Source organism: Balaenoptera physalus (assembly GCF_965194825.1).
Source record: "Balaenoptera physalus genome assembly, chromosome: 10".
Lineage (NCBI taxonomy): Eukaryota > Metazoa > Chordata > Mammalia > Artiodactyla > Balaenopteridae > Balaenoptera > Balaenoptera physalus.
In genome coordinates, this window is record NC_138889.1 from 87,389,408 (window position 1) to 87,533,586 (window position 144,179).

The 144,179-nt window shown below is 43.2% G+C and overlaps 2 protein-coding genes across 50 annotated transcripts; one reads left to right on the plus strand and one right to left on the minus strand.

Annotated features, from left to right (window-relative positions):
- Positions 1 to 13,892: 13,892 nt before the first annotated feature.
- Positions 13,893 to 62,336, minus strand: WT1 (WT1 transcription factor). 3 transcript variants are annotated; one of them, XM_082410535.1, is made up of 10 exons: positions 61,749 to 62,336; positions 55,951 to 56,073; positions 55,406 to 55,508; positions 45,575 to 45,652; positions 44,471 to 44,521; positions 24,859 to 24,955; positions 22,283 to 22,433; positions 18,637 to 18,726; positions 17,936 to 18,019; positions 13,893 to 15,302 (listed from the first exon to the last, which is right to left on the minus strand). In XM_082410535.1, exons 1-10 carry the CDS (start codon positions 62,191 to 62,193, stop codon positions 15,181 to 15,183), a joined length of 1,344 nt encoding a protein of 447 aa, XP_082266661.1. In that variant the 5' UTR covers positions 62,194 to 62,336; the 3' UTR covers positions 13,893 to 15,180. The 3 variants fall into 3 exon arrangements, with proteins under 3 accessions (XP_082266661.1, XP_082266660.1, XP_082266662.1); XM_082410534.1 differs by having other exon boundaries at positions 17,927 to 18,019; XM_082410536.1 differs by lacking the exon at positions 44,471 to 44,521 and having other exon boundaries at positions 17,927 to 18,019.
- On the plus strand, positions 62,262 to 113,310 carry LOC309636883 (uncharacterized protein). 47 transcript variants are annotated; one of them, XM_082410640.1, is made up of 12 exons: positions 62,276 to 62,402; positions 62,808 to 62,891; positions 64,596 to 64,668; positions 65,203 to 65,335; positions 65,453 to 65,675; positions 68,972 to 69,014; positions 76,236 to 76,342; positions 79,105 to 79,241; positions 79,325 to 79,400; positions 82,785 to 82,879; positions 91,955 to 92,073; positions 103,213 to 103,346. In XM_082410640.1, the coding sequence occupies exons 1-4, from the start codon at positions 62,382 to 62,384 to the stop codon at positions 65,271 to 65,273; spliced, it is 249 nt and encodes an 82-aa protein (XP_082266766.1). In that variant the 5' UTR covers positions 62,276 to 62,381; the 3' UTR covers positions 65,274 to 65,335; positions 65,453 to 65,675; positions 68,972 to 69,014; positions 76,236 to 76,342; positions 79,105 to 79,241; positions 79,325 to 79,400; positions 82,785 to 82,879; positions 91,955 to 92,073; positions 103,213 to 103,346. The 47 variants fall into 47 exon arrangements, 25 of the variants coding, with proteins under 25 accessions (XP_082266766.1, XP_082266762.1, XP_082266753.1 ...); XM_082410636.1 differs by lacking the exon at positions 64,596 to 64,668; XM_082410627.1 differs by lacking the exons at positions 64,596 to 64,668; positions 65,453 to 65,675.
- Positions 113,311 to 144,179: the final 30,869 nt, after the last annotated feature.

A 144,179-nucleotide genomic window follows, 5' to 3' on the forward strand; every position in this document is an offset into this window, starting at 1 on the left:
TGGAGCCACTTTGGAGCCACTGAGGAGGAGAAGGAGGAGGGTTGGGGAGGAAGGTGATGGGTTCCATTGTGAACATGTTGATTTGCTGATACCTGTGGGAGATCCAAGTGGAGATGCCTCGGAAGCAGCTGTGTCATTGGATTGTGGGGATTAAACGATCTATGGAAAGCACTTAGCCCAGTGGCTGGCACATAGTTAAGTGCTTAATAAATATGAAGTGCTGTTATTATTTTTTAGTTTTATATTCCGGTCTGGGCTATGCTTCAATAAACCATGCTCTGAGAGCCATCGGAGGGCAGGGTGGGGGTGGGGACAAAAAGAAGGCAAATAAATGAGAGGAGAGCAAGGAAAAGGGTTATTCCACAGCTGTATCCATGTCCATGCTCTTATTCTGAATCCCTTGGATTAACAGATAAAGGATGGCAGTTTGCCTGCTGAAGTGGGGTTATCAATTAGCATTAACCAAATACAGAGAAAGCAAAACTACCCTGAGTGCACTTTCAGGAATTTGCCAATATGCCCTGGAGGAGGCAGGAGGGAAACTTGGGTCCATTGCTAGGATTAACTCCAGGCTGGTTTGTTTTTGATGGGGAGCTGGGTGGGCGTCAGAGGTGGGGCGGCCCTTTCTCGGCAATATCATCAGCAGCGACAAAAGCAATGAGTTGATTCTTTTCTTCACTCTGATTTCAATCTCATGTTGTCATCAAAGAGAGTTCTCCGTCTACACATCTGGGCACACAAGTACTTGTAAGAAGACTGGGGCAAATTCTCCTAGGGTTTTAATATTAATACTTTCCCCTCAGAGAGAGGAATTAATTAGTACTTGCCCCTCAGAGAGAGGAATTAATTTTCCTGGGCAAAAGTACCATTTGGTACAAGGGAAAGTTTTGATTTCTGAGGCACCAGAGGCAATTTATTTCCTTTAAATAGTATCATTATGAACGTAGCAACTTCATAAGAGAAAAATGGAATTCAAGGGACATTTACCTCTAAATAGTTACAGCATTTCAAATTCCTGTCCTGTCTTCATTGTCCATAGGATAACTTTGAAAGTTGTGAGCACAAGGTCAGACAATGCAACGAGAAATATCCAGGATCCAGCTGGGTGTTGTTTCAGTATCTTTTATTTGTTGTTGGACCCCAACACTGGAAAAATATTAAAAGAATGCAGGATTCTACCAAGTTTAGAGGTCTTTAAAACTAGACCAGAGACATTTAAATATCTTAAGAATCAAAGAAATGCAAAATCCAGTCAAGTGAAGTAACAGATTGGGAGGTATACAGACTTCTGAAAGTAGAGACAAGGGTTAGGCATTTGTGTGACCTGAATCCAGGGGAGCCTGAGATACAGGACCAAAAATAAAGCTCACTGGGTCCCATCAGTCCCATGGAAAGTTTCGTAGTCAGCATCCAGGCTCAAACATACCAAAGGTAACCCCAAAAGTGTTTGGGATAATGAAATTGTTTCCTTGGAGGGTAAAAGCTTCCTTAATTCAAACACTGGGGGGACTTTGAATACTTAAGTATAGACATGGCAAGAGAATCAGACAAAAAACACCAGTATTTTTGTGTTAAGACATCTGTATGTATTTGGTGTTTAAAGTGTAATGCTTAAGAGAATTTGTTCTATCAAAGTTGTATTTCACATACAAGGCACAAATAAAATCCATTCTAGTGAATTTTCTTATATTTTCAGCTGCTGGACTCATTTTCTCTCACTAATCTTTCTTGGGTGCTTTCCTGAGATCAACGAGCTATATAATTATGTAATCTACAAATAAGTGATATTTTGAATATATTTTCCTGTGCATCTTCCTCGATGAAGCATCTGTTCAAAACTTTTCTATTTTTGTATTGTGTATTATGCCATTATCTCTTGTCTCTATATATCCTTGAACAGTCATTGCCACTGTTGCCAATTCCTGTTAAATAGCAGTGGTAACAAGGGACATCCTTGTCCGCTTCTATTATGAAAGAGGATTTCTTGGGTTCTTCTACTTTGGCTTTTGCATTTGATTTTTTAAAAATATTATGGAAATTTTCAGCATGTACAACGGTAGAGAGAGAAGTACACTAAACCGCCATGTACTCAACAACCAGCCTCAACAATCTTTACCGCATCTCCATTCTCATTTTATCTACTGACCCTACTCCAAACATTCTTTTCCCTTCCTCCTCCTCAAAGATGATGAGGCAAACTGGAGTATTTTTTTAACTGAGATAAAATCAATGAAATGTATTGATTTTAAGTGTACAATTTGATGACTTTTGATAAATGTATACACCCACGTAATCAAAACCTCAATAAAGATAGAGAACATTTCTATCACCATAGAAATTCCCTTATGCCCTCTTCCCCACTCTCCATAGGCAACCACAGTTCTGGTTTCTATCTATGAGTAATTTTGCCTTTTCTTGAACTTCATATAAAAGGAATCATGCAGTACATTGTCTTTTATTTCTGGCTTCTTTCATTCAAAATTTTTTGAGATTCATCCATTTTGCTGCATTGATCATTCATTCATTCTTTTTTTTAATTACCAAATAGCATTCCATTGTATGAATGTACCACAATTTATTTATTTATCCCTTCTCCTATTGGTGAATCAACAGGAATCAAGAGAACAGATTCCATTTACTGAAAGTTACCAGGCATTGTGATAAAGACCCTCCATGGTCTCTTTCAATTAATCTCTCAAACAACTCTTTGAAGTCTTGTTCCAGTTAATCAGTTTATTGCCTCTCAGCTCCAAATTCACCCTTCAGTACCTGCTTTGCAATGATAGACGGGATTCTTGATGTATTTCTTCTTCACACTAAGCACAGTGTTAAGCTTTGTCAGTAGAGGGCAACGGAGAGACATTACAGGAGGAAGAAGTTTTCCTGGTTTTGATGTGCTGTTTTGCCTTTGCTTGTTGCTACTGCTCTGTGCGTCTGCCCATGCACGTGTGGAGACGTCTAGTGGTGTTCTATCCCACCCAGGGTGCCTAGTTCCGCAGCAACCTTGAGCCCTGTCCGGAGCCCAGTGACCACCTCGCTCTGGCCTTCCTGATGCAAACACTCCAAGTGTTCCCCAGGCTCCCTAATCCCCTGTACATCTGCCCACCAGCCTCTGCTTGCCTGTGCCCTGGACAGCTGTTTACCATGGCCTCCCAACATCAACACCATGAATGCCAGGCCAAGTGTCACCTGCCAGGAAGTAGACTCCCAACACCCTACTTCTCTTTGCCCACCCACCTTGGCTCACCTGCACGTGTGCTGTTTCCTACTGCCTGGCCACTGGAACAGCTCTGGGCCAAACAACTCAGCAGACCAGGTGGGCTCCACCCATACCTTCTCCAACGGAGTCTGAACCTCAGCCACAGGAAGGCCATGTTTGTCCTTCCTTGGGTAGTTGCCCTCAGCCCTGGCGTCCCCTTTAGGATTCTCTTTCTATCTTTGTAATTAAGCACCTATCTGAGTTTAATACTTCTTTAGATTAAACCACCCCTGTTCAAATCACTATGTGGTTTCTGTCTCCTGATTGGACCCAGACTGATACAGGCCAGTTCTATTATTATTTCCTTTTGGAAGATAAGAGAATGAGATTGAGAGAAGCTGCATGATTGCTCAGGATCATATGAGGAGTATGGCGGCAGAGCTGGATACAAACTCGGGACTGTGGGCTCTAAAGCCTTGGATTTTCACCACTCTGCTCCACTAACTAGGAGTCAGTGTAAAGATACCACATGAGACAGAGCGATGGGCTCACCTCCCCTCACCCCCTCCTTTCCCATGCTTATATGTCCTGGGTGTTTCCGATTAAAACAAGGGCAAAAAATGCAAAAATGAGACCAGCTCCTAGAGGAAGATTTTCAAGAGTCAAGAATGTCAGTAGTCATCTCGAGCTAATGGCCAAAATAAACACACAAGAATAGAAAAGGGAAAAAAATCTACTTAAAAATCACTTTTACACACTTTACATATGGTCAATATTCTTCTCCAGATACATTTGTTTTGAGGCTATTTGATTTTTGCCAATTTCCCCAGCTTTGTCTTATCTGCTAAAATGCCTCATTTTGCTAAAGAGAGCTGAAACCTCAGTTTCGGGTCTCGTCTGTATGTGTATTTGGCTCAAGGCAGCCAGATTTCTGGATGATGTATGTCCCATAAGCTCTCAGGGACTCTGGTCCCCACTGGGGTTGTGCTCAGAGGCAACGTGTAACAGCTTCCATATTCCTGGAAATGAAGCCCCAGCCTTCTCTTACAGTTTCTCCCTTGGGGAACACAGCAATGTGAGTCCTAATTAGCCTCAAAATAACAAACCCCAGTACTAATGATCTTCCTTGAGGGTTGTTCTGGTCTTCCAGCTTCGATAGGAAAAAAAACAACAACAACAAAGTCCTGTGCAAGGATTAACCATTTCCTGCTGGTTAGATGCAGGGAACTCTGGACTCTGAGTTGGGATACCTGGATTTGAGTCCTGCCTCTGCCACTCATTATGTGGCCCTTTGTTTGTCTGCAAACAAGAAGACTGGATTCTAAGCTCCCTTCCAGTTCTATGGTCCTTTGACTCAGAATCCTTTCAAGCCTATTTCATCACAGCAATTTAGATCATAGCGGCTTCCATCATTGAGGGCTCTCAATGTGCCAGGCAAATTGCTAAGTACCTTAAATGCACTATCTCTTATGATACTCACTGCAAACCTATTATTATCCACATGTTACAGATTCAGAGAGATTAGAGCATAGTGATAATAAAGCCACAGCTGTAAGTTCTCTCCCCGGATGGGTCACTGACTGTTCCCCTAACCTAACGAATGGGGTCCAGCAGAAGAAATGTAGGTAGATCGGTCATTGATTTTTTTTTTAAAAAAGTTAGCATCAGCCTCAATTCACTAAATGAAGATAAGGCAGTGGGTGGGAGTAGTCAGGGCAATAGGGGAGGGAAAAAGACATTAACTAGCAAAGCCAGGTACTTTGTACACATAGTCTAGTTTAATCTTTACAGCAACCCTATGAAGTGAGCTTGTTATTCTATTTCCACGACACAGATGAAGAAAATGAGGTTCAGAGAAGTCAAATAACTCATATACATTTGCCAACACTGGTCAGCAGCAAAGCCACGGTCTGAACGTGTTTTGTTTGACTCCTTCTATCACACTGCACTGGGACAACTGTTTGTGGCCACAGGTTTCAGGGCCTGAGCAACTATACACACAGTTATCAAGGCCAAGGCTATGGCAACTGACAATGAAATAACTGGTCAATTCAGTGAAAGGAAGAAAAACATATTTCTTTAAAAAGTCAGTCCTTTCTTGACTTTGGCTGCGCTGGGATCTCCAGGGTCTGAGGCCCAGCCCCTGCCCTGCGGGATCTCTTTCTGGACAAGTGCTGTCCCACCCACGAGAGAGGAAATCAAGGGCGTGGAACTGATCACAGGGGGGACTGACCCTAGGTTCTAAAGTGACGGAGGCTTTAGAATAGGCACGTGGGAGGAAGTACAAGAACGTAGGCAGGGACACAGACCTCGCAAACCAAGCCATCTTCGAAACAGATAGAATCAGATTGTTGTTCTATTTCTCTTTGACCTCATCCTTTAGGAGCAGCTGTTGAAGAAGAACCACACAGCCGGGCCTTTGGGAGAAGGGAATAACTGACTCTGAGTACAGAGAGACACGTTGCCCAGACTCTACTGGGATGTAACTACACATCTACCACCCAGAGCAGCCTACAGCAGTGTGTGTAAACTGGCTCTCTAAAAAACAAACTAACAAGAGCAGTCCTGCTTTGCAGCACTTGCCAATTTCCACGGTATAAACACTCCCAATTCAAGCCACTAATGTTTTGACAACCGGCTTGCAGAAGTCCTACATATGTAACAGCTGGCTCTCACAAGGCAGTGGAAGCCAGCTCCATGCACCACTGGGTAGCCAGCTCTGAGGACATACCATCTTGAGAAAGCAGGAGTCTTTTTAGACATGGCCCACTGCCTTCCTTCCCCACTATGGTTCCAGGTGTACCAAGATATTCCCGGTCCTTTTAATTCTTACAGTTCCTTCTGCCTGGGGTGTTCTTCCCCTTCTTTCCCTTCTAAGAAAGGAAGGAATGCATCCTTCATGTCCAGGCTGAAAACTATTGTCTGGTAAGCCTTCCCTAGCCTCTTTAGGCAAAGCTCATTTTCGATCCTTTGCCCACCCCTGTATTATCTGGTTAAATTTCTGCTTCTCCTACTAGATTGTGAGGTCCCTTGGGGAGAGGGCCATGCTTGCTTCATCTCTGAACTAGGAGCCAGACACATAGGAGGCTCACAATATATGACTGCTAAATGAATGAAGTTATAAACTTATCTCTGATTTTAAGTTAGGCAGTGAATGACATCACTCCTTAACCTAGTTTTAATGTCCCTGTCTCTGGAAGGTCCATAAAAGCAGTTCTACTGGTAGTGGTTAGCAGGGTATGTCTTTTCTCTAGCTGTGGGCAGGAAGTGCCCACTGCAGGGTAAGAGCTCCTTCTGGCCAACCTCAGCTCCGAAGGGATGTTCTGGGAAGACTCAAGCCACTACAGTTGGCCTTAAACTTTTTGGCAATCACAAAAAGGCGGCGGATGAGGTAGATGTGAAGGCAAGAACTTGATTCTTCTCTTAAGCTGCCCCCAAACCGATAAGCCTTCCACAAGGATGGACGGTGTCCTCTAAGATGTCCCCTCAGGACTGACACAAGAACCCCAGAGTCAGAAGGAAGAGCTAGACCGACCCTCTCAAACTGGGAATTTCCAACCTGCAAGAGAGAAGTAGAGGGAGGGAATGAAAAGGGAGAGAGTGAGAGGGGAAGGATAAAGAATAAGAATGACTGCAGAGAGTAGTAACATTCCCTATATACACAGGTGATAAAAGCTGATAACAGCAATGACAAAATTAAGAAAATAAAACCACTGCTCTGAAGATTTTAGACCAGCTAACCCAGAACTAAATAGGCAATAACTCGGGCTGATAAAAAGCAACAGGGCATCAACCACATAAACACTCGGCCACTTCAATGCTTCTGTCTGTATTATGATGACACTGGTTTGTTGACACCACACCGTCCCCATGACCCCAGGCACCAGGAGTGGTGCCCTGACTCACGGAGGGGGGAAGTTGTGTGGGGTTGATGCGGACGAGGAGCTTTTTGGGAAAGACAAGTTATCCTTGACTGGATGCAGATGGCCCAGTGAAAAATGAAATCTGCCAGCAGAGGCTGCCTTTATCAGCTGGAGAGGTTCAGCAGGGACAAGACTTCCCCATCCCCGGCCTGCCTGAACGAGCCTCCGGTTTCAGCAGCATATCACAGACTGTCCTAATGAATTCTTCTGACGGGCTGGAGCCTGCACGTATCTGCTTCTAGGAGTGCATCCTGGCAGGCTGGGGCATGGTACGGAACTCGCCTGGTGTTTGCATTCCGCCTCATGGAGTTGGCAAGGAATGCTTGCCACGGGGAAAGAGCTGTCAGGTTCACCAGGACTGAATGCCCTGCCTAAACTGGCCATCCTGCCACTATCCTGGGCTCCCCTCACTGACTTCCAGTGGGCAGGGGGGTGCCCAGGAAAGGCCAAGCCAGACACCCAGTGGGTGCCCACAGTATCAAAGACAAAATTATAAGAACAAGCTGCTGTTTATTAACTAACTTCCCATTATGTGCCGAGCCCCACACCAGGCACTTTGCCACGTTTATCCTGTACAACTGTCCCATGAGGTCAGTGTTACATTCCCACCTTAGAGGTGAGCAAACTGAGGTTTTCGTCCAGCTGTCCAGAGTCATGGGGCTGGTTAAGTGGCGGATCTGGGGAATGAAACTGAGTTTCACCTATCCACACAGCCTGTAATCCTAAAAGGACTAGTGTGGAGGAAAATAGGCACAATGAAATAAATATCTGGAGACTCTGCAGTAGCTAGTCAGATAAACCTTTCCTTTTTCATCCAGGTTTAGTAGCACCGTGAGGACCGTAGTAAAATATTGATAAAATATGAATCTATCATTGGGGTTTTAAAAAACCCACACACTATAAATTCGTCTCAGAACCCAGAACCAGGAGTTTTTAATTGCCGCTGCTTTTGGTTATTTGAGCCATTGTTCTTCTCCTTCAGTATACCAACCAAGGAATGCGGAGCCAGCAAGGTGTTTCCGAAGACCCGAACTGGCCCCCAGACTGAGACCCACAGCTCTCCCGGTTCCTTGATACTGTTCCTCTTGCTGACACACTCCATGTTTCGTACCTGAGCCAAGGCCTCTGAATACTTTCTTCCTCTCCTCTTCCTTGAGAAGTTGAAACCAGCAGCAGGCATTTTGATGGGTTCAGAGAGGACCTTTATACGAAAGATGCCTCACGACACCTGGGCATGGGCCTGACATCTGATGAGGGTGGGTCCCAGCTATCCTTGCCTGATTAGCCACCAGCTGGCCAGGGTGACTGACAGGTGGCCAGGTGACCTTGTGTCCCAGTCCCTTCAGTCTCCTGGAGGATCACAGAGACAACTGTGGGACAAGTGGAGTTTGGCAGTTGCTGACTACCTGCCCCTCCTGGCTTTGCCCAGCGCGGCCCATGTCTCCTCTCTGCAGTGCAGCGGGCCACGGCTTGCTGGTGGGGTGGCCCAGGGCCAATGCGGGCGAGAACCCAGGGACAGGCTCTGACTCAGTCCTCGATGCACAGCTGGAGACCTGGCTACCCTGCCTGAGCGTGTGGACTAAGCCCCTGTGGCATCCCCTTCCGTGGAGGGGAGCAGTGTTGTTAATCTGAGCAGAAGCTGAGGTTCAAGTGTTTCAGGTCTCATGGTCTGAGCCTGTATCCCATTGCTGGGATGCTCTCGCCTCCTGGAGGGCACGCCCACCCCAAGGCCTCTTTCAACAATCCTCATGCTTTGCTTTGGGCCTTTCTAGACCGCTCCTGTTAGAGGTGAATGGAGGGACTCGCCAGGGGCGGGACCAGCAAGCTACACCATTGTATCGTGCCACTAGCAGTTGGAATTTACTAGACACTTACAGGTGGGGGGAGGGTCTTCCAAGATTCACAGCCCCTCAACTGCTTCTCCCAGGGCCTAGGAGTCTCTGTCTAAAAACAGTGGCAGCTTGTCTCCACGTGACAGCATCAGGAATCTTCCAGAACGTGTTTTGTGTTGCCCACCCAGCGAGCTCAAAGGCATCTTCATCAGGAGGGGTCGACAAGGAGGGATGAACTCTGCCTCACTCGGCGGGGTGCTAGGATGAGGGCAGGCGCGGCCTCCCTGGACTTCTTCCCCCATGAGACCTTTGTAAGCCCTGACCAAGGATCACTGTGCCCCTTCTCCCCTGCCAGGGGAGAAGGTCTGCTGCAGTGGGGACCGGAAGGAAGGCTGTGCCCACAGTGAGTGATAAAGGCCACTGAGATGGATCATTATATTTGTAGACCTCAGAAAAATTAGGACAAGAGACATCTGTGACAGGCTCCCTGGCCTTCCTCCTTTGGATGGTAAGGACCCAGAGACATCTTAGAAAAATGGAGGCTGCCCGTGGAGACAAGGGGATAATCCTATCCATGGGACCCGTCAGGAGCTTCCCTCACCTCCACCGTCACCAGACACCAGCACCTTCCTCCTGCACCCGCTCCCTCTGACGTAGAGCTCCTGGGGAAAGCAGGATGCTGCTTTTATAAAGTATTCATTGACCTTGAACTTTTAAATGTGTTTCTCAATTTTCCCCTTTTATCACTGTCCGGCTAACATTATGCTAGGTCATTTAAGTTCCGGTATTTAATATAAAATATTGAATGAAAACATACTTTACGAACAGGCTCTGCAACTGGAAAGGGGAGGAGGGAACATTTTGCCAATCATGCCTATTCTTCCTCTGGACACCTGGCAAACATTCCTAGTATCTGAACAAGCCGGTGGGCAAGAAGGTGCCACTGTTGCCTTCTCTCGGCATTCCTGCTCCTCCTCCAGGCCAACATGCCCTGAGACAAGGGGAATAAATACCGTAAAATGAAGGGGTTGAGAGCGTGGGCTCTGAGTCAGAGTTGGGTTTGAATCTCTGACATACGCGAGCTGTGAGATCCTGTGTGAGCTACTTCGTAGGGTCTCAGTTTCTTTATCTGTAAACTGGGAACATCCTCAATAAGAGAATGCATGTACAGTGGCACTGGTCTGTACATAAAGGTCCGATAAATGGCCCCATTATTATCATTTGCATGTTAGCCCTTGAGCATCTCCCATTTGGGAAGGCCCTGGGTGCGTGTTAACAGAGCTGGGGTGGGTTCACATGGGGTGTCGGGCCCTGTCAGACAGAAGCCCCCTCTTCCTGTCAGACCTCCCTGATATCCGCACTCCACCCCTCATCTGTCTCATCTTTCTTCCCAGAGTTGTCCCCCTCTTTCTACCCCTGCTTTCTTTCTCCTGGAGTCCAACTGCCTCCTCAGTGGCCCTCAGAATCCCTGCCGTGTCAGGCAATCCTTCTCGTCCAGTGTCAACGTCAACTCTCCCAGGATGCTGAGAAGGGGAGAAGCCACTTGTTTCAGCCAACCCACCCTCTACGCTAATCTTAGCCCCTCCTCCTGGACCACCTCTCAATCCTCCCTGTTCCATAAAAATATCTTGTTATCTCCTAAACTCACATTTGCTAATTTGGTCTGCCTTAGCTGCTTATATCTGAGATCTGTCTGAGACTTCCACTCATAGCTAGCTGATTTTCACAGTGTGCTTAAAGGCACTGACTTTCCTGCATCTGCATCCTCAGGATTTTGTCCTCATCCCCTCACGAGTCTCTGAAACAAAACTTTATTCAGGAGGTCCTGACTGCGTACGGCTGTCTGCTGGCTGGTCTGGTGGGTTTCCATCCCTCTGAGAGATGACCCTTCCTATGCTGCCTGACTCTCTCTTTCCTTCTCAAGGCTGCTTGAAAAATGGAGAAAAGCCCAGAGCCCTCCACTGAAGCAGCTACTTTCTCAGTGTAAGAAATCAGACCATGTGGTCATCAACACTGTATCATTTACATTTATTTATTAAGTTTTGTGCAGATCTCAATCATTTGAAATACAATAAAATAGTCACTAGAAGCAAAGACCTGAATAAAAAGGGCCAAGACCTTCATATTTTCTTGGGGATTTGTTTCCCTTACTGTAGTTCTTATACATTCACCTGTGAGAAGTTCCTATGAGCCACTCTGCCTGCTGCAAGCCTTTGAAGAAAAATGCCCCTAGTTGGGTACCACTGTTCTATTTATGTGCACACACACACACACACACACCTACACCTGTTCCTGACACACCTGTTAGTCCAAAATCAGTGGTGCAAACACCCTGCAGGGAGGACAGGGCTCTGGAAGACATTGCCTTTTTCCTTTTCCCTTTGGTACCCAAAGAGCTAAGCAAGTGGCTCCTCGTAGGGACAAGACGTGGGGAATTCCTGCCTGGCTCACAGGGAATAAATCCGCTCCAAAGCCACGAGGTGTCAGTTTGCGGGTGCTGGAAAACACGCCTCAGGGAGGGAGAGGCCTGCTGTGGAGATGTGACCTGAGTGAGGTGTGAGGACTGGATATGCAGGTGGGACCGTGTACCGCCTTCTCCTTACCTGGCGGAGGGGGTCTCCCTTGCTTGGGGAAAGTCACTGACAGAGGACGGTCAGGCTGTTTTGGAAACAAAGCTCCTCACGGATGGACTCTCCTGCATACAGCTCTTCTGACTGCATTCAGCACCAATGTCCTGTCCCACAGCCCCGGGGCTCATCGCAGTGGGCCCCGGGCCATCTTCACGGACGCTCTCTACGGGCTAAAAAGGTTCAGGGCAGTCTCAGGAGCGTCAGGTGCAAAGCTCATCAGTCACCTTATGGCAAGTATTTCTCGAGCCCAGCATTTAGGTCTTTGTAAAGTGTCGTCCACAGACCAGCAGGGCGGGCATCGCCTGGGAGCTTGTTAGGAATGCAGTCTCAGGCCCCACCCCAGAACATGCCTCAGGGAATTCCTCAGGGAATGTCTATCAATATTAAAGGTTGAGAAGTCCTCAAGGAAGTAACACAGGAAGGGAGACGATCCACTCCTCTAGAAACTCACACATGGTTAGGAAGATATGACTTGTAGATATGAAACCGTGGAGCAGAGTGCATGTCTATATCATCGAGCACGTTTTGGAAGAAAACTTGGATACAGAACACCTAAACCAAGTCCTGCCTCAGCCACTACTTTCACCGAGCCTCAGCTTCCTCATCTGTACAGTGGGAATAACACTTGTCCTGTCTACTTTATAGATAGATGGTCCTAGGTGGGAAAGCATGATACCCATAAAAAATACTATTGAATGTTATGTACTCTAAGGGCTACAGAGGTGCCGGGATGAGAGAGTCTGGGAAGACCCACTGGGGGGCTGAAGGTGGCCTTTTAAAGATATTGGACCATACACTTTACTAAAGCAAGATGGAAAAATGTACATTTTGACCTTTGCACCTCATATAGACTCTAGCCTGAGCTACAGAGAGCTCCCTCTGACCAGCTTTCATCCTGACAATCTGCTCGTGGTCAACTCCACGGGTCTCAAAACACACACTCAATGCCACTGGGTGTGTTACAAAAGGCACAAAGCAAATAGATGTGGTCTCTGTGGGGAGGCTGACAAGAGCCCTCTTGCTGCAAACCCTAACTCTGGTTTGTAGTATATGGAAATGGATTTGTTTGTCATTTTGCATGAAGATGTCTGGACACCGCAAGAGGATGCAGGGGGTGAGGGGGGAGGTAAAGGAAATTAGCATGAGTTCTCAGGTAATCATTTTCCTAGATGATGCCTATTAAGCCTTTGCTATGTACTAGATGCTTTCATGCTTTTTCCCCCATTTAATCCTTACTACGACCCTATCAGACAGATAGGGACAAAAAGTCCCCACTTCACAGATAAGGAAACTGAGGACTTAGGATCTGAACCCAGGTTGATCTGCTTTCCAAAGCCCATGACCTTAACTGCAAGCTAACCTGCTAAAGTAGTGTGAGAATCTCTGGGCTTCCTAGTGCAGATGAAACAATGTGACTGCTCTTGTGAAACCTGGCTCGCTCTGACTCGCTGACGTTTGCCATGCTTGTCCTGAGCTTCTCCAGAGAAATGCCGTCTTCTGGCAGGAAAAGATAAAAACTGCTGATACAAATGAGTCACTACACTGGCTATAATTAACAGTGATGCAAGAGCCAGATGCAAACCAACAGGGGCCTCAGGACCTGACTTTTCGGCAGCCCAAACTTTGAGCTGCACTTCAACGCAGAAGAGTCTCTGTTGTGAGCTGCTGTCTGCTCAAGATACATTTTAAATGAAGAAATGAAGCCTGGAATGCACACGAGCTCCCAGATACCGGAGTTGAGAGGGGTGGCACCAAATTAATCTCCTTATTTACAACTGAAAAACCATCCACCAGAACCAGAAAGAGAGTTTATAGTTTATAGATAACGTAGATCTTTGCCTTTCACACTCAGCTGCCCTGGAAAGTCTAAGCAGTTTCCAAACTGCTGAGCTAATTTATAGCAACTACAATTGTAAATTTGGTTGTACTAGGTGTTCAGTTTACTCTCCCGATTGCAGTGTATACCAGTGAACTTTTCAAAAAAGACCAGTTATCATTTGCATCTCTCTACTCTGTTTTGCTGACCTGGAGTAAGCAGTGATACAATGAGAGCCCAATGAAAATGACTCTGAAAATACAATTCCCCCCACGCCATCCACATGGCATGATGAGAGGTGAAGGCGGTGCTCTCTGGCTGCTTCTATGACCAGTAATTGCCTCTTGAGGTTCAATTGAGAGAAATAACGAGTGGTCAGGACCTGGACAGACTTAAGTGGTCATTGATGTCAGCGTCAGCATCTTACCTGTTTAAAAGAGGCTCAACTGTCCTCAAGATTTGTACACAATACAGCTGATAGAATCTTACCACTTTCCTTTTGAATAGACTTTAATTGAGAGCGAAGTGAAAAATGCAGGTTACATTTTTAGTGTTACTTAGTGGTATACGCTGGAAGATCAACACCAAAACAGTGATGCATCTAACATTTATACATTTCCTAACTTTAGTTGTCAAAGAGCAAATCATTATCAGATATATATATTTACACAATAATTTCAAGCAACAGTAAATAATAAACTCCCTCCCTTAAAAAACAAAAACAAAACACACACATACACCCAACCACCTTTAAACAATGGATTTCCTCACACTAGTAAGTCTCATTTTTTTTCACATATACTTGTAGACCCAAAGTTACTTAAGTTACTAAAGAACAGTCTTATCAGTGGAGATCCCGGACCAGCCCTTATTTTCTTTTAGAGTCACTTTAATTTTTACAACTTGAATCCACATAACCAGTGTGGTCTGTACACTCTTAAGGACACCCCAAATGATAAAAATGAATTCCACTTCCTTTGTGTGAGGAGATACGTACATCTCTGAAGATGCATATGATTACAACTCAAAAAAGTCAAAAAGAAACACAAAAACAAAATCTCAGATCCTCAAGCACGGTTTCTTAAGAGCATTGTGCTAATGTTAACATTGAATTAACTGAATGATAAGATTCTTTTAGCTATCTCTGCAGAGGTACTGGTTAGTTCTGATTCTTTTTTCAGCTGCTTGAAATGCTTGAGTTTTATAAGTTGCCTGGTGGCGCTACATCCTGCTTTCCAGGTTAGCAGCCTGCCTAAGCTCCGGAATGTCGGACGAGACTCACCCCCAGTGCCTTGCTCTCTGATTTATTTCTTGCTGTTGCTGTTAGTAAATGGAAACCATGACAAAGTTTACATTAGCAGACACATCCACATGCCCTGGCCTATAAATATTCTATGATGGAAAAAGGTACAATGACTCCATTCCTCATGAAAATGAGCGTAAAGGGAGAAGGGGCAGGGGGGAACATTACCAACAATGGCTCTTCTTACAGTGGAAAATCCAGACCAAATGGCAACGGGCTTTTAACTAACTGGACGCTGACAGCCACTTCTCCAGAGCCTTATGAGTCAACTAAAAGTTGGCTAAGCAGAGACCAACTCCTCTGAGCAAACCTGGTAGGATCCAGTGGTACAGGCATCTTTCTCGGAAGCTGGATGAAGAAGATCAACCTCCGTTTCCTTCTTAGAGAGGCGAGTGAGGAGGAATTTTAAAGTCAGCTTTGAAGGTAGTTCACACACAGTCCTGCCTGAGACACAGAACGATGCCTGGCGTGGACCCCTCAAAGCGCCAGCTGGAGTTTGCTCATGTTTCTCTGGTGCATGTTGTGATGGCGGACTAATTCGTCTGACCGGGCAAACTTTTTCTGACAACTGGGCCACCGACAGCTGAAGGGCTTTTCACCTGTTGACACAATGGCCAGTCAGAGACACTTGCGGTGGAGAGATGGGGCGCAAGTTCAATCATCAAAGGCCCAAATTAAATCATCACAAGACACCCACTCCAGATTCTCTCTAGCTCTTTCCCTAAGCTAACAAATCGGGCTCATCTCGCAAGCAGCCTTGAAGTGGCAGCACCTCTGGGGCCTTAAGGATTAAAATACTGTGACAATTATAAAGTGTTATTGAGTCAGAAGACTTGGGAAATGGGAGAGAAAGAATGAGTCTAGTTAATGGAAATGTCTGGGCAATTCATATTTAATCAAGGGGGAAAAACATCTGGTAAAACCCCTGCCATTAGACTGTTTTGTGAACTGTGTAAATGTTTCCCCTTTGCTGTTTAAGGAGGGAACTGAGCTTAACTGGGAGGCAAGGGCCTCAGGATCATCACCCTGGATATTGTTGATTGACAGCCATCCAGTAGCGGAGCTGTGACTGTAGCTTTAATATCTCTGTCTGTATAGATATTCTGGATGGGCTGGGTGTTTTTAAATAAATCACTGACATCAGTGCACATGGTATTTGCTTCTTTCACCTTAAAGGATTACTCAGCATAATACCCATTATACAGAAGATTCTAAATGAGGCACGGTTTTGAGATTTTTTAACAAGCTTGCCAAAAAATCGAGGCTTTTCCATCTAAGGAGGCCTCAGAAGATCCTTCCAAGCCTCATTTTGGATAGGGAAGATAATTAGCATTTATGAATGCCTAATACATGCCAAGCCTTGTGCTGGGTGTGTGTGTGTGTGTTATATATATATATATATATATGTATATATGTATATATATGTGTATGTATATATATATATATATATATATAAAACACACACAGATATACATACATATATATTCAAATATATATATATACATACATGTACACACACACACACACACACACACACACACACACACATATATATAATCTCGTGTACTCCTTACAGCAGCCTGTAAGGCCAGCATTATTATCCCCACTCTACAGATGAAGCTGGACCTCTGGTGAGGGCAGACCCAGGCAAGACTTAAATCCAGGTCTGTCTGATTCCAAAGCCCACACACATTGCTGCATCGTACCTCTTGGACCTTGACATAATGGAAAGACAGCCATAGCTTTATCCTAAGTAAAAACGTTGCAGGAGCCTATTCCTGTACCACGTGGGGATGTTCTCAGGATATGGCCAGTCCCACGTTGTTTTCTCTGAGAACTACTGGATGGGACAAGCACTGAGAAATGTCCCAGGAGAGGCGCTGTTCCAGGGTCAGAACTGGAGGCCAGTCAAATAGAGCATTAAACAGTCTGCTGGTGACATACGTCACTTTGTACATATACAGATATGCACGGGGTAGGGGGCAGGGTTCAAGCGATGATAACTCTTTCCCACCAAGTTATGAGCTCAGGACTAAGGCAAAGAAGTGACACCAAAGGCACCTGAGTTGGGGAACGAGATGCCCATCCCACCAACTCTGGGGCACAGGTGCCTTGACTGTCTGTAAGTACAGCCTGTTGGGGCTGAGAATCCAGGACTTCACAGGGGCTCATGACCTCCCGTTTCCCTCACCTCCTACTCACTGTTCCTCTGCTCCCCACTCCCACCGCCAGCCATGCTGTCAAAGATCACCTCCTAAAGGACAAATCCCAACCTCTTCTCCTGTCAGTCATCATTCTCCTCAGTCTCTCAATGGAATTCAACTCTGCTGACCTTGGGTCTCTTCTTTATTCTCTATCCTCCCTGGGCTGCAAGGTGAACCCAGGCTCTTTCCCCAACAAAGAAGGAAGTGGGTAGGTGGGCTGGGAGAAGACAGAACTGGGTTTGCTACTTACTAGCTTTGGGATTTTAGACAAAGTCATTTTATCACGTGCCTCAGCCTCCTCATCTGTAAAATGGGGATACAACGTGCCTACCCTACTCTTCTTCCAAGGATGTTGTGAAGACAAAATGAGATAACCTAAGCATTGGCCCTCCCTCCAAAGCTAGAAAATACACAACAAAGATGGTGCTGTTTTCATTATGAATCACACCAGCCTTGTGGAGAAGCAAAAACTTTCAGCAGCCAGTGAATTAATGTCCTTTTCCCCTCTCTATTCTAGTATGAAGGAAATAATACCCACACCCTGATATGGGTCTGGCAGAAACCATGACTGCTCCTGCAGCATTAACTTTTAGCAGAGCAAAGATTCAGGCCTCTGAAAATAGTGTTGTGAAACACAAACTTTCAGGAAAATAAGTGTTTGGCTTGCTAAAATTTTTGCTGTTTTTCTGTAAGGTTGATTATCCTATCAAACTGAGTTGATAAAAATGTGATGCAACAAATTGGGAACAGCAGGGACCTAGCTTATCTCTTCATTTCATTCTGGACACTCATGAAGAGTTCTTTTCACATCTCTTATGCTCTGTGTCCCCCACCCTCATTCCTTCTTAAACAATGTTGTTATTTAAAGATAGCCATGCAGTGTTCTTTCTCTCCACTGAATCTAAACCTGTTTAGAACCTTTACACTTGTTTTTTCCAATCTCTCTCATCACAAGCAACTCCATTCAACAGTAGTTTAAAAAAATAATGAAAAATAAATGTGAAGAAAAGTTTACGCACTTGTTTTACCTGTATGAGTCCTGGTGTGGGTCTTCAGATGGTCAGACCGGGAGAACTTTCGCTGACAAGTTTTACACTGGAATGGTTTCACACCTAAACGGACAGAGAAGGTCTAGCCGTGGCCCTAACCATGTGGGGCAAAGCAAGGCCCACAAGGCCTGCTTCCCGGCGGCCCGAGGAGCCAGGCATCTCCAGCCACGCCTGCAATATCTGCCTCGCCCTCAGATTTCCCCAGTACCCCAGGCCCAGCAGGAACCACCTGATTCTACACAGTAATCCTTGAAGACCTGTGGTCTTGGGAACAACTACTGCGTAACCACAAATGTCCAGCTTCTCACCAAGTTCTCAGTTGTGTCTGAGACTGAAAAAGTGAATCACACACTACAAATGGGATTTTGCTCTCCACCACCCATGTTCTTTACTGACACTCAGTGTATCATCAGCAAACTGCTAGTGGGAATATCATGGCTCTGTGGTTTTCAGGGGAAATATGGGATGTTTCTTCTTCTTTCCTTTCTTCTTCTTCTTCTTCTTTTTTTTTTTTTTCCTTAAGGGAAGGTAAATCCCCAGAGATTAGGGGGGAAAAATTATTGGAGAAACTAAACAAATGGCTGACCCTCTCACATCCATATTGAACAATAAAGAGAATCACAAAATCAACCATGACCCGAGGGAACACACTGCCAGCAACGAGAAGTGAGCCTACAAACCTGTGTGTCTCCTCTGGTGTCTTTTGAGCTGGTCTGAACGAGAAAACCTTCGCTCACAGTCCTTGAAGTCACACTGGTATGGCTTCTCACCTTGGGGAAGACACATATTCCGTTGGAAAATAATACTGGAAATGAGGATCTCATTAGAGGCAACTTCTCTTACTGGGACTGAAGGCATCCCAAAATGCTGAAGGCACTTGGGTGGAAGGTTTCAGGGATGTGCTGCCAACTGCAGTGTGAGGTTAAAGGCCCACCTATACATACACTCATGGGCAGGAGGCGTAGAAGGGGGTTGCGTGAATAAGGATGTGTTAGAAGTGAACGGAGGGGGACTTCCCTGGTGGCACAGTGGTTAAGAATCTGCCTGCCAATGCAGGGGACACGGGTTCGAGCCCTGGTCCGGGAAGATCCCACATGCCATGGAGCAACTAATCCCGGGAGCCACAACTACTGAGTCTGCGCTCTAGAGCCTGTGAGTCACAACTGCTGAGCCCACGTGCCACAACTACTGAAGCCCGTGCGCCTAGAGTCCGTGCTCCACAAGAGAAGCTACGGCAGTGAGAAGCCCGCGTACCGCAACAAAGAGTGGCCCCCGCTCGCTGCAGCTAGAGAAAGCCCGCGCACAGCAACACAAGACCCAACACAGCCAAAAATAAATAAATTAAATAAATTAATTAAAAAAAAAAAAAGAAGTGAAGGGAATTCAGGTTCTGGAGTCTGACGCTGGGGTCACATCCAGCTCTTCCACTTAAAGTGCTGGTTGAGGTGTCATTTCCTCGCTGTGAAATGGAGCCAATAATCCGACAACTTCCAAGGATTTATAAGCAGATTACAACAGACCATCCACATAAGGGTCTTAGCCCAGTGCCTAGCACAGAGACAGTGCTCAAAAAAGTACTGGCAGAGAATATTTAAACAAATAATAAACCAAAGCAGTCTTAAGCCCTAGGCTGAGTCTGAGGCAGAATTTTGGGATGGATGTGCCTTGGAGCCAGCCCCGTGAAATAAGTGTTTTATGTTTTATGGACTGAAGATCTGGTGTTCTCTGCTACTGACTTCCCATTCCTGAGTCAGGGATAAACAGCTGCATGATTGTGAGGTGCTCAAGTTAAACCAGGAGCCAGAGCCTTTAGAGTTTTTGGTATCCCTTTACCCGAGAGAAGTCAGGAGTGGGATTACACAACCTCCTGCCTCAGAATGGAGAAGCCCCACCCCTGTCCTCGCTGGAGAAAGTTCAGCCAAATCCTGGGAACTGCGCCCCCTGAACGCATTGAGCGACTCTGGGCCATCCCACCTTCTTATGAGAATTCTGAGTCACCAGCATTCTGGATGGAGAGCAAGGCTTCCCAGGATCAGCCGGCTCTTTCTGTTGCTGGGCAGTCCCTGGTTACCTTTCCAGCCTCATGACCCCCTCCGTTTCCCTGATTAATCTATATTCCTGCTATACAGAGCTCACCATTCCCCAAAACTGCCTTGTACTTTGCTCACACTAAACATCCTTCATCCCTATCTCTGGATTCCTAACCCATCAAAAACTCTACTGCACATCCCTCACAAATGCCGCTTCCTCTGCGATGCCTTCTTGGAAACTTCATGTTCACATAGAATGCCCTTCCTTCCCTCATTACAGAACTTATTACAGAACATCTAACATGGGGCCGTGTCCAGGTCTAGTTCTGCCGCGAGCTGGAAAATCCTGAGGGCAGGAGCCTTTCCTTAACTTTCTATTGATATCCAGCCCAGCGACTTAAGCTTCACCTCTTCAACCTGGGAAAAGCAACACTCCTGTTCAGTCTCATGTCTTCTCTCTGCCTTTCTGCTTCTGCTCAGCCGTTACTTCCTCTGCCCAACCCTGCCAACCCTTTGATGGTTAACCCAAGCCCTTCCTCCTCCAAGAAACGAACGACGCTCACTCGAGCAAGTCTTCTCAGCACCTCCAGATTCACACGCTCTCTGTCCCTTTTCATTTGTGTATGTCTTGGCTCCAAAACAGACCACAGACTCTTTGAGAAGGGGGCTTGTGACTTGGAGTTGAAAGTCATGAGTTTAAGTCCCGCTTCCCTATATCCTACCCACCAGATAATTGTGCGTGAGGATTAAATTAAATAATGCATGTAGAGAATTTGGCACATAAAAAGTATTTAATATAAAAGTACTTAACATACTAGTCTGTACTATTATTATAAATAAACACAAAAAGATGGCACTCTTTCAAGAAGGGGACTTCAGCATTGTTAAATACCCTGCCCTCCTCGTCTTCTGCAAGGAAGCGCTTCTTAAAGGTTCCAGCAGGTCTGGGGGTCGTGACTATCTTGCCCACTGCCTTCCCTTCCCACAGACATCTAACCCTGTTTTCTAAGTGCCTCTTTCCCATTAAAATTTCTACAACCACATTGCCTTCAATGTATTACATCTGTCTAGGCAGAATTTTACCTTATCATTTTCCTTATAATCTTAACAGATACTTTTCAAATGATCCCATTTGGGGAAATACGTAAAAATATAACATGCAACTGGTTCTCTCATCTGCAGCTTCAAAGCAAGTGGTTTACTGAGTGCAAACTCAGGTCTGTGCCAGAATTGCATCCTCCAGACGCAATGGCTTAGCAAAGACCAATGGTCTGAAGAGATCTGAATGCAGCTCACGTTCTTCTCCAGCTTCTCCAAAGCAAAGTCCATAGTAACAATAAAATAATAATGGTAATCATAACAATGTAGCTTCCCTTCTGTCGTGGAAAGAATGGTACCAACTCCCCAGCAGGAAAGCCTGTGCTTTGCCCGGCTTTTCTGTAGGGGAGACCTAGCCACACTCCCATCTAGTGCCCACAAGGCCAAGAGCAGACATTTGTGAAATGGCTGTTCACATTCAAGGCAGCCAACAACAGCACATGGCCAATTCTCTCTTTCCCAGAGGCAGACCCCTTGACCTGTGGGAAAATCCAGTTTTCTTTAAAACATCATCAAAAATCATCATCTCTTTTTTTTAAGATTGAAAACAAAAATTAAACCTACAACCCATTTTCCCATTCCTATCTGGTTGGTTATTACTATCCCAAGCAGTTAAGTTCTTCTTTGGACCATCTTTTCCTAAGTCTTATGATGACCTTGCATATCAAGCTCTCAGAATCATCTGATTACCAAGCTCCCAGGCTAGCTCCTCTCCCTTAAGAGATACTAATAGAATTATAAAAGTAATACTATCATCTATTCAGACCTATTAACATAGGAACTGTACGTTTCATATCTCTAACTACTTTAATTCAATTTGATTTTAGAAGTTAATCTAGTCTCAACAATTGTATAAGGTAGGTGAGGCAAGTGAAGTTTGAAGAACAGTTCCGTAACTTGCTCAAGGTCACACCACCTGGTGGTGAAGCCAGAATTCAAACACAGGTCTCTTTAATTCTGTGGAATTCTCTCTCCACCTACTCTGCTCTGCCCTTCTTTAATAAAGGATGGACAATCAGGATACAAAATGACCTGGCATCCTTTTTCCATCACCTGGGCCAGATCTTTGAAAGCAGCACCTACTTTCCATCCCAGAAATCACCTGTGTCCTGGCAGCGCAGGAACCAGGAGCAGGGGCTCCTGGGCCACCGCTGCCCAAAGGCCACCAGAGCCAAGGCTGGACAGTGGACGCACTTACCAGTGTGCTTCCGGCTGTGCATCTGTAAGTGAGACAGCTTAAAATATCTCTTATTGCAGCCCGGGTAAGCACACATGAAGGGGCGTTTCTCACTGGTCTCAGATGCCGACCGAACAAGAGTCGGGGCTACTCCGGGCACTCGCCTCACGTCCTACAAGCAGAGTGTAAGAGAAACGGAGGTTTTAAGGCACACGTGAACATTCATGTTGGTCCCAAGGAAAGTGAGCCTTGAAGTATTCCCAAAGAAGGGATGGCAGATGTGAGGCCTAAGCCACTCCCCGTCACGCCCGAGGTGCCCGTAGCAGATGTCACTAATGGGTGACAGAGCAGTACATTCTACAGTGCAGTGCTCTAACATCGTCATGGCTATCAACCAGAACGGGGACTTGAAATAAAGTCTGTCTGCTGCTGCTGATCCGAAGCATCTGGAAAAGAAACGCTGGTGACCGGAAGAGCTCCCAGTGCATCCTGTCTCTCAGCTTCTCCTCTTGAGGCAGTGAGATCTGGAAGTCCGAAGCTCCAGGTTCTATTCTATTCCCTCCCACTCGGGACACCCGGCCACATGACCTTGGGCCCAATCTGCAATGGGTGGGGAAGTCCTTAGGAGAGAAAAACAAAGCATATTAAGTGAACCCCCAACTGAGCAGATCTTCCACCTATGAGTAAATGACAAGGAAGAAGGAGCTCCTGGGATGCGGAGGTTCTGTCTGTGAAGGGAGCTGAAACTCCAGGAGGGCCATGGTGTGGCCAGGGCACTCCTTTACTAGAGACACTCAGAAATACTGTGTCCGCCTTCCGTCCACTTCACGTGTCCGTCTCAGGGCATTCTTCTGATCCCCCTTATCTTGTGCGAGTGAGTGTGTGCGTGGCCGGTCCTCCATGAAAAGGAGCTACAGGGAAACAGTGAGGCAAAAGCCCCTTAGGCTCCTGGGACCAATGAGTCATAGACAGGAACAGTGGAAGTGCCTGAGGGATCACTGTATCCCTTGTGCTCTCACAGGTGTGCAGTCAAGGCCCAAGAGCACGGCCACAGTTTGTGTTAAGACCTGGAAACACTTCTGAGCTTAACCCACTCCTGCCCTGTGCACCTCCCACACCACCCCCAAGCTCCTGTTTGCGTTCCTACTGCACACTGCCTTGCACAGTGAGATCTTTTTGAAGAAAACGTACAGTAGTCTCATACAGCTCTTGCTATTGATGGGCCACAGTGCCTCAAGGCAAAATGTGGCATAAGTTTAAATGGTGAGCCAGCGGTGTCCGATTGGTCTACTCTAGCAGAAAATGAACACCCGTCTGGTCTGGAGTCTATCAGAGGCCATGACAGCGAGTCTGACAAACTGCGCTTGGTGGAAGGGAAGGCAAAAGGAGCTTTTTACATTTCCTTTAATTCATCCTAAAGGCAGCACACACGGCAATAGGATATAAATCTGAGTTGTCAATGTCAGCCGGTCCCGGTGGAAGAGTCTGATGGTACTTGTCTGATTTTCATCTGATTGCCATCATATTTCTGTAACCCTTGCCTTTATTCCCACCACTGGAAGGCCTGAGATGAGGGAGCATGCTGTTCTATCACCATGACGCTTCTGGAAACATTAATCAGAACATCTCAGAGCACTTGCCCCACACATCACGTGAGGACTTGGCCCACACACAATTTGTTTCTAGTGTGCTGACTAGGCCGGTGAAAGTATCTCAGCCGTTCCTCATGTTGCAGACACTGAGTCACATGCCAGAGTCACAAACACAAACCCTTGGTAACTGTGCATGCTTCTGAGCATCCAAAAGAGGCTCCTTGGAGGTGGCCTTCCATCGAGTTTCCTGAATTCTCTGAAAACGTCAGCCTTTTTACTTTACTTTCTTTACTCTCCCTTAGAACTGCACAACACACAAAGTGAACCCTAATGTAAACTATGGACTTCAGTTAATAATGTATCAATATTGGCTCATCATTGTAACAAATGTACCACCAATACAGGATGTTAATAATAGGGGAGACCAAGGGAGGGGGTGGGAGGTGGATATGGGAACTCTCTGTACTTTCTGTTTTTCCTTACACCTAAAACTGCTCGAAAAAAATGAATTCTATTTTTTTAAAAAAGTCCATGTATAAAACTGAGCACAACGCCTGGTATATAGAAAGTGCCCAGCCATACATGGTGCTGTTATTATTGTTATTGTTATTATTAGCAATGATAGACTCTAACTTCGGGCACTTTACCTTGCAGACCAAGTCTCCTTACAAGTCAAGAGTCCAGGTCATTAATTCAAGCTCATTTACCCCCCCACCCCGATACAAGATGTGCGCAGCCCACCCTGGAGAAGGCGAGTTAAGCAGTGAAGGAGGAAGGGAAGGGGTTCTGCAGGAAGCATCCTGGTCTGAGTCAGGGAGGCGGCCACATCCACACCGGCCTCTGGAGAGGAGGAGGCCCCCAACCTGCCCCAGTGGAAGAGGAGGGGTCCCTGCTGTCACAGGAGCCTACAATTAGGAACAGACTTGCCAGGGCCAAATGGCCTTCAGCAAGGAAGTGAAAGACTGTTGGGAAGGAAAGAGGCAGCTGAGGCCCCTGCATACTCACCTGAATGCCCCTGAAGACGCCGTGGGTGTGTATCCTGTACTGGGCACCACAGAGGATGGGGGTGGTGTGGTTATCACTATCGTACCCCGTGCCATGGCTGCAAACACAAAGAAGGGAGAACAAGACTCAGGCTGGTTCACAGGCACCCTTTGGAAACGCACATCTGCAGCGGAAGGAATGTTCTTTAAAAGCTCTCGGGACGATTTGGTTGGTTTCTGTCTTCCTCCACTGGGGCTGCTGGAAGCAGGGCTCTGTGAAAGGCAGGGCTGCTCGATCCTCGGGTCACCCTCATGCAGCCTCACGCTCAGATTCTCGAGGGCACACCACCTATGCCTCTCTCAGACAAGACGGGCAAAGTCACAGTGCAGGATTTCATCCGCAGCAAGTTGTTTACCATCAAAACGGGGCTGACAGCTGTGAATATCTCAGGAATGAGCAGATGCCTCAAGTTTCACATTGAGTGCAAGGAATTCTTGTCGGCACCTCATGACTCAGTTTTTACCAGATAGCACCAACTAAGTGATGACACTTACAAGAAGAGATGTCACATCCTCAGAAGTGGGGATTACACATCTGTGGCTCTGCTCCGCTCAACCCACAGATCAGTTTTCCAGATCAACTTAACTCTTTGCAGCCACCCCGTACCCTAGGTGGACACTGGATAGGTGATCTGCCTCCTTCCTTCCTCTGACCAGTCCTCTAGTCAGAGCTCAGTTGACCTTCGACTACTATCAAGAGCTGAGGGATGGAGAAGGTTGAAAAGAACACCTTGGAAGGGGTGGATGTTCTGCTCTAAAAGTATTCTCCCCTTCGGGTACAAGCTGATCTCTGTTCTGCAGTTATTTTACTTCCAGATGAGGCAGAGTGAGGGTTCCAACCCACACGGGCAGCACAGTATAATCCTATCTAGACCCACCACGGGGAGCTTTTATGAAACGCCTCTGTAAAATGGTACAGCTGCTTGGACAATTGTCTGGCAGTTCCTCAAAAGGTTAGACACAAAGTTATCATATGGCCCAGAAATTCCACTTCTAGGTATATACCCAGAAGAAATGAAAATATGTTTCTCCGCAAAAACTTGTACACATTGTTTACTGGCAGCATTATTCACAACAGCCAAAAAGTGGAATCAACCCAAACATCCATTGGTTGACGGTGGATAAAGAAAATATAGTCTGTTCTTAAAATGGAATATTATTTGACAATAAAAGGAATGAAGTACTGGTACATGACAATGGGGACAAACCTTGAAAACATGATGCTAAGAGAAAGAAGTCCGTCACAAAGGACCGCCTGTTGTGTGACTCTCTTTATAAGAAACGTACAGAATAGGCAAATTTATAGAGACAGAAAGTAGATGGGGGGTTGGTTGCCCAGGACTCAGGATTTTGAGGGGAAATGGAGAGCGACTGGTAAAAATGTCCTCAAATTGTGGTCCTGGTCATACAACTCTGTGAATATACTAAAACCATTGAACTGTACGCTGCAAATGGGTGAATGGTATAGTATGCGAAATATATAAAGCTGCTTAAAAAATTACCTTGGGGGTGGGGGAGGGATAAATTGAGAGACTGGGACTGACATATACACACTACTATATATAAAATAGATAACTAATAAGGACCTACAGTATAACACAGCAAACTTTTCCCAATTCTCTGTAATGACATATATGGGAAAAGAATCTAAAAAAGAGTATATATGTATATGCATAACTGATACACTTTGCTGTACAGCAGAAAGTAACGCCACGTTGTAAATCAACTATACTCTAATAAAAATTAAAGTGATTGCGCCAAAAAACTAAAACAAAATAAAATTGCAAGCATTTACAAATAAATTACCTCTGGGGACTACTATGCATTTTTTTAAGCCTCTGGGTGCAATCAACTGTCTGTCAGAGCTGAGAACCTCTACCCTCTGCCTCTGTTACTCTAGACATTCCCAGGGGCCCGATGCAGGAGGCAGGCGGCCCACTCCATCCGGGACTGGCTCAACTCTCCCTCAGCCAGGAGACAGAACTCCTGGAAGGGACGAGCACATGCCAGGGTGACGGACATGTCCACACACCCTGTGGCCACAGCAGCTGTGGCGTTTCACATTTGGCTCTGGCTCCAAACTTTTTAGAAAGAATTGCCTTGTCTCCTTCGCACAGAGCAGTGAGAGCAGTTGGGGGAGGTGGGTGGCAGCTCTGCTCCCCCTAACCTCCTACACCTCATCTCCACATCCTTCAGGTGATTTCTGACATACCTGGGGAAAATGTCCCAAAGAGCTGACCCAGGGTCAGACACACAAAAACTGGAAAGAAACGCCAAACTCAGATAGTGGCTGCCTTTCAGAAGCTTAGAATGTGCTTGCCAAAAGAAAGAGGCCCTATCTACCCTCCTTACAATTACATTATATAGACAGTGGGGAAGGGAGAGCTGACGGGAACGGCGATGTGGCAGCAGAAAGAGACAAGAATGGTGCTGCCAGATTTTGCCTCAAAGGCTGTGAAGAGATGCTGCCTTTGCTAGGTTTAGCCTTCTGCATGGAGCCAAAATGTGACTTACAGGTTTTGTAGGGCTGAGGGATTTTTAGGGACCCAACGATAGAAGTCTGACTTATTTTAAAGTTCCACCATCAAAGAGGAAGAACTTGGGCTTCCCTGGTGGTGCAGTGGTTGGGAATCTGCCTGCCAATGCAGGGGTCGCGGGTTCGAGTCCTGGTCTGGGAAGATCCCACGTGCCGCGGAGCAGCTGGGCCCGTGAGCCACAATTACTGAGCCTGCGCGTCTGGAGCCTGTGCTCCGCAACAAGGGAGGCCGCGATAGTGAGAGCCCCGCGCACCGCGATGAAGAGTGGCCCCCGTTTGCCGCAACTGGAGAAGGCCCTCGCATAGAAACGAAGACCCAACACAGCCAAAAATAAATTAATTAATTAATTAAAAAAAAAAAAAGTGGAAGAACTTGGAATCTAATCTCTGGATGTTATCTGGATTCCTGGCCGGGGTGGGGGGGGGTGCAGGGGGGGGATGACATAGGAAATAGACTTTTCTCAGGATACTTGTCCCAGGAAATGAAGTGTTGCACCACTCAAAGGGGATGTCATGATCCTCAGAGCCAGATGCAACCAACAAACAAAAGAAGCAACAAGATTGTACCTGCCAAATATGCCACTAGATTCTTCTACCAGGTCCGTGAACAAGAAAACCAGCCAGGTCCCTGCTTACTGGCTCTTGTGTCTCCATAAGACAAACTCGCCAGTGCAATTCCACACAGAAGAAACCCTGCAACCCCACACTCTTCCCAGCGTGGTCTGCCTAGAACACTGAGTACAACCCGTGGGCATTCAGTATGGTAATAACTCTCTTTGGGTAAGTAAAGGAAAGCAAGTCAGGGGACTTGGAACCATAGATTAATAAAGGCAGAAAAATCATCTACTCTGACTCCCATTCAAAGCTCCTCCAGTTCATCCTCATCAGCTGGACAACACGACTGGTGACTAGCTTTGAAGGCAGCCCACTCCACTTGGGGAGAGCTCTAATTGTTAGGAAAGGGCTTTCTAAACTGAGCAGAAATCTGCCTCCTCATTTCTGTCTTCTGGAGAACCAGAGAGTATTACTATTTTACAGCCATCTCTGTGTATCTCCTCCACTGTATGGTAAACTTGGCCTTCAGGACAGACTGATTTGCTCCCCTCTGTATCCTCTCAACTTTGTGACTGAAGTAAGGTGCATAGTCCTGAAAAATTCCCGGAGGTGGACTGAATCTAACTCCTCTTCCACGTGACAATCCTTCAGGTATCTGAAGACAGCTCTCCAGACTACAGAGCTGCGGCTCTCATAACTACGACAATGTGAACTGGCATCTAATTTCTGTGCTTTCCAGATCATCCTCTTCTTCATCCCCTTCATTTTATGAAGTCCCTCTCAAAGTGTAGGCTTAGGATGGACCCCGGTACCCGTGAACAGTATTTAAATAAGGGACTGAGAAAGGAGGACCACGAAAGTCTTTAGAGGGACTTCGCCAGTGGCACAGTGGTTAAGAAACCGCCTGCCAATGCAGGGGACACGGGTTCCATCCCAGGTTCAGGAAGATCCCACATGTCATGGAGCAACTAAGCCCGTGCGCCACAACTACTGAGCCTGCACTCTAAAGCCCGTGGGCCACAACTACTGAAGCCCGCGCACCCTAGAGCCCGTGCTCCATCCGCAAAAGAGAAGCCACCGCAATGAGAAGCCTGCGCACCGCAACGAACAGCAGCCCCTGCTCGCCACAACTAAAGAAAGCCCACATGCAGCAACGAAGACCCAACGCAGCCAAAAGTAAAATTTTTAAAAAAGTCTTTAGAATCAGAGAAGTAACATAAATACCTAACACTGGAGAGTATATGCCTTACCCAAAGAGATTCCATTCCGAATTTTTCAAAATCAGTATGCTAGTCAATACAATGTGTTATGCCCACAGGCTGCCAGAGCTCAATCCTTGGGCAGAGGGTCTGGGGCTTCCCTTCTCAACCTGACAGAGCACTGCTAACACACCTAAGAGCACGCCCCGTCTTAGCACTTAGGTCAGAGTGGTCTTCCTTAGTCAAATAAAATCTCCAACTCCCACCCTAGCACAAACTACAATTAAGGCTGGTATTCCAACCTTGAACTTGAAGGCGTGATTTTTTTTTTTTAACTGCAATTCAGGACTACACATTTATCCTTCAAATCCCATTCTATTTCTTTTAGCAAGCTATCCTCAACTGTTGAAATCTTTTTGATTTGGCTTCCAAAGCATTTGCTTTCCATCCCATTTCAAGTTATCTCAACATTTGAAAAGCACCTTTTCTGTTTTCATAAGAGGAAAAACTCTTCCTTGCTGTTGTTGGGAACTATTATATTAACAATATGTATAGTTATTCTCTGGTAACCAAGGCAGTGATAAGATTCTAGAAGGTCTCTCCATAGGGCAACCTGAGGGAAGCCGTCATAAAGAATCTGGTCATTTAAATGGGGTCCAGTCCAACAGAGCATAAGCAGGAGTTAATCTGAGACAGAAAAGCTCAGGAAGATGGCAGCTGCCATTGGGTCCATAGCTATTGTTAAGACCCAGCTGCTAGCTTAAATGGTGGAGTGAAACCAAGCTTTACCCCCAAAGAGATCAGACTTTAAAAGTTCCAATAAGTATGCTGTGGATGAACCAAATAGGAATGAAGGTAGGATTCCTAGAGGTCTGAAACCATTAAAGGGCAAGGAGCTATCAGCCTAGAGAAGAGATTTCTGGGGCCAATGATATACCTTTCAAATAAAGGACAGCGCCCTGGAGAGTTGTGGGGCAAAAATTGGTCATGACCCAGAGACAAGGGTGTTATCATTCATGGAGCTGATATCAGAAAGCAGGTTCTAGAGCAGAGCATGAATCCCACCAGACCAAGCAGTTGAGAGACCCCGTATCTCCCTTAGGGTAGAAATGCATGCAGTGACTAGGTCTACCTTCCAAGCCAGATTAATGAGGGAAAAGTAAAGGAACCTTGGCACTACACACAGAAAGGCACATGAACCAAGCCTGAGTGAGGCTGGAATTTCTTAGGGAAAGAAACTGGCACTTTATAAAATGTTTTCATGTTTTTCTGTTCTGTTGCCTCATAAATTTCTCTTTGACAGTTAAGATACTGGACTTGGCTGAATGACAGGGGAAATGGATTTGTTGACTCTTTGGCCAAGATAATCAGGGAGAGCACAGGGAAGTACAGTTGGGTGTAATGAGGGCAGCCATGGGTGCAGCAGGTGGGGAGAAGAGCTAGTGGTAACCATATGGGAGAGGAGGCTAAGAGTAATGCAATTGCTTCTTCCTTCCTGCCCCGGAGCTCTGCACGAGAAACCACTCACCAGCTTGATAAAGATACTTAAGACAGATCCTTTGGTTTTATTGTTCAACTAGGCACAAATCATTCATTTAAGCACTTGGCCCATAATTATCTTATCCACAAGGACATCAAAATATAACTAAGCTATATGGGGAGCAAAAGTTAACTTTCAGATGTCTTTTTGCAATAAAGATCCATTACATTAGTGACCTTCCACTGAGACTAGTAATTCTAGAATAGACTTGAGCACTGCCTTGCATACGATTAACATACCTTCGTTCTTAATCTCTCTTTTCTTCCCCATGTGCTTTCCGAAATCCAGCTTAATAGCTTTACCAACAACTCACGCTAATCTCACTGCTCTATGGGTTCCAGAATCTACTGGGTTTTTTTTTTTCCCTACTTTAAGATATTTGCCTCATTTAAGACTAAAACTAAGACAAAAGTCTCAACTCTTCTGTCACCTCTCTAATTCTCCATGAATTTCCAGATTATTGGCCAAGGGTCAATAATTTTGCTAAACTGGTCAGAATACAGATTTGGGTTTTTTTCCTTAAAGCAAAGTCACAAACTCAGGTACCTACAGGGACCAAGTAAGTGAGAAAAATAAATGACGAAGGCCCCGGAGAGAAAGATGGCACCGAACTGGCAGGGACAACCACCCCACCCCCTGCCCAAAGGAGGCAGCCAGGACCCCACTCTACCAGCCAAGTACTGTCGATCACATAAACCCAGTGTTGTCAGATCTTTCCAGTCTCCAGAAAAGTCAGAAATCAGGACTTTTATATGAGATCACCTGAGTTTTAAATTCTGGCAAATTATTGAAATTTTAAAGAATCACTGTCAGGTCAAACAAAACGTACCTCTGGCCTAAGGGCCACCAATTTGAAACCTCTGCTTTGAAGGCTGAGCAGTGAAGTTTAAGCCGCAAACTGGAAAATTCCATCTGGATTCTGTTGCTTCCTCCTACACGGCAACAAAGTGGAGGTGGGGATGTGCCTGATTCTTTGAGAACTGAGTATTAGAACCTTCCAAACCCTTGAAAGCTTGAAAGGATGCTGTACTTGAACAGCAGGAATGGCCAGTGTTGTTAGAGCAAAATCCAGAAGTTACCATCTACAGGGGTCAGTGGTTTACCTCTAAATGTCACTGGTCCATTTGAAAGTAGGCTTAAGCACTGAGGTTACAGATAGAAAAATGCAGTTGCTGTGCAGTAAGTTGAAGTGTATCTATTTTCTACAGTTACTGTAACAAATTACCACAAATTTGGTGGCTTAAAAGGACACAAATCTATGCTCTTACAATTCTGGAGACCAGAAATCTAAAATCAGCCTCACTGCACTAAAGTCCAGGTGTTGGCGGGGCTATTTTCTTCTGGAGGCTGAGGCGAGAATCTCTTTCATTGCCTTTTTCAGTCTCTAGAACTCACCTGCATTCCTTGGCCCCTTCTTCACATCACTACATCACTCTGACCTCTTGCTCCCTGCATCACATCTCCTACTTGTCTTCTATAGTCAAATCTTCCTCTGCCTTCCTTTTATAAGGACAGTTATTATACTTAGGGCCCACTCAGATATTTAGGATATCTCCCCATCTCAAGATCCTTAACTTAGTCACATTTGCAAAGTCCCTTTTTGCCATATAAGGCAACATTCACAGGTTCCAAGGATTAGGACTTGGATATCCTTGGCGGTCATTATTCAGCCTACCATACCAAAGGAACTGGATTTATTTGGTTTCTTCCAGATACATTTGCCAGAGCTAAATTAACCTGGATCCTTTATCTCCAGATTAATCTGAAAAACTAGTCTGAAAGAACATGGGTTCTGCATCTGAAGGCATGTGTTCCAGGCCCAGTTCTATCATTTATTTGCTCTGTGGTCATGGGTGAGTCATCTAAACCCTCTGTGACTGAGATTCATCCTCTACAAAATGAAGCAATAACCTATTTCATACATTTGTTTGAAAACCAAAGAGCTAAGCTATATGGGGAGCAAAAGTTAAATATCACTCAGTAACTTTATCCTAACAAAATGTTCAGGTCTATGGTTATATGCATTAGGTGACTAACAACCACAGAAATTATTTCTTGTATGCTTCTTATAAGCCTGGTGATTGAGATCTATAAAACATATATTTTTATCCTTAGCACAACACTAGAAGTCATTAAGGGTATCACTCTAGGCAAATGACTTAGCCTCCCTGGCCTCAGCTTCATGTAAAATGAGAAAAACAGTACCCCCGCCATTAGACTGTTATAAGGTCAAATGAGATTAGGTAAGTAAAGCACAATGCTTGTTACATGGTATGCCCTCAATAAAGGTTACTTAATAGTATTATCCCCATTTTACAGCAAAGAATACTGAGGTTTAAGGAGAGATTGAGTTATTTGCCTAAAGTCAGATAGATGGCAAGTGGCAGAAATGGGGTTTGCGTCCAGGTCAGTGTAGCTCTTCTTCCTTCGAAACCAGCTAGACAACTCTGGTGGTGCAAGCCCATCCTGGGTTCACTTCTGTCATCATGACACTTGAATAATTCCCAGCTCTTTTCTCCAGGGCTGCGAATGAAATTAGCTACATTTGAAGGCTTGAAAAATGCAGTAGGAGTGGGTAGGATAGGAGGATGGGGGCTGTGAGGAGGGGCAAGTTCAACTATTCACTCAGCACACTTCAGCTTCTGCTCAGAGGCACAATATTTATTTGGTATAAGAAAGAGCAAGGTAAACTGCAGGAAATGGCCTGCTTATGTGCGATAGAGCAGTTGAAACTGAGGACAATTTTTACAGGAAAATTTCTTTCTACCTAACTGGGAAAATAAACTAAGCAGAAGCAGTTATCAGCAGAGCATACATCTCATCACTTCATTTCTGGCGGTGGCACGGACTGTACATTTTCCTAAACAGCTTTAAAACGCATTAAAATGTATCTTGAGAAAGTGTGCTCTTCCTAGACAGCTTTAAAATACATAAACATGTGACCTTAGAAAGTTTGTAAAAAGAGAAAAATGTCCCTCATATAACACAAATTATGAGCCCTATTCATGCTAAAAACTTGTACATTGAGGTTCAGCCCAGAGAAAAGTTAATGTTTAAAGAGTAGCTTCTTTAGAAATGATTAATTTTGATATTTCACAGGCACAAGAAGATTAATAAAAAGGAATTGAGGTTTTACACATGAGGAAAACCAGAGCTGCCCTGAAATCCCTTATCAACAGAAGAGGTTTTAAAAAAAAAAAAAAAAAAAAAAAAGAGCCTTTTGAGGGCAACTAGCATTTGATAAGAATATTCAAAAACGGGAAACCACCACCTGTGATTTCTCTCTCCCACCTCTAACCTTTGGCCAGGTGGGCATCCCCCCATCTTCACCTCTGTCTTCTCACCTCTGCAGAATTAATCAGATTTAAAGGGAAGCACATGGGAAAACTTCATACTCTTGTGTATCCAGAAAATGGAATTTACCCATCAACGCTTCTTCTCTCTCCACCTTTGCTACTCAGGCTTATATATGAGATGCTTAGGTGCCTGATTCCTTTTGGTGTTGAAAATACATTTTGCAAAAAAAAAGAAAATACACTTTGCTGCCAGCCTTGAGAACCATCATCCCTGTCTAGTGTGCCAGTTTTGAGCAATGGAAGCATGTTTAAAAAGTGTGCTTCCTTAAAGTTTAAACACAAGAGATGAGACTGAACACACCACCACTCCTCAATTATTCTTGCCAAAAAAAAAAAAAAAAAAAAGGAACCCAAATCTAATCAAGCCTCCAGATCTAACTACTTACTTATAGGAAATACAGGGCATGGACATCCAAAGTTAAAAGACTATAAGAGGAAGTGATCTGCCAAATCCTGACTGTGAGATATTCTACTGACCAATTGACCTGCCATCTTCAACAAATCACAGCATGAGAAAAAAAGAGGAAGTGGGGGCGGGGAGGGCAGTTACAGCATAAAAGAGACTTAAGAGAGGACAATCAACAAAATAAAAACCAACAAAACAATAAGCCTCTGCACAAATGCTCACCGTGCACAAGGATGAGCCAGAGACAGCTGGACTTGAACCGTTCAGTTCTAGAGGCCTTAGAGTCAAGAAGTCCCCGCGGAAGCCTCAGTGGTCACATCAGAATGCTTGGGTTTAAAGCTTTACTTTAAAGCAAATGTAATTTCCCTACAGCCAGAGTAATTTCAAAACTCACTTTCATATTCATTTATAAAATCTGACTTGGGAAAATGAATAGATATAGAACTATCTTTTTGTACATATTCAGAGCTGGTGTCGACCTAGCACAACTACCTCTATTTCAATACGAATGCTATGTTATTCTCTTGCCTGAGTGTTATGATCTACAGGCAATATTTAAATAAAATTCTGCACAAATATTATCAGCAATGCCATCGAGCCATCCTCTTTTCTTTGTGTGATTTAATCTTTTATAGTGGAAGTATAACAAATCAATGTATATAAATATATGTGCTATATAATGTATACATATATGTATGCATAATATAACACATAAATACACAAGATAATACATATAAAGTACATATCAATACAAAAAACAAAGGATTACTCTGCTACTGAGAACATAAAGGGAAAGGCTGAAAGATGCAGTTTCTTTTACTAATCCAGCATAGAAAGTAGAATCTAAAAATGAAACGACCAAGTTAAATTTGACTGAGTTTAAAAAAAACACAAATAATATCTGTAATCTGATAGCTTATGAGTATAAAATTTCCTCAGTAGTCTACAGAAAACAATGAGCCATATTTTTACTTGAAATATTTACTTTCCTCCTGCCCTCAGGTGTTCCATTTCAGTTCACACCTCAAGAAAAAGACACATTTTTTACTTTTAATTTAAATATATTGTATGTCACTTTTCATTAAAAATTATACTATGGTAATAATTCTAACTATTGTACTTTTTAATGAACACTTTTCCCATGAGCATTAGAAAGAAAGCTCCTCCCGCCCACTCCATCCTTCATTTATTTTCTATCCGGGTCTTGTACATCCCTGCAGCATCCAGCTCCACATAATATCTGGAGGGGAAGAGGACTCACCCCACTTTCACTAACTCTGACTTTTTAAATTCTCTATTGAGTATGTTTTTTTCTTTTTGCCCACCGTCCTCTGGTAACACAGCCTCTTCTCCTTTCAGGGAACCATCTCTCTCTAATCCCACCCTCAGGCTCCAGGGGTGAGTACATGCCTATGGCCTGGCCAATCAGACCACTGCATTCTCTAGCTACCCAATCCAGGCCAATCAGAGGCTTCCCTGGGTCTTTTGGTGGAGAAGAACCAATAGGGAGGCAGTCTTCTTGTGAAGCTGTAGGTGCCAAAAAACAGCTATTTTCGCCACAGTGAAGAGAGCCTGTCTGAGAGGACAGCCAGCACAGAGGAGAGCAAAGACAAGGGACAATGAAACAGTGTTCTAAAGACACTGTTTCAGCCCCTGAATCCACACATGGGGTTTTAAAACACAATACAATAAGCCGCTAAATTTAAATTCCCTCTTTGACCTATGCCAGTTACAACTAGGGTTCTGCCACTTGCAATAGAAAAAGTCCTGATAATACATAATCTAACAGTTACCAAGAAGTAATTGGATTTATTTTTCAGCAAATATATCAAAACATGATACCTATAAGTGAGTACTGCAAAAGGTCCCTTCAAAGTATTACCTTTTGGGAACTCTGCTCAATGTTAGGTGGCAGCCTGGATGGGAGGGGAGTTTGGGGGAGAATGGATACATGCATATGTATGGCTGAGTCCCTTTGCTGTGCACCTGAAACTATCACAACATTGTTAATCGGCTATACTCCAATAAAAATTAAAAGTTAAAAAAGTAAATAAATAAAAATAAAAACAGCCCTCCATCCACATTTCATGATAAGACACAAAACTCAGTGAAATGACATCAAGAAAAAGGTAAAAAATAAAAATTAATGTATTCATTTAAAAAAATATATTACCTTTTGGAAGATGCTCACTTGTTCCAACCATGCTAGCTATTATTGCTAAAACTTGTTTGTATTCCTCTTTTGTAAGTTTCTTTAGAGTCACAGCTCGTATGTTTTCACTTCCATGCAGCCTAGTCCTTAGCCACTATTTAATAGGGAATACAGGCTGAGTGGTTAACAGCCTGATAACAACGCTTGTATAAATCAGCCATTATGAACCATCCAGCTTTCCTCACCACTTGAAATGGTACACAAACCTCCTCCAACTGACTTTTTTCTCTTATTTCACACTCAGAGCAGAGCTAGAAGCTATTTTAAATCTAGTTTCCCATAACAGTTTGGGGAGAATACAGCTCCCCTCCAAAAATAAAACTCCACACTATTTACTGGCTCCTACTGCTGGGAAGAATATTTTTAGGCATGACTTTCCTTCCTACTGCAACACATACAAACATAGGAACGCACGTTCTCATAGATCACCTCATCAGACCATATGAGAAATATCTGGATCTCCCCTTACATGCGTCTGGTATTGAAGTGCTAGTTCATCAGAATCCCAGTTTCATCTAACTCACTGGGTTCTATAATATCAACGCTTTGGCTCCATGGCCAGAGACTGCTGCTAGATTCACCCCAAGAACAGCTGTCCCAAATTCACGATAGATAAATTCTACACAGGGAAAATGAGCAGGATCTTTTCAGCCTGGGTTCTCAAAGGCTCCCACCCAGCTTGCTCACACACTCTTAAATCTGAAAAATTTGACTCAACCATTCTCAATTACTTAAAAAAAAAAAAAAAAAAAAAAGTCCTGCCTGAAACCCCAGAATCAAGCACAGCGCTCTTAAGACTAAGCCCTTTTCTGCTTCTCCAGTTGAAACGGAGGTTTGTACACGTGAAGGCCACGTGCATAATCATCTCTACCAAAGGCACAACCTTTCAGCTGACATTAGTAACACAACAAAGTATTTCAAGGTAAAGAAACAAAAGAAATACCTTGTAATACATTCATAGGAATCACACTCATTCTCAAAGAGATTTATGAAGCCAGAGGCATTACTGTTAAAATTCCCGAAAAGGAGAAATTCAAAATAGGAACATCTGACATACAAGACTTGAAAAAGAGTTGAGAAATGCCATCCATGTTCTTGAAGAAAGGACTAGCAATTTTTCAAAGGTCAAAATTCTCCAAAATTAATTTTTAAACCTGATGCAATTCATTCAAAATTCCAATAAAGAGTTTTATAAAATAAACTTGTTACTTTAGAATGGGTCTTTATTTCTACAGATAATATAGACAGTTGCCGTATACTCGTCACTGTTTCCTCTATTCTTAACATCTCACATTAGTATGGTGTATTTGTCACAATTAATGAACTAATATTGATAAAGACTTTCTTTGAAATTAACAAAATGAATCTAAAGTTCACCTTGAAGAATAAACAAGAGATAATAGCCAGAAATAGTTTGAAAAAAGAAATACAATGCTAGGGAACTTTCCTATCAGGTATTTAAACAGACTATAAAATTATAGCAAAGAAAACAGTCTGATGCTTGACAAAAAGAGCCGGACTGATCAAAAGAAGAGAATAACGAGTCTAGAAATGGATCCAAGGAATTTGATAGGATTCAAGAATTGATAAAGGTAATATACGAAGTTAATGAGAAAAGGATGGATTATTCAAAGCAGTTTGGGGATACTGGCTAGTCATCTAGAAACAAATCAAGGTGGAATCCAATCGCAAAATAAATTCAGAATAAATTAAATGTTTAAGTGTTAAGAAGTCAATCAAAAAATACACCAAAATACAATAAGTAAATTTTTTAAAAATGGGGGGACTTCCCTGGTGGCGCAGTGGTTAAGAATCCGCATGCCAATGCAGGGGACATGGGTTCCATCCCTGGTCCGGGAAGATCCCACATGCCGCGGAGCAACTAAGCCCATGCGCCACAACTACTAAGCCTGCCCTCTAGAGCCTGGGAACCACAACTACTGAGCCTGTGTGCCACAACTACTGAAGCCCGCATGCCTAGAGCCTGTGCTCCGCAACAAGAGAAGCCACCGCAATAAGACCGCGCACCACAACGAAGAATAGCCCTCGCTCGCTGCAACTAGAGAAAGCACGCGCGCACTAACGAAGACCCAACGCAGCCAAAAATAAAATTAAAAAAAAAAAAAATTGGATATTTTTTGGATTGGATTGGAGAAATCTTTTCTATATAAAAGCCAAAACCTTGTAACTATGAAACATAAACTGATAATTTTTACTATGAAAATAAAAATTTCTGACAGAAAAAAAACATTAATAGTTAAAATACAAACCAGATAAAACATTTGCAGTACATATGACAAGCAAAGGGTTAATATCCTTAGAAACAAAGATCTGTTGTAAACCAATTTACTACTAGATGAACTATCCCAGCTCCCAGCTAACCAACCCCAGTTGCCCACGGAGCCTCTTCTCTCTCAAGGACCCTGTTCTAGCAATTCTATCCCCTCCCATCATTAATTATTTTCCCTCTTCTTGAACATTCTCAACAGCAAACATGCAGGTACTTCCATCTAAATATAGATAAATCAAAGCAATAAAAAACCACCTTCTCCCAACCCTCTTTCCCCATTGAGCTAGAACCCCATTTCTTTGCTCCCTTTTGCTGCAAAACTCCATGGAAGTGTGTTGACTTAATACAATGTCTCCAGCTTATCTCCTCGTATGATCTCTTAAACCCATCTCTATTAGGCTTTTTCCCTTTTCCTCTAATCTTTTCAGAGGCAACTACAGTTAATAATTCAGTAAATGTTTCCAGAACTTCTTCTCTGCAGATACAAATATACCCCAATATGTTTAAAAACTAGTTATCTCTGTGTGGTGAGATAACAGATGACTTTTCTTTTTTTCCTTTATAATGTTTTGGTACTGTCTGAATTTCTTCAATATATAATAAGCCTGTGTTACTTTTATAATCAAGGGGAAAAAAGTTGTTTTCATTTTGATAAAGTCACTATCTTAGCCTTAAGAACACTACATCTGTGGCTTTGCTTTTAAAATGAAGAGTTAGAAATAAAACCAGAATAAATGAAATTGTTCACTTTTAAGAGGAAAAAAAACCCTACTAAAATAAGCAGTAACCCCTCATTCCAGAGATGCATTTATTTGGATGACTTTTTATGAGTGCAGCTTCTATATTGACGTCTTTCTAGCTAGAGGTTATGATTTTTTTCCTCGAATAGATGACAGGGAGAAGGATAAATGGTGAGCAGAGGGTCTCAGAAGGGCCGATGATGGGATCATAGACATGAGAGGTCCAAAAGACACCTTGAGGTCATGAAAGAGATCCTCCACTCATCTGATATACCTTCTCGCCCTCCAACACACACACACACACACACACACACACGCACACAAACCCTTTATCAACAGACTGGAGCCCTCATTAACCCCTCCCTGCACCGAGTCCACCATGCTCCTCATTCCCAGCTTGACCCCCTTCATCACCACCTTCCTTTGCTATCTTTCCTGCTTGGCTTCTTTCTTCTCCTGACCTGAACAAACCTGTTATTCATCCTCCCATTTATGAGATAAAACTAATTCCTTGCTTTAAAACAGAACAGTTAGAAACATAGTGTGGAGATGATAAGTCTACAAAGCCCAAAATACTTTTTAAAGTGAAGTATTTTTAAGAGGTTGAGAATATTTTCAAAAACACTCTCATGAAGGTCGAAACACAGAACTCGGCAATGGCCTATAGAAGTGCAGTTGCTGAATTAGATCTAAGCCGAAGCCAATCATTTGTTATAAAAAAGAAAAGGACACAAATGTATACCGATGCATGGCAAAAGGTCTGAAAGTGTATGCAACATAATATTAATAGTAGTTTCATCTGGGCTACTGGGGGGAGTGTTAATTTCCTTTCCTATAAAGTTGTATTTTCTAACTGTTCTATAATTTATACATATTACTTACATAATAAAAAAATTAAATACATGAATTGAATATAAGCCCAAAGAGAAAAGAAGGGGAAAGACAAAAAGCTAGGGAGGGGAAAGTAGCGGCAGGGAAGTGAAGTGAAGGCAAAGAAACTACTGAATTAGTCCACATTGAGAGGTACAGGGGAGACAGCTCTAAATCAGAGTCCCCATCTTTATCCTGCAAACCCGGGAGAGTCCCCTGCTTTGTTCTGGTAAGTATGGCTAACAGACTCTAGCCAAGTCCAGCACAGTTGAAATGCATAAATGTAACCATATAAAAGAAGAAATTAACAGCTTTATCCTGGGAGTGGAAGTGGAGGAGTACCCTCAGGAATGCTGATATTCCCAGAGCTGCTTCTCTCCACCTTTGTGTTTGCATCACAAGCTCCAGGAGCCCCTGAAAAGCAAGCTATCCATTTTCAAGAAGTAAATCTCTTGGACGAATACCTTCTGTTCACTAGCTGGAGAGGAAAGGTGCTGGGCTGTGTATTGGAACTCCAGCTATCTCTTCTGGCACAGGTTCTCAGGGATGAGACCATGTCTAGTGGGGATTTTCTTCAGATTCGACAGCCTTGGCCCTACCAAAACACGCAGCTTTGTTTTCACCATACATCACTCAACCTGAATCTTTCATTTTTCCTTTCAAGCATCCACAGGTCAAATACTGTGTGTTCCCAATGGTCTGAACTTCTTGGACCAGCAAAGGGACATTCATTTTGCTCAGCACTCCTTTCACATTTCTATTGTGTTCGATTTCCCACTCCCCCTACCCAAGTCCCCAGAGAATAACTTCTTCCTTGTTTTAATAACTTGGACGGCACTCAAGGTTGGTGTGTTTCTCCATTTTGCAGGATATTTTCTTCAGAAGAGACAAAACAGAGGCTGACAGAGTAGCCGGGCTTGGGAGCAGCGTTAGGAAATCAGCAGGCGTTAGGAACACACAGAAAATGATTCTAAAGAAATACAAAGCAGACAGCAATGCGAGGCACCATACACAGAATTATTCATAAAGGTGGACTCGTGCTTAGAAAGATTCCCCTGCAATTTTTTCTCCCAATGACCCACTTAGAAAATATAATTTCATTTGTTTGTAAGGAAAAGGGTCAGAGTTAAGAAAGTGGCTTCATAAAGTACCTTCTCTTCGACTTAAATTGAAACACAATATTCTCCCATTTGAGGTCATAAAAGTAGCTCTGATCCCTACGGGCACGCAGAGATTAGAAAATGAGTAAAGGGAGGAGGAGAGAGGAGTAAATCAGTGGTAAGATTCCCTCCTCCCCACCCTGTTTCATGTTTTCATCTCGTCTTGCCCATGTCCTCCCTACAATCCTATCCCCACCCAGTATAATAACACTGCTCCCCAACGCCTAACGAAAGATGTCTCTGTGGACTTGCTTAAGCAAGGAAACATGCTCACTCTTTTTTTAAAAAGTAAAATTCTCAAGGAAAGGCGATGTGAACAAATATTTAGTGGGCGTTAGTGGGAGGCACATGATCTTTTAATAAAAACATTATAATGCCTCTTTTTTATGAGTGATTTAGAAATTATATCCTTTTTCTCCAAAACATGACTCAGACCTCCAGTATTCATGTTACAGATCTACCTTGTCACCATGATTTTTCTTACTACTGATTTCAGATAGTGTCCAGACACTAGTAACAGATAAATGTAAAAACACAGTTATTTCTCTTTGTCTTTCTTCATGGAATATCTTTTCTCAAATGTATTTTCCGTATTAACAGCATTTTCATACCATGGCAAAGGAAAGCAAATTTGGTACAGAGAATAAAGATACCTACCCAGATTACGTACCCCCTGGGAAAAAACCACTTTCTACTGGGGTATCAGCTTCAATTGAATCCAGTTCTCTGCTGTTCATGGGCTTGGAGGAAAGCGCTAAGGAGTTGTTATTTTTAGAGCTAAGAGAGGCAAACTGTGGGTCATGATCTATTAAGGAGTTGTAAAATCAATCTACACATCTCAACCAGCATTTTTTAAAATGATATGGAATAAAGTAGAAAACATCAGTATGCACAGCATGCAGTAAGTATTGTTTTGTGAAAACTTCTACGTGTGTGGGTACTTCTGATCTCAGTGTAAAAGGTATTTCTAACTGTGGTCGCAGTCTAAAAAGTTTAAGAAACTCTAATCTAGGGCCCAGATACTGGAGTCAGACAGAAGTGGGTTCCAACGTGGCTCTGACCCTTACTTGCTAAGTGAACTTAACCTCTCAAGCCTCCTCATGTGAAAGATGGGTGTGAACATAATACCCTAGGATTGTCATGAGATCAAAAGAGGAGAGGTATATAAAGCTCTTCACACCCTGCCCAATAATGTTAACAACCATCTTCAGGTAAATGTTCAGCTCACACTCAGAAGCAAACATTTAGTTGACTTACAACATGTGCTAAAGGGATAAAAACACAGTGTGAGAGAAGATATTAGGAAATTAGACAGTTGTAATGTTTTGCTCTCCAAAGAGTTACTCTTCTATAAGACTATCTACTGGAGGAGTCCTTGAGGCTTTTTATACAACTCTCTGAATAAAGTATTCAAGAAATACATTTTAATTTCAGGAATCCTTTTCCAAAACGTAAGCACCAGATCAAGGAAAACACTTCTAGTTTTTGTTTCTTTCACAGGATTGAACAAAACAAATTATATGCATTTTGTGCTTCATCTTTGTAATATAGCTTCTGACTCCCTAGCAAGTGACTAATATCATGTGTCTAAAGATCTTAAAAGGTACCAAAATTATCTCACCTATGGAAAGACCCAGATTCAAATACATGCCAAGATTCTTTATATGTAATTTTTGCAATTAAGCAAATAAACTAACCCTGTACTCCAGCATGAAGAAATTTTAAAAACTGAAAACATACTACTCACTTCACAATCACGTTCTATCTATTCTTGGCAGGTAGTTTGGTGAGAGTTACTGAACTCTGATTACAGTAGAGAGAAGAAAAGCAAGGGATCCAGAAAGAAAGGCTGGGACCACGAAACACAGGACAAGTTTTGAGTAGGTGGAAAGATACAGTGCTAAAACTGTCAGCAGCCCCTTGGATGGAAGTGGGGAGAGAAAAAAATCCAAGTCAATAGCAGGCTTTTTTACTTTTGGGTCTAGAGAGACGAAGTGGAGATTTGGTTAAAATAGAAAAATTGGGGGCTGGGGGCGGAAAGAAGGATCTAATAGTGAGTCTTAGAAGATGAAAAACAACTTCACTAATCACTGAAGGATGATCCAACAAACAGGACTGAACCAACAAAAGAAAGATGAGAAGAGGGAGGCTGGTTTTGGTGTTTAAGCAGAGAAAACAAAATCAAAAGAAACAGTTACAGAAATGTCCAAGGGTGCAGGCTATAATAAGGCTGGGGAAAACACAGATGTTTAGGAATTTTCAAAAGTCTTTGCAGAAAGTCTGGCCATAGACTTGGGGTAAAAATTAAGTTCTCCCTGAGAGATTTAAAGGTAAATAGAGAAAAGGCAAGTTAAGTATGGCTGAAAGATTTGACCGATCTAACAGGAATATGTGTAATGCCACAAATTTCATATTTTTTGAAACGTTCACCAGGAAATGAGCAGGGTTGCTACAGCATCATTTTTTTAATTGTTTTCCAGGAGTGTGTTGATGAGAAATGTCACCACCTCCATTTTTACCCACAGTATATCTACAATAAATAAGAGGAGGCAGAGAGAGACAGAGGGAAAAAATGAATAGATTCTTCCCATCCCTGTGCACCAACTGCTACCCTGATTACCCATCATCAGTCCTAACTCCTGCATCACCCCAGGTGCCAGTCAACAAGGCCTATGTCATTTGCTTTGCCATCATCGCATTGTCCACTCACTTGCTCTGCCCTTCTGTCCATTTCACTGAGCTGGAGCTCCCAGCAGCAACTCTAGAAGAGAAGAAGAGGTGGGGGATGGGGACTGGAGCATGCGTGGCTCTAGCAAGCCCCCCAGATCCCACAGTCCAATGAGAAGCCACTAAATACACAGAGATGTAAAGCCAGCTGTCTAGTCAAGAGCGCTGAACTGAGTCCTCGATCCCACTGGGGCTGATGGGGTGGGGGTGTGGAAGGCAGCACAGGGAGGCTGGAAAGAGCCTTTGCTTTGGAATCAGATCTGGACGTGGAATCCCAGCTCTACCACATAGTATGATGTGAATTTGGGAAGTTAACTTAATTCTCGGAGCTTGACTGACTTATTTGGAAAACAGGATAACAGTACCTAGGCGTCATAATGCCACCAGGAAGATTAGATGAGGTGACCTAGACGAGAACCTGATACACCACAGGTGCTTCATGACTGTCACATCCTACTGCCCACCAACTCAGATTCGAAACCAAAAGTGAGTTCTTTTACTGTTTAAAGCAAGTCCCACCTGCTTTATTTTTTCCACTTCCAGGTGCAAAGCATTGTCCCTACCTATGTTTGATGGCTATGTTCTCCCTATTCTGGTTGTGTATCAAGTGTGATAAAAGTCTGTTCAGGCAACCAGGTGTGAACACGTCTGACTTTGGATGGTCCAAATCATCTTCACTCAAATAGGAGTTTGGATCCTGGACTTTGTAAACTCAAAGCATTTCTTGATAAGATAATGTAATGATTAACCTCTGTGATATCACTAGCAAAACACAAACATTAAACAAGTTTGAATGGACACAAGTTTGAAGAACTCTAAAACATTCAATAAGGAAAGGCCATATTTAATTTTCCCAGTATTCTCAACCCCCTTGTTCTAGACGAGAACATCCCCTATTTATATTCCTAAAAATTTAATACTGAACAACACTGACCAACTGGGAGAGGGAGGAAAGCATCTTAATTCTACAGAGAGCCATGCCTATTCTTCTAAAACTGTACTCTCTTCATACGGTATAAGGACCTTTAAAATGGTTCAAACAAGTGTAAGTTACTGTTTAAGGGAAATGGAGTAGAGAAGACCTTACCCCTTTAATGTGGCTCCTAAGTTCATCTGATTCCAGGTCATGCATTCAAGTTGGGAGGTCATTTGGTATAAATTGTCACTGTTAGAAAAACATCCAGAGTTAGAAATGCATAATACAAAAGACATATATATATATATGCAACTGTTTCTCCAAAAAGCAATAGACTTTTAACTTTTCTTTACAATGAAAGCCTCCACATTTTCCAGAATGACAGAATACACGAGTCTGAAATGATTTTCATTTCATCCCACTGATCTCTGCACGTCATTCACTTCACACACAGCAGAAAGGATGTGAGAATAATTTGGAAGCCTTTAAAAAACCTTAGTAGAGCAAACACTGAAGTTTCTAAAGAGGTACTAAACTTCTGAAGGGAAGAGGCTAAAGGGAGTGAAACTTTGAAAGGCAACACAGGCTGGATAGCTCAACATTAAAGTTAAAAGCCTGGAGCTGAAAGTAAAAAGACAGCAGATTAATTATTCGTGAAAAGGCCATTAAGTTGTTTTAATCAAAAGGATAAGTATCATGTGGATTATGAGGGCCTGAAAAGTCAAAGAGTGATGGGTGATGGATGGTCTAATACTCAAGGATGTGACAAGCAAAAGAAAGAGGATGATAAACTCTAGATACAACTGAAGGAATCATTCTCTATAAATTTTATAGTCACGGAGTTTTTTTTTTAAAGCCCCCAACTCAGTTCTATATTATATGAGGGAAAACAATGGCTGATCATTTACATTAAGACCCCAAAGGAAAAATATCCCACCATATAAACCAACCAAAAGTTTTTCTCTCCCTTTTTTTTTGCACATACAACTCTTAGAAACATCATTATTAAATATGTTTTAAAACACATCTCTAAATGCATTATAGAAGAGCTATCACATCTATTTCCTGGAATAACACTCTTGTCAAAGTATCCTGCATGCACGACTCATGAACATCTTTATTATATGCTTTTATGTTTATTAATTTATTAATTTTATATTTATCTCCTTCCTAAAAAACTAGCACATAACTCAATTACCAGAAATCCCCTAAGTAACCAAGCTCAACTAGGAATAAATGTAGTTCTGAACTGAAATGGTTAATTATGAAATTTGAGACCCAAGAGATTAATGGTTTGTCTGGGAACGCTTGTTCTAAACACATTACAGAAGAACATTTCCACTCCACCGTCACGGCAGAAGGGAAAGAAGGTAAGAAGCTTTCAGTATATAATGTATGATACCAGATTGCAAATTCTGGACAATATCCACCTTGTCACGGCATTCCTTTGGACTGCTTCATCCATCGGGCAGAGGTAACACCAAAGTTTAATTAAGAGAAGGTTCTGTAAGGCCAGCCAAACTGAGGACTTGTGGAGGGGTGAGGGAAATTACAGTATTTATCCCTTGGAATAAATGAACACCATGCTCTCTCTCAGCATAGCTTGATAAATCATGGCGGAGTCCATCTGCCTCTCATATAATCACTGAAAATTATTTGGAACTTCTTAGTGGTGGGTACACAGGATAAGGAGGAAATCAGATTGCAGGAGGGAATTTTACGTATGAAATGTGAAGTGACTTCAAACTCAAAGTACGTGTAGTTTCATTAGTCAGTGCATATCTGGACCCCATCATTCATCCCCGTGTCTGACTGGCTATTATGCTACTACAATATCCTACATATCAATGAAAAAAAAAAAGATTAGTCTCTCCTGCAGCTTCCTTGTTCACAGCAGCGGCCGGTGCTGGTCTGTGCCACTACGTTTCGCAATTCCACGAATTCTTGCTGTAAGGCCAGTGTAATTAATTCCTGAAGGACCCCAATTTTTATTAGAAGTGCCAGCCTGCTGCATTTAACATGGGAGAGTTTCTTGAACTTTCTTTGGGCTGACAGTTCATTAATAAGCGGCCTCCTCCACAATCTCTACTGGTTTTTGTTCTCCTGCGCCTTTTCATCAGGCAATCCATTTATTAATCTTGCCATTAATCTCAGCCAACAGGCATTGTATTCCCCAGGCAGCTCTCTATTTTTGTCACTGATTTTAAAAAATTGTTCACCAACTAAAATCACTCAGCCCCAGTTGACAATTTTCCTAGGTCCTATTGGGATGTGGGATCTTTCTGAAATTATTTCCTCCTTGCATAAGACTAAGAACACTAATTTTCAAGAGGTCTGAGAAGCAAGATGAGTGACAGAAGTTTACACACATGGGTCAATGAGTCCCAAATATCTAACTTTATGATTTAGGGATTTTCTCACAGACTTAAAGAATAGTCCAGCAGATTCCTAAAGAGAAAATAATTTTAAGGACATTTTCTTGGCCCCCAGAAAGCAAACCTTCTAAAATACAGAACCTATGTCTTATATATGTATCTTCCTAGTGGGTGCTTGATAAATACTCTCTACCACACTGCCCAATATGGAAGCCACTAGTCAGACATGGCTATTGAGCACTTGAAATATGGAGAGTACCACAGGTTGAAATAAGATTTGGGCTTTTGAGGTTAAATAGAATATTTTAAAAATTAATTTCCTGTTTCTTATTTTTTTTAATGTGGTTACTAGAAAATTTCAAATTACATAGATGACTTGCATTATATTTCTATTGGACAGTGCTACTCGGTAAATTTTAAGACCTTGAGCATATCAGTTCAGCTCTCTGCACCTCAGTTTTCTCATCTGTTAAATGGGAATATTAATCTCAATCAGTCTAACTTTACTGGGATGTTGTGAAGCTCTAATACTGGCTCTTTCAAGACTATACAGATAATATATTTTAACTTTTTCTAATCCATCAAATTTTGTATAGTACATTCACACATCACCAATACTCCTCACAACAACTCTGTGAGGCAGGTGTAATTATGATTCCCATTTATCAGAGGAGGATGGGGGCTCAGGGAAGTGTCTAGTGCTGACTTGCCTGATGCCCCCACCTCGACCCTGCCAGGCGCCTTTAAAGGCTTCCTGGCATTATTTGACCTCTGAGTCTTGTCCTCTCACTACCATTTAAATGATAGTAAAAATAATATAGTAATACAAACAGGAGTCTGGAGGTGAAAGAGAACATACCCAAGGGAGCATCATGACCTACTCTGTCTCCAAGATGTGGTGTCCAACCACATCCTCTTCACCTGATTAAGAATAGTGTGCCAAGATCCCAGTAGGACCCTCACTTCGATTTCAGTGGTCCTGATAGCTCAGCTTGCAAATCCTCATAAGGGAAGAGAAGGTGGAAAGGGCCAATGGGGAAGGACTTTCAGAAAATCCCCAAGCAAAAACCAAAAAAGAAAAACAAACAAACAACAACAAGCAGCAAATAGGTTTCCTGAGGCTGGCCATAGGATCAGAGCACAATTTTAACCACATCCTGCCTTCTGTTGGCTGCGGCTCCTCAGCAGCTCAGTCAGTCGGCTTGGCTGGCACCACCTTTCAGCTGGATGACAATGACAGTATTGACCATAGCTGCTGCTGGGAGAGGATAAAATGTGAATTTGAACTAAAAATACTGGTCCCAAGCATGCTCAAGCTCTGATCTCTTTGGGTAGTTGGTCAACACCCAGCTCTCATCATGAAAACCCACGAAAAGAGGCAGCACCAGTAAAGGAAAATATGACCCCTGGAAAATAAAGCATCTAATTACTAAATAACCACTGTAGGTGTTGACCACCTCATTCCCAGAGATCAGATAAGCAGGTGGTTTGGCTCACAGTGACCACAGTGGTCATGTAGGCATTTCAGCTCCCCATCTAACTCTGTCTGTTTGGAAGTGAACTCTGAAATTGCTGGCTGCCAAAATATATTCCAAAAGTCATGGTGTCTTTTATATTTTTAAGTTGATCTTTAAACAGAAAAAGTCACTGGTTTCCTATGTAAGAAATGTTTGAAGCTGGAAGCAAGGGAGAGAGGAAAGAAACTTCTACAACTGGGATTAATGCAAGTTGGAGTAAAATAAAAGGAAGTCAGTCCTAGCAAAAAGGGGAACTTAAAAGGAAATCAGTAGTAGATCATATAGAGTTTGCTTTGGCCTGGACTGCAGTATTACTGAGTTCTTGACCTCTGCACAAAAAGAAAGGAAGAGAAAAGCTCTCGGCTATTATCTGGACCAGAACTCCCCCACTCTTCAAATGCATGTGTAATTCAAGTATATTTTCATCTTTAAGTGTGTTTAAGTATATTCGGCAGAACAAAGTAGAAAAGTCCTTATTACCACTGGAATGGAACTGTCGAACCTGATTAAGACTGGAGTTACCTCTGCCAGATGGTTGCTGGCTGGCAAACCAGTATCTTGGTAGAAGAAAAGTATTTCCCGAGATCAAGGAAAAGAAATTCCCAATAAGAAAAAGGCACATGTAACTGGCATCTGTGAACAGAATTCATGATGTTTCCAGAGTTTGCTGTAATAGCTCTGCCCCACGCCTCTACCTGATGACCAACGCTCATGCACAGAGGCTGCAGCCAAACTTCCACGCAGACTTTTTCCTGCGTTCTTCCCTCCAAGGCGCCACGGAGGCTGCCTGTTCAGAAATTTCTGCTCAGCAGGCCATGGTGAATAATCATTTTACAGTCAATCTCTTGGTATTGTAATTTCTCTCTAGCTCACCAGTTAACCAAAGAAAAACCCACTAGGGATTCAACTTCTATTAATAAACACTTGGTCAGCACAAATGTTGCAGGAATAATTGAAACTAGATTTTTCCCACTCCCTGGAGACAAGTCCAATTCAAGCCTTTCTTTGGCTTTGATAACACTGCCCACCACCCTGGAAACCATTTCAGACTTTCTGCCTTCATGCCTACCTATATGGGAAACAAATATCAGTATTGTCTTAAACGAAACTTGTACACCATGTAAAGTGTTTGTAGACGACACGTAAGAAGAGGCATTATTAATTATGATTTTATTTCTTCGGTGACAGATGTCCTCTGATTTAATTCTACATTGAAGGCTAACCTAAATGGTAGATCATGTACTTCCCACTGACCGGATTCCCCAGAAGCTCTATGGCTGCTAAGGAAGCTTCTCTCACATGACAGACAGTCTACCAGTAACAGGCTCCACTGTCAACTTCATCATTGGATTGAATTGTCAACATTCAATTAAAAATATTCAAATTAGCAATTACTGCTTCTGAATTGGAATAGTTTTACCTGCTAGGGGGCCAAAGGAAACATGCATTCTCATTTAAATTGGTAGCACAGTTGCTAAAAATGAATATGTAAACCTAATAAGAGTGCAAAAAGAAAAGGAAACTAGAATGTCTAAAAAAAAAGTGTGCGTGGGAATATTTTTCAAACACAGGGCACAGAACTCCTTTTCAAGGTAGCTGTGAGAATCAACCTGTGAAATGGGCATGGTCAGGGATTGTGGGCTCCAAGGAGCTCAGCAAGCTGAGGGAGAGAGGGGGACTTGTGGAAGAGGATTCAAGGGAAGTGAGCAGGGAAGGCCCAGCTAGCTGCCTGTTCTAGGTCAAAATCAGGGGAAAACTGTGCTTGGTGTGGTTGGACTTCACTACTTTTTCCCCTCAGGGTAGCACGGGGTCCCCCCTGCCCTGGGAACCTACCTCTGAGCAAGCACAGACCAGCTGTTGCTCCCCCTGGGTCTGGATGGAAGGGAGAAAGGTCTCTGCCATTTCTGCCTGTTTCTTTAGGAGCCTGGACTGAACTTCAGTAGTTCACGCCCAGTGAGCGGTAAAGGGAAAGCTGGAGGAGTCTGGAGCTTGAAAGACAGCTGCTTTGTGAGTTAAGACTTCAGGAGACAGCTCACGTTGGCTCCTACAATACTCACCAATGAAAATACTGCCTCTGATCCACTGAGCGATTTCAATTGAAAACTATGGGTAAAACTAATGGATAACGGGGTTTCTTTCACAAATGTGAGGAATAAAGACCTTCCTCTAGCAAGACCTAAGGCAGATGCCACGTTTGGAAAGAAATGGCACTTAACCATCAGGAGAGGCAGCAGGGTGCAGAGGGTGGGAAGATGGATTCTGGAGCCTCACACTTGCTCTGTCCCTTACTGTGTCACACTGGGCAAATTCCCCTCCAAGGGCTTCAGTTTCCTCCTCTGTAAAATGGGGGTGATAACCTATTGCCTACCTCAAAGAGTTTCAGATTAAATGTAAATAAGTCAATACTTGTGAAGTGCTCAGAATGGTTTCTGTAAGTAGTAAGTTTATATAAGCATTTGCTCTTATTATTTATTAGCAAAGGTGCTGGCACAGACTGTATAAGGGGAATATTCCAGGTGGAGGACACCAAGTGGCTTGGAATCCCTCAGCGATTCAGAGCACACATGAGCTTTGAAGGCAGAGAGACTAAATCAAATCCTGGTTCTGATTCTCACTCGCTGTGCAACTTGAGCAAGTTACCTGGAGTCTCTGAACCTAACTCCTCTGCAGTAGAGTGCGGATTACCGTACCAACCTCGTAGGTAATCAGAAGAACTAAATGAGTAAACTGCGTGCAGCATGCAGTGCAGTGCCCAGCAGCACAAAATATGCAGTAAAGCCTAGTGATTACGTAATGAGGGCTATGATCGCTGGGCTCCAGAAGGGCTGAAATCTGTTCCAGAATCCTTAGTGACCTTTAGACAAGATTCTACCCACTCTCAATACGGTGGGGAGAGAGTATGGAGAAAACTGTCTCCTAACACTTCGCATAAGTTGATTGGGGTGTCACTTTCTATTCACTACTGATCACATCTGTGTATAGCTGTAACTCCTCAGATCTGTAACCTGAAAGAGAGGAGAGAATCACTTCACAGTTCTCTCAGAATAGGGAGAGAATTTTGAGAATTTCCTCAAAGCAAATTCACATTGTGCAGTGCTTATTTAATGTCAGTGTATGTACCATTACCTTTAGGTCATGTGGGAAGGGAGACTAAATCCAAGAATGGGGAGACAGAAGCTTTGGAAGGGCAGGGCAAAGAAGCTGGGCAGGCTGCCTTAGGGGGTCAAGTGCAACAAGTCAAACAAAATACAAGCAAGCCTTTCCCAGGAGGTCCCAATTTTAGACAGAAAAGGGAACAAAGCCAGGGATCAGAAGAACCACTGAATATCTAAAATCTAAAACTTTAGCCATTAAGTGATTAAAGTTTAGTCGTACTTCCTATGCTTTTTCAAACACTGTGTTCACAAAAGCATTTAAATATCCTTCAAACATTTTTAGGAGTAGGAAAGAAGGAAATGACATAACCGTAATGGTAGTAACATTGATGCACAGATCCAATTTTAAAACATCCCTACAAATGTCCATCCATCATTACTGCAGGGGAAGTACCTGATCTTTGAAAAGTGATTAGAAATGCTGTCAATTTAGAGTGGATGGAGCTTCAAAGACTCAGTCAGCACAAACTTCAAGGAAGCAAACTTTTCCTACGGGGTCACGAATTCTTTTTCAGGAGATATTACTTAGAGATTTTTCTGTAACAAGAGAAAATGGTATTTTTATGACATTCATATAAAAATGAGCAAAGAAGTTCCAATTATGTAGAAAGAAGAAAGGGATAAGCAAATATCTCTGAAAGATGAACCTGACAAAACTGCTTTATACAGTGGCCAGTTAGAAGATGGATTAGAAAATGTGAAATTTTTTATGTATAAGATGCAATCCAAGTGACTTTTCCTGCTTCCATAGCAACCATTAATTCAGTCCTAAGTCAAAATCCACCACAGGGACTCAGTTTGGAGAACTGCTGTTAAGACAGAAGTTGTGATCACTTTATCCCCTACTCATTTCTAGGCTGTTCAGTCCCTTCGTAGGGACCCACAAGGTGGATCTAGACTTGAAGAGGGGAGAGTAAGAAATGTGTGTAACTGTGTCACTACTGAACCAGACTCCAAAGCCTCCCACTCCCCAACCTCCAAGGAGGTATCCGAACCCATCTAAATAGCACCCATTCCAGCATCAAGGTCTTCCTCTCTGCTTGGGGTGAGGCATCAACCAGGAGCCAAGGAAGAATGACTGGGTCAAAGTCATCCCACTGGGAGCCATTCCAACTGTACCCCCAGTGGCTAGAATAAGAGCAATGCTGCTCTGGCAATGGGCAGGAGCAGCTCCTTAAAAAGGATGGCAATGACCCCACCATCTCAGTTTTGCTTGGAGAGGGGGTTCACAACAGAGATTTCAGATCCTGTACCCATTCCAGTGAGTTGACCCACCAAGGGAAGGTGCAAAGATGGTTGCTCGGGACAGATCACTGGGTCTGAGGTGCCAAAGAACAGAACTGGGTTCTAACTAGAGAGGGAGAAAAGGAGGGTGAGAAGCTGTGACCATTCAATACCTCTATCTGGGCAAAATGCATGCCTTTCCCCCCCCCCCTCTAAAATTATTTTTTTTAAAAATGGCGGGGGGAGCAGGGAGGAAAAAAAGTTATCCTGAATACAAGATCAGATTAGATATGCCGGATTTCCCGATCAAAAAGAAAGGTTTCCAAAATCTGTGTACCGTAGGCGTACAGAAGTAGACGGGCTCGACCCTGTCCCTCCCCGGGATGGGAGAATCAGACCAGTCCTAGGCTCGGTTTCATAAACACGTCGGAACATTGGCACGAGCCGCCTGCGGGCTCAAGAGCGAACACTCCTTCCCCTCCTCCACCTGTGGGACTGGAGGTCCCCCAGGCGCGGCCATTCCTTCCACCAATCTCCCAGGGCAGGCGCTTTTCCTTCCTTTATTACCTCACTACCTCCTTCCCTTGACGTCAGCCCCGGGTCTTCCAACAGAGGGGAGGGAGGATGGAGATGAGTCTGGGGCAGTCGGTATCAGGATCCCCGCAGCACCGGGTGGGGGGTAGGGATGGAATATGAGGTAATGCGCGCCCAATCCCCGGCATCCAAGGCCGCGATCTGCCACTTCCCTCCCTCCGCCCCACCTTCCCGCCCAGCTCCGGCCGGTATAGTTACTAGGCAACCCTATCGGTGACGCGGGATGCCGGCCAAGTTCACCCAAAGTTGAAGAGTAAATTTGGGGGAGAGAAGGTGGAGGGTGGAGCAAGAGCCTAGAGAAGGCACGAGGAGCTGGAAAAGAGTCTGCAAGGAAAAGAAGCTGGTCTTCGGCCTCAAGGGAACAGGAAGAAGGGCGGGCGCGGGCTGGAGCGGTCTCCCAGCAGGTACCGCTGCCGCCCGACCACAGTCCCGCACACAGTCCGGGGTAGCTGGGCGCTGGGGACGACGCCCACAGAGTGGTGCCGCAGCCCGAGACTCTGAGGGACAGGAGTGGGGAGAAGGTTGTGGCCCGAGTGTACGCGCCCTCGAATTCGTCCCAGAGAAGGCTGGCGGGTGTGGCCAGTGCGCGAGGAGGGGCTTGAGGAGTGAGAAGAACCGAGTGGGAGTGGACCCCGTGTTTAATCTTTGATCCCGAGGAAGCTGAAGTTCTCCCAGCAAAGAGCCCTTTTAAAAAAAACTCCTCAAAGCGCCGCTCTTCCTTCTTCATCTCCAAACAGTAATCGCCCTCATTTATATTCAAAGTAAGAACACTGGGGGGACTTCCCTGGCGGTCCAGTGATTAAGACTCCGCGCTGCCACTGCAGGGGGCGCGGGTTCGAGCCCTAGTCGCGGAGCTAAGATCGCGCATACCGCGCGGCGCGGCCAAAACCAAAAACCAACGTACACACACAAAGTAAGAACACCGGGAGACAGGGAAAGCTACTTCTTTCAAATGGGAGCCAGGAGAGAGGCTTTCATTTGCTTTATGGAGACGAGTGGGCTAAAGGCGTACTTTGCCTCCAGGACCCTGCACGGCCGCATCCGGGCTGCCCCGCGTCGGACGTTCCCGTGCTCGCTGGCTCGAGCGCCCCCTCCGAGGTCGCGTGGACCCAGATGTGGTGCCGAGCGCCTTCCTACCTGCTGTAGGGCGTCCTCAGCAGCAGGGCCTGGCTGCCTGTGCAGCTGTCGGTGGGCGTGTGGCAGCCGTAGACTGGGGGCGGCACGGAGTACTGCTGTTCACCTGCGGAGAGCCAGGAGAGCGGGGTGAGAGCACACCAAGGGCTGGGGGTGCGAGGCTGCGGGCAAGGGCTGGGGCAGAGCGTCCTGAGCTGGGCTCCCAGGCTGCGCTGGGGGCACTGGGGCCTGGATGCCGGGGCCGCGCAGAGAGACGGCCTACAGGTCACAGCGAGCTAAGCCTCTCACTTCACATTCCCTTAGCAGTCACGGCACAGAGCACCGAAAAGGCCCTCTGGACATTCGCAGTCTCGGCTGAGCGGAGTTAACATACTTGGGGTGGGGGGAAACAATCTTTTCTTTTGAGTGAGATTAGGCTAATTATTTCTAAAATTCTTTTAGCTATCCTCTCCTCCCTTCCCCAATTTGCTGTGTGCTGGAAATTCCTGGGGAGGGAGGGGTAGCATGGAAGAAGGGGAGAAAGACCCCACCTCATTCCCTCCGCTTACCCAGCGAGCCCTGCTGGCCCATGGGGTCCTCGTGCTTGAAGGAGTGATTGGGGAACTGAGCCGCGTGGTGTGAGGGCGTGTGACCGTAGCTGGGCGTCCCGTCGAAGGTGACCGTGCTGTATCCTGCGGGCGCGGCCGAGAGAGAAACAGCGTCGGCGGAGAGTCAGGGACCGTGTGTCTGAACCAGCACCCGGGCGAGGAGCGCCCAGCCCCGCATTCGGATCCCGCTCCCTCAGCCCCCAGGGCTTGCGGCGGGAAGCCGGGCCCAATGTGACCTCGCGACAGGCTCCCCGTCCTTTCCCGAGTAAAGCCCAGGCCTCCCCACCATTTCCCAATTTATTTACGCCCTTGTCTTTCACGGCGTCCGCCGCTTCTGCACACCTCGCAAGTATGAAAGTCGCCAACCGCTCGGCGGAGAAAGTTGTTCTCCCCCCAAAACAGGGCAGCGCGGGCGACCTAAATGAATCTGCTCGCCTGACCCGGCGCTGACTCGCAGCCGTAAATCAGAGGCCCGCGCACCAACTTTCATTAATTACTCGGGGCCAGTTAAACGGCATGGGCTTTAAATGGGGAGAGTAATTACAGAGTAATGTTATCTGTCTGAGGCTGCGCGACCCTACACCATTGACACCCAAGGCCCTCGGGAAAGCTGGTGAGGGGGAAAAAGAAGGGGCCTTTCAAGTTGGGCCCATGGGCCTCGACCCTGCGCCCTCCTCCTTCCTACCTCGGACCCACCTCGCGCCCAGCGGGTCGGACTGTGACCACCAATGCCGGGGCGGACTTCCTCGCGCACCAGTCCGGGAAGCCTGTTTGTTTCAGAGTGTGCCTGAGACTGTACCTCCCTTTCCCTCCATGGTATGCACTGGTCCTCTGCCTCAGTTTCCCTGCCGAGAAACCGAAGGCAATACCGCCCGTATTCTTCCCCAGCTCTCCGAAAGTGAGGGAAGAAAAAAAAAAAAACGTGTTGGTTGAAAAACGTAGTCTCCTTCTGTGACTATTGTCACTAAATTACTTTAAACATTTACCGCACTAGCTTCTGCAAAACTGTAGCTGCCTCTGGGGAAAAAGCATCCTCCAGCTAAGATAAAGATCAGTTCTGAGCCCTGAACCCAATGGTGGGGGTCCCTTCCGATGCGCAGGCTCCGTAGTCTCTGGCCTGAGGTCCTGACCAAGTGACGTATCAGATTGGTCCAGACGCTCACATCGGCTCCCTGCAGGGCCACTGGGCCGGACCCAGTCCCCCCACCCTCGGCCCCGCCTCTGGGCACTGAGCTGAGTCTCCAAACCCCGCTCAATTCTTGGGAGTGGGATGAGTCAAATGAACCCCATTCCCCCACTCTTGCCCCAGACATGGTCAAGGCTCTACAAGTGTCCAGTGAAGACTTAGACTGAACAGTGAAAGGTGGCCATTACCCACATCTTTCAAATACACATCCCCAGAACAAAAACAAAAACCGACCTTCTACAGTCCACTTTGGGGAATGTGGTGTGTCAGTGTGGGAGGGAGGGTTTGAACAGGTCTTCATTACCGGATTGTACAGGGCAGTCCAAGTCTCACGCACCAATTGGCGCCACAGGTTGACAACTTAAGAAGCCACCAGCTTTTATAATTTACATGACCCCAGAGGCCTCCATTTCTGGCCTGCTAAGTGGGTAAAGATAACCCCCGCCCCGTTAGCTGTCAGGAGTGGGTGAGCACGCTTGGGCTTCCAGGCACTTCATTTTGGGAGCGGAGGCCAGACTGTGTTTAAGGCCTACCAGTCCGCTGACAAACGAAATTTGGCTCCAAGCACCCAGTTTTGCAGAGGGAAGGCCGAATTTTCAAAGACCATTTTTTAAATAAAGAGGAGAAACAGAAGCAATAAAGAAGTTGTCTCTAGACGAACCCTTCTCCATTCCTGAGCCGATGAGAAGGCAGTGGCCCGGGCACCGTGCTGTCCTCGGAGGCGGGCTCCGCAACCTTCGGTGCACGGCTAGGGCCACGGGTTGCGGGCTGCAGCTCCTGCGCCGGCCGCGTCGCCTCCGCGCCCCGCGAGGCTCCCAAGGACCCGTCCCAGACCGGACACCGGACCGCTGGGCAGAGGCTGGCCTCCAACCCCCTCTCGCAATCCCCTCCCCGGAGAGGGGATGGGCATCGGTGAAAGGGCCCTCAGAGAGGAGGGAGGGCTCTTTAAATTAGAAACTTATCGGATGCGGAACTGATCAGAGCGTGCTGTCCCGGGGCCTAGCGCTGAGCCAGGCGCGGAGAGCGCTGGGGCGGAGGCCGGGGGGAGGGACAGCTGCCGGCAGAAAGGGGCAGCATGTTCAAAGGCTCCTTGTACAGGCCTTAGAGGGAGAGGCTCGAGGGGCCAAGGTAGCGCCTTTCCCACGATTAGTCTCGGCCGGGGAAGGGAGCGCAACCTTGACCGCGGGGAGAGGCGAGACACGCTGTGCGCCTCTCTCCCCCGCCTGCCGCAGCGGAGGAGCCCGGGAACGGCTTGGCCGAGCCAGGCCCCGCGGGAGCTGAGGGATGGAGTGGACAACAGGCTCAGTCAGGAAGGTGGTCCCAAGGCTGAAAATCATGACTCCGCAGCTTCGGCAGCATACGGGGAAATTTGTCCCGCAACGAAATACCCTCTCCAATGCGACCCGAGGGGGGCGCCCTTGGCCCTAGGGCTGAGCTGGTGTCCCCACGTGACACTAGGGTGGCCCGGTGATAACAAGGCCTCCTGTAGGTAAAGGGTTCTGCGCGCCAGCGGGGCTGGGGGAATCGCGCACACTGTCAAGCAGTCTTTGTCTTCCCTTCCCAAACCCCGCACTTAGTCTAGGGCTATCGAAGTCCTCGCCCTTCTTCTGCCCCGGCAAATTCCCCACCTCTCACACAGACTACAGTGGGTTGGGTGCCCATCCAGCAGGGAAGAGAAAATCCATCTCAACAGCGGGGCCAAGATCCCTGGGAAAGGAGGTAGAAATAACCTAGAATGGTCTGGGTTTGAGTCCAAGTTCTGCCACAGAGAGATCTCCTGCACACATTATCTCTTAGAGCCTAGATTTCCTCATCCAAAAATAAGGGGCTCCTCCAGTGTCAGGCTGTGAGCTTCCTGCAAAGGTTGAGGCACTTTAATTGTCTTAACATTCAATCCCCAGTGCCTGGCACAGAGTAGGTGCTCAATAAATGTTTCCTGAATTAATATTTAGAAGCAAGATTAGAATACCAGCTATAATATTTAAGCAACTGGAAAAAAACGAGGTGTGATACCTTGGGGTGGGGGGAGGTACAAGAGTGCCAGCAATTGTCCCCACCCCTGGGCCATTGCTAGGTTGCCCTGCCTGGGGACAGGGATCCAGAAGCTTCATTCCTCTCCGCCTCGGCCTGCTGATGGCCATTCCCACACTTTGGGGAAGGAATTGATGCCCTTGCTTTCCCCTGGTTAAGCCTCCTGCCAAGACTCTACATTGCTGGGAGAGCTGCAGGAAGCCCAGAAATCGAGAGAATAAATCTGAAATCTCAGGGCCCCAGGGCCCACTCTGGTTGCCAATGCCAGCCAGGGCTGAGGCACAAGTGGCTTCTGACATCCGACCCCAGCTCCCAGCTGCTGACTGAGTCCCAAGGACTGGTCAAGTGTGATCCCTTTACGTTTTGATTACAAGAGAAAACCTAAGCCCGAAGAAGACAGGAACCAGCTTACAGGCTGTGGCCTGGATCTGGGGCCGCCTCTCTACTGGGCTATTTCCCAGGATGGGGAGGGGGGATTCCTTTACCTGCTAGTTGGTCTCCAGCTCCCAAGCCCTTTTTCTCTTTAACATCCTGGGCCTATCCTCTAGAAAGGAATTGGGATTTTTCCTTTAAGCATAGTGCCCACTGGCTAGGAAGCCCACAGTCTCACTCCTGAGGCTGAGTTGATGAAATTCTGGGCACCAGACCACCCTGTAGAAGGATGGACCCAGGGATCCAACCAAAGCCGCAGAGTCCAGGTTCCAAAACCCCGACAGAACCTAGATGGTTTCAAATAAATGATAATGGTAGTATTTTGCACAGGGGGTACTTAGATCAAATAGCTTCTCAGGTGTCTTCAAATAGCACGCATCCACACAGAGACTCACTCACGTCACACACCTGCCTGCCAGTCTTGCCGTTTCTGGTCCAACCAAGTTTACGTGGCTGCTGCCTTCTGTGTTTAGAACCCCTTGGGTGGAGGGGGGGGGGTCGGACTTCTGCTTGTGTGGCATAGAACTTCAAACCTGAGCCAAACACCAGGTTGCCCATCTTGGCTCTCCTCTTACAGATGGGGAAACTGAGACCTGGAGATTTGCCAGAGGTAACATCAGCCTGCTAATTAGAGGTGGTACGATCTGAGGAAAAGAATCTGTAACAGTCACTGAGCTGTTTCAATACTCCTTGAGTCTGAAACACTAATTTCCTTTAGGAAAGACCTAGAGTGGAGGGACCCCATGGGTGGGCTTGAGGTTCTTCCACAGAACATGGATCCCAGGTTCCCCGAACGAAGAGAGGAGGGCGGTTTCGGTTTCGCCAGGGCTTCTAGTGGGCCAGGTGTTCTGGGCTGGGCTAAGATACGAACAGCCTGGAAATACGGTTGTACAACGTGCGTGCGAAGGCGGGAAGAACAGGGCCCTTCTGAGCCTCGGGAGCCGCAGCACCTCCTGCGTACAGTACACACTCTACTCCACCCAGCCCACGCATTCTAGAAACATCCCAGTCCCTAGGCCCGAGGGAATTTTTGCTCTAGGAAAAGCCCCTTTTTTAAAGCATTTCCTAAAATATCGAATCAACCCGAATTGGTTTAGGTTCACAACAGCGCAGAAGTCTAATTAGAATAAACTTAGAAATCAAAATACAAAGGTTCGGCATGATTGGTTCCGCACTGGTCCCTGAGAAAAAGAAGTGAGAGGGTGCCGGCGCGGGTTGAGAAAACCACCAGCTGTGTCCCTCGATGTACAATGACTGAAAACGGAAAATAAACCTGTCCTTGTTCTAACCTCCAAGTCTTGCAAAAATCTTTCTCCAGCTAAGCCCCGTGTTCAACGACGAGGAGGCGCCAGAGACGGGCTGGAAGTAAGGCCGACGCTCGGGCCTCATTCCACCGCCTGTGGTAGGACCCGGTCCCGCAGAGATTGGAATCAGATAAACGGGGTTCTCTTCCAGCCCTGGAGCCCGAGTGGCCGTCATCTGAGCTGGAACCCAGGAGAGATCCACTTATACACTACCATGCGCTGGAGCCATAGGCGAACACGGACACGGGTCCAGGAAAGCCACTATTGTCTCTAGCTCATTCATTTACTCATTCTAGTGCTCCAAGGTGCTTACTGTGCCTCCCTTAGGTCTAGAGTGGCTCCTGGACATTTTGGCGTGGCGGAGGCAGCAAAGGCTGCTCACCCTGCGCTGGTCCCACTCTGAATCCAGGGTCTAAAAAGTCCAGTGCCTGGCGACAGTTTGGTGGTGCCTTGAGCGACAAAACCTCTTCCCGAGGCAGAGCCAGGCATTGCACCGGTTCCCGCTTCCCACTCCCACGGGGAATAGTCTTAGAATCTCCCGAGGTCCGAGGGGCCCCAGATGACCTCCCGGCTCATGCGAAGAGTCTGGTTCCCCGCTCTGGAGGATGTCAGGGGACCATGCCCTGGACTCCCTCTCCTTGCCCTCCTCTTCCCCAGCTGCTGCTTCCTCTACCCTCACAGTCCTTGGGGAGGCAGCCGAGTAAGAGCTGTGGTCAGGTAAGGGGTAGGACAGGGGAGTGCCCGCGCGCAGCCACAGCCCAGTCGCCACCGCCCCGCGTGTAGGGGGCGCTCCCCAGTCTGCTTACCCTGGTTGCGAATAGCGGGCTGGCTCTCGAGGCAGCTAGGCAGGTAGGGCGCGTTGGGGAACATCCTGGCCTGGCCGGACGACGCCTGGCTGGGCGGAGGAGGACCGAAGGGTCCGTAGCGACAGGCTCCAGCCGTACCGGTGAACTGGCCCGAGAAGTGGACGGTGAAGGCGCTCAAGCACTGCTCCTCGTGCGGCTCCGCGCCACCCCAGCTCGGCTCCTGTTTGATGAAGGAGTGAGGCGGCGGCGGCGGGGGTGGTGGCGGCGGAGCAGGCGGCGGCGCAGGACCGCCCAAGGAACCGTAAGCCGAGGCGCCCGGGGGCGCAAAGTCCAGCACCGGCGCCCACTGCGCCGCGCCGCTCACGGGCAGGGCGCAACCGCCGCCGCCACCCAGCGAGGGTACCGCCGGCAGCAGCGCGTTCAGGTCCCGCACGTCGGAGCCCATTTGCTGTGGCTCAGCCCCGGACGCTCCGCGGCCCCACCGGCTTTGCAGACGCTCGGCGCTCGATTCCGCCGCGCCTAACTTGGCCCAGATGCCTTCCGGGCCCCGGATCCCCGGCTGCTCGGTCTGCTGAAGGCACCCAGGCCCGGAGCGGAGCGTGTGCGAAGACGCTGGCTCCGGGGCACACGTGGATGCCGGCTCTTGCGGCAGGGGTAAGTCCAGGATCGCGGCGAGGAGGCGGCGGGGCCCCGGCTCCTGGGCTGCAGTCCCGGCTATGGGTGGGTGGGTGGGTGAATGAGTGGGAGGGAGGGCGGGAAGGGGGGAGCGGATAGGCGGTCGAGTTTCGGAGAGCCCCCGGGTGTGGGCGCTGCCTTGAACTCCTTACCCCAGCTGCCTGGCTACCCCCAGCTTCCCAAAGCTCAAATAAGAGGGGCCGGCGGCGGGGGAGGAGGAGGAGCCAGGAGTCTCGGCGGCTCCATTCACACCGCAGCCCTAGCCGATTAGGCAGAGCGCGCGACTCCTTGGGGGCGTCCTCGCAGTGGGGGTGGGGGGCGGGCCCGAGGGAGCGTCCCTCTCGGAGACACCCTCCTCTCCTATCCGCCACGCGCTCTCCGCAGGCCTGTGGGACACAATCCTCCCCCCCACCTCCCTTCTCGGCCTTCGTGAGTGTGGGCGCCTTGGGTACTGGCGAGCCTCTCCAGGTGAGCACTGAATGTCCCCTCTGCATACCTGTGTGATGGGGGTAGGGAAGGGGTTGTTAATCAGGGAGAGCGGGTTGGAGGGAGGGGCAGGGGGCTCCACGAGGGCGGGAACTTCAGGATAACGCAGAGAACTTTACCGGACTTCAAAGAGGCGGCGGCTCTTCCTTCTAGAGCCGTCAGACTGGACTGGTGGTCATAATCTTGGGGTCACTGGGGAGCGGGGTGGCTTTTTGTGGATTCCAGAGGCCAGACTCAGGCGAACGTGGGTCACCTGGAGGTTGCATCATTTGTGATAAACGGGGCGTATATCCACCGTCTGGTAGTTGGCGACATGGTGAGGTTTGCGCCCAGAGAAGGGCGGTTGCCGCCTACCTAAAAACGGTGTCAGCGGCACTTAATCTCCCTTTCTAGTGAGGAGTACCTAACTCTTCTACGGGGAAACCGGGAAAACAAAACGGCGGCTAGTTTGGGAGGGAAGAAAACCCTTAGGGAAATGCCCAGATTCCGGTCGGAGAATCCAGGCGCCGAGTTTGGAGGTTAGGGGGTGGGGAAGGTTTAGATACGAAGTCCTTGGGGCGAGGTTGGCTCTTGGAGCCGCTCCTGCTGAGCTCTGCCTTCGCTCACTCCAGTCGGGAGTACCATTCTGCATGCGTGGTGACTGATAAGGAGGCGAAAGCCAGGGTACGCGGACGGAAGAGAGCCTCCAGCGACCCAAGGTCCAAGGCAGGGTTCTTTCTGTTCAGAGCTCCCAGCGCCTGGCATGGCCAAATCAGATTCCTCCCTCCACCTAATCATTCTTTGGGAGCCCCGCGCCCCAGAGCAGGTGCTTGAGGTTTTGTTTTGTTTTCTTTCTTTTGGTTCTTCCAAAAGAGTCGGCTTCTATCGGGAAACAGACCCTAGGCTAGAAGCGCCGGGAACCTGAATGGGAGTGCGCTTCAGGGGCGCGTGGAAACGCCCAGGAGGCAGCGGCGACGGCGCAGCCTGGGACTGCCAGGAGCGCCGGGCGGGAAGCGGCCTGTTGCCGCCTGGCCTCTGACACGAGGCTGGCCGGGGATGGGGCCCGAAGCTTTTCAGCCAAGCCCATGTGAAGCAACAATCAAGGTAGTTGCAGTTTTATAAGGAAGCCGGGAGTTTTAAAGCCTTGATTTACTCATAATTTCTTACGCGTTGGTTTTAGTTAATTTCCACTAAGTAAACGGTAGCCAGGAGTTCTCGCTGCGGACCCGAAGCGTGTGCCAGCTCAAGATCTACACGCTAAGCGCAGTTCCCTCCTGTTGGGGTCGCTTGTCTTGGAGGCGCAGGAAACCGTGAGGGCAAAGGTCAAGAACAGGCGCTACCCGTTTGATCGCCGGACCGCTTTCGCGGTGGTGGACACTTCTCTGCGCTACTTTGGTGCCTGACTTTACGAAGTCTTCACTCAGAAACTTTTTCTTTCTTTCTAAAAAAAGAAGTGAAAAGGCTCTCGAGGCCAGCTTCTTCTCCCCTACACTCCCTGTGGGCCGCCCACTCCTCGCCCGCATGTCCCATCTCTAAACCTGCGTGGGACTCCAGGGCTGGGCAGAGGACAGGCGCTTTTCGTATTTTGGGTGGAGAAAGGCCTCGCGAGATAAAACTTCTCAGGCCAAGTTGTCCCTAGGACGCCCCAGACCACTGTCTCACACCCTTCACTTTTATTTCTACTTAGAAGTCGTTTTTCTTAACTAGGACTCACTCAAGCGCTACGAGGGAAGGCGAGCCCTTTATGAAAGCCTGGGATTTCCACTTATAAGTGAAAAAGGTTGAGATTGTTTCTTTTTTTATCCTTCTTTGCAATTTTTGGGGGGGGTATTTGGAGGAAGGTGGCTTGATTGTGAACTTTTGCGGTTTTGAATCCCAGATAGAGGAAGGGCGCTTAACTCTCTGAGTTAAAAAAAATTTTTTTTTTTGTTTTTTTTTTTGCCTGTGGGTGTGGTGAGAGGAAAGGAGGGGGCTAGCAAATTTAGAACTCCTCTCTCGCCCGCCATTTGTTGCCTGAGACCTCTTGAGGGAGGGAAGAGCAGTGGTGAGATCCCCATTTCAACCCTGGGGTACCCCCTCTCCCAGACCTTGTAGTCCAAAGCGGTGGGAGGAGTTCCCTGCAACCCTCAGGGCAGAGAAGTAAGTGCTGCGCGTCCGAAGCCGCAGCCAGAGGGCCTCACCCGAGACGAGGTCTTTGAACGCCCCTAGCCCGTGCCCACCCCGGGAGCCCAGGCGCCCCAGGGCCAACCCTGGGAAACCCGCACACTGCTGCGCTCACGGGGTGCCCTACGCTCTCCACTTGTCCCTCCACTAGGTGACGTTCTCCGCGGGAGCTCTGCAGTTACCCAGGCGGACGCGCCCGCTCTGCTGGCCTCAGCGCCCTGAGCTGGGCAGAGGGGGAGACAGTCTGGCCGGGAAGAAGGTCCAACCTCCGCCCGCCCCAGCAGGTAGAGCGCGCTCTGCTGCACCTCCTGTGGCTCGAGACTGGCCCAAGGTCCCAGGGATCTGAGGGCTGCGGAGAACTGGCCTCTCCTTTCTCTCAATCACCTTCCCACCCCCGATAGCACTGACACCTGTGGAAGAGGATGTGGTCTGAATCGCCGATTGGCAGAGCTGGAAATTAAACTCCTCGTTCTACAGAAAAGGAAACTGAGGCCCAGGCAGAGGGAGGAAAGGCAGATGTGGAGTGCAGTGGTTAAGAGCAAGAGATTGGTGGCCAGAGAAAGGAATCTCAGCTCCACCAGGTAACCAGCAGCTGTGCAACCATAGACGAGCTCCGCAGCCGCTGTGAGTCTCAGTTTCCTTATTGGTCACATGGAATAATGGGATATTAGTACCCACCTCAAGGGGTCCTGAGGATTCGACGGAAGAGAGTGTTGGCCTATGCCCTCAATAAACGTTACAATTTTTGTTACTATTGTTCAAGGACACGTAACAAATTAGTGGCAAAACCGAGCTGAAACCCTGGTCTCTCTCTGGGCTTAACCCACCACTCCTCTGCTTCTTTAGAGCTAATGGAATGGAGAGTAAAGGAAAGAAGGAGGAGGAGAGACGCTAAAAACCCATGTGGCTTTGTATCACTGGTAAAGTTCATCCTGGCCTGGAAGGGGCTTAATTATTGCAAGCTTTAAAAATGGATGCTGAGTGGGAGGGGGCAGTGAGGTCCTCTACCCCGCCGGCCCCCGCTTTGACCCCGGCGCCGTCAACTGCATCTGACCGAGAGCCCAGCCCGGCCCTGCAGCCGCGGCCCCAGGGACCAGCGCGTACTCCCGAGCCGCGCTCCGGGCGTCACCCCGCGGGCGCCGACAACTGAATAAACACACCGTAGCGCTGCGATCTGTCAAGGGCTGGGGCCGCCTGCCCGCGCCCGGGGCCGTAGACAGCGAAAAGGAGTGGTGGGCCGCCCGGGAGGAACCAGCGCTCGATTTGCGCCTCGCGCAGAGGCCAGTGTCCGAGCTCCACGCTCCCGACCGCTGCTCCTCTCCTCCCCGCCGACTCCAGCTCTTAGCGTTCTGCCTACCTCGGGCTGCTGGGCAGCCGCTTAGGCTGATTTCCATCCCCGCGCAGGCGGTAGAAATCCCAGCTTCATTTATCTAAATTAAAAAAAAAAAAAAAAGTAAGAGAAGGGCTTTTGGTATAGTCTACCCCAGGCTTCCTCTGTTCGTTTGAAAATTAACTCTACTTTTTGGCCAATCCCCCATCTACGGTTCAAACTCAGTTGGTTTGGGGGCCAGGACCGATGCGCACTACCAGGTGCGCAGAGCAAAACTCCCCCTTTCCCCCAGCTCGCAGTGCCTAGAGCGGTCAGGGTTACCCGTCTGTTCTGATGCCACCGCGAGATGGTCCCCGAGCTCCGAGAGAGTCCCCAAAGAAAGGACTGTGCAGCGCTGCCACTATTATTATACCGTAAATCTTTTTAAATTCTGGAACTAATTATATAGAGGATATGTCTCAATTTGTTCTGCATTAATGCCACAGTGGGGATGGAGGCCGGGCTGTGGCCAGAGCAGATACGCAGGCCCATGAAATTGATGAGCTGAGAGTTGCTTCCACTCCTGAGCGCACCATCTGGAATTCCAGTCTGAGGTTACAATTAGAACTACTGACCCCAGATTCAACTTTGCAAACAACAGGAGAAAAAAATGGGAAAAAGAACCAAGAGAGAGAGAGAAAAAAAAAACGAACTTATTCTGCACCTGTTAAAAAAAAAAATTCTCGCACAACCTTAAAATCTTCCCATCTTAGAAGATTCTTTCCAAGTATTTCTTTTGTGTTTTTTAAACCTATAAAAGATAATGGAATATATTTTATAGATTGGATTTTATCTTATCCCCTTTCCCTCTCCCGAGTGCACTCAGTTTAATAGTTGTCAGTTTTTCCTCAGTGTTGGATTTAATTATGTAGGACCAAAACATTCCTCAGTAAATTAGCTTGCTAAATATTGTCACTTTTGTGATTCTGCCTTTGAGAAACAGCTTAATTACTGAAATCTATCTGGATCTAGAAACTTTTTTTTTCTTTTTGACGGTTGCTCCACCTTAACTGTAATCAGAGATGTTATGTGTGTTGTAATTTTATTTGTGTTCTAAATCGGTTGTGCCAGTTTCTTCTTTCTTTAGTTACACGCTGCTTTATTTTCCTCTCACTTTGACCCCCTGAAGAAAACGAAGGACCAGGCAGTACTGGGGAATCTGTTAAATTTATTAGCATAAATGCTTAGACAAAACGAGATATAAATCATTCAGATGTATTAAGCCGTAAAGTATCCAAATGAAGTCAGTCCCTTGCCAGGGTCCTGGTGTATAAATGTTCATATAAAACAAGGTATCAGTATTATCTTTCAAACTGAATATATGTTGTAAAAATATCCAAATGTTAAGTTAGGAATATGGGGGCAGTGGCAGGGCAGGAAGGGAATATTCTTTAGAGCAGCCTATTAGCATTGTAGTACTCAAAAAGTGTGACAGAAAGGAAAAATCTGAACAGTTTGCATTTGGAATATTCAGTAAACTGTTTTTTTAAGGATATATTTGACTGGAAGCACAGGAATGAGGCAAGAAGAGATAAATAAAGAACAAAAGTCATTGCTTTCTATAGAATGCATTTTTTTTTCTCCAAAGGTCAATTTAGCTTCAAAAAAAAAAAAAAAATCTGCTCAGAAAAGCACTGGCTTTTCATACAGATAACGGATGAGCCATTAATGAAGAGCCACCTGGGCCTTCATCTGTGAACCCGGATATGCAGCTGGTCGGCAGGAGAAGGATGTGTATTCACTAGAGGTGGATTGGGAGAAGAGGGGTTGGGGGAGTGAGGAAGGGGAATTGCCAGAATTCCTAGCAGAGGTTTACGAAGACAAAAATCAGATAAAATGTTTCAGGAGCAATGGTTCGCATAGCTCATAACTGCAGCTCTCCGTAAATCTTGGCAAATCAGGGCTTTTTTTTTTTTTTTTTTTTTTTTTGCCTTTTAGAAATGATTACTCTGAAGCTTTTTTTTTAAATCAAGGAGTCAACCAGAGAAAGGGAATAGTCCCCCTTTTTTTCCAGCAGGGGCATCCTTACCCTTTCACTTCCATTCATCCATTCGCCATGCAGCAACTATTCATTGGCACGTCCTATGTGCCAGGCACTGTGGCAGGGACCGAGAATACAGCAGCGTGGGGACAGGCTCTGCCGTGCTCCCATGGATCTTACATTCCAGTAGGAATGACAGACAAACTACAAGAAACAAGTCAGATGCTTTCAGATAGTGGTAACTGCTATAAAGGAACAAGGAGGTCTGCTGGTCTGAGAATGGCTTAAGGCGAGATGGGGATGGGAGCAACGTATTACCCTCACTTCATTCTGCCCTCAACCCACACTGCCACATTTTAATGTGTTTAGTAAGTATCCCACCCTACAGTCGAGATGCAGGGAAAGTTGGAAGGATTTGGAATGCTTGGTCTAGATAAGTCTCTGCCTACAAGGCAGCTGAAATTTTCAGTGGGGCAGCTGTTCAGGTAAAGCTGGATTAAAATTGCCAGCACTAGCTGAGTGACTGAAAGTTACTTAAACTCTGAAAAACTTGATTTTCTCCTCTTCAAGGTAACAATAACGGTGCCTATTCAAGTTGCAAGAACTAGATAAGGTAAGGCATGTAAATTTTTTAGCCCATAGAAAGCACTTAATAAATGGTGGCTGTTATCTATATTAACATACAGTCTGGTTTTGGTTTGGTTTGGTTTGGTTTGGTTTTTGCTTCTAATTAACTGATGAGTTATAGGCTTAGAGTTGATATTGGTGTGAGTTAAGAACAGGGGACAATCTTTGCTCTCGTTGTGTCAGGGACAAGGGCAGTAAGGGAAGCCCTTTGCTCAAGAGTCTGACCTCAAGCAAGGATGTTGCCACCTCAAAGTAAATTGAAACCATTTTGTCCTACGCCTGGGCCCCGAAACGGGAAATATGTGGCTTTTGCTTCAAAATCAACTTCTTTCCTTTCAGTACAGAAGGCTCTAGGCTAACGTCAGCTTGAAAAGTTTAGGATTGCCTTCTTCCTCATAGTCACATTTCAGGTGTGCAGCCAGGTCCAGAATAAAGAATTAAAGAATCCTGGGCTAGCTACAAAAACACCTGGGCTCAAGTCCTGTCTCTGCCAATGACCATGGCCTTGGGGAAATAACTTAAGCTCTTGGTTTTTCATTACCCTTATCTGGAAAAGGAGGAGGATGATAGCAATGAAGTAAAGTGTGCAGAATGATCTGAAAACTGTAAAGTGCTGGGCAATGCACGGAACCATCAGGATGATCTGTAACATGGGAACTAACCGTGGAAAGGAATACTCTTGGGAGCACGGGGGTACATGGCTTGCTCTCATGCCTCTTCATTTGTAAAGTGGGCATAGGGCTTTCCTCTTGGGCTTGTGAGAATTAAATGAGATATATGAACAATACTTGGCATAGAGTGTGTGCTACGTGGGTGTTGCTGTTGCTGTTATTGTTACCCTTCTCTGGTCATTTTTCTGGGCTCAGAGATGAGCCTTAAGTTTTCACACCAATAACTTCTTATTCTGGAAGCACAGAGTAGTATAAGTAATTTGGCTTATGGATAATACGACTGGGGCTTAAATCCTCCTCTGCTACTTATTTTCCGTATGACTTTGGGTGACTTCCTTATCCTCTCTGAGTCTTAATTTTCATAACTGTAAAATGAGGCTAATAATACCTTCACCTCACAGAGTTGTTTTGAGAACAAATTAACACAACACGTGTAAAGTGCCTGCATGGCGCCTGGCATGTAGTCGGAAATCAGTAAATGGTAGTAATTAAAAATTTAATTTGTCTAATCAGAGAATATTAGCTGACTTCAAAAAACAAATCAGCTATCAAGAACTTGAATTACAGCATGATTCTGAGCACGCAGAGAAACGAATTACCATCTTTTTTTAAACTACCCCGTGCCACGTTGAAATCTCACTCTCTCATATATGAATGGCTTTGCAATCAAGACATTGACAAGGTTTCCTTTTTGACTATGAGCCTGTTAGGATAAAAGTCAGAATCCTATTTATTTCCACTGGGTTTCTTTGCAGAATATCTTGCATATATCAAGGATTTTGGCAATCCCATGCCCTTTCAAAATAAGCAGGAAACTGTTTTCAGCCAATGGAGAGAAAAAGCAGTTTGACTCTCTTCCTGGAGTTGCCACATAGCATTTATTAATAGCTCTGTAAACAGGCTTGAACATAGTATCAGCTGGCTGCTCAACATATTACAAAAGTTTATGAGAAGTTGCTTAGGAAAAACAAGATAGAGTCATTAGAAATCTGATACTGGTCAATAGTGCATTTATTCCAAGTCTCCATAAATCACAGACAAATGAAACTTCTATTGTGATCACTGTTCCAGATCTAAAGGGTCCCTGTCTCCCCTTTGGTAGAAATTAAATACATTTAAGAACGCCTAAGATTTTTTTCTCTGCCGATACAGAAGCTAATTACAAAATTTTCCAAGAGATAATAAATATCTAACTCTAATCAACAGATTGACACACGATAAATAAGAAGCACATAACTTTGATTATTTAGGGCACATGTTTATCTTTAATTATCCCCAAACTGGGAATAGAGTAACTGTTGTTATCCGTTATATTTATTATCTATTTCTAGAGTGACACCACATTTTGATTTTGCCCAGGAAAGCCTCAGTTTAAGCTGTTGTCCCAGCTTAATTATTATTTTCCCTTTATTCCCAAAAGCATCCTAGTTTTGATGGTAAATGATAAGGATTCCATTTGCTTAAAATTTTATTTTATAAAAAAGATTTAAGAAAGCTGTTACAACAAAGGTGAAAGACAAGAGTTAAGTGGAGGTAGTGAGAAGGAAAGATTGGCTTAATATTAGAAATGAAAGGATGAGGCTAGCTACTGTAACTGAGCATAAATCTTAGTTCTGAGCTTCCTGATGGCCAAGTCAAAAAGGGAAAATAAAAGTAGTTACATATCTCTCTTTATGCAAGAGAAGGAAGAAACCCAGTTTTTCAGAAGAGACAAACTTTTCTAGCACTAAACTTTAAGAGGAACTCACCTCACTGGCTTTTCTATAAGGGTCATCAGCAATGGTTAGTAACTTCAGCAATAATGTTTCAAAAGCTGCAGAGACACTCTGGTGGTTTCTCATTTCAACTCAGTGGTGTAGTATTAAAATTATAGTTCTATAAAGCTTTTTCTAAGAGGGGAGAGGCAATAACATACTCCTGTTAAAGTTTTCTTAGGATCTAACCGGATTCAAATTAACCTTCTGTGTTAATTTTCAGAAACTCCCAACTGATAATTTTTAAAAACATCTTTTATTTGTTAATCATCAAATAACTTTGAACATGAGCCAAAACACTACTAAAGACCTGACCGTTGTTCTTCAGAATCTGTGATCTGATTTGGGGAGAACTGTAGGGCAGCGGTTAACTGAAGTGATTTGTGCCCACTCCCTCCGGGGGCGGGGGGTACATCTGGCAATGTCTACAGACATCTGTGATTGTCACAGCTCTGTGGGAGTAGGAGGCGGGTGCTACTGGCATCTAGTGGGTGGAGACCAGGGGTGCTCCTGAACAGTCTTTAAAGCACAGGGCAGTCCCCCCGACAACAAAGAATTATCTAGCCTAAAATATCAATCGCGCTGAGGTTGAGAAACCCTTCTCCAGAGTATTGTCAGTAGAAGAGACCATTATTTCTAGCTGGGGTAAAAAGGAAAACGTTTCATGGAAGAGGGGCCCTTGAACTAGATTCCCCCCACCCAACCCCAGAGGAGCTGGAGGATACCTCTCCCCAGGCTCAGGAAATGGTGGGAACAGAAACAGGCAGGTAAGAAGACGTAAGGCGTGTTGTAGGGATGCCATCCACAAAGGGCATTGTGGGTCAACTAATTTAGCTAGAAAAGAGGGAGAATCCATGTGGAGCAAATAAGAGAGAAAGCCAGAGAATACACGCAAATTTAGGGCAAAGAGTTTCTGTTCTGATGTTATGCTCCAAGATCCCTAAATATTGCTAGTGTTTTTTAAAAACCACACAAATCAAAGGCAGCATAAACTTTTATGTTCACAAAGCTCATCTTCGGAATACTGGCTTGGGGTGTGTATAAGGATAGGCACATGTTTTGCTTCCTCTCCCCCACATCATTTTCACCACTTCCATATTAGAGATTCCTTGGAACTCAGTTTTATATATCACATTAAATTTTTAAAAATGGGTGCCTGCTTAAAAATACAACCTATCAAGGCACAGAAAATTCTGAACTGCTGCTGTAATTAATAGAACATTGTAGGAATCGCCATTAAGAAATATTATTCTGACCTAGTTTGCCATGTCACACTGCAGATTGTCCTTTTCTTGAATCGTGGAACGATTTGTGAGAAAAGACCACGAAGCTGGGTCCCTCGATATTAGCCATCTCACCCCTCAAAGTTCAGCCAGGAGTGGGACAAAACCCTCCTCACCATGTTGACATGTTTATTTCTGGCGTAAGAAAATATTGCTGTTGCCCAATTTGGTTTTCCAGTCCATTCACTTGCCTGAAGTCATATATTTTATTCGTTCCTTTGATGATCTACAGATAAATTAGCACGATCCCCTAAGGTCTGCCAACATATATGCGTTACTGGAGAAATCTGAGATGTTGAAAGATGATTGCACTTTATCGTATCCCAATACTTTCTTCTTAAGGACCGAATAAATAGCATCAGATAGTTTATATACCTGACATGTTTATTGAAGTATTCCCGCTGAGTACTTCCCATTGTCATGTGTTCTCACACATTGTTTTCACAAACTGTGTTTTGAAAGAAGTCAAGGGAAATTCAGGCCAGAGAAACAAGATGTTATCTTTTGGAAAGGATGAGCCCACTCTGATAGAAGAGGATAATCCATTCGGCGGTTTGGAAAGCCAGTGTCCTCCAGTGGGTGTGATAAATCCACAGGATCTGAATCCAGGATTTTGCACTGGGACCGTGAACTCAGCAGGAACAATTTAATCGTGTTCCAAATAAACACAGTGTATCATTATTATTATCATTGGAGAAGCATGAACATTTGTTAGGTCAATTTAGCCCCATTGCCTTAAGGCAATTGAATTCACTGAACACAGTTCTAATTATGTCTGTCACAGATAGATCTAAAATGGATCTATAATGCCATAACTGCTCCTTGATCATCTCTGTGTTTGAGACCAGGTTTAGAAAAGAAAAAAATTCACCTGCTCATCTCAGATGGGTCACTTGCATGGAGAATCCCATAGAGACTTCAGTTACCCTGTGGATTCTATCAACAGAACCATTTTCAAAAGATGAGAATATTTGAGACAGCTGGACTTTTTCACATTGCACGTGCTTTAAGTGATCGTTTGGGGCAAGAGGAATCCAAATATCACTTACTAAGAAGTTCATCACCATGTCCTTTTCCTAACTCAATATGGTGCCTTCCCAGGTACCACTCATTTCACACAAGATACATAAGATAAATTCTCTCCAAGGCAAAGCAACAGTTTCGCAGCAGGTTACAGCTGTAAGGGACTTTAAAAAGTTTCTAGTCCTACCCCTTGTTTTTCAGACAAGACATTACATTATTTACCCAAGATTACACAGCTAGGTAGTGGCAGAGCTGTCCCTAAAGCAAGACTGGTGGAGGGTGAGAACCGTCTTTGTATAATAGCACTCACTCTTCTACACTTACTGTGTACCTGTTACAGACCCAGCAACTGAATTAGAGATACATAGTCCTTGCTGTCAACTTGTTCACAGTCTGGCTGTGCTGTAGGACTTGGTCACAATGGAAGCAGGATGTGGAATTTGTGCTATAAGAAGTATCCTTGTTACAGCCCTCACTTAGACCCAGTCCAAGAATGCTCTTCAGCTCCTCTGTATGGTGATCAGGGAACCTAAAGGCCACTTCATCAGGTTTTAGAGAGAGGGCCTCTTGTGGGTCTGTAAAATAATTAGCTAACCACAATATTGTTAATATTAGGAAAGCATCAGTGTACTTTACAGAGGACTCAACAAGATACCTAATATGCTGACAGCATCTTTTTGCTTGAATTAGTCAATGATGCCTCATAGAGGTTTAGCAACAAGGATACCCCAAGGGGGAGCTCTTCTGGTTTGGAACTGAACTGAAGTGACTGGCTGATCAAACCCAAAAGCACAAGCCTCTTTCAGAGCTGCATTTAGTAGCACGGTCAAAGGAAGATAACCAGAAAGCCACAAAGAAACCATTCATTCTCTCCACGGTGTATTTTGTTGTTGCCTTTTTAAGCTGATGAAATCCTGATAGCACTTGGGACCGGGACCGCGGGTGGGGGTGGAAGGATGGAGTGTTACACAATGTGCAAACATCACAGACATTTACCAAAGATCAAGTTCCAAGATGTAAAACAAAATAAAACAAAAAAAAGATTTTCTCCTAATTTGAATCCCAAAGGACCTGAAAAGCATTGCAAACGTGTCCAGTAAGGCATTAAAAATCCCAAAGAGTAATCACTCCCTTGGTTGTTTTAATGTATTTTTGTCCACAAACGAGAGAAGATTTCTAAACTGCTGCACTGGCTTACTTTGAAAGGTCTCTGGAACAAAAGTACTTTGGGTGACCCTAGGATACCTGGCAACAGTAACTAAGGATGTGGATGAGGCTAAGAAAGATAAAAACAGATGATGCACTTTTTGATGTCAGACCTGAAATATTGTATAATTAAAACGTAATAAAATGCTGAAGCTTAGAAACAAAGAAATAATCCCATCAGGGAAATTAGCAAGCTTATTTAAGAGAATGTTGAATATGATTTCTTTAAAGGGTACTATAAAATCACTCTTATGCTCCCCAGATGGCCCTGTGGGTGACTTCTTTTTTTTTTTTTTTTTAAAGAAATTCACGTTCTTTTATTTATTTATTTATGACTGTGTTGAGTCTTCGTTTCTGTGCGAGGGCTTTCTCTAGTCGCGGCAAGTGGGGACCACTCTTCATCGCGGTGCGCGGGCCTCTCACCATCGCGGCCTCTCTTGTTGCGGAGCACAGGCTCCAGACGCACAGGCTCAGTAATTGTGGCTCACGGGCCCAGTTGCTCCGTGGCATGTGGGATCTTCCCAGACCAGGGCTCGAACCCGTGTCCCCTGCATTGGCAGGCAGATTCTCAACCACTGCACCACCAGGGAAGCCCTGACTTCTTTATGTAATTAGATTCAGCACTCCCCCTCCTTCCCTCCTTCTTCCCTCCTCCTTCTCTTCTTTGCATAATAGTTATTATTATCAGCCATCATTTATTAAGTGCCTAGGCGCTCTCATGCATTCTCTCTATTTCTCAAATTTTAATTAGCAGTTATTATCACCATGTCCAAGATGAGGAAATAGATGCCAGTAGGTTTGGGTTGTCCACTGTTGGCTATCTAGAAGGTGGTGTATCCGGAGCAACAGTCATCATTCTGTACAATGTAGCTTCTGAATTCTGGAAGGAAGTGAAGGGATTAAACCTCAGGGATCCACTTCGGCCTCAGCCCTTGACAGAGAGCTTATCCTCAGAATCAGACTTACTGTCCTGCCCAGTTATGACAAGATCCACAGGCCCAAGTAAAATCAAACTGCTTCTGCCACAGGATCTGCTTCCACCACACAGTGTCAACTAAAGTCTAACCCACCCACTTCCTGTTTATATCAAATTCTGGCATACCCTACTTCATACAATGGCTGTGTCCCTGAAATTAATTTTTTTGTTAAATACGTGAATATCGTGTCAATGCACTGTGGGGGAGTTACAAAAAGAATGTGCTATTTCAAGGAATCCCAAGGTGATTTTTTTTCTCCCCTGAATCATTCTTCTCTCTCTCCCTCTCTCCAGACTTTTTATATGCCAGGATGGGATGGGGAGCAGAGATGGAATGTAGGAGCACACCCTTATTGTGTCTAAATAAAGCAGGAGGCAGCTCTACTGAAGAATCCACTCAGGTTTTTAACAAGGTGGCTCTCAAAAGATCTCAGAGCTAGGCTATTTCTGGTGGCCACAGGAAGAAGGATGTACACATATATAAACCTAGAAGCTCATATGTATGTATAGCTGTTCCCATGAGGGTGCATTCACATGTGCGCACATGCACATGTGCACATTTCTAACATTTACAGGCCTCGGCTTTCTCATTTTTACCTCTACTGAAAAAGCAGCTTCTATTTATACCTCCTCTCCCTTCCACACCCCCCTTCACACAAACAATCCGCAAGTCTTGAGCTAAAGGAGTATTGCAAATTTAGAAAGGAAGATGGCTTCTTAGGAAGATGGCTTCTTCTAACTTCCAATTACTAAAAGACGGAACTCTGTCAAAGTTGACTTTACGGAGGTTCTCATATGTTGGTAGGAGAGCGGGGTTAAATATCCCAGGCAGGAAGTCAAGCCCTCCAAAGCTAAAATAGCTCGGCCTGGCTGAGCACCTTAGGAAGATAACCAGGGATCCTCAGCCAGGTATTTGGGATCACAACTCTTCTGAGAAATGCATCGTGGTTTCAGTTTCCCCTTTTTTTTTTTTTTTAACATCTTTATTGAAGTATAATTGCCTTACAATGGTGTGTTAGCTTCTGCTTTATAACAAAGTGAATCAGTTATACACACACAATATGTTCCCATTTCTCTTCCCTCTTGCATCTCCCTCCCTCCCACCCTCCCCATCCCATCCCTCTAGGTGGTCACAAAGCACCGAGCTGATCTCCCTGTGCTATGCGGCTGCTTCCCACTAGTTATCTATTTTACATTTGGTAGTGTATATATGTCCATGACACTCTCTTACCCTGTCACATCTCACCCCACCCCCTCCCCATTTCCTCAAGTCCATTCTCTAGTAGGTCTGTGTCTTTATTCCCGTCTTGCCACTAGGTTCTTCATGGCCTTTTTTTTTTTTCCCTTAGATTCCGTATATATGTGTTAGCATACTGTATTTGTTTTTCTCTTTCTGACTTACTTCACTCTGTATGACAGACTCTAACTCCATCCACCTCATTACAAATACCTCCATTTCATTTCTTTTTATGGCTGAGTAATATTCCATTGTATATATGTGCCACATCTTCTTTATCCATTCATCTGTCGATGGACATTTAGATTGCTTCCATGTCCTGGCTATTGTAAATAGAGCTGCAATGAACATTTTGGTACATGACTCTTTTTGACCTATGGTTTTCTCAGGGTATATGTCCAGTAGTGGGATTGCTGGGTCGTATGGTAGTTCTATTTGTAGTTTTTTAAGGAACCTCCATACTGTTCTCCATAGTGGCTGTATCAATTTACATTCCCACCAACAGTGCAAGAGTGTTCCCTTTCCTCCACACCCTCTCCAGCATTTATTGTTTCTAGATTTTTTGATGATGGCCATTCTGACCGGTGTGAGATGATATCTCATTGTAGTTTTGATTTGCATTTCTCTAATAATTAATGATGTTGAGCATTCTTTCATCTCTTGCAAAGAACACTGTGATCACCAGCGAAAGATGGTGGGCGGAACTTGGAGCCAGCTGCCAGAGGATGCCCCACCCTGCCCATGAGGGTCCGCCCCCAAAAGCAAGAACAGCCCTCTCAAGCCAAACCACGCTTCAGGGCTGGGCACGAGGCTTCCCCACTTAGTTCAGTTTCCTTGGGCATCCCTTCAGGATTCACAAATGAGGCTTTGAGGCTTATGAGGGTGGCATCCCTGCCCTTTGAGTCATTTGACCCCTTCGAAGAATGGGCAGCTCTTGGCAGGCTAAGAATGGCACAAGGATAATAATTAATAATAATAACTACCTTTTACTGAGTGCTCGTTAAATGACTGGGACTGCGATACATTTTTTCCTGGATTATTTCATTTGATCGTCACAGAAACTCTGGGAGGAAAGTCACATAAACATCCCCATTTTTTTAAAAAATTATTTATTTATTTATTTATTTTTGGGTGTGTTGGGTCTTCATTTCTGCACGAGGGCTTTCTCTAGTTGCAGCAAGCGGGGGCCACTCTTCATCGCGGTGCACGGGCCTCTCACTGTCACGGTCTCTCTTGTTGTGGAGCACAGGTTCCAGACGCACAGGCTCAGTAGTTGTGGCTCACGGGCCCAGTTGCTCCGCAGCATGTGGGATCCTCCCAGACCAGGGCTCAAACCCGTGTCCCCTGCATTAGCAGGCAGATTCTCAACCACTGCGCCACCAGGGAAGCCCAACATCCCCATTTTATCTGTGAGGAAAGAGAGGACAAAGAGCTTGTCATGTGTCCAAAGTCCCACAGGTACAAAATGGCAGAGCTGGAATACATATCCAGGTTGACATGATACTGAAACCTTTCATCATAACTGTACTGCCTTCAAGGAGTCAGGGAAACCATCTACTGGTCATCCAGGCATCTGCGTAGGTCAGGGTCCTGCAGGAAACAAGTGAGTGACACACTCACATGGGGTAATTGAGGAATGTTTAATGAAGGGTCTATTTTAAGAGATATGGGTGGGACTTCCCTGGTGGTCCAATGGTTAAGAATCCATCTTGCAATACAGGGGACACCGATTTGATCCCTGGTCAGGGAACTAAGGTCCCGTGTGCCAGGGCAACTAAGCCCACGCACTGCAATGAAGAGCCCACGTGCTGCAACTAAGACCTGATGCAGCCAATAAATAAATAAATAAATAAATATTTTTTAAAAAAAAGATATGGGCAGGGTTAAGGGAAACCAACAAGGGGTGGTGAAGACCCTTGACCCTAGTCACTGCAGGGATCCTGTTACCTTCCCTGGGACTGAGAGAGAGGCAAGCAAAGGAGGAGGTTCCCGGAACCCAGAGAGAGGAACTGAAGTTGTTGGAGAGAGTGGAGAGGCCCACCTTTCAGGAATGCTGACCTTGGGTAAGGAAGTCAACCTGAGCTGACTTGGCAGGGAGGGAGCCAGGGGACAAACAGCCTGACCTCATCTTCTTTCTCCCTCCAAGCTCTGCCAGTATTTCCCATTGGCCAAATCCTACGGGAAGTGGAAGATAAGAGAGCCCATGGATGCAATCGATTCAGGTCAGCCTCCTGGGGCCCAGGGTAGGGTGAAGAAAGGTGGAGATGGACTTGGAGGGGGCTTGTATGTCTGAAAATAACTTTATTCTAGCCTTTTCTTGACTGATATTTGGCTGGCTATATAGGTTGGAAATCATTTTCCCTTGGAATTTTGAAGACATTGCTCTTTGCTTTTTAGCTTCTAGCATTGCTTTTGAGAAATCCAAAGCCATCTGATTCTTGAGCCCATATGTGAAGTAAGCTTTTTCTCTCTGGAGTTGATAGGATCTTTTCTTCAGGAATTCCCGAAACTGCCCAATTCAATTCCCGATAATCTTTGTTAAAAAGGATCTATCTATTAAATAAATTATCCCAACTATTTTAGAATGACAATTTACAGAGAATTTATATAGACAGAAGAAACAACTTACCCATTTTCATAGAAATCCCTTTTCCCTTAAGTAGCATTTCAAGCCCAATCTAACATAGGTATTGAATTTTAAATTCAGATTTAAAATACATTCTCTGGGCAAATAATGTAAGAGATGAGGAGAGAAAAATTCATGATAGTGGGAGCATCCAAAAATCATAGTATTTCTATTCAGCATCTAAAAATGCCTCAGTTATCCTATCCTCACATGAAAATTGCTGCTGAATGAGATAGGCCTAGGTTAGCACTGAACTGTGTGTGTCTTTTCAATAATAACTTGGGGCCTCAGACTCTCCAAAATGCAGACTTATCAGACATTTCTCTTAGAAAAATGATATGTTTTATTCTTAATGATCTTATTATTTTACGAGAAGATATTATAGCTGGGAGAAGAGATTGCCCGGTTTTAGAAACCACCATGCAATAAATTGTTGCCCCAGTGCAGAACAATTGGTGACAGAAATTTCTTTTGTGGGTTGTAGTCCCCCGATGGAGCCAAAGTTGGTTGTCATGAGATGATTTCCACGGTCAGTTGAACACCAAAGATGAGACCAGCTCTTGGCCACAAACCAGACTGCACAGTCAGTAAGACCTGCGTCCATCAACCCAAGGCTGCTCTGACTTCTGATTTTTTTAACAATAGAAATGAAACTGCCACAGGGAGGAGAGAGAACAATGGTGTTTTGACAAATGAAACAAAGATAGAGCTTGGCTGACCATTCAGGTCAGAAAGAAAATGAAGGCACAGGAAGACTGATGTTGGTTGACCTCCTTGCCAAGAAGCAAACATTCTGTGGGAGGTTTCCACCGACTTGACGAACAGGCTCAATGGTGGCCTTTTGGATTTGGCAATTTTGTTGGCTATTTTCTGGCAAAAGAGCACTTTTTCTAGGACTTCAGACAGAATGAGAGTAAGAAATGCACGGTTAACACATGTAGACGTAGTATCCTTGAGACCTAAGGAAGGAGGAACTGGCAAGAGCTTAGAATCACTGGAAAATGTTGTTGTCCTGTTTCCTTAGAGATCTTCTAGAATGGTTCAGATGGAGTTCTGGCCTGTGGAAGGGGTGAGGCTAAGAAACCTCTAGTTGCCCTTGCTAGACTTGTAATCCTCAAAAAATGGAAATTCGGAAGCATTTATTCATGACCTTGAAAACTTGTTTATAAAAGCATATTATAATGTATCAGTAAAATGAGCTGAGAAGAGGGTTTATGAGAAAGTTCACGTGAGAAATGCAGCTATTAGCACACATGCCATTCCCCACCTTGACCCCAGCAGGAATGCGTAAATGGTGACATATGGAATGTAAGCATCTGTTGAGATGTTTCATAAATCTGCCTGGCAACGGGCATCACAGGGCCCTGGGTGAGAACAGGCCCCAGGAAGGGAGAGATGGTGAATGTCGCATCTAATTTTAGGCTACTAATCAGCCCAGAATTTGACAATCAAAAATTTCCAGATAATTCTCTTTAATCATATTGATTATTTTCTGACAAGGTGACACTTTTTCATGGGACCCACTTCAGGAATAGGTCATATGTTCATCCATCCATCCATCCACCCAGGAAATACCTATCGAGGGCCTTCAGCATGGAAGGCAGCGTACTAGGTACTGCAGGTACAGTGGAGGACAAGAGAGACACTGCCATGCCACTGCAGAACCTACTGCGTGTGGGAAAACAGATATTAAACAAATAGTAACACAAATAATTTTATAATTACAATTTGGATAACTGCTATAACAGCTTATACTCGTAGTACACTCTTCCAAACTTTCTACATGGATTATCTCCTTTAATCCTCATCATAATACTCTGCAGTAGAAGCTATTGCTAGTCTCACTTTAGAGATGAGAGAAGAAACAGAGGCATGGAGGTCTGCATGTCCTGCCCAGGGTCACACAGCTAATGAGTGGTGGGCCTAAGATAGGGAGTCAAGCAGTTGAGTCCAGGCCTCAAGTTCCTGACACTACACCGTTTTTTAGGACCTGGGTGGGGAAGGGGTGCTGATTTAGATTTGCAGGTTAAAGAAAATTTCTTTCAGTATATGATTTTAGGCCTAGCCCAAGGATAATTAGAGATTAATTGGGCACAAGAAGGTAACAAGAGTATTCCAGAATTAGGGAATGAGATGTCAAAAGGCCCTGAGGCAGAAGGAGTTGGTCTTGGAGGCCGGGGTGACTGGAGTTGGGGGCGGGAGTGGTGAAAGGTAAGGCTGGAGACGTGGGCAAGGAGTTAGAGCGCGTGGGACCTTGTAAATCCTGCTGAGAATCTTGAACCATATCCTGAGCAGAGGGAGAGCTCCTGAAAGACCTGGTATTGCTCCAGACCCAACTGCTACAGCTGGGAGAAGAGAGGCGTTCTCCCCATGGAAGCATGAGGCTGTTGCTAGGCTAGCAACTCGCCCTTCCTTCCCACTTTCTTCTGTAGGAGTAAAGGGATGCTGCACACTTCCGTTCTTATCAGACCGCTGTCCTCTGGTGCAGTTAAAAGACAGCATTGTCAAGAAACAACTTATGCTTTGGACTTAATGTTTGTGTCCTGACAACAACAACAATAACAGCAACAATTCCTGTATCGAAATCCAAATCCCCAGCGTGATGGTATTAGGAGGTGGAGACTTTGGGAGGTAATTAGGTCATGAGGGCAGAGTTCTCACAGATGCGATTAGTGCCCTTATAAGAAGAGGCCAGAGAGCTAGCTTACTGTCTTTTCACTATGTGAGAAGTCAGCGGTTTGCATCCTGGAAGAAGGCTCTCACCACAACCGGACCCTGCTGGCACCCTGATCTCAGACTTCCAGCCTCCAGAACTATGAGCGATAAGTTTCTGTTGTTTATGAGCCACAGTCTATGGTAAATTGTTATAGCAGCCCAAACTGGTTAAGACAACGGGCAGATCTAAAAATTCATTCAGCACTGAGTTCTGCTTAATATTTTTTTTCTTTTTTTTTCTCTTTTTCTGGCCACACCGCAACAGCTTGTGGGATCTTAGCTCCCCGACCAGGGATTGAACCCGGGCCCTGGCAGTGGAAGCTCGGCGTTCTAACCACTGGACCTCCAGGGAATTCCCAGGTCTGTTGAATATTAACCTCAGTTTACCACCGTTAATTTTGGCATTGCCCAGATGTGGGACCCCATTAATATTTCTTTAAAAAGATTTCCTCCAAATTTCCATGCTAAAAATAGCAGCATTTCCTTAAACTCCTAAGACAGATACTCTATTATTCTGTGTATTTTTAAATCAGTACTTTCATTTATTCATTCATCAAAGATTTGCAGACCTGGTGTGTGACAGAAGTGAAAGATACAAAAGTCTGGTTCCGGGGGAGCGCTCACACCACATGATGCCATCAATCCCTGTGGCAGGCAGAATAATGGCATCCCAAAGATGTCCACCAACTAAGCCCTGGCACCTGTGCCTGTTACCTTGCATGGCAAAAGAGACTTCGTAGATGTGATTAAATTAAAGATCTTGATATGAGGAGATTATCTTGGATTGTCCAGGTGGGCCCAATGTAATCACAAGAGTCCTTTTAAAAGTGGAAGAGGGAGACGGGTGGGTCAGAGACAAAGAAAAAGATGTAAGCACAGAAGCAGAGTGAGAGTGATGCAATTCCTGGATTGGGGCCACAAACCAGGAAATGTAGGCAGCCTCTGGAAGCTGGAAAAGGCAAGGAATGGATTCTCCTAGAAAGAACCTCCAGAAAGGAAGGCAGTCCAGCCCACACCTTGAGTTTAGCCCAATGAGACCCATTTGGGATTTCTGATCTCCATAACTGTTAGATAATAAATTTGTGTTGTTTAAGCCACTAAATTTGTGATAATTTGTTACACTAGGAAACCAGTACACTCCCTACTCCAGGCACGACTTGGCTCAGGACAGACATCTCTAATCCCTCACAGTTTCCTACTGGGCCCAGATGCAGCCTCATGATCTTTCTCAACCCAGCAGTCCAGGTAGTTACTCCCAATCAGTCAGTGGAATGCAACTCACTTGCCATCCCATGGGGTCTGTACAGAAATTTACACCTGATTGTGACCCCTCCGCCATTGCCCCATATGTAAATATTAATTACTTGGATATTTCTTGATAGTTCTTTTATATCTGGGTTCCTAAACTAGTTCCACCACTTAATTGCTATGTGTCCTCGGACAAATTACGTACATCTCTCTGCTTCAATTTCATCTCTAAAATAAGAGTCATAATAACGGGAGTTCCCTGGTGGTCCAGCGGTTAAGACTCTGCGCTCCCAGTGCAGGGAGCCCGGGTTCGATCCCTGGTCAGGGAACTAGATCCCGCATGCATGCTGCAACTAAGAGCACGCATGGCGCAACTAAAAGATCCCTCATGCTACAACAAAGATCCCACACGCAGCAATGAAGATCCTGATCCCATGTGCCACAACTAAGACCCGGCACAGCCAAATAAATAAATAAATTTTTTTTAAGATAAATAAATAAAATGAGAGTAATGCTATTTATCCATAAGGTTGTGAAGATAAATGGCTCAGATATTCAAGCATTACAAATAGTGCCTGCCACATTGGGAGTGCTCAACAAATTTTAACAATGGTGATGATGATTGTTATCATTATTCCCTACAGGGGTTAACATGAGGCTTAAAAGGCCTTTTCAGTCATCCTGTCTACAGTGTGGGATATATACACTGAAAAGGCAAGAGTGGGTGCAATTTCATAGGAGCTAATTGGGGGAAGACTGAATTAGGGTGAAGATGGTCAAAATGGAAAGAAATGTGTGGACTTGAGAGATATTGCAGAGGTAAAGATATTGTAGAGGCAAGGCCTGCTGGTGAATTGCATTTAGGGGGTGAGGCTGTGCCTATGATGACAAAGTTAGAAGCCTTATAATGCCCTGCTAAAACAGCATGAAATAAATCCCTATTTTGCTTTTCTGCTCTCATAACCCTCCATCTTTTCCTATTGTGATATCTCTTTCCTTTCTTCACATAATAAAGAAACATCAGAAAAATAAAAACCAGGGCCAAAAGGAGTCACCAAGTTTAGGAGTATGAACTATTTGGCAATATATAGCAAAAACAGAGATCTGTCTGGATTTTGGCTTTTTGGTGCCCATATGTGAAGAAAGCATTATATTTGGGCAGAAAGAGGGGGTGTATGACAGGAAAGGAAGAAAAATTAAATAGAATTAATATGTCTGAATTGATTTTTAAATACATGAGTTAGCATAAGCAAATGAGTTTTATTTTTAATGCCTGTAATGAAGTTGGGCTGGGGGTGTAGGCAACAGATGGAGAAGAGGAACCAGGCCCATGGTGGCTGTGCAGGGTATGTGATGAGGCCGGGGGCTGAGTGATGTGGAAGAGGGAGGCATCCTGGAGATGGAGTCAGGAGAGATGGTTTCCAGCCTCTTGCCACCAATGCGCATTTGAGCGTGGTGCCTACCGCACAAGGACTCTATGGGATAGCGCTTGTGTTCATGGGCTCTGTAAAGTTGTAGGAAACTGTAGGGAAGGAGTCCTCAGGAGATGCCCATCTCGCTGGCACGTGAGATGCGTCTAGCATCGCACTGGCTCCACCAGCTCAAGGGTGGCTAGAAGGAACCACCTTCCCCCAAAAAGACCTTCACGCCCTTCTGCCTTTGCCCTCCCAAAGTGACTCCCATTAAAGATGGAATGTTTCTGAGCTGGTGGGCCAGGAACTGCTGACCGGTGGAGTTTATTTCTCCATGAAACAAAACACACCCACCCCTTATTTTTCCCTTCTGCCTGAGTCTAAGACTTGGCTGTGCTCAGCAGAAGGGAGGTGGGAAAGGCACCCTTGAAACTGTAGCGAGCATTTGAGCAGACCGAATTCAATTTTGGATACAAATGTCAAGGAAAGGCTGCCTTGGCTCCTGCTGTTTGTTTACTGAGGCGCGATGTGATGCTCCATTGAAAGACCTGCTGATTTCACCTGCGCAGGTTTGATAATGATACAGTGCAGGGAGCACGAGGAAGGATGACCTTCCCGAGGATGCTTGGAAAGGCACAGCCAGGCTCCTCCGCGCTCACCAGGACAGCGGGCAAGAACCCGGGAGCTTCTCAGGTCCCAGCCTGGCCACAAATAAGCTACCTGGACTCTTCCCGCAGCTTTGGCTTGATCTTCCTGGTCCATAAAATAAAGGGACTGGAATAGATGACCCCTAATATCTTTTCTTTCTGATGTTTTATGATTCTGGCATTTGGAGCATTTACAGATGCTGGCAAGGAGTGCCAGCAAAGAGTGTAGGATATTTGGCCTAACCATTTGGGAGGGTAATTCAGCATTAGCTTTCAGATTTTTTGATGTATACCCTTTGGCCCAGAAGAATCAATTCTTGGGATTTATCCTCTGGGAATACTAGCATAAATATGAAAAAATGGATGTTTATAACTGCAAAACATCAGAAACAACTTATGTGCCCATTAGTAGGGAAGTGGTTAAATAAATCTACTACACAACTGTTATAAAAAAATGCAGATCCATACGTCCTGAAAAGGAAAAATATCCAAAATATAATTTTAACTGAAAAAAATTAGATTGAGTAAAATATATAGCATGATTTTTCTGAAATGAAACCCAGATATGTGTAATATACATATATTGTTTAATTATACATTTATATATGTATATATGTGCATAGAGAAAAGGTCAAGGAGGTTCCACACCAAATTTACGTTAGCGGTTCCCTCTAGAGCTGCACGGTCCAATATGGTAGTCACTACCCACATGTGGCTACTGAGTACTTGAAATGTGGTGCAACTGAGGAATCAGATTTTTAAAATTTATTTAATTTTAATTACTTCGTATTTAACTTAAAAACTGGTACTTCATTCAGTTATTGGAAAAATTTTGAGTACATTTGCAGCAACTTGGATATGAGTCTACTTTTTCAACTTTATGTTTTAGGAATCTCAATATAGATCAAGGTTTTTCAATGAAAATTTAGCATCCAAATTGAGAGATGTTGTAAGTGTAAAACAGATACCAGATTTAGAAGACTTGGTACAAAAAATAATGGAAAATATCTCAATAATAAATTTGTAACTCATGAATAATTTGATAATGTTGATTACATGTTGAAGTAACAGCATTTTGGGTACATTAGGTTAAATAAAATGTATAATTAAAATTAATTTCACCTGTTCCTTTTTACTTTTTTTAATGTGGCTACTAAAAAATTTTTAATTGTATATGTGGCTCACATTTAATTTCTATTGGACAGTGCTGCTTTGGGGAGTGGGATAGAGGAGAGGGCTAGGCTTTAACTTTTTGCTTGATATACTTTTGTATTGTTTGATTTTGTTACAGTAAGCCTCGGTAACTTTCATAATTTATAAAGAATAATAAAGAGTTTTAAAATATTAAAATTAAAAGTTAACTTCTAGGATACAGTTTGGTATATAAAGAAAATTATTGAGAAAATACTTCTAATTTGTTCCTTTGGAGTTGGAGTGTCAGGGTCTGAAATAAATATTTTGCCATCAGCTTATTAGAAAATGGAACTCTCACTGTGGTGTCTCTGGGATTTACCAGCATCTTCTAATTGCCTGACTTTTTTCTGGATGACTGCTATCCTCAGCAAGGATACCTTTGCCTGACACTCTGCCTGACAACCATCCCAGCTGTGATGGAAAAGGATTGTTTCTCTGAGAGTAGGAGTTAAGCCCAGGAGGGTTAGAAAAAAAAGAGAAATAACCCTTAAAATAATCTCCCTTCTTCTCTCCTGCTCCCTCCTCCCGTATCAAGATTTCTCAAGGCTTTGGGGATCTCGAGTTCTAGGCTGAACTTCCTACCTCACTAAATGACAAGGCCAGGATGTTAATGTTCCCCACACAGACACGTCTGCATTAAACATAAAGATGTCTGTGTTACACATAAACACGTTATGGCTGTAACAATATCACTTTCAAAGGAGCGCTAATCCGCTGAAGTCATCGAGTTAGAAAACATTTGCTTCTCCATGTCTTGTGTCTGAACTGTGTGTGAGAGAGAAAGTAGGAAGGAGGGAGGGAGGAAAGGATGGAGTAAAGAGAAAGAGAATGCACTTTGTAAAACCCTACTTTGTAAAGACAGTTTTTAAAACTATCCCTCTGGTTTCTTACTCATTTATTATGGTGTCACTCGCTTACACTGTTCAGTCTCTGTTTAAAAAGTTGATTATAATCTTTTCTGTACAAACTTACAGATACACAGATAACCCCAATCAACATTTTGGGTATGAAGTTGTTGGGCTTGATTGGATGTCACAAGGTGACTTGGGTGGAGAAAAAAATCAACTGTGGTTCTCATAAAGCTCAGGAAATTGATAACTCAGTGCTTCCCTAAAACCCTCTACTACCCATATCATAGCTCGTGATTCCCTAGATCATATTTGCCTAAATCATATTTGTCTTCCTTGCTAGGCACCTCTAACCCCAGCACCTAGCACAAGGTCTGGCAAATACTAAGCTCTTAATAAAAATCTGTTGATTGACAGAATGAAGAAATGAATGGACCTACCATTCAAGGGTCAGCCATTATCTAAAACATTTATAAAATTAGAGTTCCAGCTCAAAAATGAACTTGTAAAATTTTCCATCTTATTAACACTGTATTTATTAAATGCCTATTATGAGCTAAAAGCTGACTAAACAAAGCCAGCTTTTAAAAACACGCGCACACACACACACACACACACACACACACACACACACACACACACGGTCTCTGCCCTTGTGAAGTTTACAACCTGGGGGGGGGGGGAGGCAAAGGTAAGACATAAATACACAAAATAAAAAATTACAAATGGTAATAGGTGCTCCCAAGGATACAATCAGGGATGGTGATAGAGGATAAAGGAGGGAGCTATACCAATTTAGCCAAGCCTATTTGTCTCTTCTCTGAGGAAGTGACATTTAAGCTAAAGCATGGGGGATGAGAAGGCGTCAACTATTAAACTATTAAATAAGCAAATTTGGGAAAGGGGGGTATGAGAGAGAGGGAAGAGCCTTCCATATACCCAGGAGCACTGTCTGCTGCTTGGGTGACTCACTGCCCAATGTGCTATGAAATTCAAACTTGACTTGATTCATTTGGGTTTCAGAGCCCACGCTAATCTGCGTGCCTGGCTGGGTGTCAGTGTTCACACTGCTCTGATCACAGCTGTTACCAACTGACCTGACAAGTCAGGCAGGTGAGGCGGTGGGACAAGAGGCAGAATTCCAGGTGCCCAGGAATCAGAAATGGGTAGGCTGAAAGGATTCTAGCCGTGGAAGCCCCTACATGGCAGGACTTGAAAAAGGGATCCTCAACTGATTACTCTCCAACAAAACAGAAGAGCAGCCAAGGCTGGACCGTCCTCATGCCAGATCAGCCTGTCTATCTCCAAGCCAGCAAATACACAAAGATCCATTCCAGCCTCGAACCTGACGTTCCCCTTAGTTACAATCCTGTGATTTCCAAAAAGACTATTTTCTGTTTCTATTCAGCTTATAGCAACCTGCTCTCTTAAATAGCTTCTTTATCTGGTGGGGCAATTACAGCCTGTAACTAACAGCTGCAGTTCATAAACATGAGTTTCACTGTTTGGGTCAGTAGTTCTTAGTCTTTTCTGAATGGCAACTCCCCCAGCTGATCTTGGCGTGAAGAGAGGCACCTTCCATCAGCACTCTGCTTGGTACGCGATAGTGCAGTTTACTGTTGGAGGGTTCTGTTTCCCCATTATAAAAGAGGTGACATTTTTATTAAAGTTACAAGTGCTTGCATCTAATACCAAATGTATTTCTGGATTTCGGTTTTACTAGTGATTTTAACTTTCCTCATTGAGTTTTTCCTTATATTCCAAATGGTCTACAATAGGCATGTCTTTCTTTTATATTTAGGAAAAAATGCCCTTTCAAAAAGTAATTCATAACTATAAAAATTTTAGGAGAAAATCTGTAGGATCTAGGGCTTGACGAAGGGTTCTAAGACATGGCAGCAAAAGCACAATCCATAAAAAAAAATCTATAAATTAGACTTCATCAAAGAGGATGAAAAGACAAGCTATAAACTGGGAAAAAATATTATTTGCAATGACTGCACATCGGTATCTCAGAGGATGGGAAGCCCATTTTTTGAGCCCTTAGGATGTGCCAGGCCCTGGACCAAATGTTTATCAACCCATTTCAATCTCACAGCAATTCTATCAGGCAGGAGCTGTTACTATTCCCATGTTCAAATGCAGAGGCAGAGGCTGGAAGAGTTTTAGGGTCCAATCCAAGATCCTATCACCACTGAGGGGCATGGCCAGGATTCAGTCCAGACCTGTTCATCACCCAAGTTCGCCATGATCCTGGTACTTGGTAGCATCCCTACTTGGTATCTATTTGACTTTGCCTCCATTTCCCCAACTGTAAAATGGGATTAATAATAATACCTACCTCATAAGGTTGTCGTAAAAATTTAAAACATGAATCTGTCTACGGCCTAAGAGCTATGTGCCTGGCACGTAGCAAGGGCCATGTGAGTGATCACTATTGTGATGGTGTTGTTAGTATTCTACCGACTCTTAAAAATAGGATGGAGAGACAGGAGAAAAGCAAATGACCCAAAGAGGCACCATTTCATGTTGCCTCAAAGGATTTCTCCTAGCCAAGTAACACAAGATGTACCTCCTCCAGGCTGCCGCTCCCAGCCTCAGGGCTTTCAGCAAAGTGAAACCGGCCATTTCCAAAGCCAAATTCTTCAGGATAGCATTAAGTCTTTGTTTTATCAGGAAAGGGGGGTTGGGGTGGGGGGGACAACTCTTTCCTTTAAGAGCAGCAGTGGATTTCCTCTGAAGAAACTTGCCTTTTACAAGTATTTGTTTAGGAGTATCCAGTGATCAGTGATCTTATTTTGTGTATCTCTGCTGCCACAACATACCATGGACCGTCAGCATCCTCTTTACTACAAGAAATACAGTCCTTAGTGCCTTTAAATCTAATCAGATTAGAGAAACAGTTCAGAAAATTCATCTTTAAGATTCTCTTCCTCTAGAACAACTCTAGGTACCTAAAGTTACCAAAAGATAACAAGAGGCACCACCTGCCTGACAGTGACTGGTTACAAAAGTGAAGAGCTCCTGGACTTGAGGCTTTCTTAACTCCTCCAAATTGGTCATGATTATTATGCAAATGATGGCTTCAGTCAGGGCCAGGGTTCAGTTTTCAACCCCAGTCAACAGCCCTATGAAAGACTTCTCTTTGAGAGGCCCTGAGGTTGCCTTTTGAGATGGGTGGGCCTCACAGAGCTCAGGGGGCTACAAATAGAGAACCCTCTGGGCAGAGCAGTAAGAATGTTACTGCTGGCGTAGGACCCTGTGCCAGGTCTATAGCTCGGAGTCCCTGATGCCAACTCCAGGTTATCATAGCCTTCAGGAAGGACACGGTTTACAGCTGATCTAGTTTAGGAAGGAGACCTCTCACCGGAATCCCTGAGTACAAGGAACACCTGATTTGGGGGAAAAAAATCCACCCCAGGACTGGTGTCCCAGCAGAGCCCCCTTAGAATCCCCAGGATTTTGTTTTCATCTCTATAAAGAATCCTACGTCTTTAGAATTTGGAAACTTATCTTAGTATGATTTTATCAGCATCCTTTATCCTATACACTAATAGAAGGCACAATCCTCTGTGCCATGGTCACCTTGTTGGACTCTTCATTTCATGATGAAGAAACTGAAGCCCAGAGTCAGACAGCATTATAAAAATAAAGGCCTGGAACCCAAGACTGCTGACCTCATTCCAGTTCTCTACCCTCTGAGCTACCCTGCCAAAATGACAATTTAAAGAATGACTTCCTAAACAGATTATTCCTTCTCTCTTTCACAATACCATTGGGTCGCCTCCCTGCAGATAATTCTATCCATAAGCCAATTCAAACACTCTGAAGCATGTCTCATCATGAACTAGAGCTTCTGCTGGGATGGGGAAAGAGGATTCAGCGGGGCTTTTTTGGGGGGGACGGAGGACACTGAACTCACTAAAAGACTCAGCAGAACAATCTTGATGACTCAGAATGACTAGAGAATAGTCTTTCTGATTATCTAGTGGTTTTGCTCATATTTATGGAATGAATGAATATGTGGGACATTGAAATATAATTCCAGCAATTCTACTGAATTTAATTCAATCTTTCTTTCCCTAGTATGTCAAGATCATAATGAATATGGATTACCACTCTGGAGAATTCAACTGATGAAGAACAGGGGTTGGCAATCTTCCCTTCGGTGTATTTTTGGTAAATTGCTGACCCTGATGTAGAAGGTGAGGTTGACCAAGCTGGCTCCTCTCTCTCTCTCTCCTTTAAAAGTAAATCCCTCATATCGGTTTGCTTATCTTTCACTTATCCCTTTCTCATAAAAATATCTTGAGGAATGTACACACACACCCAAGTCAAGTTATTTGATCTCTGGTTGACTGGAACATAGTTACCCAATCAGTAGGACCATCACACAGAGGATATGTCTTAAACTTTTCCGTTGAATTCTCAGTTAACGAGACTGAAGACCTGCCATGGGGCACTTGATCCTTTTTACTTCATTTAGGAACATGAATGCTGAAGCCAAGAGGCAGAAACCAGCCAACTGACACATCGCAACTAGACACAGAACATCTTAGTGGTGGGTTCAAGAAAAATAAGGTCAATTAAAAATTTTTTTAATTCAATGTCCAATTACAATTTAATACATTTTTTAAGCAGGCAACAAATTAAAACACAAAGAACAGTAAGCAGAGAAACATGTCAGGTAAATTACAAAACAGAGGCTTTTCAGTGAAACTATTTTTTAACTTAGTGCTTTTCAACTCAAGATAATATTTTTAAATTTTCAAGTTATTTGTAAAGTCACAAATCAAGATTTATCTACATTCAGGTAGGTTCTGCTGGCTCATGTCCAAAACGCTTGGTCCTCTGGGGAGAAGTATTCCTTGCTCTTTCTTCAAGTACTTATTAACACCTTTTACTTGTCAGGAATTATGCCAGGTATGGCGGCTACGAAGGACTAAGACACAACCCCCATCCTGTGGGGACTGACATGGAGACTAAATGCTCACACATTTTCTCACCCTCGCCATCATTTTCCTTCTTACAGTGCCACCAATCTGAACTTTATAATAATCATACGGTTTCTCTACAGGGTTTCTGTACACTCGATAATGATCCTTAATTCAGTTCACCCAACCTCTCAAAAATCCTGCTGTGCTTTTTTTTTCCTTGCTTTTTCTGTATATATTTTTTAAATTTTTATTTATTTTTTATTTTTGTCTGCGTTGGGTCCTCATTGCTGCGTGCGGGCTTTCTCTAGTTGCAGCAAGTGGGGGCTACTCTGTTGCGGTGCACGATCTTCTTATTGTGGTGGCTTCTCTCCTTGTGGAGCACAGGCTCTAGGCACGTGGGCTTCAGTAGTTGTGGCACGTGGGCTCAGTAGTTGTGGCTCATGGGCTCAGTAGTTGTGGCACACTGGCTTAGTTGCTCCATGGCATGTGGGATCTTCCCGGACCAGGGCTCGAACCTGTGTCCCCTGCATCAGCAGGTGGATTCTTAACCACTGCGCCACCAGGGAAGCCCTCTTTTTCCTTTCTTTAACTTGTTTTTTTCCTGGGTTCTTTCTTCGGTGTCAGCTGTCGCTCCGACACAATGAAGAGCTAAACGGAGAAGGGTCTGATTCCCCGCACTGGGCTCACGGGTAAGGATTTTGTTATGTACTATCTTTCCCAAATTTGCTGTAGCCCATTTATCCCTAGATTGTTTCCTTTCATATTAATAAACCATCATTATTATTTGCTGAAGCATTATTTGTTAATGTTAAGGGGAAAAACACAGCAGTTACCTATATCTCCACCCGTAGAAATGGGGCTAAATAAACTATGGTATATCCATACAAAGGAACCCTCTCCATGCTTTAAAAAAAATGAGAGGTCTCTAAAAAAGTTGAACTCCTGAAAGCAGAGATTAAAACGGTGGTTGGAGGAAATGGGGAGATACTCATCAAGGGGTACAAAGGTTCAGTTATGCACCATGCATAAGTTCTGGAGAGCTAATGGACAGCATAGTGACTCTGGTTACTAATACTGTGTTGTATTCTTGAAATTTACTGAGAGAGTAGAGCTTTTTACCACATACGAAAATGTAGCTATTTAAGGTAATGGATATGTTAATTAGCTTGATTTTGGTAACCATGTCACAATGTGTGTGTGTGTATGTGTATATATATATATATATATATATATAAATATACCAAGTCATCATGTGGAGCACCTCAAATATATACAATTCTTATTCATCAAGTATATCTCAATAAAGCTGGGGGCAGGGAATGAGAGGTCTGTGTGAGCAAGTATCTATGATATATTGTAAAGTTAAACAAATAGGTAAGTTGCAAAACTCTCTGTGTTATGAGACCCCATTTAAAAACACATATGTGAATCCATATGACATGCATCTGAAATACACACACACATAGTATTTAAATGGAAAACATTTTAGGGGACACAGAGTACATGTCTGGGAGCTAGGGGAGTTTAGTGAGTGAGTTAGGGGAGGAGCAAACGAAAGAGGGAATGTCACTTTCTCATTCTACACTTCTCTATTATTTTGACAATGAATAGATATACTTTTGTAATAACTAAATAAATAAATAGAAAGGAGAAATGTATTATTTTCCTAGACATTTAAAAACTATATATTCTTCTAGAATCGCATAGCTGTTGAGTTTTCATTCCTTTTGATGATACACTTATCTCCTCCTTTGTAGCTTCAGGGAATTAAGGCCCCAGGTGGACCAATCTGTGCCCTTGCTTCCCTATCTGCCCCTTCTGCAGGTTCTCCAGCCCCTGGGATAATGAGCTATGCACAACTGCTTGCAGCTTCCAGGCCACCTGCCAGCTTTGTAACCATTCTGCACTTGTCTTTTGCAACCAATGTCATTTTAAATCTTCACAGTGCATCTCCTGCAGACCTCTGCAGCATTCCTGGGGTAGATAGGGTGTTAGCAATATTCCTTTGGGCTCAGCAGAGTGAACAATCTGCCCTCCGTATCCGCGGATGGGAAACCTCTGGATAGCTCCAGCTGACTCTCTTCACTGTCATACGCCATTTTATATCAGGGACTTGAGCATCTGCAGATTTTGGTATCTGCGGGGGCTCCTGGAACCAATTCCCCGCAGATACTGAGGCACAACTGTATTTCATTCAGGTTTATCATACCCTGTTCCTGGAAATCTTGGTCACATCATAGATAGACTTGGCCCTGGAAAATCTATCCACCAGTCCCTGAAAGCAAGCCAGAGAGGTATTATTCTCATCTCACAGACCGGGAAACTGAGGCATCAAAGATTGACTGGGGCTGCCTAGACCACATGGCAGGTTAAAGGTGATGAGGTGTTGTGGAAAAGGTATTGGGATTAAAACCTAGCGTCCCAAGTTCAAGTTCTTGCCACATTATATTTTCTTTAAGCAAAACTTGAACTCCCTGAGCCCCAGTTTCCTTATCAGTAAAATAAGAATTATAATACTTGCCTCCCAGAGTAGTGGTATTACATGAGCGTATATACAATTGCATTTTGTAAAGTACATATTTTATATATAGATATATAGATATATATATGATAGGAGGACAACAAGCAGGAAATTATGTATGAAAAGTTAATCTTTGTGGCTGTATATCCAACTAGATTTTTGTTTGTTTAGTTTTCTTTTGCCCAAAATAGAAATTTAAAAATTTCTTTGAAGCATCTTAGAAGCCATTCCTTTACCTTGAATAGTCTTGTTCTTTAAATTCAAGTGTCTTTTTATACCCGAAGCATTTCTCCAGATGGGTTTTAAAAGGGGCACAAAAGTATCAGTTCCAGGAAGAAGGCAACAACACTCTACCAGAATGCCATGCCAAATTGCATAGCACTCTGAAAGCAGATTAAAGTTGTTTCAAATGCTTCAAAGAGAAGGAAAAATCTAATCCCCCAAGGCTTCCTTTAAATCCATATTCCTTAATTTCAGAAAATTTCCCAAGTCTTTTAAAAGGCCCAAATATCATTTTACAGTTTGGAAATAGTAATGGAGAACATTTCCCAATTTTTTAGAACGTTCTTGTTTCCTTTAAAAAGGGCTCAGTAAAGCTGGGTCTCTCTCATAAAGGAACTGGCCCAAGTGGAAGACAGCCCGCCTGGCTTGAGGGGAGTGGGTGCAGCCATCCCCAGGGCCCTGAGCCTGGAGTCTATGGCTTATGGTTACCTGGAGAGTTCCTTAAAGAAGCAGAGTCGGGCATTTTCCCTGTTATTTCTGGGCAAGATTTGCATGTCTGTCATTGTGGGAAGAACGCCCAGTCTCCTCACTATGTAACACTGAAGGAAAGAAAGTTTCCAAATGAGAAGAAAAACAAGCCCCGCTGCGATAGAGGCAAGCAGGACCATTTTCACTGCTTTGGAAAAACTGCTCTTCTTAAGCCATCTTCACCCACCCAGAGAGGCAAACTGTTTTCCTGAAACACTTTTCCTGATTCTTACCTTGCTGACCTATGAAAACAGTTATAAGAGCCCCAGTTACAACGAGTATTTATTGAGATTAACATGTACCAAGCACTGTGCTAAAGGTCCCACATGCTGTATTTCATTAAATCTGCTCAGTAGCCTTGAAGCAGATACTATAATTAGCCCCATTATACAGATGAGAAAGGTGAGATCTAAAGAGATAACTAAGCAGTCAAATGACACACAGCTACTTAAGTGGTTGAGCAGGGACATAAAACCAGATCTTTCTGACTCCGAAGTCCAGGTTTAACCAGAGTAAGGCACTGCCTAAATACAGTCCCAAGGCAGTGCAGGGACAGGTCCATGTTGTACACGTCTGTTCTACCTCAACTCTGGAGTTATTTTAATTACCAATAGCTGGCCTGTGTCCCAGCTAACTGTGCTAAGTGGTTTACATGCCTGGTCTCATTTAATGCTTCCCAGAGATTTAAATGGTATAAACTACCCTGATACTTTCTGCCTCTTCTGTCAGACTCTCTTCTTTTCTCCTTTTCTCCTGTTTCTTTCTCTCTCCCTCTTCAGCTCTGAGCCATTGAGTGCTTGGGTTGCATTTTCACCTTGCCTTCAGCCTCGCTTAAAATGTAGACTGTGTAGTGAGGAGAGAGATAAGTGCATCTTTTCAGGTGCCTTCTGCTTTAGATTGAGGGCAAGTTACAAGTGCCCGTCTGCTCTACAACTTCAGGACACCTCCCTGTGGATAGTGCCAGAACGGTGACCTCAGGCCACAGCTTGAACACCGATTGCAAGTAATCCAGCTCCAGAGGTGATAGAGTGACCTCTCTTTAAAAAGGAGATAAAAATAGCTAAGAAACAACACTTAGCTTAGTGCTCTGAAAGGTTGGCATCCTTCCAGGATAGACTTATGTACTTTTTGTACTTGGAGGAAAAAAAGAGATGGGATTTGATCCAAGAATGGTCCTCCAAACGAGAGAAATATGGAGCAAGCAGCTGGAGCAGAGTGGCCAAGTGGTACCACCAGCTGCAGGCCCATTAATTAACATTCCCTGGTATGTAGCAGCTCCAGTGACCTTGATTCTTGTTGAATTCACAGAGATAACTTTTACAGAGCCTCTACTTTTCTCACTGCAGTATATTTATCCAAGGAGTACCTTGCATATTTCCCCCCATCTCTCTGAGCAGTAAATTTATTCTAATTACAAAGAGATACAGTAAAAGCCTGATTGAACGCTTGGCAGTTTATAGAAATTTGTTTCTGGGGCTTAAGGGGGGTTTTTAGAGTGTGTGACTAGAGTGGGGTTGAGGGGAGCTGAGGAAAGGAGCCCAAGAGAAAATGTAGATTTAATGGACCTATAAAATGACCCTGCGGTAGATAAATGCTTGTTCCAGAGAAGCTTAAACAGCCTGACCCAAACCAGGGTCTGTGCCAGCCAGTCTGACACAAGGTGTCTGAAGCATTGCATATTTCTCTTTGGGTTTTCGGGTTTCCATATGAAATTTGTTATTCCCCAGGCAGAGGTGAGAGAGCAGGGAAATCTGTTTTCCAGAGGGAAGAAAGCATATTTAACTACAAATTTCTAAGTACTCAAAGCTATGAAAAGAGGAAAAAGTAAACCTCCAGCACCTGCCCTTAAAATCACTTTGCCTTTTCTCTAACTCTCTTGAAGCTCAGTTCTGAATTTTAAGCCTAAGATCCTGGAAGGCAGATCATGAGAGCCTGCCCTTTGTACCAGGATTTCTGCATAAGAACCAGCAGCCTTCCAAAGCCCAGTTATCCCAGGCACTTCCAGCTCATAATGAGACAGAGGGACACTATCGTCTAACAGAGCCTTCTGTTTAGAATAGGCTTTGCATGCACACACTGCTGAACTTTTCCACGAAATCCTTCTAGGCTTTTGATCCCATGAGTGACATTCATCTTTTTTGCAGCTGCTTTGCAAGTTTTGCTGAGGATGAATTTTAGGGCTTTCAACTGTTAAATTTGTTATACTGTAAATCTAACCACTACTAAAATGGAGACATTTGTTCTGGGGGGAAAAGCAAAACAGAAAAGGGTCTAAAGTAGACACTAGGGGGGAGGTAGTTTGGAGAGTGAATGCACTGGCCTCTTTGGCCAGAGGCTAAATGGGGATTGGGCCAGTGTTTCTTGGGGTTCCCTGTGTCAGCTTGAATAATGCAATAGCATCAATTATTTTACCAGCAAAGTGAGTTTATTCATTAATGCCAGAGGAATTGCAACCCGGGATACTGAATTATGGAGGACCACAGGCAAACCCAGGGAACAAGGAAGGGAAACTAGCTTTTATAGGGAAAAGGCGAGACTTGGGAGGACCTGTAATGACCAAGGAGCCATTGGAGGAAGCTGGGAGTCCAAAGTATGGAGGCTTCTCATTGGTTGGACTGCTACAGTCTCGGATTGGCTGGGCTGTCCTTCAGGGAGAGAAGTTTTCTTCTTCCTGTTGGATAGCGCAGTAGGCAACACGTTCCTGTGGGAGATGCAGGAGAGGTGTAGGGGTAGTCCCTTCCGGTTTGGAGTAATTGAAGAGGCATGGAGGGCGCAAGAGCTCCCCCTACAGGCCTGTACTGACTCTAATTTTAGCTGAGGGTTCTTTTAATTCCGCACCTGCCCGTTTTCTCTTTTTAGGAACTGGCATAAGGAGACCTTAGGAAAAAAATTTAAACTTTTTGATTGTTTAACACTCACACAGAGAAAACATTTTACCATGTTGTTTTAAAGTTAACACCCAAGTCAAGAAGTATAATATTGTGAATTCTTCCCCCCATCTCACATGCTCCTAGAGATAACCACTATCAGAACTTTTATGGGAATCACTTCTTTGCTTTTGTAAATAATTATTTAGCACCTAAATGTGCATCTACATAGAATATAGCTGAATTTTGTGTGTTGGAACTTCATAAATGGAATTAATGCCTTGTTCTTTTGTGTCTGGCTTCTTTTGCTCAACCTCCTGTTCATAAGTCATCCAGGTTGTATGAAGTTCATATTTATTACAGCACATTTTTTATCTACCACGTACTGTTGGTGAACATTCTGGTTATTTCTAGTTTGGGGATGTTGATAATGAAGCTGCTGGGAGCATTCTTGTGCATATACACAGGGAGCATGAGAATTTGCTCAGCTTGCCTGGTTGATATCAAACAATTCAATCTGAACACATCTTGAATCACGGTTAGTCCTAGTTGTACAGGCAAAATGGGCAAGATTTGTCACTTGTTCATTCAATAAACACAAACCAAACTTCTAGTGTAGGAATAGAAAATATAAGACACAGGCTGCCTTTCCTCTCTTCTGTGCTCAGAGCAGACATTACTAGTTCATAAGAGTGTGCTTTCCTGTTAAGTCTGGACGTGGCTTCAGAATCGTTTGCAACGTGGTGCTCAAGGCAGCCACTGGTAAGGATTAGAGATGAGGGGTGTGATGGTTAATTTTCTGTGTCAACTTGGTTAGGCCACAGTACCCAGATATTTGGTCAACATTATTCTAGATGTTTCTGTGAAGGTATTGTTTTAATTGAGATTAACACTTAAATACTTGAGTAAAGCAGATAACCCTTTATAATGTGAGTGGGTTTCTGCCACTGAGTTGAAGTCCTCAGTAGAAAAAAGACTGACCTTTCCCAAGGAAGAGGGAATTCTGTCACCAGACTGCCTTTGGACTCAAACTGCACCTCTTCTCTGGGTCTCTAGCCTACGGCCTACCACCCCTGCAGATTTTGGACTTGCCAGCCTCCACAATCATGTGAGCCAATTCCTTGCAATTTCTCTCTGTGTATATATAGACATCTTTTTGGTTCTCTCTGGAGAACACTAACTAATACCGGTGGCGTACTATTTGCATAGGGTCGCCTGGTGACACAGGAACAGAAAGCCTCTCGAACTAATTTAAATAAAGGAGAGTTACTGTTCATAGAGTGGAACTTCTTAGCATCAAATACCAGGAAATACTTTTAATATTCAGGATTACCCCCTCAAAACCAATTCATTATAACACTACTTATGTCTGAGATATTTTCCAAAATAAAATTGCAGTGGGTTTTTGAGTGTCATCAGTTGCTGTCAGCCAATGAGATGTAGAGCAAAGAAGCCATTCTGAGTGTTCTTAACACACAGTACCGCGGCTGCTTCCAGTTGGTGAGCTGAGTTGAAAGTGTCCTGATGTGTATGTTGTTTATTCTTCTCTGGGCTCCCTTTCTGCCATTGCTTTTGTGTTCTGGCAAACAGTATGACTCAGACTGGCTGACCAAAGGAGCATAGATGATAATATTGGACCTACTGTAAAGAAAAGGAAGAGTATCATGCTAGATGTTAGAACACAGATTTTCCAGAGGCTATAGATTCTCCAAGCTATAGAAGTCCACTTATAAATAATACTTATATTACAAAGTGCTAAGTTCTGTAACAGCGAGGTGTACAAGTGTAATGGAAGTAAAATAACCGTAGGTTGGGGCATCGAAGTGTGGGTAGAAGCTCACCAGAAGAAAGGGTGTAGAGAGGAAAAGGAAAAGTAAACAACATTAGCAAAGGTATGGGGAGATGAGAGAACACATACTACTCCTTGGCTGCCTGGCTACAGCAGCACCTTCCTTTTCTGTTTTGATTTCTCCCAAGGAGCAACAGTGAGGCTGCATGAGAGAACTTCAGGTGCTCTGGTGAACTTCAGGTGAACTTCAAGCCTCCTGTTATTTTCTACATCTATGGGGAATGTGTCCACATGTTTTGAAGCCAGGGAAAATATTACTTTACAGTAAACAGAGAAAAGGTTTAGAGGAGGTTAGAAAATGGAAAACTGGAGCACAGAGTCAGTGATAAGAAGACAGTTTTATATGGCACATAGCAATTGCTTCTGGAGTCATTAGGAGTAATATTTATAATCAGGATAAGCTAATGCTTTGGATGAGTTCCTGTGATTCTTCTGTTTCTGAGAAGCCAGATTACCTCTGGCTCCTGCAGACCTGCAAGAGACTTGTCCTCACATGGAAGAGACCTGAGAGTAGGAATGACATTCAAAATATTTAACCAGTGGATAGTAGATACCCGACCAGTTGGAGACGACTGGGATGGCTGGACCCAGTGCATATAGGCTGAACTCCAGCCCTCTCTTAGGGACCATTAAACCCAACACTTGTTCACTGAAGAGATTGAAGGATTTACCTGAGACCATGTGGTGGTGGCAGAGCTAGGAGTGGAACCCAAGCCTTCCGTGTTCACCCTCTAACTACCTCCGCTGCAGCCGTTTCAAAGCCCCGGTAAGGCAAGTGGGGTGCCCTGTTGGTTTACCATAGATTCTACTCACACCCAAGGCTGTCCGTGGGGAGGATACAGCTCCCATTCTGTTCATGAGTAACATGCTGAAAATTCTTTATCCATTAGTAAATAAATACCTCCTATTTATTTGCAAATATAACTTATTTGCAAGTACAATGTATTACATAACATACTATAAAGGATGCAGGAAAATAGTCAGTTAAAAAGAAAGCTGCCTGGGCTTCCCTGGTGGCGCAGTGGTTGAGAATCCGCCTGCCAATGCAGGGGACATGGGTTCGAGCCCTGGTCTGGGAAGATCCCACATGCCACGGAGCAACTAAGCCCATGAGCCACAGCTACTGAGCCTGCGCGTCTGGAGCCTGTGCTCCGCAACAACAGAGGCCGTGATAGTGAGAGGCCCGCGCACCGCGATGAAGAGTGGCCCCCGCTTGCCGCAACTAGAGAAAGCCCTCGCACAGAAACGAAGACCCAACACAGCCATAAATAAATTAAAAAATTAATTAATTAAAAAAAAAAAGAATTCTCATTTCTCTACATGGTCATCAATACTTGTTGGCTATAAACTAATTCACTGTAATTTAAAAAAAAAAAAAAAGAAAGCTGCCTGACAAGTGTGCAAGATGTCACTTATTTTCCTTAAATCAACATAGTTCCGACTCCAAGTCCTCATCCTACCAAGCTTGTGAGAAAGGTAACAGCCTCCCTCTCTGCAGTCCATAGGCTCATGCAGAAGCCCAGGGGTCTTATACAACACCAAGGCCCTGCCTTATCACCATCATTCACTTACTTAACAAATATTTACTGAACACCTACCAGCTGCCAAGGCCTGCTCTAGGAGCTGATAAGTAGCGATGTGCAAAAGAGGTCAAACCCCTGCCGTCTGTTCCAGGCTGGGCAGGTACACCTGGGGCCCAGGAGGGACTCTGGCGAGGCTGGGATTGGGCCTCGCTGGGAGCACGAGCAGCCGCTCCCCACTAGATGCTGCCCACCCAGGCACTGCCAGGAGGCAGGGGGCATATACCCCCTCGAGATGATCCTGCACTCTTTCCTGACAGGCAATTTCTTCTCCCAGACTCATCACTTCTCAAAGGCAGCTTCCCTTTGCCCTCTTTCTCCAGAACTCACTTCATAGTCCCTCAAGGTACAAAACTTTTTTTTAAAGAAAATAAATGCTATGTTTATTTCTTGTTATAACACAAATGTATCAGAATCCTCAGAACAAAATGATTTGTATTTAATCCAATCAAGTTTTTTTTAATTGTGGTAAAAAGCACGTAACATAAAATTTACCATCTTAACCATTTTTGATTGAAGTGTATTATTATATTATAATATTCTTTTTAAGTCTTTATGTTTGAGAGCTTCATAATAATATTTTTAAAAATTAGTTACCAAATCTATATAAGAACATAAGAATGTTTATAATATTAGGCGAAAAAAACATGTAGTAATTGTTAGTGACGTTCACTGATATTTTCAGTTCTCTTCCTTCCTAAGCACTTCCTTGGAGTTAGGTGTGGCCCTAGGACTTGCCTTGGCTAATTAAAAGTGAATGAAACTGTTGTGTGTCACTTCCAGATGGAAGCCCTTAACAGCCAGAGTATGATTCACTGTATTTTCTCTCCCCTGTTACAGGACTGATGTTCTTCCAATAGTCAAAGCTCCATCAGCCTGAATCCCTGAGTAAGAATCACACAGAGCGGAGGCCCTGCTGACCTGGGATGAACGTGTAGCATAAATGGGAAATAAACCTTTGTTTTTCTAAGCCACTGGAGGTTGTTTGTTGCTGCAGCATAAGGTAACCCATTCTGACTGGTTCAAAGCAGGAGGTAGCTTCTGGCAGTATAGATAACTAGATACTCAGAAGGCCTTCCAACTACAAAAGAACTGGATCACTTTTTTGGCCATGTGGCTTGCGGGATCTCAGTTCCCCAACCAGGGACTGAACCCGGGCCACGGCGTGAAAGCACAGAGTCCTAACCACTGGACCACCAGGGAATTCCCTGGATCACTTTTTAAATGGGCTGTTGGGCTTGTAAGTAGTAAAGTAATTGTCTAGGACAGCTCTTATCCTCAAATATGAGCTGAAACCAGAACTGGGAGCCAAGAGTGCTAAGAAAATAAGAAAACTGGGTTGTCCTAAGAGCCAGTGCCATTGTAGCACGGTATGAACTCTAAAGCATCAGAAAGTGGGGAAGCCAAAGGTCTGCCACTTCTGCGTTAGGCCAGGACACTCCGAAAGGGGTGAAGTATCTCAGGCTGGTGTTTTCCTTCTGCTCCCAGCAGAAGCAAATACAAATCTTCATAGTAGGCCATTAAGAGCCATCAAATTTGAGTTCAAATCTAAGATCACAGAAGGAGGCAAACCACCAAGAGAGAGTGAGTTGATGGAAAAACAAGCATCTAGTTTAGACCCCAAGAACTTTGGATATATATTTTCATTTACAAAAGTGTATAGCTCAATTATTAAGTGCTAGGCACTATTGTAAAGTTTTTTCTCCCCCAGTTTTAACTTATTTAATTCCCATAACAACTCTATGAAGCAAGTACTATTGTTAGCCCCATTTTATAAAGGAAAAAAACTGAGGGACAGAGAGATTAAGTAACTTGTTCCAGGTCAACATTTCTTAAGTGGTAGAACTACAATTTGGATTCAGGCAGTTGGTTCTAGAGTATGCACTCTTCATCTCTACATTTTGTTGACTTTCTAACATAGAATGTCTATGTGTGACAAATTTTTTTTTAATTAATTAATTAATTAATTTATCTATTTTTGGCTGTGTTGGGTCTTCGTTTTTGTGCGAGGGCTCTCTCCAGTTGCGGCAAGCAGGGGCCACTCTTCATCGCGGTGAGCGGGCCTCTCTTGTTGCGGAGCACAAGCTCCAGACGCGCAGGCTCAGCAGCTGTGGCTCACGGGCCTAGTTGCTCTGCGGCATGTGGGATCTTCCCAGACCAGGGCTCGAATCCGCGTCCCCTGCACCGGCAGGCAGACTCTCAACCACTGCACCACTAGGGAAGCCCTATGTGTGACAAATTTAAAGAAATAAGAAAGACTTCCCTGGTGGCACAGTGGTTAAGAATCCACCTGCTAAAGCAGGGGACACGGGTTTGAGCCCTGGTCCGGGAAGATCCCACATCCCACATGCCACAGAGCAACTAACCCCATGCGCCACAACTACTGAAGCCGTTGCACCTAGAGCCCGTGCTCCGCAACAAAGAGAAACCACCGCAATGAGAAGCCCACGCACCGCAACAAAGAGTAGCCCCCACTCGCCGCAACTAGAGAAAGCCCGCACACAGCAATGAAGACCCAACACAGCCAAAAATAAATAAAATAAATTTTTTTAAAAAGTTTAAAAAAAAAAAGGAGTGGAATACCAAAGATAACCAAGCAACAAAGGACCATCAAAGGATGACCAGGTAGATTTGAAAAAGAATAAAAAAGAGACAAAAATAAAATGGTTGAAAATAAACATTTAATAAACATGTTAAATGTCTGAAGAGATACTTAGTGAATTAAAGAAATATCTGAAGAAAACATCCAGAATGTAGCTCAGGAAAAAAAGGAAATGGAAAATATGAAAGAGAAATTTAAAGATATGGAAGATAGAATGAGAACTTCTGATATAAATTTAATTGGAGGTTTGGAAGTAGAGGATAGAGAGAATGGAAGATACATAATATCTGTAGCTGAGAGTTTTTCAGAACCGATGGAAAGACCTAAGCCCACAGATCTAGGAAATACAGCACATCCCTGGAAAGATAAATGAACAAGAAATTTATGCTTTAGACATGTTATAGGGAAACGCCAAAGACACTGAGAAAACCTTAAAAAGCAGCCTGAGAGAAAAGAAAGATCACCTGCAAAGGACTAAGAATTAGACTGTCAGGCTTATCAAAAGTAATTGTGGATGCAGGGTGTCTGTGAAATAATTATTCAAAGTGTTGAAGGGAAATAACTATCCATTGCACATCCAGAAAAGCTACACTTCATAAGTAAGAGTAAAATAAAGTCATTTTCAGCTAAACAAAAGTCAGCAGACATTTACTAAAGGAGTTCACATCCATCTTTCAAGATTCATCTCAAATGCTGTTTCTTCCATGGAACTCTGACCTTTGAATCCCCATAGCATTTTATTTGAGGCTTTCTCATGACACTTCCCAAATTCAGACATAGACTGAAGTTATTTGTGCCTTTTCATAACACGCTGTCGCCCCTGCCACCGCTCTTACCCCACGCCCACCACCAATAAACGCCCCAGGAACTCTTTGGTGTCTAACTCACTTTAACTCTTTGTATAGCTCCTATCATGATACTTGCATGAAGTAGGTGCATGATAAGTATTTGCTGAAGCCTACTGGTCAGCCTTCTCCTATGGGTTTCATAGACCATCAGTTCCAAAATAATGCTCCCTTCAAAAGGGGTTTTATGAAACTGGTATAGACGACCTTATTTACAAAGCAGAAACAGAGACACAGGCATAGAAAACAAACGTACAGATACCAAGGGGAAAAAGGGGGGGGGGGTGGGAGGAATTGGGAGATTGGGGTTGACATATATACACTATTGATACTATGTATACAATAGATAACTAATGAGAACCTACTGTATAGCACAGGGAACTCTACTCAGTGCTCTGTGGTGACCTAAATGAGAAGGAAATCCAAAAAAGAGGGGCTATTTGTATACATATAGCTGATTCACTTTGCTGTACAGTATAAACTAACACAGTATTGTAAAGAAACTATACTCCAATAAAAAAAAGGCAGGGGGTGGTGTTATGGCCAAACCCTCTTCCAAATGCTGAGATCCACAGTTTAATTGCTTTAAGCCCACATTTCCCCCAATTTTTTGCCCACAGAACAACTCTTTCCACTCTTTACTCCATGGATATCCCAAGAGACTGGTATTTCTAAGAATACCTTTTGCAAAAATACTGCAGAAGGCAATCACTTATTTGAGTGTCCAAGGCCTGAAGTCAACATCTTGGATCCTGGTTCTATTCACAGCTAATCATATAATTAGTTCTAAGTCATTTATCCTCAGGTTCCTTATTTGTGACATCATTAGCAGGTGACCCCTTCTAACTCTAAAATTCTATGAATTAAAGGGCATTGCCTTAGATCCTTTTTGACCCACCTCCTAGAGTAATGGAAATAAAATAAAAAATAAACAAATGGGACCTAATGAAACTTAAAAGATTTTGCACAGCAAAGGAAACCATAAACAAGAAGAAAAGTCAACCCACAGAATGGGAGAAAATATTTGCAAAGAAGCAACTGACAAAGGATTAATCTCCAGAATATACAAGCAGCTCATGCAGCTCAATATCAAAAAAACAAACAACCCAATCCAAAAATGCGCAGAAGACCTAAATAGACATTTCTCCAAAGTAGACATACAGATTGCCAACAAACACATGAAAAGATGCTCAATATCACTAATCATTAGAGAAATGCAAATCAAAACCACGATGAGGTATCACCTCACACTGGTCAGAATGGCCATCATCAAAAAATCTACAAGCAGTAAATGCTGGAGAGGGTGTGGAGAAAAGGGAACCCTCTTGCACTGTTGGTGAGAATGTAGATTGATACAGCCACTATGGAGAACAGTATGGAGGTTCCTTAAAAAACTAAAAATAGAACTACCATTTGACCCAGCAATCCCACTACTGGGCATATACCCTGAGAAAACCATAATTCAGAAAGAGACATGTACCACAGTGTTCACTGCAGCACTATTTACAATAGCCAGGACATGGAACCAACCTAAATGTCCATCGACAGATGAATGGATAAAGATGTGGCACATGTATACAATGGAATATTACTCAGCCATAAAAAGGAACGAAATTGAGTTATTTGTAGTGAGGTGGATGGACCTAGAGTCTGTCATACACAGAGAAGTAAGTCAGAAAGAGAAAAACAAATACCGTATGCTAACACACATATATGGAATCTAAAAAAACGGTACTGATGAACCTAGTGGCAGGGCAGGAACAAAGACGCAGACATAGAGAATGGACTTGGGGACACAGGGTGGGGAGGGGAAGCTGGGATGAAGTGAGAGAGTGTCATGGACATATATACACTACCAGATGTAAAATAGGTAGCTAGTGGGAAGCAGCCACATAGCACAGGGAGATCAGCTCAGTGCTTTGTGACCGCCTAGAGGTGTGGGAGAGGGAGTGTGGGAGGGAGGCTGAAGGGGGAGGGGATATGGGGATATATGTATACATATAGCTGATTCACTTTGTTGTACAGCAGAAACTAACCCAACAATGTAAAGCAATTATAAAAAAATAAAGTGCATTGCCTCTTATATTCAATCAGTCAGTCATTCTACACATACTAAATTCCTACCGTATGGCAGTGTGCAAAATCCTGGGCATAGCGTGGTGAACGAGATAGGCATAGTCACTGCTTTCATGGAGCTGCAAGTTGAGCATGATTTTCTAGAGCTCACTATTAGAACAGTGACCTCCAGAATCAAATGTCTTCTAGTTAAAAATTGGGAATTTACTGTTTCATGTATTATGTGTATCAGGTTGTGGAGTAAATCTTTAGAATCTAAACGTATGGTCTAACTAGGCTTATGATTCTATTTCACCTAGGAGCTCCATTGTAAGCATCGAGAATTGAACACGTCAAAAATTGAAAACTAGGTGTATCTAATTTTTAAGTCTTCATCTTTAACTTTCCTTGTAATGGCTCAATCCTCTGTAGTCTAAAAAGCAAATTTTGATGGTACGGCATCAACTGAACACTTTTGTGAGTAGACACTGTTCTAAGCACTTCATACGTCATCCAGCTGGTGAAACTAGGCTTTGACCCCAGGAAGTATGGATTTGCCGTCTGTGCTCTGAACCTCAACTCTAAACTGCCACTATTCCTAATTGTCAAACACTGTTCAGTAGGTTTTCTGCTGGAAGTTTAAGGGTTAACATCTCTGAAGAGCTGAACAATCATATGGGATTTTTAAATGTCTAACTCCAGCCAGGTAGTGTACTGAGGGGGTAATGAAAAATTAACAGCTTTTTTTTTTTTTTTCTTTTTGACTAAGCACTAATCTTCGTGGTTATGGATGTATCCATGTGCCAGAGAATATTGAGATAATAAGTTAACATAAAATTGGTGATACAGTTTTAAACCTGACAGCTCCATGTGTCTGATATGTTTTCTGAAAGTAATTTTAAGATAAGGCTCCACTCTCAAATCTAAAATTCTTTCTTCAAACATTGCCAGCACCACACAGTATTTGTCATTGTATCAATTATATAGAGAAAAACTACAGTGCTAGGAGTAGAGGACAGTTTTAATCATAAAATAGTAAAATAACAAAATATAATCAATAAAATGCGAACCACACAATGTCAGTGAGAATTCTTGGCATTTAGTTTTAGAAGCCATTTTGCATGGAAATGAATAAAATATAAACACAGTACTTTATCTAGGATAGGACAAGAAACTTCAAGATTGTAGTGTGCATTAAGATAACATTCCAAACCTATCCTTTCAAGTTTTCAGCCAAGAATTTGTTTTTATAATTTCTTTGCAGTTGGCAAACAGCTAGCCTCTACTTGAGAATATCAATTTTCAGGCTTATGGTCCCAATCCCATTGTGTGTAACTGTTAACTTGCTGTGTGACCTTGACTAAATCACTCCCCGCCAGCCCAACCCAAATGGAGGAGTGGGATCTCTCAGGCCCCTTCTGGTTTTAAAATTCTGTAGTTCTAGCCTATGGATCATGACATAAACACCATAAAAAATGCTTGCTAGAAGATTGGATTTTTTAAAATTTGTGCTATTTAAGCATTTTCAAATGACCACTCTTATAGCCAGCTGTACAGACCATAAACCACGGCAGCCAGTTCCTATGGGTGATTTACTTGGTTTTGATGCTGGTTAGCAGCAGCTGCGCTGTCTCAAGTCACCAAGCACCTTCCGTAGTTCACAGAAACAGTCCATCCACATGCTTCCTGGACTCTCCAACACGAACGGGCGCTGAGAGATTCTGGGCAAAAGAAGTAGGATCACAACCGCCATGGGCCATCAGATGGCCTTGAACACCCTCCAAAGATGGAGGCGGTGTGGACCCCTTGATCCACTGCTTAGATCCCCGCCTCGAGACTGAAGTGCTTATGCCCCCAGCTGCTGGGAGTGTTGGCTACTGATGGTTCTTCAGCGGAGACCCTCTCTGGAGATAGCCTTTGGCTGAAGAGAGCTGCTTTGCCCAAACCCACACCCCTGTTGGGGGCAGGCTACATGCAAGGACTGCAGATTCCACTAACAGGCCAACCCCTTGCCCCAGTGGGGTGCAACTCTGAAGGGCCAGGCCAGTGCTGGAGCTCTGGTAGGGTGGCCTTTCATCCTGTAGGGTGATGCACGTGTGCTGCATCACAGAGCACCGTCTCCCTTGGCCCACAGGTGTCGCCCCTGAGCACTCCCCTTAAACTTCCGGCACCAAGATCTCTGTCTCAGAGTCGGCGCCAGGAATCAGAACCTGCCACAGAGACTTACAGACCTGAGTTTGAATTATACCTGCTTCACTCTGGGTCCAGGAGTAAATGTCCTCTCCAGTGAAATGGAATAATAACTACTCATAGAATTGTTTATTATATGAATATGAGGAAATGAATCCAAAGCACGTAGTGGATGATTAGTAGCAACAGTTTAACATTTATCAAGCATTTATTATATGTCCGGTGCTGTTTTATGTACTTCACCACATAAGAACTCTATGAGGAAGATAATATCCCTATTGTACAGATGAGACAGCTGTGGCACAGAGAAGTTAAATAATTTCTCCAACGTTACACAGCTAATAAAAGTCAAGAATTCAAACCCACGCTGCTTGACTGCAGAAATAGCATTCTTAGCTTAAAAACTCTGCTGCTTCCCACTGAGAAAGGAAAATTGTTTAAATATTTGGATGATGGTAAACAAAAGCCTAGTAATGTCACCTGATTCCAGAAGTATCTTTGAAACAAAACAGTTAGAAAACATTTACGAAGAATTTCTGTACTCCTGTTGTTTATATTTTTGTGTTGCTATAGATTGTTTATTTTTGCTTCAGATCAACCCTTCTTCATCAAGAGAATGGATGAAACAGTTGGAGGGTAGGAGACCTAATCTGATGTGATAGTGGTTGTTCCACAAGATAATATCTTTTTGCTATCTGTTTCTATTTTAATGAAACATGTGCTGAGTTTCTATTTTAATGAAATGTGCTAAGTACAAGGTCAAAGAATAAATAAAACAATGACATGTTTCGTTGTTAGCTAGTAATTTTGTATACTAATAAGGTTTAGGTTATATCATATTTCCTACAATTTAAAATATCTCCCTCACCTGGGTCCTTATAAAGGAAGTACATGATAGCAGAGAAGAGCACTATGACAAAGACCCCTACTAGGCCCCTTCTGACCCCTCATTGGCAGTTCACACTTGTACTCACTTCAGAGTAGTTATCTGTTAGCATCCGATGGAAAGCATTTGTTTCACATTTCACTTACAATCCGAAGGAATTTATACCATAATTTTTATCTCAGGGGATAATGTGTTAGCAGTGCTTGTTTGGATCCCCGTTATACTTTTAAGGTCAGGAAAGTCTCTTTTGCTTTTTAAGGCACAAGTCTGTTAAAGTTTTTATGATTTGCCAGCCAAGTGGTTTTTCATCTTCTGCTATTCGATAACTAAGGTATAAGAGAGTTCCTTCTACACCAAATAAATTAAACATCTAAATAATTTATAGCTCCAGGTACGTTTGCCAGACTAGCATAACTGAATAAAGCCAACAGATTAAATGTTCCCTTGGCAATCAACAAGGGTATGATATACAGCACCTGGGCTGCCCCATTGGGTCTCATTATTAAATCACAGGCAAGAGCTCAGAATCCCAGGGTCCCGAGTGACAGGTAGAAGCAGACTTTGGGCGGAGGTTTTGCTCCTCCCAGGTATCATAGCAGTCATTACTCCTGATCTTTGGAAGTGGAAAACTCTTAGTACAATGGAGATAGAGAGAGAACGAGAAGGGCAGAGGCAGAGAGGAAGAAAGAGAGACAGAGACTGCATGTTTCAATGAAGAAAGACTCTAGTTACTTATATATCACTAAGTTGGGAATTCATCAACATAACACTGTGTATTTGCACAATCTCAGAGCAAAAGTTGAAAAGAGTTAGGGAATATTTTCTATATGGGACCACCGTTTATCACTGTCAAGGGTCAGAACAAGAACTAGCTTCAAAAATAGACTACATTTCCCTCTTTCTACTCTCCAGGTTTTGACCAGCACCTGCCTTTGTGTAGGGAAGGAAGGTTTGGTTTCCAGAGCTGATGGCAATGTTTCCAGAGAAACATTAGAACTCAGGATTTAGGGAGTTACGTGTAATATCCAGTCTACCTCCTGGAAAAGTTTTATGTGCCAGAAACCAGTCATCGGCTCTTTAACAAAGGGAATTTATTAATCAAAATGTGGTTTTAAATTTGCACATTTAATGATGGGAGGGTCCAGATGATCAGTAGAAAGAAGAGGTGGGAGGCAGCAAATATATATTTAGTCAGTGGAGAGCCCACTTTTAGATCCTATTCCCTGCACCAGGCAGACAAGCAGAGTACCACTTAAAACAACAGCAATGTCAACAACTTCTCTCCCCTCTTGAAAGGACTTATGGAAATCTAAGTGCCATAAGGAAAATATGGAAGGTAGAACTAAGCTTGTACTTCTTAACTGTTGTTGGCACAGCTTCTCTGAAGACGAATGGGATAGAGGAAGAGAAAAAACCAAAACATTCCCAGTGTATTGTATACTGACACCTCTAGCAATTACCTGATGTCTGGTCCTGTGATAGTCCCCTTGGGAGGGGGGAGAATCGGAGGGAGCAAGGATAAGGGTAGTGGGGCAATGATTTAGAGTGCCTAACCTCCTAAGTATCTGAATTTAAAGTAAAACCATTAAATCGGGTTCATTGCTGAATTCTCATGGGGTACACTAATTTTTCATTTTCATTTAGGAAGAAAGGGTGAAAGAGAAGCTTCCCATGCCTGGTTTATGAACGTGGCCTTGAAAATGTCCACAGAACTATTGTTGTCTTGTTGAGTCTGCAGCCAGGAAGGCAGAAATTACTGCAGCAAAGCAGGTGTGAACGTCCCCCTACTTCAGAGGCAACTCTCTTTGAAGCTGGAAAATCAAGGACGCTGGTACCTTCAAGGAAACAAGGATATAATTATCACAACACCCAATTGGCCGGTGACCTTCCATTCCTCAGGCCTGCCCTACTCCCTTCACTGGCACCAGCCCAGGTCCTCACAGACTGAGCTCTGTCCCAGATCGCTCAGCCAGAGGAACAGCCCACTCCCTCACCCTTTGAAAGTGTTCTTAATCTCTTTCTACTGCGCTGCTCTTGCTGACATAAATCCGCCAGCCCAGGGGGCCTCTGAGCCCCCCACAGAGGGAGGCCCTTCAGGCCAAGCGGAGTCTGAGCAGCGAAGGCGTAGAATTTATGCTTCCTCTCACCTGTGCCGTCTGTCTGTGGCCTCTACTCCAGGCTGGTTTTGAAGGTTTGAGCAGAACCTCCCAGCTCCTTGCCAAGTCTGCCATCATCACCTCAGTCACAGAAGCAGACTTCTCAAGGCCACTGGTAGCTAATAACAGGGACTCTCAACTTCATTATTATATTTGAAATGTTGAAAGCCAAAGCCTAATAAAATACGTTCAGAAAAACAAAAAGAGCTATAAATTATCATTTGAAAGTAGTGGCTAAAGAACTCATCTACTCAAAATACCTGGGGGCTATTTCTCAATTACAGCAATAATCCAGTATTTGGTTTCCTTCCCTTCACTGTGCGAAAGGCTTGGCTGTGTTCTCTTAGCAGGGATTCTTTTCTGCTTCTAGGATCAAGTGTCTAGAATCAAAAGTTACACAACAGACACTCTCTACCCAACTTTTTCACACACACATACACACACACAGACACACACACAGACACACACCCATACTCCCCACCCAGCCTTGGCCCTAAAGGGTCCACTGAATTGTACTAATTCTTTTTGACCGCAAGGAATTATCATCCTACATTATCACCAATCAATATTCATTGCAAATTTACCTTTTATTTATTTTAAGATAAGAGTAAAATTCTATTTCCTTCGTTTCACAAAGACTACCTATGTTAAACTGACATATTAATGGAAAAACATAATAATGGAAGCATTATTTCCTGTAAAATCAGAAATAAACTAGAGATGCCCATATCACAGTTATCATTATACAATATTTTGGAAATTCTAGGCCAGTGGACTCTGCTGGTGGTAATTTTGCTTCCCAGAGGATATTTGACAATGTCTGGAGCCATTTTTGGTCGTCACAACTTTGGGAAAACTATTGGTATCTAGTGGGTAGAGGCCAGGGATTCTGTTAAGCGTCCTACAATGCACAGGACAGCCCCCCCAAGAAAGAATTCTCCAGCCTGAAGTATCAATAGTGCTGAGTTTGAGAAACTTTGTTCTATACAATGCAACAAAACATGAAACATAAATAAGAGAAATAAATTTAGAAAATAATTTTCATTAATTGAAAATAACAAGTATCACCTAGAAAAGCAAATAAGAAACAAACAAACATTATTAAAATTTATAAAATAATAAATAAAATATTTTCAATTGCATGAGAGACTAGGAGTCTTTAAATTTTCCTATGGGTCTATTTATCTATTCTACAAAAATTTTCTGAGAACAAAAGGATTAGTTTATAAAAGAATACTCAAGAGGTATGCGAAGACTTTTGCATTTCAAAACTATGGAAACAACTAAGAAATTTTAATAATCTAGCCTATAATACTGTAATACAAAACATTATAGGAAACCTAAGTAGACATATCTTCCCAAACCATAAGCTGGACTTGAGGACTTTTTTAAAAGGTTGTCTAAAGCACCACAAAATTATTTGGGGGCAATGAAAACACACACACACACACACACACACACACACACACACACACACACACACACATAAATGCCCCTTTGGCAGATAAAAACTTTCCCAGTGTTTCTAAATAAGGACAGTATTCAAATGCATCATGGAAATCAAGATAATCTTTAACAATAGATTATTATGATTCAGCAGATCATATTGTAGGTAGATGTAAGTTTCTTGAGGGAAGGGCCCATATCGTACTGATTTTTCCATCTCTGTAATTGACACATATCAGGAACCCAATAAATATTTGTGAATTATTGAAATAAAGAAAATATAAGCAGAGATGATCTTTGAACTCTGTAGTCAAAAGTTAACTTACAGCTCTAGCAGTTGTAATTCAACATCTAAGAACCCACATCTGAAAGGTTAAATGAAGAGTCAACATTTTAATAGAAAGTTTTGCCTCATGTTGCAGCTATATTATATATACACAGGGTGAGCCAACAAGAATCAACCAGTGATGTTCTACTGAGAATGGTAAACCCAAGTTTTAAATGTTGAAGACTTGAAAGAATCTATAAATATCTACATGATATACCTAAGTATATCGAAAATTTCCTTCATCTTTCAGTTCATTTTCATAATAAGCCTTCAAAATTTGAGGGGAAGGGAGGGAGGAAAGAAGCAAAGGAAGGCCAGATGAAAAGTAACAATCAGGAAATAATCAAAAGCCTTCCCTTTATCCCTTCCATGCAATCTCACAGCCTCTCCCTAGAATCCTTGGTCCTGAATGTTTAATAACGAGTATTCCATAGTTTCAAGGGGATGAAGGCCCCACAATCCAGTTTAATATAAGGTCATTTGAAATGCTGTAGTGGGACAGGTTCATGGTCCAGGAAGCCTCAGACAGTTTCACCAGGGAACATATTCCAGAAGGTCATTGTTCTCTTTGATATAAACTTCAAAGCTTAGGGACAAGAAAAATAATAGTTACTGTTCACTGAGCACTTGCTCTGTGCCAGACATCTTCCTAAGGATGAGTTACATTTTTCTGAGCTAACTTTCATCACAGCCCTCATCTTCCGATGAGGAGACAGATGTTATGGAGGTAACATGAGCAGGCCACCATGAGCTGGCAGAGCCAGGACGGGCATCAACACCTGTAAACCTCCAAACCCAGGCTCATAAGTACCACACTGTAGATGTCACCACAGCGTCACATTTCCTTCAGTAACCCACTCTTCATGGATTAGTCATAAAAGCTTCAAGTCAGCAAGCATTTGGTGGGAAAATACTAGCACATGAAGGGAGAGAAGGAACATAAAGGAAGCACATGTCCTTGGCTGGAAGGACAAGCCATCTTCTTGAAAAGATGTGACAGGAAATAGGCAGCAAAAAGTACCAACTGTACAGAGTGCTAAAGGAAAGTTACACCACATGTCAAGATGGATGGTAGGGCTTCCCTTGTGGCGCAGTGGTTGAGAATCTGCCTGCCAATGCAGGGGACACGGGTTCGAGCCCTGGTCTGGGAAGATCCCACATGCCGCGGAGCAACTAGGCCCGTGAGCCACAACTACTGAGCCTGCGCGTCTGGAGCCTGTGCTCCGCAACAAGAGAGGCCGCGACAGTGAGAGGCCCGCGCAACGCGATGAAGAGTGGCCCCCGCTTGCTGCAACTAGAGAAAGCCCTCTCACAGAAACGAAGACCCAACACAGCCAAAAATAAATAAATAAAATAAAAATTAAAAAAAAAAAAGAAAAAAAGAATGGACGGTATAGGCTAAAACATGTGGATGACCAGTGAGCAGAAAGATAAATCACCACATGGCATTAGTAGGGAAAGTCTCACTGAGGAGCCAAAATATGATGGGACTCTTACAGGATTTGGACAGAGAGAAGAAGAAACAAATGTTGTTCGGGTCAGTTCATGCTCACCTGGGCTGCTAGACCAAATGGTGGCCAGGCTGCAGAGCACGGAGCAGCGCTTGGCCGAGAAAGAGTATTCAGGGTGACAGCTTATCAGACACATAAGCACGTCTAGAGTTTGATGAGCAAATCGACATTCATGTGATCAGTATGACTGTTTGAGACTTGAGTCCTACTTCGCGTTCGTCATCTGCTAAGAGTGAATCTCAGCTCTGCCATTTACCAACTGTATGACCCTGGGGAAATTACTTATCCTCTCTGTGCCTCAATGTCCTCATCTGCAAAATGAGCATAATAATAGTACCTACCTTCTAGGATAGCTGTGGGTTGAACAGGTTAATCTATTTCACATGCACGGCACGGAGCCTGGCATGCGCAAGTGTGATGTGAGGGTTTGCTATTGTTCCTCTTCCATTTTCACCATTCCGCACTCAATTTTGCGGGGTGTTGAGGTGGGGTGGGAGAAGAAAGGAAGGTTTCACACAGCAATTCCTTCTCCTAATCACCTGATTTATTTTAAATGCCTCTTTTGGATATTGTCCAGCTTCTGAATATCTTTCCTGTGTTCTCCAGAATGGCACAGAGAAGCTGTCAAGTTTGCTATGAAGACTGCACCTCTATAACAGCTTTGGGTTCCAATATTCATCCCTGGCCTCTTTTCCCATCAGCAGTATACTCGGCTGATGTCTAATAGTTATGACTGGTAGCACGGGGTCCTCCACCATTCTTTCTATGTCATGTGCATTATTTCAGCAGACTTAGTAAGAACAAGGATGAGAGCAAGGAATCAAAAGAGGATGAAAGGTAAAGAAGAGAAGAGAAATAAAGTGAGAAGAATTTCCTTGTACTTAGCTGTCACTCTTCTAGCATTTCAAATGGCTTTTTGCCATTACTCAAATTGGGAGAAGGCAAGAAAGTAAATATTTATTGAAATTACTGTAAGCCAAGCATGGTCCCATATATTTCACACATTCAAAGAGATAAGTATCTTGCTCGTACTCATGCAGCTATTAAGTGGGAGAGCCCAGCTTCAGATCCAGGTCTACATTTAATTTGACTCAATAAATATTAATGGAGCAGCTTGACAGGCCAGGCACCATTCTAGGAACTGGGGACACCAGAGTGAAGAAAACAGATCAAAATCCCTGCCCTCATGGAGCTCATGGTCCACTGGGCAGACAGATGATAAGCCAGATAGGCAAGTAAAACATAAAGTGTGTTAGACAGCAATAAGCCTTATATAGGAAAAAAAATAAAATGGAAGAGGAAGAGAGGTTGGGATGGAGAGGGTCTAATTTTGGAAAGGACAGTCGGGGAAGGTGTCACTAAGAAGGTGACAGTTGAGCAAAGATATGAAGAAACCAAAAGTACGAGACAGGTGTGCATCTGGGGAGAGAACCTTCCAGGCTGGGGGAAGGGCAAGGGCAGAGGCTTTGAGGCAGGAGTGTGCCTGCGATGGTGTTGGAGGAACAGCCAAGACCAAGGGTGGTGGAAGTGAGGTGAAGGAGGAGGGGAGCAGGAGGGAATGCAGCCAGCCGGTGACAGGGCAGAGCACCTGTGTCTCAAAAAGCCCCAGTAGGGACACCTTCTAGGGAGATGAAAGGTAGCTGGAGGTTTCTTTTCTTTCTTTCTTTCCTTCTTTCTTTCTTCCTTCCTTCCTTCCTTTCTTTCTTTCCTTCTTTCTTTCTTCCTTCCTTCCTTTCTCTTTCTTTCTTTCTTTCTTTCTTTCTTTCTTTCTCTCTCTTCCTTTCTTCTTTCTTTTCTTTCCTTCTCTCTCTCTCTCCCTTCCTCCCTTTCTTTCTTTCTCTCTTCCTTCCTTCCTTTCTTTTTCTTTCTTTCTTTCTTTCTCTCTCTTTCTTCCTTTCTTTCTCTCTCTCTTTCTTTCTTTCTCTCTCTTCCTTCCTTCTTTCCTTTATTTCTTTCTCTCTCTCTCTCCCTTCCTCCCTTCCTCCCTTTCTTTCTTTCTCTCTTCCTTCCTTCCTTCTTTCCTTTCTTTCTTTCTTCCTTTCTTTCTCTCTCTCTTTCTTTCTCTCTCTCTTCCTTCCTTCCTTTCTTTCTTTCTTTCTTTCTTTCTTTCTTTCTTTCTTTCTTTCTTTCTTTCTTTTCTTTCTTTCTTTCTTTCTCTGCACTGCACAGCCTGCTGGATGTTAGTTCCCCAACCAGGGATTGAACCCCTGGCAGTGAAAACTCTGAGTCCTAACCACTGGACTGTCAGGGAATTCCCAGAAGGTAGCTGGACTACCTTCTAGGTGGCTTCTGACATTATCTGACTTGTACACCGAAACAGCCTCATCTTCCTGATGTGTTTGAAATAGACTGAAATGACCAGGATAAAACAAGGGGGAGCAATGAAGGGGATATTGTAATAACCAGGAAAGAGATGGTCATAGCCAAGGAGTAGCAATGAGAGTAGTTAATTGAAAAGGGTCAAATTGGCTTGGATATATTTCAAAGGTATAGCCAATAGGATATCCCTGCAGACTGGACAGGGGTATAAGAAAAACAAAGCAAAACAAAAAGCCAGGAGACAAGAGGGACCCCAAAGTTTTCTGCTGCAGTGAATAAAAGAATGGAATTGTCACTAATGGAGATAGAGAGAGAGGTTCCAGATGACTGTTAAAACATCAGGAGGGGTAGAGCAACCTGGGCTGCAGGTATAAATTGGTCTCAAAGCCCATGCTCTAGCTAATAGCTTAAGAACTTGGAATTTGGGGGTTTGTACCTGTTTATGGGGATGAGAGGAATAGTTTTCCAGAGTAACGAGAATGAAAAAACAAATCAGAAAATCTCAAAAAAAAAAGTCATAGTTTGAGTTATGACTTTTAAAGTCCTTATCCACCCAAGCTTTTTCTGATTATCTGGGCCCTTTCCTACCCTCCCACCTCAAATAAAATCTGTATATGCCCAAGTTGGTTCTGGCCGTCACTCTCAATGGGAACGAATGGACCTTTGCACAGTAAACTTTAGAGAAACAGTGGTTCTCTACTTGTTGACTCTCTTTCAGGATGACCATGAACTCAGGCACTCTTTCCACTCTTCAGTTCATTGGGCTACTGGCTGCCTTGGACCTCTTGGCCATTTCAGAGTTTTTCTAGATTGACAAAGGAGGAAGATGGCAGGTCAACTTAATCATTCAAATAACCCTGCAGTGTGTCAGGAGACTCATCAGTTTCCTTATCACTTGTGTTTTCTTATCTTGGTTATAAGTCAGGGTCACTGTGATTTTTTAGGACAGCATATGAAAGGGAAGAGGCAATTGATCATTGTAGGAATAAAAGACTGAGCTAGACCCAAGAGCAGATGTCTTTTCTCATGAATATAGGAAGTTTCACATGCTCACACCCTCACTATTCATTGCTTGTGAGCTGGATCTGGGATTTGGATTCAACATTTATTGATCTCCTACACAACAGAGGTTAAGTGCCCCTGCCTGTGTTAACCTCATTTAATCCTCACAACACTGAGAGATGGCATTACCTTATTTTACAGTGGGGGGAAGTGGGGCTCAGAGGGGATGAGCAACTGGCCCAAGGCCACACTGTCTGTGAGTGGCAAGAGTCAGCCTTCCCACCCAGGTCTTTAGGGGCTCTTACTTCCAAACCACATTTTTTTGCCTCGTAATATAAGAAAATAATGAAAGATTCAAATGAAAAACAGATAGTCTCTAAATCCAGTGTTAGTCAAAGATGACTTTTCTTCTCTTTGGAAAGGAAATATCCATGTAGAGAAATTTGACCTTTGAATATGGAAATTACACTCTTATTTGGCAGGAGAAAGTAGAAAAACACTTTATTCAATGCCTAAAAGATGTGATAACAAACACAGGAATTTTCTTTTTTCCATTTGCTCAAAAGAGTATCCAAATTCACGACATAACGTAACATTGTGTGTGTGTGTGTGTGTGTGTGTGTGTGTGTGTGTGTGTGTGTAGAGAAAGAGAGAGAACACTAGTAAAGACTTACTCTGGGTAGGTACTCCGTTAAGTGTTTTCCAAACGTGATTTCTCTGAATCTTTGCATCACTCCTGTGAGGCAAATACTATTATCTCCCCTGTTTTACAGATGAAGAAACTAAGGTTAGGGTTTGTGTACTTACCTGCAGTACACAAAGCTTGAGGCCCAAGATTCCAATCCAAGTGGACCTGAGTAACTCCCCATTTCCTCTGCAGCCCAATACACACCACCTGAAAACAGTACCCCTGTTGAAATGGCTACTCTCACACTTCACGCGTGGGCATGTAAATTGATAGTTTTCAGGCTGGCACTTCTGATTCAATCAGAAAAGTAAACATATTCTTTTGGCCCAGCAATTTCATTTCTAAGAATTCTCCCCAAGGAAATAATCAGGAATATGTGTGCAAAGATTAATATGTAAGTTCTATACATTCTTATTTAACTTATTTATCATTAAGTTATTAATATAGATACTATGTTATTAGACTCAAATGTCTACTAGGAACTAGGTTAGATCCATTATGGCACATCCATATTGAAATAATATGAAGTCATTAAAAATCAAGATACCTTAAATGAACACAAGCAAATACTATCTCAATTGTATAATACACATGTAAAGCATATAGTATGCACTGAAAAAATAACTAAAGAAATATACTAAACTTTCTGTAAAGACATGACCTTGTTTAATTTGACCTAAGGCTGACAAGAGGCCTATTTTAGCCAGAGGTTCAATGCAGTGTCTTCGCAAGGTACAGTAGGGATCTATACATCTTCCCATTGCTCAGGGAACAAAGTCCAGACTTCTTAAGTTGTACAGCCCTTAAGTGACTCTGGTCTTCTGATCATGTATCCTCCTTCTCTCTGCATTGCTCACTATGCTTGACCCACGCAGGCCCATTTTAGCTCCTGGATTGTACCTGCTCAATCCTACTCCTATGCAGGGCCTTTGCACATGCTGTCCCTTCTGCTTGGAATGATCTTCCCCATTCTTCTCATGGCTGGCTTCTTTCTTCAGGTCTCAGCTTAAATGTCACCTCTTCAGGGAGTCCTTCCTTGACTACAAAATGTAAAGTCGGCCTCCTCTTTTATTCTGCCCACAGCATCCTGCTCTTTTTCTTTTTTAGCACATATGATAATTTGTAATGACTTATTTATGTGTTTCACTTGTTCAGTGTCTGCCTTCCCATAGAAGTGATGCCCCGTGAGGGTAAGATCCACATCTGTTTTGCTCACCACTGTATACTTGATGCCTGCTCAGAGGTTATTCATGGCAGGTACTCAATAAAGACTTGCTGAATGAAGGAATAAAGGAACAAAGTTAACACTAAGCTATTAGGCACTGACTCTGTACCTAACAAAGTGTGGGGAACATTTAGAAGCTTGTTGGAGAAAGAAGACAGGGCCGAGATAGTAGGTGGCTGATAATCAGTGTAAATCAGTGTAACACACAGGCTATAGGAATTCATACAAGGAAATGCTTCCCTTGTTTCTAAACCATTTTCTAAGAATGGCTCATTGGATCTGAACTGTGTTCTGCATCCTAGAAGGAATGTGAACTGGAGAGAAATCTCACTGAGTACAGGTCTCCCACTTTCTAAAGGGATCTAGGGCCATGTACATAGGTTGATGTGGAGTCATTGTACCACTTTGCATGTGCTCACAGCCTCTTTTGCCTCACACCGTCCCTCAAAATCTGACTTGCGTCTTTACGCAAAGAAAGAGGACCTGCAGTCCTTCAGTCTGAGGGCTTGTCCAAATCCCTAGAACAGCGGTTCACAAATAGAAGTCATGTCTCCGGAAGAACCATTCGAAACACTAAAATAGTGGGGGGAGAAAAGAGCAGATCACTTTTGTTTTGAAAGAGAAACTTTTATACGTAAAATCTTGTAGGAGGCTTAAGAACAATTATAGGAAAAATAAAACAGATAATTCTACATGTTAACTGAATATTTTCCCCCCTGCAGATTGGAAAATGGCAACACGGATCTGATTTTATAAACAGAACATGTAGGGCTAGCTTAGGGTCCATCAGCGTTCCTAGGGAGTGCTGTCTTCAGACATGAAATTGGGTGTTTGCAGTGGAGGCTGGCATGGCATAAATATTTTCCAAGCTCTATTCAAACAGCAACTTCTATCTGCTACCATGCTATCAATTTTTCCAACAGTTGATTGCAAATTCACCTCATAAATCAATCTGTACAAGAGGTCAGAAGCCAACCACAGCCAATTAAAACCTCTCAGCAATAATTCATCCAAGATCTGAGTAAGGACTTTTTTTTTTACAAGTCCTAGGAGGCTCTTGTTTATTCTAATCAGATCAGTAGAGGAAGAACTAAATTGGGTAGGACCCGCATTTTTCTCTTATCCCAGGACACAAACTCAGATGTTTTTATAAGGAAAGGAAGAGGAAGAGGAGAAAGATATGAGGAAAGAGTGGGCTGAAGAATTTAGAACACTTTCTCCACATAAAGTAGCGTTCCCGGGGCTCTCCCCAAGGCTTGACCTGCTTCTGACTGCTTCCGCTGCTTGACGTGGGGAGCTTCTATGCCAACCTATTTGGGGTCTGAGTGCTGTCAGTGTTGTGTGCGACAAATAAATACAACTAACTACTATTTAGTGGGGGCCTGTGACACGTCAGACCCTGTGGGAGATTGAAATAAATTCAATATGTTTGTTGCTTTTTTAGGAGACTTTAGACTAAAGAGGATTAACCAGGTGTGAGAAAGTGCTGGGAAAACTAGGAGACTATGTAGCATGTACCATAAATATATAAACATATAACCACACACACATATTAATATACTATAACTCTGCAACTTTAACTATATTTTCACTATAGAACTGTGTTGGAAGCTGAGTGAACTTGGACAAATGACACAGCTTTCTAAACTTCTGTTTCTCATCCGTTAAATGGGTAATAATAGCAGTACCAACTCATAGGCATGTGGTAGATTGAAGGAGAGATTTGCAAAGCACAAGCATGCTCTCTGGGCCCCTGAGCACCCACGCAGCACTGGCTACAATTAAGAACGATGTTAGACTCTAGGCCTTGCTGAAGTGCTCCCTGCTTATCAGCTCATTTGGTTTCAAGACGCTCCCTCCAGCCCCAGGTCTAGCCAGACTCTTGATTGATCACTCCCGGGGTCTGCGATGCCATCTGCTGGAGGTCAGGACTGAGGACGTGCAGGCTCCCCCAGGCCCGTGGTCCACAGCCGCCTGGACCTCCTCCTTGTGGCAGCACAGCCCAAGGGGCAGCCCTGCTCTGTCGGAGGGGCCCAGTGAGGCGCAACACTCTCCTGCCTGATCAGCAAGGCTCTCCTTTAATCCCGCTCTCAGACAGCCTCGGGCGCACAAGCAAACCTTCCAGCTCCTTTTTATAACAGAATGCTTTATTTTCTGATTATAAATGTAAAATAAACACTTACTATAATAATTTGAACAGATTCGAAGTGTATAAAGGAGAAAATTAATAGTCTCCCTACGTCCACCCTCTTTACTCCCTACTCGCTATCCCCATCCTAAGGTAACAAATGGCAATCATTCTGTGAATATCCTCCCGTGACTTGTAAATACTCTAAAAATACCTTTGAAGTGTTTATACAAGCACAAGCAATCATACAGCCATATGATAAATATTACATCTCCAATATTGCTTTCCTTTCCCCCACCGTGCAAAGTATTGTGACATCTTTCCCAGCCATTATTTAGAAACTCTAGACAAAACTGTGAGATCTTTACCCAAGTTCTGCAGGACATTCAACAAAGTAAATAGAAATATCAGCTTTGTCTTCCTGGTGACTATCTTTTAGGTTTCATCCAAAGAGGTCCAAGTCTTTAGGTTCCAAAAACCTTTGGGATGAGGAAGCAAGTCAAAGAGCTCATAACTTTTATTTCTCAGTAAAACCAGAGTATTTGTGGCTATTTACGGTCTGTTTCCCATTCCTCGGAAATTCTCTGTCTTCAGCTTTTTTTCTAGGTTTGGAGATGTGTGCAAAGGAAAGCTGGAAGCAAGAGACACTGTCTCCCTCTCAGAGGTCTCTCTGTAACTACCCACACATGGCCCTAGCTGAGGATGAGGAAACGTGTGTGCTGTGCAAATTTTGCCCACTCTGTGGTTACCCTGTACAGAGAGACCCGGCCCTCAACCTCACCAGCCAGGACTGCAGGGCCTTTCAGGAAAACACATCACAATAAACAGGGTACACCCGAGACATTTAGCTGTTGGAACAGCGGGCATTTTTTTTTTTTTTTTAAGTTTTTAATTAATTAATTATTTATTTATTTATGGCTGTGTTGGGTCTTCATTTCTGTGCGAGGGCTTTCTCTAGTTGCGGCCAGCAGGGGTCGCTCTTCATTGCGGTGCGCGGGCCTCTCACTATCGCGGCCTCTCTTGTTGCGGAGCACAGGCTCCAGACGCGCAGGCTCAGTAGTTGTGGCTCACGGGCCCAGCCGCTCCGCGGCATGTGGGATCTTCCCAGACCAGGGCTCGAACCCGTGTCCCCTGCATTGGCAGGCAGATTCTCAACCACTGCTCCACCAGGGAAGCCCCGGAACAGCTGGCATTTTAATGAAACTGGCTGAGGCGAGTCCAAGAGTAGTTAGAAGTCACCTTTCTCCTCAAGTCCTAGGTAATTCCTGAGAAAATGAACATGAAGCCAAATCCTGCCCCATACCCAGTACTCCAGAGAGACAGGAGGGAAGAGTAGAAGTTCACGATGGTGGTGGCCAACCCGACTGTCCTCTTCCCTTGCTCTGAATTCATCCCCAGCATCATTGGCAGGGACAGAACCATCTAAAGGGATGGTTTAGATGAATCTCACCTCTTTGGGACAAGAGACCAACACATCCTCACATCCACCCTGTGTTGGGGCAAGAGCATAAATAAAGAGAAACAGCTGAGTGGATCAAGATAAGAGCTAAGAAAAAGTAGTGTATCTTGGGAGAGAAAAAGGTGCTCTGACACCAAGCTTAAGCCCCTAAATCCCGCTGAGCACTAACAAGGATAAGGAGGCTCCTTCCAGCTGGAAAGAGAACAGCCCTCATAGAGTTATTTATCACTGGCCCACCATGTTTATTATTGTGAGAGCCAGAGAAAGTGACCACGTTAATGGCAGGTTAAAGGGAAATCAGAACACGGGATTTGTGAGACTCCTGGAGCCTGATGGAGATTAGAAAGCAAAAGTCACGCGGCGTGGAGACCCACTCTGATAGACACACATACACATTCCCTTATCACACTCTGTGAATATGTTTACCATTGGACTGTGAGCTTCCTGAAATAGGGGTGATGGTTTATTCCGTGTACATCCTCTCTCAATCACCCTTTCACAGGAAATGAGATTTATGAAGCAGGAGCTCAATAAATATTTGTGAAATGAACTCTATCAGAGAACAGATCTTTTCTGATTGTCAGTGAAAACAACTTAACCTTCAGCTAACGCTATTCAGAGTCTGGTATATGAGGGACAAGACTAGCCAGGGCACGAGGAAGAGACAAGCTGAAGTTAAAGAAGATGCTCTTTCCAACCTTTGCAGTGGATTGAGTAGATCAGCTTTCACAAAAGGGATAACTCCATGTGTTAAAATAAATTTTTTTTTACTTTCTCACTAAAATTCTTTTAACATGGTGGTCAAATCCCTTCCATGTTTTCATTTTAGACATGAGCCTTAAGATATAAATATATATACCCCAGCACAGTGGCTGGTATATGCCTCCCCGCAAACCCCCCACCAGTGCTGGTTTCCTTCTCCTTTCCCCTGTCCTGTGGACTTTAATTCATGGAAGTTGGAGTAAACTGATGCAGATTCTTTCCTGAGAGCGCAATTAGGCAGGAGGAGGGAGGATGAGGGCCCAGGAGGACTATCAGTGAGGAACTGGGGAAAAGGTTCTGTTTTGGTGAACACTATAGTTTGCCTGCAAAAAAGTACACATGGGAACCAGGATGAACATATTCAAGAAAAGTCCAGCTGATAGGGATCTAACTTAGACTCTCCTCAGAAATCCATTTATACGTTATACGTTGTAGTTTGTTCTAGCTCCTCATCGCTCCACTCTAAAAAAAGAAAACATGTTTACAGACTTTATGAAGAACCCCATGTTGACCTTCTTTGAACAGGACCTAGAAAAAAATTGACGGTGGAAGGTGTCCCACAAAAGCTGATAACAGAAAGAAATGAAACCTTCCCCCAGTCCTCGAACCCCACCCCTTCTTTGAACAATGAAATTTAAATTATTTGGAAATTTAAATTATTCGTGGCCTATTATGGCATTTACTTAGAGGAAGCATGAAGATTCATAATGTTTAGTAATTAAATATGTTCTTTTGTTTGAAAGTTCTTTAAATTCTACAAGGAGACACAGAAAATGGAAAGTAGATTCTTCAGATTCTATAGAATAATAGAATAATATACATATATATATGTTAGAAAATGGTATTACAGGTAACTCTGCTTTCTGGCTAACATATACTCTGATATGAGCGTTACTCAGTTTTTGAGAAGTCTTTGTCAAATTTGCCATTTCTCAAATTTGTGTAAGACTCCTTAGAAGTGCTTAATTGAAAAGCTACAGAATTAAGACAGAAAAGTCAAAGTGAGAATCTGAAGCCATTTTCCCCTCTGATTTAGTTTGATTCTGTTAATATTTTTTTCTTCTAAATTTTTCTTTCCCAGTCATGTTTTTCCAATGCCATCATTTTAGTTTGAAATACTATTGTAACTGTGCTTTTAGAATATCAACATTTTGCACTATTATAAATAAATAAATTATTTATTTATTTTATTCAATAAATATTGATTGAACTGCCAACACTGTACCTAGAACTGAGTTTTAAAAGATTAATAATGTCTTTGAGTCTACCTTTTCCTATAGCCCTGATTTTTAAACCATAGTAATATTTCATATACCTTGTTTTATAGGCCCTAAAAAATAAAACAAAACTAACTAGGATATAGAGGGAACTTAAAGTAGATTACAAACACTACAAATGAATAACATAACTACACTAAAGGAGGGGGAATGAAAAGAGCTGAGTTAAGTAACCATGGAAAACAGTATCTCGACTGAATATCGTCAGGCCAAAGACAAAGAGAACTACTGTAAACCACTGTATTCTATTTAGTAAACACGTGTTTCATTAAATGTTTACTAGAACAAATAAATAAATAGGTTGTAGATAATCACAGCCTGATTTCTCACTGTTGGTGAAAGACGTGGCAAATAAGGAAAGGGGAAAGGTTAAAAGGAACCCTATGGTGTTGAATTGAAATCCAAGCTATCAGTATAAACTCATAATATTATATATATGTATATGTATATATGTGTACATACATATACTGATCAAAACATACAGAAAGATACATACAGAAATAGAGATGGGTATAGATGGTATTGATGTGTATATATGAATGGTTTATAGATATATATAATAATTTCCTAGCTGTCTGCTGAGAGGGCCTAGAAACTGTGGTACTCAGTCTCAGTGATCACATCTAGTGCCCAGATCTCGGTTTCTAAACATCATTCTCCAATAAAAGGAACCAGGGCTCCTTGGAGAGGTGGCAGGGCAGGGGCAGGGAAAACACAAGAGAGAAAATGCAAAGTCCCAAAGTATGTCCCTCAAGATATTTATTAGCTACAAAGGGAAAGACGGTCACTCTTCAGTGGAGAAACTTTTCAGATACCACCTTAACCAAATGATCAAAGTTAAAATCACCAGTTATAAAATATACTGACATCATGATCCCCTTGGTTTGAGAAGGACACCACATCATTTCTAGCTTTCTGGCCAAAAATTTATCACCTCACTCTCATCATGAGAAAACATCAGAAATCTAAATTTAGAGATATTCTACAAAATGAGGGTTACTCCTCAAAAGTGTTAAGGTCATAAAAAGATTTAGAAAACCTAACAAATTGCTACAGATTAAAGGAGGCTAAGGAGAAATAACACCCAGATGCAATGTAGGGTGCTGGATAAGTTCCTGGAACAGAAAAATAACACGGTGGGGGGGGGGGGAGGAGGGGAAGAATGGTGAAATTCAAATTGTATTGATGTTAATTTCCTGGGTTTGATAATTATGCTGTGGTTATGTAAGACGTTAACATTTGAGGAAGCTGGGTGAAGGGTATCTAGGAACTCTCTGCACTATTTTTGCAACTTTTTTGGTAAGCTTAAAACTAGTTAAAAACAAAAGTTTTTAAAAAGACGTAAAAAAAAAATGTAAAGATATTTTTGCCCTCAAAGAGAACTTAATGGGAAATAATAGTGGAGGAGATTGGGAGTTAGGATGCTTCACCTACATAGTGCATTGCTTCTTCTGACAGCTCCCCTATTTACCTGTATACTTACCACTTTCTAATATATTACGTAATTTACTTATTTATTACATTTAGTGTTTATTGCATGCTCCCCTACTAGAAGACAAGATCCTTGAGGGAGGGTCTTTGTTTTGTTTACTGGTTTATCTTGAGATCCCAGAACAGTGTCTGGCACAATATAAGCAATCAACATATATGTGTTTGATAAATGAATGTAAACATATTTGCAAAAGAAGAAATGCAAGACAGCCTAATGTATAGAAGATGCAGCAAACTCAGATGATTCAGGGTTTGGCCAGGTAACTTAAATATGTGAAGGGGTGACTTTTGTTTACTGGTGTATCTCAGGTGACCCAGACAGTGCCTGGTATATAGAATACACTCAATAAAAACTTGCTAAAAGAATTAATATGAGACATTTTTTATTAGTTAGATGCAAATTATACATCTGACATTTTAGTAGTGTTTTGATTATGTAAACATCACTATAATGACTTATACAAGATTTAAGGAGGATAAAACTAAGTTTACTGATCAATGCAAAGATATTTTGAATTTTACTCTTTTTTCTGCTCCATACTAAGAATTTTACTTCCTCTGTGATTTAAAAAAAGAAAAGTTTGTCGAAGGGAAGAGATATTTCTCAAAAATGCTGTACTAAGATATAGTGATAGTATCATATATTGCTGATGGCAATGTTAATTGCTATAACTTTTCTAGAAAGCATTCAGCACTGTGTATCAGGATTCTAAAAAAATGTGCTTTGGTTTTCACATAGCGATTCCTCTTCTGGAATCTGTCTTCCAAATTGAACAACGTAGACATACTCATCACAGAGTTGGTCATACAACTGAAAGAGTAACCAAAAAAGTATATCAACAAGGTGAAAATGGGTAAGTACATAATAATATATCCAAATTATGGACTATTTTGCAGGCACTAAAATGCATGTTTATGAATCGCTTTTAGGACCATGGGAAAGTGCTTATGCTAGAATGTTAAGTGAAAAAGAGGAGGATACAAAATTGTATTGGCAGTATTATCACAATAATACAAAATATTATTGTAAAAATGAAAATATGCACATATGTAAACTGAAATTTTTTCTCTGCTTCTTTATACTTGCTTTTCATTCTGTCTACAATTAATGTATACTATACTTTTTTTCTTTTTTTTTTTTTTTTGGCTGCATTGGGTCTTTGTTGCGGTGTGGGGGCTTCTCATTGCGGTGGCTTCTCTTGTTGCGGAGCGCCTGCTCTAGGTGTGCAGGCTTCAGTAGTTGTGGCTCGTGGGCTCAGTAGTTGTGGCTCGCTGGCTCTAGAGCACAGGCTCAGTAGTTGTGGCGTACGTGCTTCGTTGCTCCGCAGCATGTGGGATCTTCCCAGAGCAGGGCTCGAACCCGTGTCCCCTGCATTGGCAGGCGGATTCTTAACCACTGCGCCACCAGGGAAGTCCCTACTATACTTTTAAAAGCAGAAAAGATGCTTATGATAAAATATAAAAACATTTGATTGATTAATCTTAAAAATACTATTAAATAAAGAAAAAGTCAAATGCCAAATGAAATTTGTTTAAAAACTTACAGTATCACCAGAATAAATGCTAAATGGATCCAAGATCTAAATGTAAAAAATAAAACCAGAACATTACTAAAAGGAAACATGTTGAATTCCTTTATAATCTGCAGTGGGGAAAGTCTTTCTAACTATGACTCAGAGGCTGGAAGCAATAAAAAGAAAAAAATAATAAATTTAAATGCATTAAAAACTTTTTATTGAGTAACAAAATAGCACCATAAGCAAACTATATCAATAATAATAACAATAATAATAATAATAATAATAATAACAAAAGACAAATGGTGGAGGGGGGATATTTGCAACTTTTATTTATAATAAGGGTTAATTTCCCTAATATACAAAGGGCTCTTAAGAAAAAGTACAAAACTTCATAGAAAAATGGGCATAAAACATGACCGTACAGTTTATAGAAACAGATATACAAATAACTCAAGTATATTATAAGATGCTCAACTTCTTTCGTAATAAGAGAACTGTAAACTAACACGGCATGAGATGCCATTTCTTACCCATTAGCTGACAGAAACCTAAAAGCTTGATAACTCTGAGGCTGTGGGGAAACAGGTTTCTCACACATTACTAGTAGGATGCACAATGGTGTATTCCTATGGAGGAGAACTTGGCCATATCTATCAAAATTATACATGCAATTACCCTTTGACAAGCAGTCTTACTCCTAAGACTCTGCTCTGAAGACAAGATGAATATGAAACAACGTATGCATGAATGAATATAGTTATTCACTATATCATTATTTCATGGCAAAAGATCAGAGATGGCCCACATGTCCATTAAAAGAGAATGGCTGGATCAACCACATAACAGCAAGTTTCACAGCCATAAAAAAGAACGATGAACCAATACAGAGACCTCTCCAGGATATAGTGTTAAATGGAAAAAAAAAAAAATCAAGATGCAGAACTGCATTATAGTACACTACTTTTTATGTGAGAAAGAAGGGGAATATGAATATATACGTGTATCTGCTTATTCTTCTAAAAAGAACTACAAGAAGGATAAGTTGCAATAGGATTAAAATGTTTATTTATGGGGAGAGGGGTTGGGGATGGGAGTGAGACTTCTCTGAGGATATAAGAAAGATACATTTTATATCATCTGGACTTTTGAAGACTGTAAATGTTTTATATGTTCTAAAAATACACTTACATCAAAAGGAAAAAACAAACAAGCCGTAAAATTGAAGCAAAATAGAAATAAAAGAACTTAACTGTACATCAAATTGATATCATAACCACACAGAGAAAAGAATTTTTCAAGGTAACTTTTGAGCATAGTATTCTTTAATGGGATATATTGTAAGGACAAAAAGAATTGTACATAAGTCTTAAACTTTACTCAGGTTTACAGAGAGCAAGAGAGAAAAATATCAAGCAAATGTGGCAAATATTGAATTTGTTGAATGCATGTAAGTAGCTAGTGGGTGTGGATCAAGAATTCAAACCCAAGACTGCCTAAGCCCCAATTTTATGTTCTTGATTCTTATGCCATCATGCCAGTGGGAAGGGGAAAGTCTGGAAAAAGTGCTTTGTTCCCTGACCCAAAGGAATGAGTTGACCTATAAAACTTTTTCTTTTGATAGTTTTGATCCATTACTGTTTCATATTTAACATTATTTCTATAAACCAGGAGTTGAAAACTATTTCTAAGGCAAATTTTTATAGTCCCCACCACTTCCTTTTGGCTTATACCTACCCTGCTTCCCTCATTTACATTACCTGCCTCTCCCCTTTGACAACTGAACTTATGACTTTACATGAACCTTTTACATTTCTTAGAGTTATTCTTGCAAAAAGACTTGGTGTGTCCACACAAAGACTTATACACAAATGTTCATAGCAGCTTTATTAAAATAGAAAAAAACTGGAAGAAAAACAAATTTTGGTACATCCATACAGTGAAATGCTGCTCAGCAATAAAAAAGAACAAGCTAGGGATACACATAGAAACATGGATGGATTTTTTTTTTAATGTTTTGCTGAATGAAAGAAGACAGACGCAAAACAATATATACTCTATGATTCCATTTACATGAAATTCAAATCTATAGTGGCAGAAAACAGATCAGCAGTTGCCTGGGCCTGGAAAGTGGGGATGGATGGGGGGCATGGACCATGAGGGACACAGGGAGATCTGGGGGGTGATGAAAATGTGCTTTATCTTGATTGCACTGGTGGTTACACAACTGTGTGCATTTGTCAAAACTCATTAAACTACACACTTAAAATAGATGCACTTAATTGTATGTAAATTATACTACAAAAAGTTGAATTTTTTTAAAGCAACCTCGTGTCTATTTTTTTTTTAATTCTCCTTGCTCCATAACCATGTGTGCAATTTGTGACCATTGTGCTGTAAAGATGTTCTAAGGAGACTGGGTCTTCGACCTGCCACTTCCTACAAACAGATCTTTCTGGGAAAGATCAGATGGGTCTGTTTGGAAGTCAGCACTGTTTTTCCATCACCAAGGGGACTGCTGCGGAACACCGCCCCCAAAGTTCATTATCTCAGCATTTAATGTTTTGTTTTTGTTTTTTCAAAATACAGAAAAGTAATTAGAAGACATGATGGGCAATAACCTCTGTGCCAAATTACCTTGTTTTAATTTGATGATGCTTTTGAATTGTTCAAGCTCAAATAATTAATTTAAAAACTGCCAGTCTCGTAATAGGATTTTTTTTTTGGAATGTGCATGCCAAATATTATAAGGAATGTTTTTCACGGTAAAATCTTAACCCCCTAAGACACACAATGACCACCGGACCACTGATCTGCTTCAAATATTCGAAAGCTAATAAGCCACAAGTTCACAGGGGGAAATTATTGCCTGGCCAGCCTCTAGCAGTCTAGGTTCGACTATTTCTTTAGTGACATTTATAAAACCCCATTCCTTTAATCAGATCATAAGAAGACCGAATCAGGTTTCAGATTCACTCGGGGTTGATAATTGAGCTCATTCCTGAAAGGCCTGAGGAGCACTAAAGCACTGAGGTGAAACCATGGAAATTAGTGATTTGAATAGGAGAATCATGAACTTTGGTAAAGAAAACATTCCCCGTCGGGGCGTTCATGGAACAAGCTTTGCCGAAACCTAATAAGATTAATGAAGGTAAAATTAAGGAAAACACCGTGAATCTTGTTTTCTGTGGGAGAAAAAAAGGGAAAGGGGAAGAAAACCATCAACCTCATTTACAGCCTGAACTATGTAATGAGGGGCCCAAGTGGAGGGGTCCAGCCCCACCGGCCTTCTTGCTGAGGAAATGCAGCCTCCATTTCTTTGTTCTGCGGCCGCGAGGGTTTGCCTTGGGAATAGCTGGCCTTCCTAAATGACACTGGAGCAAAATTCCACGCCATCTTTTGTAAATGTTTGTTCTGCGCAAGGGCAAGGCGAACTTCCTAAGTGGGTAAGCTGGCTGAAGATCTGAGCAAGCTTAGAGAAGAGAGTCAGGCCTGCCCTTGAACTCCGGGAGCTGAGCACAGCAGCTCACACATGCTCCACCCTGGCTTGGGGCCCGGAAGCAGAGCCCCAGAGCTCCAGAAAGGTCGGGGGCATCCAAAACCAGGCCTCGCGGCTCCTTCTAAGTAGGCATTTTAGTGAGGGCAAGTAGGGGGTGACCCTGTTTAAATCGGGTTTTTGCTGATACAGCCTTATAGGATGGCCTCTCAGCCCCTGAAAGGGTGTCTGAGTTTTAGTCTCATCTATAAAATGGTTGACAACCTCTCGGGTATTTCATGGAAGATGGATCTGTGAGACACATAGAACCCATTAAACGTTCAGACTATTCATTTACCATTTATACCTAGCGCCTGCCAGGCTATGGAGTAGGTACTCAAAAGTGATCATCGAATATACAGATTTGACTTCAAATTTAGCCTGTGAGCAAAGCCCTCCATCTAATTTTAGCTTTTACTTTTCTCCCAGCATCTTCTCTTCTTCTAGAACGTGTTCCCTGAACCTTCAAGTTTACTGTCCCTGCTCTACAGTTGACTACAGTCTCCTCCTACTGTCCCCTCGTTCATGTCACCTGGGCCACACTGGCCTTCAGGGAGTCTGTAAACCCAGTAGGCACACCCCGCCTCAGGAGCAGCCTTCCCCCAGACATGTGTGGCTGCATTTTGTGATAAAAATCACAAAGTTACATGTCTTTTATGGAGTCAGTGAGAATGGATTGAGGGATCTCTACTCATTTATTCAGAGCCTTTTCAAGAGCTATCCCTTTGTCCTAAATTCTAGATCTCTGTCTTGGTTTCTAGTGTTGAATGCCACGTCATCTACCAGTACCTCTTGAAATCATGAACTGAACTTTTGTCAGTTCTCATGGTGGGTGTAAGAATGGCTTTTTAAATAAAGCATCTAGTGAGATGCTTTAATATTCCTATCCTTAGTTAATACTTTCATGTTCTCACTGTTTTAAGAACTCATTGCATATATTTGGCTTTTATTACTCCGAACTTCCAAACCTGCCAGTGTTTTTGATGTGCTAAGAATGCCCATGCTTCTGTGAAGATAGAGGAAGGGGGCATGGGCCAAATCACGTGGCTATGTGGGCAGACTCTGGAAGCTGGGAACAGTTCTCCGATGACAGCCAGCGAGAAAACGGAGATCCCAGCAAGGAACTCTATTCTACCAGCAACCTGAATAAGCAAGGACCCTCCAGAAGGGAACCCAGTCCTGCCAAAACCTTGATGTTAGCCCGGTGAGACACACATTAGACTTCTGACATGTACCGACACGTACATGAACTTATGTAGAACTTCAGAACTCTAAGATAATACATTTGCATCGTTTGAGCTGCTAAAAAAAATGCTCATGCTCTTATTGATTCTACATTCTCAACAGATAAAGAGGCATTAAAACATTCTGAGGCTGACCATATTCTGTTTTACAGTATGTTGTTATAACTGTTCTATTTTATTATTATTATTAATCTCTTACTATGCCTAATTCATAAATTAAACTTTATCATAGATACGTATACATAGGAAAAAACGTGGTATATATAGGGTTCAGTACTATCTGCAGTTTCTGGCATCCACTGGGGGTGCTGGAATGTATTCCCTGTGGATAAGGAGAGACTACCGTATTATTATTTTTTGAGCCGCAAGCATGTAGTATGTGTGAAGCAATGTGCCAAGCATCATGGAGGACACACAAAAGAATTCTGAACCATGATGTCGGTGTGCCCTATAGTGCAGCCTGAATAAGGATCAGATAAAATCCTGGCTCTTCCTCACGGAAGAAGCCTGGGGGCAGAATCTGCAAACAATGGGCATCACGTCAGTATCTGAGCTGCTGGCTGGAGTCCTGACTCTGCTGGAACAGGCTGTCCTGGGGGCAGGCAAACCATGCATCAGGACCTTTTGAATAAGGACTTCCACACTTCAGAACGTCCCTCTTTGTTTTGTAGCAGAATGTCAGAAGCATTCCAGTAAACCTCAAGAAATCAGAAGTGTGAAATAGAAAGATTTTTAATTACTTCGTGTGCACAGACCTTATCCTAAAATGGATTTGTGAATTTTACCAATGATCACAAATTCAATGGAAAGAAACCCTTATAAGTCTGTTTCACTACACCATGCATGCTGATATCATGCTCAGCACCTGTGCTAAACAGAGGCTTCATTCATTCATTCATTGGTTTGTTTGTTCTTTCTTTCACAGATTCATTTATTTAACAAATGTTTACTGAGTACATACACTGTGCTAGGAACTATGGGTGATATAAAGATGAATAAGATACTACCTCTGGCCTTAAAGCACTTGGAGGAAAGAAGAGGATATAAAACATGTGCTTAAAGAAATATAGATGTAAAATGTGATAAATCATCCAAAAGAATTAAAGTACTAGGGAACAGAGATCTGGCTAGAGAAAAGGGCTTTGTAGAAGAGTTAGCTGGGGCCTTGGAAAAAAGGGTAGGAAACAGCTCTGTGGGAATGGGAATGGGGTTGAGGATTGGGAATTAACAGAAATCAAGGCAAAGAGGTAGAAAAATACAAGACCTGGATGTGGAAAGTGAATAGTTTCATTTGACAGGAGCAGAATGTGTATCAAAAAGAAGGAAGTGACAGTTTCTCAAAAAACGAAAACTAGAACTACCATATGACCCAGCAATTCCACTCTTGGTTATATATCTGAAAAAAAAAAAAAAAACGAGAACACTAATTTGAAAGGATACATGCAGCCCATGTTCATAGCAGCATTATTTACAGTTGCCAAGATATGGCAAACTAAGTGTTCATCAACACACGAATGGATAAAGAAGTGGTATATAAATACAATGGAATACTATTCAGCCATAAAAAAGAATGAAATTTTGCTATTTGCAACAACATGGATGGACTTCGAGGGCATTATGCTAAGTGAAATAAGTCAGACAGAGAAGACAAATACTGTATGATATCACTGATATGTGGAATATAAAAAATAAAACAAACTAGTGAATATGACAAAAACGAAACAGACTCACAGATACAGGGAACAAACTAGTGGTTACCAGCGGGGAGAGGGAAGGGGGAAGAAGCAAGATAGGGACAGAGGATTAAGAGATACAAACTATTATGTATAAAATAATCTACCAGGATATAGTATACAACACAAAGAATAAAGCCAATATTTTATAATAACTATAAATGGAGTATAACCTTTAAAAATTGTGAATCACTATATGGTATAACTGTAACATATAATATTGTACAGCAACTATATATATCTCAATTAAAAAAAAAGAAGGGAGTGGAGAATCATGATACCCAACTAGGGAAGTTTGGGTTACATTCACAGGTGAGGTGACCACATAATTTATCATCCAGATCACCATGTGAGAGTGAAAGGGGCATAAAAATAATTAAAATTATATATATTTTTGAAATATTTATTTGTTGATCAAAACATTTTTTATTAGTAAAGTAGTAGTATAGTTGGATAGTCATGAGTTTCCACTCTAGTCCTTTGGATACCCACTCTGCTCCTGTCAAGTGGAACTATTTTTTCATATGCTTGTTGGCCATTCATATGTCTCCTTTAGTGAAATTTCTGTTCAAATCTTTTGTCCATTTTTAATTGGGTTTTTGTCTAATTATTGAGTTGTAAGCACTCATTATATATTTTAGATACAAGTCTCTCGTCAGGTATATGTGTTGTGACTATTGCCTCCTAGTCAGTGGTTTATGATTACGGGTGATGCTAGAAGAACAGAAGTTTTCAATTTTAACGAAATCAAATTGATCAAATTTTTCATTTATGATTTGTTCTTTGTGTGTGTGTCCTATCTAAGAAATCTTTACTTTCCCAAAGTCACAGAGTTTCTTCTATATTTTTTTCTAAAAGTTTTACTGCTTAGCTTTGACATTTAAGTTATGATGTTTTCATTATGGAATTATAAATAATTTTTTATGTATGGTTTGAGGTAAGGAATGAGGTTCATTTTTTTCCGTAAGAATATCCAGTTGGAACACTTGCATTTGCTGGGGGTAGGGGGAGGCGGGATGGGGACTATCTTTCTTTGTTAGAGTACCTCAACACCTTTGGTGATCAACTTTCTTGAAATATGAAAACTCAGTCATTTTTATAAAACTAACCAACCTCCCTCCCTTCCTTCCTGCCTGCCTTCTCATTGCTGCTGTAGTGAATATCGCGAGCTGTGCTGTCCAGACTCCCCCTGCAGGACTGTGGCGCGAGGTTTCCCCGGCTGCTGGGAACGTTGGCTGTTGACAGCTCACAGTTGATTCCAGCTCCAGGCATTGCCCTTGGCTGAAACATGCTGCCTTATCCAATGTCATGTTCTTGCCCCAGGGGCAGTTTCCAACCTATAATTGGTCACTGGTAAGGGGGGGTGGGAGATGTCGGTGAAAAATAAAGACCTGGCCTCATTTCAGGACAACCCTGACAGGACCGCCCAGCTCCGGGACTCCCATGGGATCCAGCTGAGGCCTCTGCTGCATCCACAACACAGTTCAGTTTTCCTTCTGCCCAAGCCTGCTTCCCGCACTCCCTCACAGGTGGGGTTCCCAAGAGCATTCCTGAATAAACCTCCATTTCAGAGTCTTCCTCAGAAACCCAGTCTAAGACAGCTGCTGAGAGGGTTTATTGCAACATTTTAAGAAAGCATTACCAAAAAATAAATGCTATTTTCATCATGCAATAAATGGTAAAACTTCTAAAACCACTTCATGCATTTTTGGTAGGACTGCTCTGCCTGAATTTCCTGCACGTTTCATGTACACCTAGCCTATAACCTCCCCATTTCTCTCTGACTCAGCCCACTGGTGGTCTGGCAAGTGTACCAAGAGCCCAGCAGGAGCAGAATCGTTGACTGTCTCTCCCACCATCACTGGAGATGGAAGGAAATAGCTGTCACTAGCTGCTCCTGTCTAAGGATGCTGGTTTTTATAGACAAGCACTCTGCACACTGTCCTTGAAAGGAGGGTGTTAATTGCTTTGCACCTTGAAAAGGTCCAGTAAAGAGAGCACAATTAGTCTCCACACTGAACCATGTGTTAAAGTGAGAATTCTATTCATTACACATATGTCTCACATCCAGTAGAGACCATGACAGAAGCTGGCTGTTCAAAGTGGAGGTCTGTCCAGCTACATGCAAAAGAGTCAAACTGGACTACTTTCTCACACCATGTACAAAAATAAACTCCAAATGGATTAAAGACTTGAACGTAAGACCTGAAACCATAAACCTCCTAGAAGAAAACAGACAGTACGCTCCTTGACATTGACCTTAGCAATATTTTTTTGGATATGGATCCTCAGGTAAGGGAAAAAAAGGCAAAAAATAAACAAATGAGATTACATCAAGCTAAAAAGCTTTTGCACAGTGAAGGAAATGATAAACAAAATGAAACTGCAATCTACTGAAAGGGGGAAGATATTTGCGAACGATGTATCCGATTATGGGTTAATATCCAAAATATGCAAAGAACTCATACAACTCACATTAAAATCCAATTAAAAAATGGGCAGAGGACCGAATAGATATTTTTCCAAAGAAGACATACAGATGGCCAACAGACACGAAGAAAGATGCTCAACATCACTAATTGCCAGGGAAATGCAAATCAAAACTGCAATGAGCTATTACCTCACATCTGTCAGAATGGCTACCATCAAAAAGACAACAAATAACAAGTGTTGGTGAGGATGTGGAGAAAAGGGAACCTTCCTGCACTGTTGGTGAGAATGTAAATTGATGCAGCCACTGTGGAAAACAGTATGGAGGATCCTCAAAAATTAGAAATAGAACTGCCATATGATCCAGCAATTTCACTTCTGGGTATTTACCCAAAGAAAACAAAAACACTAATTCAAAAAGATATATGCACCCCAATGTTCATTGCTGCATTATTTACAATAACCAAGATCTGAAAGCAGCCTAAGTGTCCATTGATAGATGAATCAATAAAGAAGATGTGGTATATATATATATATATATATATATATATATATATATATATATATATACATACACACACATATATATATACACACACACACTTATACACATATACAATGGAATATTACTAAAATATGAACTCTTGCCATTTGTGACAACATGGATGGATCTAGAAAGTATTATGCTCGGGACTTCCCTGATGGTCCAGTGGTTAAGACTTTGCCTTCCAATGCAGGGGGTGCAGGTTGGATGCCTGGTTGGGGAGCTAAGATCCCACATGCCTCAGGGCCAAAAAAACAAAACGTAAAACAGAAGTAATATTGTAACAAATTCAATAAAGACTTTAAAAATGGTCCACATCAAAAAAAAAAAAGAAAATATTATGCTAAGTGAAGTAAGTCAGAAAGAGAAAGACAGTTACCACATGATCTCACTTATGTGTGAAATCTAAAACAAAGAAAAGAAAACTAAAACAGATTCAGAGATACAGAGAACAAACAAGTGGTTTTCAGAATGGAGGAGGGGTGGGGGGGAAATAGATGAACCAGATTTAGAGGGGCAAACCTCCAGTTATATATAAATAAATGACAGAGATGTGATGTACAGCATAGGGAATATGGTCAATAATATTATAATAACTTTGTATGGGGACAGAGTGTTACTAGACTTAGCTTAGTGATCATTTCACAGTACACACAGATGTCAAATGACTATGTAGCACACCTGAAACTAACATAATATTGTACATCAACTATATTTCAATTTTTAAGAAGTGGAGGTCTGTCAAAAACATCCCAACTTTTCATTCCACTATTAATAAAAATATGCCATTAGAAAATGAAACACCTGGTGAAAATGCTAGGTGGGAGGCTGGGAAAACGGCATAAACTCAGAGTGTCCAAGGCAAACCAACACAGTGGTCACCCTAATTTATAGGTAAGGGAATGCTGCTGATGCTTTGCACTCAAGAATACTATTTCACACCTTGAATGGATGCAGGACTGCCCTTTGGCAATGCCAGTAGAACCAAAAAAGCTCAGGAGAGAAACTAAAATCCCCTACTCTGTAAAATGCCCTTGGGAGATGTCTCAGAAGTTAGTGATAGCCCAATAGCCTGGTCTTGATAAATATTCTGTGGGTAGAGCTGTCCATCAATGCAGGATGTAAGATAATCAAGGTCTTAAAGATGCATATCAACAAATGCAAACTGTGAAGAGTCAACAGCCAATTTCCAGAGTTTCCATAATTTGCAAATGTGTACATTTTCTCCAGGCACGTTGAGGATGATGGCACCTATGGCCATTGTGAGCAGACTCAGAGGGTCAGTTGTATAAAACAACTATTTCAGACAAAGTAGATTTAATTGGACAGTTTAAATGTGCCTGGCTGAATGCTATTTATGTTAGAAAAAAAAGTAAACACTTCAAAAGGCCACACACACAGACTTTAGTTTATCAATACGGGTTCTGGAAGGATTTGAATTGGTTATTTATAAATCAGAGGCTTCTGGGAATTCCCTGGCAGGGCAGCAGTTAGGACTCGGTGCTCTCACTGCTAGGGCCTGGGTTCAAGCCCTGGTTGGGGAACTAATATCCCACAAGCTGCCAAAAATAAATAAATAAAAATTAAAAATTAAAGAAAATAAAATCAGAGGCTTTTGTAGCAATTGTAGAAATATGTAACTTGTACTGTTGGAGGATTGGGGAATAATGTCATTTCTCAGTTAAATTAAATTTAGAAAGATGTCAATTAAATCTCTTAACTTAATACTAGATACAGATTTCCATGTTTGTGTAAGAACTTTATACACTTTTAATCTTTATAGCAAACCCATAGCATTGTGATAATTAAATTAATACATGCAAAACACTTAGAACAGTGCCTGATACCTGGTAAAAACTTAATAAATGTAAGTTGCTGATATTAATTTTCTTTATAAGAGAATTAGAAACAGGAGAAATTTCAGAAGTAGGTAGAGTTTACTGGAAAATTTCAAGCAACTATGTGGACATTTATTTGGTATTTTTTCCCATTCATTATTCATTTACTCAACAAAACATTTATTGAGTACCTAGTCATTGTAACTATCCTGATTATTTGAGGCTGGTTATCATGGAATCAATATAACTTAATTCCATCAACATATGATCAATATAATTCTATTGTTGCATCTAATTTAATTTCTTTAACCAGTTTTAATGAATCAAATAAACCATATAATAAGCATTTATGAAGAAAGTAGCTTTAAAAAGAGTCTGTAGATTAAATGAATTCATTCTTCTGCTCCATTTCCAGACAATAATTGTGCTTCAGAAATGCCAGCAGGACACAAGATGCTTGCTGTAAAGCCAGAGAAATGTGAACATTAACGGAACAGCCTGGTCAGTTATGATGTCATTAAATAAAACACACACTCACATAACCCGAAGCCAAATAGACCATAAAACAATTTATTTCTTTCCACATAGAAAGACCAAATGCAGCTACCTTAAGAGCGAGGACTCTTTATGTCAATTAGGTTGTATTTTAGACATTTTCCATAAGTTGAATGATTATAATCAGAAGCTCCTAGGATTTGATAAAAATACATTTAAAGCATGTGGCAATATAAAATAACTTTAGCAAAAAAAAAAGTATCAACAAAGGAGTTTTGAAATTAAAAATTTTTTTGATATACCCCAAATCTTTCTGAACTTAGTGGGTTAAATAAGATAACAGCTAGGTGAAAATGTAACAGATATAATTAATAGTCATCCAATAAGTTTTGCTAAAAACTTTGGGTTTATGTCCCAGCAATTGAGAAAGCAAATTATTCTAATAGCTAAAGCACAAATCCTTTTACAAAATTAAGGGAGCATATAATATAGTTGTTAACCAAAGAAAATTTTAAATAATTTTTTATGCTAGATAATTATGTTATTTTAAGCACTCATTTTGGAGGGAGCTCAAAGAATCAAATGACGTTGCCCTAATAAAACTTTGATTCTGTTTGTGATTGAGGTTTTGCAATGCCTACATGTAAAAGAAAAATTGGAACAGAATTGATGCAGAAATGCTATCTCATTTGGGTAATAAGTAATAACCATCCATGGATAATATAAATCAATTTTTATAAAGGCCTGTCTCATTAATCATTTACTTTTGCGGTTAATAATTATTTATTAAAATTTTGTAATATATTTTATAATCTTTTGCTTAATTGTGTACTGCCATGTGCTGTGTAATTGTAATGAAAACTTGATCCAGAAAAAAGAGAATGTAACTTTTAAAGGTTTGTGATCATAGGATTTTTTTTAAATTTCAATTTATTTACATATTTCTGTGGCAAAGAGCTATGAGAGAGTGATCAATAAAAGACTTTAAAGATTAAAATAATTTACATGAGGGTGAAATTCTATGGGAGAAGTAGAATGAAAATATAAATTCAAAGGGAAAGAGAAATGATACAAAATTTCAAACTGTTAAAGAGCGGGTCCATCCACTCTTTAAAAGGGTGATGAAAGGCATCAAATCACTGAAGTATTTAAAGTCCAGTTTTATTTTAAAATGTCAATGTTTCCAGTAAACCAGAAATTACCTCATTTGCAACTGTCTAAACTTATGATAACATTTTCTGATGGTCAACATAAATTGTGCAAGGGTGTGCATGGTTTTTTAAATGAATTTGGTACCTATGAAAGCAAAAGCATTGGAAGATCCCTGCTGTGAGATATAATGTCCATGCTGAATCCAAAAAGATGCAGAAGAGATATCCAGAGGAAATGGACTGGGGGCTGGTGGCAACCCCTGTAGGGCATGAGCCAAGGCTGGGAGACTAGAGAGAGAAGATGACATATTTAAGGGAAAAATGTTTTAGGACAGCTGGAGTGGAGCCCCATGAGGGCAGCTGAAGCCATGGGAGTAGTCAGATCACCCAGATGAGAAGTTAGAATAAGCAGAGCAGCAGAATCTAAGGATGGAGCCTAGCGGGTAGAGCAGGTAGAGAGGACCCCCTGAAAACACCAAGAAGGACCCCCTGAAGACACCAAGAAGGTGTCATCCAAGAAGGGGGAAGAGAATGGGGAGAGGGTATCATGAAGACCAATGGTGAGTTTCAAGAAAAGGAATTGACAAAAGTGTCCATTGAATTTAAAGAGAAAAAGGATTACTGATGAATGGGCTCGTTAAGAGTCTCTGGGTGGGAAGCCTCAGAAAGCAGTTTAAGCAAGAAAAGTAGTCATGTAAAAAGTCAGAAGAGTTGAATCAAGGCAGCTGCAGTAACTTGTGCTGGAGCACCTGGTGACCTCTGTCTCCAGTGAGCTGCCATTCACCAGCTCAGCTCCAATCACTCCCGGTCTCTGGATTTCTATTCCAGTTTCAAAGTTCTGGGAGATTGGCCCAGCTCAGGTCAGGTATCTACTCTTTTTTTATTTTTAATTTTTAAATTTATTTTTATTTATTTATTTTTGGCCGCGTTGGGTCTTCATTGCTACGCAT

Excerpts from the sequence above, each read along its gene's own strand:
- WT1 (XM_082410534.1), bottom strand. The coding sequence starts at position 62,193 with ATGGGCTCCGACGTGCGGGACCTGAACGCGCTGCTGCCGGCGGTACCC. Across the intron at positions 45,653-55,405 it reads CTGAGGACGCCCTACAGCAG|TGACAATTTATACCAAATGA; the intron begins GTAGGAAGGCGC and ends TTTTTCTAACAG. Across the intron at positions 18,020-18,636 it reads ACACCAGAGGAGACACACAG|GTGTGAAACCATTCCAGTGT; the intron begins GTTTGTAGGCTC and ends CTGTCCGTTTAG.
- LOC309636883 (XM_082410642.1), top strand. The coding sequence starts at position 62,382 with ATGCCGGCTCTTGCGGCAGGG. Across the intron at positions 62,403-62,807 it reads TGCCGGCTCTTGCGGCAGGG|GCCTGTGGGACACAATCCTC; the intron begins GTAAGTCCAGGA and ends CGCTCTCCGCAG. Across the intron at positions 62,892-65,202 it reads GTACTGGCGAGCCTCTCCAG|GTGACGTTCTCCGCGGGAGC; the intron begins GTGAGCACTGAA and ends TCCCTCCACTAG.